Here is a 144,179-nt window from a genome sequence, read left to right as displayed (position 1 = left end):
GCCAAAGATACTGGAGTCATTTCCATTTTCTTCTCTAGCACATATTACAGATGAAAAAACTGAGGCAAACAGGGCTAAGTGACTTGCCCAGCACAGAGCTACTAAGTATCTGTGACCAGATTTGAACTCAGGAATATGAATCTTCCTAACTCCAGATGTAGAACTCTATCCACTCTGCCATCTGGCTGCCCAGAAAAAAAAAAAAAAAAAAAAGCTTCACAAAAATACTGATTCTGTTGAAATCAAAAAAATTGCTTTAGGAGAGATGAAGTCTAGACTTCTCATTGTGGACTCTCTTATATTTGAAGAATTATGCTTTAGTCAGAAGAATGCTATCATAGCCATAACTAATAAAGTTGTCGGGGAAGGAAAACAAAGTTCACGCCTACTTGGCTACTTTCTCCATTATGGGAGAACATACAGTCAGCCAATAAACATTTATTAAGGCCTACTATATGTCAGACACAGTGCTAAATGCTAGAGATTTTTTTAAAGGGCAAAAGATAGCCACTGCCTTCAAGGAACTTACAATCTAAGGGGAAGAAAACAAGCAAATAAACATAGGCAGAATGTGTCCACCTCGAGGGAATCTGCAGGATATCTCAAACAATAATGGCATCTCCTTCTCCAATCACAGATTCTTAACGGGTTTGAATCCTTCTTCATATACAATCCAATATAATTGAGCTAGGCCATTCATTAATAAGCTGATCAAAGTAGCTAAAGTAGGCCCCAGAGTGGTCATGGAGCTGAAACCTCTTTAAAACAATCACTACTGCTATAATGTGGCATATTCATTTCCCAAAGCACGGGAATATGAAAAATTGCACAATAAAAACCAGGAAGCTTATAGGGAAAATAGGATTAAAGACACAAAGCTCAAAAACTTTATCTTTTTTTTTTAATATGAGCCTAATTTTTAAAATGGTAGTATAGTATTATACATGTAAAATGGTTAAGAAATGCATGAGTCCTACAACAAATGGTAGTTGAGTTGGAGGGTTTTTAGAAGGTTTATAATAAGTGTGCATTGAACTGAATTGAATCTGTGCAAGTGAGGAAGTTTCTGGTGTGTGATGGTCTTAACTGTCATTTTAAAATTTTGAAATAAGCACATATGAAGGAGATACTTCATTTGTTCATTATAGTCCACAAAGTACCAAGCATTTATTAAGCACTTTTGTATTTCATGCATTATGCTAAGTGCTAGGAGCAAGAATACAAATAGAATGATTGTTCTTAAGAACTTAAATTCTGATGGAAGAAGACCTAAAAAAAAGTTGAAAAGAGGTAAGAGAAAATGAAGGTACCCATGGTAGGGCATGATGGAGAAAGATCAATTAATAATGGAATCTGGAAAGGAATGAAGGAATAAACATGACTAAGTGGGCATTTTCCTTAAAATGGAGGTTTTAGGAGTAACTGACCAATCAAAGGAAAGAACCATAGGGATGGAGTGAGAAAGTCTCAGAGGTAGAGTACTACAGTATTCAATAATTTTATTTTTATAGTTAAATTCATACATAGTGATTTTAAAATATGTTCATAATAGGTTGAAAGAGTTTTTAAAAACACTATGTAATATATGCTTTCACATTTTTTTGCACTGGGGAAGACCCAGACCTATGATTCATGAGGATACTTCTTATACCAAATAAGACTATAATTTATAGTGTTAGAGAGTTGTTGGGCATTAAGAAGTTAAGTGATTTGCCAATTATCATGAACCCATTATGTGTCAGATGCAAGATTTGAACCCATGGCTTCCTGACTCCAAGGCCATCAATGTGGGACTGTTTCAATTTTGTTATAGCCATTCTCTCAATGGATTACTCAATTAGAAGTTCAAGACAGCTGCTTTCATTCTGCCTTGGAAATCTTCTTAGGGGGTTTAAGATAGAGAATTTTATCCATTTTTATAATTTATATTAGAACATATTTTATGTTGCAATGGTGATTCCTTTTCAGATTTCCCTGTCTTTGTGATCAGCTTATTGATTCTCTGAGTAATGAATGCCAAAGTTAATTTGCATTTATATCCTCTGTTACCCACTTGAGGAAAAATGCAGAAGAACTCAACAGCATAAAATTTAAGCAAAGAAAATGTTAATGTTGCAAGTACAACTCTAAAAAGGAATTTGGTTTGTGAATGTATAAATAGGACAAGATAAGGTTTTGGGCAACAGCAGTCACAGAAACTGGGCACTGAATCACTGTCTATGTTCCCTTGGCACTGATTTTGAAACACTGATGTGACTTTTTCTTAACTACCCAACGTCACAGAGGAAGAATAGGGAACAAACAGCAGTTACTGGAAGGAAAAGATATTTTCTTTATCAAGTTATTCTTAACAAGATTCTAAAGAAGAAAAACATAGGAATGACAATAGAACAAATGACTGGATTTTTTGTTAATCAGAAAGACAAAAGTATAAGAAGATATCAGCTTAATTTTTTCTAACAGACACCATCTGGAAGCAGAATTGGGACCCATGGAGAGGATGAATTTAAATCTTGTGCATGTAACTGATACAAATGAAAGCATGAAGTTGACTCTGTGCCCTGTTAAACATTGCATGGGAGAAACGAGTGACGTGGGTGATGGTATGTGTCTGAAATAACAAACCCTGTTCCAGAGCAGCATTTTGAGTGGCATCAAGTCTAGGCAAGAAAAGCAAGAAAACCATAGAGAACAGAGAGAAACTGCTAAGTTCTGCTCAATAAGACAGGGAACAAACTTAGAAAAGTGAAGAAGAGCTTAAAAAAAAAGAAAAGAAAAGAAATAGGATGAGGTTTGTGGCATAATGTGACTCTAGGGATCTTTGATATAACAATTAAATTTATTATGAACTAACTGGGGGAGGGAGGAATTCATTCTGGATTATGCTAGATCCAGAGATATCACTACAAATATTTCTCTATAGGATTTCTACACAAAGCTGGCAGGCAGCCTTATAAGGTGTCCACAAACCGCTACAAGACACTCAAAAGAAAGTAAATGATCCAGTCCCTGATATCAAGGAACTATCTCTCTAAGGGATGAACACAAGCCACAAACAAATAACAGAAAGATTTATAGATTATATAGCCATGGCAACTGTAAGTATATGTGCTAAGAATTTGGGGAAATGAGAAAATAGTGAAGGAAGAAGCAAGGGAAGACTTGTTGGAAAGACTGGTTCCAGGTAGGGAAAGCTGACTGAGTAAAATGTGCTGATTCAGCTGAATGAAGTGGCTGAAATCTGATGGGACCTCTTTAAATAACCAGAGATGAAGAGAGCCCTCTTTTGCACTTTTATCATTACGCATGTGCCTTGATGGCTGTGTCAGCTGCAGATAAGAACGAGTTCCCAGGCAGACGTGCTGGGAAGTTCTCAGCTCAGCTCTCAAGAGCCCTGAGCCAGCTGTCTTAGAAGCTGATTTAGAACTTGGTTCCCTGCTACCATAAGGGTGCAGAAATCCCCTCTGGCCCTGTGATTGTGTGTCTTCCTCCTTTCTGTTTTATGTCAAAGCAATATGTTTTGGAATCAAGTCTCTCCAAAACACAGCAAGCTTTGTCCAGTTTTTCTCCAAGTGCCCAGGTCCGGGTTTCCTCCAAGTCCCCAGGCACCTAGTAGCCAATGGGACTGTTAGGTTCTGTGAATGTGATCTGTGTCTGTCATCCGTGTCTCAACAGAAGAGAAACATGACCATATTTACTGCTGTTGCTATTCTGGGGTCCATGTGACGTTCTTCTCCCCTTGTGGCAGAGCACTGCCTGTTCATCTTTCACCACTTGCTCCAAGGATAAACTCAGTTAAACAAGTATCAAGAGGAAATCAAACATAAGGAATACTGAAAAACTTTCAAGTTTATTCAGCTATGTGTCCTTGAAATCATTAAATCTGATGGGTCTATATTTTATGTATATGGATTCAGCAATGAAACAGAAGCACAAACTATCCAAATTGTAATCCTGGTGAACAAAGAAAAAAAGAAATATGAATCTAGATAAACAACAAACTGCAGTCTCCAACTCAGTGTTGGGTATGTCCAAAGGTTATTAGAATTATATTTTAATAAATTCCTAACCTACAAGTTGTAGAGGAATGACCATGGTAAACAAAAGACACTACCTTGTATTCATGCTATTCTATATGAAACAACACAGTACCGTTTTTTCTGTTAGCAAAGAACTGGGAATAAAACAAATGCTCTTCATTTGGGAAATAGCTAAACAAATTGTGATACATGGATAAAATAGAATGTTACTGCCCTACAAGCAATGGTAAATATGTGAAGAATTCAGAGAAACATAGGAAGACTTGTATGAACTGATAATTAATTTAGCAGTCAGAAAAAAAAATTCATTCTCTACACAGCTGCCAAGGTGAATTTCCTAAAATATAGATGTTATCTTCCTTCTCAATAAACTGAAAATAATTCTGTTACTAGATCAAAATACCTATGGCATTTAAAACTGTTCACAATCTGGCTCCTTCCTACCTTTACAGTCTATAATCCTGTTATTTACCTATACACATAATATTCTATCTCCTGTCTCCATTTACAGTAGCTGTTCTCCATGTCTGAAATAATCTCCTACCTTACCTCAGCCTCTTAGAATATCTCAATTTTTTCAAGATTCAGTTCAAAAGCCACCTTATATAGCATAGTGTAATGATCCTAGGTACTTATCTGAATGTGTCTTATATATGTAGCCCCTGAATCCTTATTCCAACTCCTATTCTCACAGATGATTTGGATTTCCAAGTAAGAATATATCTCCTCATCAGAATTCTGTGAGTGCCCAGAAGGGCTGGGGATATCTTTCATTAATCACAAATAGAAGCTCAGTCCCTTGTGCTGATGCATCCTTCTCAATATCAATTGCCAAGATTGACCAATTATTTAACCAATTAATAGCTTTTACAAAGGGATATTTCTTAAGTAGATACAGCAAGAACAGAAGTAGAAATATTCCTCTCAAATACCCAGAGGCACAATTGCTTCACTATCATTCTTGTCTCTTGGGAAATGTATCCAAATTGAGAACCATTTCTCCCCTGCATTTACCTCCACAAGATTCCCTTTGAGATAGCTGTTGCTCCCTCTTGCCTGCCTTCCATTTACTTCTATACTGGGTCAAAAAAAAAAAAAACCACTTTTGAGTCATTCCTCAGTGGACCTAGATATCCACAAATTCTGGCAGACTCTATGTTCTGGATGTTTCTTGGTTCATTCTCCCAATTTTCAAAAATCTACAAAGTTACAGCCTAAAATTCATTTACCCCCAAAAGAAAGAGAAAAGATGCCTACATTCATGACCATGAGTGGGCCCAAGTGTGGAGACTTCAGGCATAACTTAGAGCATGTCTTCCCCAGATCTTTCCCCAGGAAAGAAAAGGAGACCAAGTCATCCAATCAGTGCATTTAGTAAGCTTTAAGTACAATCTCTGATATCTACCAGCTATTTTGACAATGAGCAAATAATTAAACTTTTCTAAGCATCTATTACTTTATTTTTAAAATGGGGATAAATAAAATAATAAGTGAAAGTGTTTCCAGTTTTTATAATTACTATGTAAATGTTACTTATTATTTTCCTTAAATATGTCTGCCTGTTCATGAACAAGTTATCATGAAGAGAATCTTAGGCTCCACTCTGATTATTTAAAAACCTTCTACTCATGGATTTAGAAGGCAAGCATACATACTCACTTTTTTGCTTAGCTTCAACCATGCTCTTATTCAGTGCCAAAGTACTTCCCCAAAACACAGTTCAGCCCAGGTTCTTCCAATCTAAGACCTCAACTTCAGTGGCCTTCTTTCTTCATGTTGGCAGTGCCTCCATCTCTACCATCTCTCCTATGATTGGTAAATTCAACCAGAAATTCCATTTGAGAAAGCTCCACACCAACCAGTTTCATTTTGTGTGTTGTCTTTCCTAATTAAAATATAAGTTCTCTGAGGGCAGAAGCTGCCTTTTTTCACTTTTATTTGTGTTGCCAATGCTTAGAACAGGGCCTGGCACTTAGAAAGCACTTAAGAAGGCCTTTTTTTTCTCTCTTTAGCTACAGTTGACTATACATAGTTAGGGGATAGTAGGAAAGAGGCTAAATTAATCCATATGGAGAGAGCAATTCACTTCCTGAAGATTATTCATAAAATAGGTTGGTTAAGCACTTTCAGAATCCAGCCTAACTGTCACAATGCTTATGTGGTTCAAAGCTGTGGGAATTTTGCCCAGGGATCACAGTTACAATTCCAAACCAGCTGGAAACTCCAGCAGCTAGGGAGCTGAGGTTCCTTGATAAGTGGGTGGTCGATGAACAGCAGAAAGCTTCCCAGACTTTCTTCACCAGCTGTTCAGTATAGTGGGATAAAGGATGCTAACTATAACTATAATCACCATTCCCAGAACATTACAGGCAGCAGTTCCCATAGTGGGATGTTAATAACAACTTTAAAGGCATTAGATATGAGGCTTTAGGAATCTCATTAATTCATACTCCAGTGTGATCCAAAGTGATCAGATTTTATTTTTTAATGCATGATCTTAATTCCTAGTTCATGAAAATACTACCATTGTTACATACTTATTGAATATCTCATTTGTTTCTTTCATTGCTAGGTTCAATTTATGTATTACTTCTATAATAAATTCAAAGTGGTAATGAACAATTAAACTTTTAAAAAAATGAAACAGGAGTTAAGAAATATACTTGGAGCTTCTTAAATAGATATCAGGCTTGTGAGATCCTTTAATTAAAATTTTAAAATATTTACCATGATATGTACATGTGTATAATTCAATTCTGTTTTCAAAGAGACTTGGAAAATTCACAAAGGGCATGCTTATATATATATATATATATATATATATATATATATATATATATATATATGCATTAATTGGCGCAACCATGCAACTTAGAATTCATTTCATCAACTTAGAGAAACTAAGATGGGCTGAAAATTCTCTAGTCTCCTGGAGGAACTTGATTTTGGCAATAGAGATAACTAAGTCAACCTGGGAACATGCAAAGAAATAGGATTATGGAGAACTCTATATAGCAACATTTCAATCCATCTCATTCCCTAGAAGTTGTTTCCACAGTACATGCTGGCAAGCTTGTTATTATCACGATGCTTTACTTTGGTCAGAGATTTTATTCTTATCCATTTCTACACAAGATATAGATGTGTATTACATTATGTTATATTATGTTTATTATATTTATCATATAATATAATATTTTATCAAATCATATATATTTTCTCCCTCCTACATATTCCCAGACTGGGAAAAGGAAAAACAGAGTTCTTATAACTAATATGTGTAGTCAAGCAGAACAACTTCTACATTGGTCAGACCCCAAAATATATCTCATCTTTATATCTGGAGTCTCTCATCATTTTGTCAGAAGGTACCATTATAATCACAGTCTCTAGTTTACTCCATTAACAGGAAACCAGAAGGTTCTATAGATGAAAAAAGGCAATATTGCATAGTAGATAGGAATATCTGGCTTTGAATTCTGCTTCAAATACTTGCCAGCTATGTGACTTATTCACCTAATTCACTTTACCTCTCTAAGCTTACTTCATCATCAATAAAATGGGATTAATAATAGCACCTAGATCATAGAGTTGTTTTGATCATCAATTTTTGCAAATCATAAATTGCTATATAAACATGAGCTTTTGTTATCATTGTGCAGAAATCAGTCAATTTATAAATTGGCAGTTCTTCTTTGTTTCTACAATGAGTGTGACATATATCTACATAAATATCTGTTTCTATATGTTTATATCTTTATCCAGATTCAGGAAGTTAGAAAATTAAAACATAATATAGCTACAAGGAAGACTTGTGAAATGGAGAAAATGACAGAGAACCTTGAAGGTGAGAAATCTAGATGAAGTCATTGAGAATCCCAAAGATGCCCGAATGCATTTTTTAAGTATTGGGGAAATGGACAAGAATCATACAAGATAAAATATGCAAACTGCACCACTACAAGTATACCCAGATACATGAGCTCACAGAACCATTTATTAATGAAATAGATCCCATGTCAGTGGCAGTGGTGTGGAATATACTATAATACCTAGGAATAAAGTTTATTTGAGATGGTGCTTTGGGATGCATGATATTTGGATATTGTCATTAATTTCAACATGACTCACCTTCCATCACATATAGATGTTTGGGCTATCTAGTTCTCTTTATATCTTTGAGGCTATATAATTCAATTGTCAATAAATCAAATCAACAAGCTTTTACTAAGCATTTACTATGTGCTGGGCACTGAATAAGCACTGAGAATATAAATTTGAGCAAAAAGTAAAAAAAAAGTTTCTGACTTCAGGGAACTTACATTATATGTGGTGATGGGAAAGGATAGGAATGGTAGAGAGTAATAAAAAAAATGAACATGATTATCTTGTGCCCCTTCTAAAACCAGAGAATTCAGAAGGCCCTAAATAACTAAGATCAATTTAAATGCAGTTTCAAATGTTCTCTACTAGAAAGTGAGCAAAAAATTTTGTGAATTCCATATTGCAGAAATTATATAATGCATATATCTATTAAAATGCCCATTTTTATTAGCTATAGTCTCCCTTGTACTATAAAAAATTTCCCTGATCTTATCTATTATTCAACTATTATTTAATTCCTCCCTTATTCTTCCTGAGTATCTTTCAGAAAATCGCATTTTCTTCCTAAAATTTCACCTCTTTATCAATGCATGATCTCATCCAGTTTTCTGATTTTCAGTGGGATCTCAACATTTACATTCTATAATCTTTTTTGTGCTACTCACCATCCCCAATGAATGCTATTTCAATTATTCTACTTTCTTTTAACTTTCTCTTCTAGAATATAACACTATGATTTTAAATGGAACATGAGAGAAAACTAGCTCATTATATTGCCTCCTCAAATTTCAAAGTGACCACTTTTTTAGCATCTCTTTTACTGTCTTCTTTTTTAAAACTCACATTCATGATGTTTCTTTAATTTTTGTCTTCCCCTCTACAGGTTTCCCTTTAGCTCAAGATACATTTTCTTCTATAAAATTTACAAAAATGTCTCCTTACCTTTGTCATCTCAGTTAAAGTTTTTTTGTTTAAGACTAACCCTAGTTTTTCAATTGCCCAAATTAGTTAAATATATGAAAATGTGTTCGGAAATGTTCAAACTTTTTTTAAAACTTGGTAAAACACATTGTAGAAATCCCACTTCTGGTGAGGAATGACATTGTGTGGCTTAAACTGAGACAAAATAGAAATCTCTTCTTTCCCAGTCCCTCCTCTCTAAGGGAAACTCATTTCTGCCAGTAAGGGAAACAAGACACTAGGGTCAAATACATTCTACTCTCCTAAATATTATTACTCTAGGGAATATGATAAAGCTTAAGCTTACTTCTGGTTCTTTTGCCATTGTTATTGGTGGAAAAGGAAACACTAACCTCTATATTGAAGGCTTGACCTCTTCTCCACAAAATACCAGTTCCACAATGAACATACATAAGGAATAGTAAAGAAAATTCATTTATCCAATTCAATTGGAAAATAAGAATCAGAAAGGATATAGTATGTATATGTGAGCATTCTTAGTGGGTAGCTCAACCAAAAGAGAGTTCTATATCTCACTCAAAGGATAATTCCCTGAAGTCTCTACTGTAGCTGGCTGGTAATAGAGACATGATAGAGACTGCTAACTTCTTCATGTCATCTTCTCCTCAAAGTCTGTTCTTTCAGCAATTTAAAATGGAGTTGGCCTCTGTCATTTTTGACAACCCCAAATGACTTGAAGCTTGAGCATTCCCTAAGAACTAAAGGAAGCTTAAGTTCTACAGTTCTCACAAAATGCCACACTCCTCACATAGGGCAGGGCATTCGTCTTCACACTAATTTTCTTATGGTTATAATATAATGTATTTCATTCATAAAATATGTCCCAATTACAATGTAAAAAATGTCCAATTACATGTATAAAAATTTAATGTTCTTTTTGAAAATTTTGAATTCCAAATTCTCTCCCTCCTTCCTACCACTTTCCCTTTTTTGAAAAGGCAAACAATTTGATATCAATTATCTATGTGAAATAATGCAAAACATATTTCCACATTAGCCATACTGCAAAACAAAGCACAAACATAATCAAGATAAAACAATAAAAATAAATAAAGTTTTAGAGAAGAATTTTTCATACTACACTCGTAGTTCATCAGTTCTCTCTCTAGGAATGGATAGCATCATAGGTCCTTTGGAATTATCTTGAATTATTGTCTTGATCAGAGTATTTGAGTTTTTTATGATTGATCCATAGATCTAACAAGCATATTTTTTCCATGCTCCCCTAATTTATTTATGATATCACCCTTTACAACAATCATTTATTATGGCAGAAATTAGATATGGATCCACACTTAACACCATATACCAAGATAAGATCAAAATGGGTCCATGATTTAGGCATAAAGAGGGAGATAATAATAGATTAGAGAAACAGAGGATAATCTACCTCTCAGACTTGTGGAGGAGGAAGGAATTTATGACCAGAGGAGAACTAGAGATCATTATTGATCACAAAATAGAAGATTTTGATTACATCAAACTAAAAAGTTTCTGTACAAATAATACTAATGCAAACAAGATTAGAAGGGAAGTAACAAATTGGGAAAATATTTTTAAAAACAAAGGTTCTGACAAAGGTCTCATTTCCAAAATATATAGAGAACTGACCCTAATTTATAAGAAACCAAACCATTCTCCAATTGATAAATGGTCAAAGGATATGAACAGACAATTCTCAGAGGAAGAAATTGAAACTATATCCACTCACATGAAAGAGTGTTCCAAATCACTATTGATCAGAGAAATGCAAATTAAGACCACTCTGAGATACCACTACACACCTGTCAGATTGGCTAAGATGACAGGAACAAATAATGATGAATGTTGGAGGGGATGTGGGGAAACTGGGACACTAATACATTGCTGGTGGAGTTGCGAAAGAATCCAGCCATTCTGGAAAGCAATCTGGAATTATGCCCAAAAAGTTATCAAACTGTGCATACCCTTTGACCCAGCAGCGCTACTACTGGGCTTATATCCCAAAGAAATACTAAAGAGCGGAAAGAGACATATATGTGCCAAAATGTTTGTGGCAGCTCTTTTTGTAGTAGCTAGAAACTGGAAGATGAATGGATGTCCATCAGTTGGAGAATGGTTGGGTAAATTATGGTATATGAAGGTTATGGAATATTATTGCTCTGTAAGAAATGACCAGCAGGAGGAATACAGAGAGACCTGGAGAGACTTAAATCAACTGATGCTGAGTGAAATGAGCAGAACCAGAAGATCACTATACACTTCAACAACAATACTGTATGAGGATGCATTCTGATGGAAGTGGAAATCTTCAACATAAAGAAAAGCCAACTCACTTCCAGTTGATCAATGATGGACAGAGGTAGCTACACCCAGAGAAGAAACACTGGGAAGTGAATGTAAATTGTTAGCACTAATATCTGTCTGCCCAGGTTACATGTACCTTCGGAATCTAAAGTTTATTGTGCAACAAGAAAATGATATTCACACACATGTATTGTATCTAGACTATATTGTAACACATGTAAAATGTATGGGATTGCCTGTCATGGGGGGAGGGAATAGAGGGAGGGGGGATAATTTGGAAAAATGAATACAAGGGATAATATTATAAAAAATATGTATATAATAAAAAATTATTAATTTAAAAAAAAAACAATCATTTATCATTTTAACCTTATCTTTACAGTATAAGATGTTGATCTATGCTTGATTTCTGCCAAACTACTTTCCAGTTTTCCCTGAAATTTCTGTCAAATGGTGATTTTTTATCCCAAAAGCTTGCATATTTGCTTTTAATACGATTATTATTTACTGTGTATTATCTAATTTATTCCACTGATCTACCATTCTATTTCTTAGCCAGTAGCAGATCGTTTTGATGATTATTGTTTTGTTACATAGATTGTAATCTGGAACTAATAGGCTACCTTCCTTAATTCAGTTTTTTATCAATTCCCTTAATATTCCTGACCTTATGTTCTTCTAGATAAATTTTGTCACTGTGTTTTCTAGCTCTCTGCATTAATTACTGGTTACTTTGGTATGACACTGAATAAGTAAATTAATTTTAGTAGAATTGTCATTTTTATTATATCATCTCAGTCTATCCATGAGCAATCAATTTTTTTCCAATTGTTTATAGAACTGTCATTATTTGTATGAAAAGTACTTTGTAATTGTGTTTATATAATCACTGGGTTTCTTTCAGTATATAGACTCTTGTCATTCACACAAAGAGTGATAGTTTTGGTTACTTATTGCCTATTCAATTCCTTCAATTCGGTCTTGAAGTCTTACTGCTATAATTGGGATTTCTAGAAATATATTGAATAATAGTGGTGATAAGGGACATCCTTGCTTCACTCCTAATTTTATTGGGAAGATCCATAAGGAATTGATGATGGCCTCCCTGACCTCATTTCCCTTGTTTGTAAAATGAAGAGGTTGAGCTCCTCTCCAAAAGGAAGTAGAAGCTAGATGATCACCTGTTCCTGTATGGATTCTCTTTGTGTGGAGATCAGACAAGCCTTCCAATTTTGTGATATTCTGAGAGATTATATCATCTCTGAGGTCCTTCCAACTATAAATTCCTGATTATGTAAACTTGCACTTTCTTGATCTTTCCTTCCAGTCTCCAACAATACATGTTCCCTCCTACCCACTGTCAAGGTTAAGTCCTGAATTTGTATACTAAATTCAATCCTTTATTCTAATGGGAATATGCCCCATGTATCATTCCCCTTTTACTTTCTTACCTTCAACCAAGTCCTTCCACTATTGCTTTTCTACCAGCTTAAAATATACTTATGTCTCCCTAATACTAAAAAAAAAAAAAAAAAAAAAAAAAAAAAAAAAAAAGTCTTTCCTTAACTCTGTTACTCTCAAGTTATCTATCTCATTCCACTCCACTTACCTCCACTACCAAAAGTCTAGAAAAAATAGTGATATATACAACTTCCACTACCTACTAACTCCTCAGTTCCTTATTTTCTAACCTGTATCCCTAATAGTTTGCTGAAACTGACCTCTCCAAGGCCAATGTTGGACTCAGTTGCCAAATCCAATTACTATTTCTTTGTTCTTAACCTCCTTAAATGTTGGGCAATATGATATAATATAATTATTATTTTATGGCATTTTATTTTGTAAATGTTATCTTAATTTATCCTCACAACAATCCTTAGAAGCAGATGATATTATTATCTCCATTTGGAGATGAGAATTAATTAAGTGACTAGCCCCAGGAACACAGAGCTAATGAATATCTCAGGGTGAATTTGAATTGATGTTTTCCTGACTCCAAGACCAGTACACTCTCTTCTCTAAAAATTAGTTTCCTATGTATTCTTTACATTCTTTTCTCCCTTATCTTCCAGGGCACTGGTCTTTCCTGCTTCTCTTCCTATTTGCCTGACCACATTATATTAGCTTTCTATAATGATTTTTCTTTTTTTCCCCTCTCCAAATTGCAAATGTTTTCACAAAACAATATTTTTATCTTGATGATCTTGTCTACTTTTATTACTTCATGAAGCGAAAGAATACAGAAGTTGGGGGGGAAGCTTTGAAATTAGAGGACCTGGGTTTGAATTCCAAATTTCTTGTTTTCCTATTGGTGTGACCTTAGGTAAGTCATTTAACTTCTGGATCTCTCTCCTCATCTATAAAATAAGAGGGCTGAACTTGATAATATATAAAGATCCCTTCTTGCTCTAAAGCCCATGCTGCTCCTTAATTTTGGTGCCTTCTAAGACTATCCCTAATTTGTCCTGCATATGACTTGTTTATATATACCTATTTACATGTTGTCTCCTCCAGTACACTGTTAACTTTTTAAGAATAAGGACTTTTTTGCCTTTCTTTCTTTGACTTGGAAATGTCTTTTACATATTTCTTCTCCTCTCCACTCCTCCTCTCCCTCTTGTAAGGGAAATCTTTACCGACCTTTTCTCATTGAAGCATGTATCTTCATTATCAGTAGCCTATATTAATATTCCAGTTTCTCCCCCTTTTTAATAAAATCTTCACATTGTTTGCCTGTTATTGATATTTATCCTATCATTTTGCTATTCAAAAAACCTTTATGATGTCTCTACTGGCTACAAAATAGGATACAAATTCCTAATTCTAATTTTTCAGGACTCGATAAATCTGATCCAACCCACCTTTCCATCCCTATTTCATATGATTTCCTCTAGTACACAATCTCTCTTAAAGTCAAAATGAATGGGTAGGCAACCAATCTCCTGCCCTTTTCCATCTTCATTCTTTTACACAGTTTATCTCTATGCATGTTTAGTTCTTAATCTTTTTTTTTTTTTGTGATTTGGATTTTTTAGCAATCTGGTGAAGCAAATGGACTTCTTATCTGAATCATGTTTTTAAATGAATGAAATGAATTATACAGTAATACAGAGGAAGCCAATTACATTGAAATACAGCCTTATAAAAAAAAAAAATTAAGTTCATGGACTACAGATTAAGAACAAAAGGTATAAAGGAATCATTCAACTGGACTAGTATATGCCAGAATACTATATTATTTCCTATTCTGAGCTCAGACATTAGAGTTTGTGACATGAGTTTTATTTTGGGGAAATCTAATCTTTAAATAGAGGAATTAGGGTAGCCTCTGTCTAAAAGTCTATTATTCCATGTTTGTTCATTTATTGCTGCATTTTATTTGATCCTATCATATCAACCAAATTTAACCTGTTTGTTAAAATGCCAAAACTTCTCATCTGGTGCTAGAAAATAAGGTCAATCAATCAAGGAAAATAGTATGATCCTGTTTTTAAACACTGGGGAAGTGGTTTGAGAAAAAATATGGGTGACCATTTAGTTTAGTATGTCCTGATCCTGAAAGCAAGACTCATTTTAAAAAGTTGTACCTGTAAAATATTAAGTCAATCCTAAAAATTGCTATTCCTGTTTTAAGAGTTGTTAAACCTTAAAATTCTTTTTTCTTTCAGAAAAAAAAAAGTACATATAACATTGTTTAATTGGCATTTTTAACATTTTCTCTACTATCACTTGTTTAAATAGTCAACAAACATAAATAACTCTGATTTGCTATTTTACAGTTTCTGAGGTGTATATGCTTATTCTCAAAATTTAGCAACTGGTCCTTAAAAACCACTACAAACTACCAGCAGAACATCTTTACCTTTGTCACATTCCTTAGCTTGTTTAGTCCTTACCTGTAGGGAATGATTTTCTTATAGTTCAAATCTCAGGGATTTTCCAAAAAGAGAGAAGAGTAGAGAAAGTTGGTTTTTGTTTTTTTTTTTTTAAGATACTAAGTGTATAAATGTGAATCTGGTGTGAGTCAAGTGGTTTATTCCTAAAGAAAAAGAAGAATGCCAAGCATAAAAGGAATTGCAGAATTCATTTATAGAATTATTACAATAGAATTCAATAATTTATAATTATGGTTACCATTGAGAAGTTGATATTTAAACTTCATTAAAATATAAAATCATTTTTACAATACTGCTAATTAAAAGCTTCACATTCTACCTCAACGTTTCACTGTCCAAGTACTTGGATAGTGAAAACCTGTCAGTAAAATAGTCACACTGATCAAGTTCTCCTTCAGCTAATAGTTTTCTCCAATATAAAAGATTCCCCTCCCATAAAGTCCTTTATACTTCTTTTATAACAGAAATCACTCTAGTAGCCTCTGCATCATCACTTGCAGACCCTCGAACCTATGAAATCACAAGATCACCTACTCTAGATAAATAAAGAAGTAAATAAAAGAAGCAGAGGGACGCTTTAATTACTACTGGGTAAGATTCACATGAAACTTGTGAAGGTCTGGGCTAGCTCCTCTGAAGGGCTCAGAATAAGTCCTGGCCCCACGTTGGGCGCCAAAGTGTAATGTTCTGTCGTCTCTCAATCATAATCCTTCTCTTGGAGGAGGTTTCTTTTCTGTAAGATCTTTTCTTCTGTGAGCAGGTTTCTTGGGAGGCTTCTGGAGCCTCCAGCCAAAGCAGAGGTAGAATCTAGAATCCTCTTCTTCCTGAATCCTGGCTCTGAATCTCCTCAAGCTTCCCTGAAGTTCTCCCAGGAAGTCTTGTTCTTCTCCCAGTCTAGATTGTCTCCTTCCAGACTGCCATCTCAACTCTATGTCCCAGTCTGGACTGACTTCAGACTCAATGTTGCCTTCTTTTATCCTCACAGAGAATGGGCTTGTGAGAACTCAGGGGCTTGTGGGAAATACTTCAACCAATGAACTTGCTCCTTTTAAAGGTGTAAACTTTTTTAAATATGTAAACTCCTTTTCAAAGTCTAAAGGTGTAAATTCCTTTTAAAGGTTTGAACTAAAGGTGTGAATTCTGAGCTAGAGAATTGTTTAGACAACCTGAGTTATCACCTTGTAATCCTAATAGAAACTGAGAGAGAAAAGGACCATTCCCTTCCCCACACTTGGAGCCACGCTTGCCAGCTATGTGCAAGGGAGTACCATATGGAAATCATCTCTAATTCTAAGAGATAGAGCACTTTGCTTCCCTAGTTGCTATCATGAAGCAGCAAGATAATCAAAAGACTACTCACCATCTTTCATGTCATATTACATATAAGGTCTTTTTTAGCAATGGGTCACTGTATGGTTAGAAGAAATTAGTCAGCCAAGAGTCAACATATCCTTAAAATCCCGAGAAGCTTCAAGAGGAACTCTAGACATGTGCTAGAGTCTCTAGGGGTTCATTCTACCCTACTGCATCTCCACTACTCCGCTAGCTGAAATTCTCTGCCTTCAGATTTACCTTGGATGCTACTTCTTTAATGAAGCTTTGAGTGATTTCCCAAACTGAAAGTAATCTCCTTCCTTTATAATCCTTATAGCATTTTTATACCTGTTCCCAGCTCTTATCTTTCGGTTCCATGTTTACTCTCTCGGTTTAGAAATAAGAACAAAAGCTGTTACAATATTTCATTGCTATAAGGAACTCCCAGGTGATGTAACTTTCTACCAATGTAGGATGATACTTTATTTGAAATTTATAATGTTAGGAAATTGCCTAGATTGCTGAGGAGTTAAGTGATTTGCCCAAGGTCACACAGAAGGTACGTGTTAGAGTCAAGACCTGAACCAGGTCTTCCATGGCATCCATATTGTATGCTTGTTAACAGTGAGTAGTTTAGCATCTTTGTATCCCCAGTCCTTGATTGATATGAAAGTTTATTGAGCAAGTAAATAAATAATATTGCATATACATTACTTGAAATTAGGTAGGTAGGAAGACCAAGTTGTGAAAAATAATGAATCTGACTGAAATTTGAAAGAATTGACCATCTTTTAGTTAATACCTGGAATCTCTCCTCCAGTTTCTAGATGTATAGATTCTTAACATGAGGTCTATGAACTTGTAGCATTTTAAAAACATTTTAATAAGTGAATTTCAGTATAATTCAACTCTTTGGAAGTAGTACTGTGTATTTTACTTATTCTAGAGCAAGATTCAGAAAGCTTTTACAAACAATTTGCCTATATATATATATATCTTTAGGCTTAACAAGTTTGCAGGGTGACATTAGTATCATAAGAAAATCATTCTTTTTTTTATTTAACAGTATTTTATTTTTCCAATTACATATAAAGATATGTGTTCAACATTATTTTTTCTCCTTTCCCTTATTTCTCCTTTCCCCAAGACAGTAAACTCTCTGATATGTTAAACATGTATAACAATTTTAACATATTTCCATATTTGTCATATTGTAAAAGAAAAAACAGAACAAAATGGGGAAACTATTAGAAAGAAAAAACAAAGGTAAAAATAATATGCTTTGATCCGCATTCAATTTTCATAGTTCTCTCTGTATGCAGATGGTATTTTCCATCCCAAGTCTATTAGAATTATCTTGGATCACTGTACTGTTGAGAAGAGTTGTCTTTCATTGTTGACCATCACATAATTTTGCTGTTATGTACAATGTTCTCTTGCTTCTGTTCACTTCATTCAGCATCAGTTTATGTAAGTCTTTCCAAGCATTTCTGAAGAAAATCATTCATGAGGAAAATGTTTTCTTTGGAAATGGCTGAAGTGACCCTAGGGTGGAGGAGAAGAGGATCCTAAGACTAATCAAAGGGAAATAATTGGGAACTCCAAAGTATGAGTATCCTGTCCTAAGTCAGGCTGAAATTAGAAAGTGGCTAGAGGAATCATAGAGGTAAGAGACTCAGGGGTTGGTATTCAGCTAAGTAGAGGCAGGTTGAAGATACTATTGGTAGTTTACGTTCATCCTCAAAGAAGTCCAAAATGACATCACTATGTTAGAGTCAAGGTCACTGTATCCAACTGTGACTAATTGTAACAGTGCCAGCTAAAAAAGTTCTGCCACAGGTTGGGCACAAATAATCTATATGGACATTTAGGGTCTTTTACAATTGTGTATCTTATGGTTGGGGGGGAGGTTGAGCTACTGTAATTCTGCTTCAATCAAAGAACACAGTACTTTTTTTCAGGTGGGCATGCCATGTGCTATGCGGTCCTTTGCCAGTATTTCCCACATCTCACAATTGATTCCAAAGCTCTTCAAAGAGACCTTGAGAATGCTGGCAGCCAGCAGTATTGAGGACAGAAGGACAAGGTAAAGTAAGTGATGTGGCCACCACTTGAAAATAGAGGAGGTAAAGGGAAGGGTATAAGCTAATTGAAATGTAACTAAGCAGAATGAGAATTGGGGGGAAATAGGTCGTCAACACCTTCATTTTGCAGCTGAGTAAACAGAAAGGGAAGATGAATTGTCTAAGACTAGAAAGCTAGTAAATACAAATTAGGATTCAAACACAAGTCTTCTTTTAATGCATTCATGAACTCTAGATATATTTTATCATATGTGAAATGTTCCTCACTTTTTAGCTATCCTCTCTCCACTGCTATTCAGAAAAGGCTAGGAGTGTGAAAGAAAATGACATGAGGTAGTGACAAAAAGGGATTATTACCATCAGGGTTAGAAAGAGAGAGAGAATGCTGAATTGCATTATTGTCAGCTTCTTCCCAAGACTGGTTAATGGGTTCAACTACACTAGTTTATGAGTAATGAGTTAGTTGTGGACAGAAGAAAGCAAATATACCTACAAGGGATATGTCAGGATCCAAGACCATTCCTCTCTTTTTATTCTGTTTTCCAGAACTAAAGCTCAGCAAGAAAGCTGTGTCCTGAGCTTGGCATAACAATAGTCTTTTGCACATACCCTCTGGATGAACAATGATGCAACTAAATCACAGAACTGAGGGTCCCTAAGCTTGCACAAGTATCAGCAAGCCCAAATAGGAAACATTGCTATGAATGGATTGTTTGCACAACCTTTCCTCATTCTAACTGTTGTGCCTCACTACTGTTGCTATACTACATTGTTTCATTCATTGTCTAAGCATAAATATATAAATCAAAGTTTACAACCACTGTCTCATATCCCATACCAGAGGGAGGCCCTAAAACGTGTATAATTTCTCTCCCCCAACCAGTAAAATATTTTTGTTTTTAACTTATTGAGATCTTTGGTATTTTTGGAGTTAACAGTGGTTGCAAAACCTCTGTGACTCTTTGGTCATATTACTGGAGATGACAGAAAGGACAGCAAAGACTAGAGTACCAGTCCTTATGTGTTTTTATTCATTGGATTTTGAGTCCACCCATTCTCATCCCTGTTGTAAATCCAAGGGCCAGAGTTTCTTGGCCATATTTAAAGATTATTCCTAACAGGTGCATGAGTCAAGTTCAAGGGGTCAATCCACTCACCACTCACTAGGATACAGAAAAGATGAACTAAACAAACTGAGATGTCCTACAATTCCTGGATTCTATACTGACTGAGGGAACTTTTGAAACTTAGAATACCTGCACATGCTGAAAGCTTTTAAATATTTCGTTGTTTTTGCATTACATACAAGTTATCATGTGCTATTTATCATCTTATCAATTCCATGATGGATAAAAACAAACATATGAGTATCTAAGCATGTTTGTTAAATTTTGTGAAGAGATGATCCCATTAAGCCAAGATCACAAATCCACATATCTCTCCACAATGACTTGTTGCCTCAGAGAAGGCAAAGAGGCAAGAGTTAAAAGATTGCTGACTCTGAGAGCCATAGAAAGTAGTACCTCTTCCCTAAAATACATTGCAAACAACCAAAGTGAGCATAGATTCCTCCAGGAGTGGGTGAGTGGTCATCATTGCTACCTTATGATTAAATATAAAAAGCTAAAAACTGAAGGAAGGAGAGGAAGGTTAAGTCCTTAGCTAAGTTTTAAAAATACCCTAATATAAAAAGATACATTAGGGTATTTCTAAAACTCAACTAAGGACTTAATCTTCCTCTTCTTCCTTCAGTTTTTAGCTCATTTAAAAGCCATTTTAGCCCAATTAGAATCCTTTCTAGAGGCCAACAAAGTATTAATTCCCTCTCACCCTGTTCAAGAAATTGGCAATTAAGTATACTAACCTAAAAAAAAGAAAATAAAACAAAGATTTTACCATTTGTTTTGAAGAGATTTTAACAAAGAAAGTGAATGCCTCAATAGCATTGAAATTAATGCAATAAAAACCATCTGTTCAGAACAGAAACAATGAGGGATGGGTGGGAAATAAACAATATTTAAGCCATACTCAAACTATGTTTGTGCTTCCAGTGGTGCATCTCTCTACTAGATATCTCATCCCAAATATGGCCTAAACTAATTGTCTTCTAAAAGGTCCCCCAGAATTGGAAGCAAAGCCTTTGTTCTAAGAACTTCCCCCTTCTTAAATATACCTCAGCATGTCTCATACCTCTCTCAGACTGACCTAGTCATAACTAAGGTGGCAGAAATATACTCCACTTGGATCCTGGCAATACTTTATATTGTTTTCTGTTTCAATTCCTTCTGTTCCATTCTAACTGGCATCACCCTACTCCACATGATCTTATGCTTGTTTTACTAAAACCACCCCAGTCTACCTAACCCCAAATAGATTAGACTTGTATACAACTGCTAGAACAATTTTCCTAAAGCATTGTTTTTTGCAAATGAACTCTTTCCTTCTTAAAAACCTCCAATGGCTTCTCATTGCTAAAAGATAAAATATAAGCTCCCTAACTTGTCATGATCTAGCCTCCATTTACCTCTTCAGCTTTATCTCTCATTACTCCATTATAAGAGTCCTATGTCCTGGCCAAACCTACTCACTCATGGTTTTCTTGTAAAAGTGTAAATTCCTCCCTCTCTCAGATGTCATAGAGTAGAATTTGAAGGGACCTTAGGAGGGATATAGTCCAAATCTCTAATTTTTCAAATAATAAAACTAAAGACAAAGAGATTAAGTTACTTTTCAGAGGCAAGCTAAGTGATACGATGGATAGAATGCCAAGCTTGGAAACAAGAAGAATCATCTTCTGAGTTTGAACCTGGCTTAAGAGCTTACTAGCCATATAACTCTGGTTTTAGACATTGACTAGCCATGTGATTCTAAGTTTCCTTTATCTGTAAAAATGAGCTAGAGAAGAAGATGACCTTATCATTGCAGTATCTTTGCCAAGAAAACCATAAAGGGGTCAGGGAGAGTTGGACATGACTAGGGGAGGGGGGGAACTAAACAACACACCAGAAATAATAAGTAGTAGAGCCAGTAAGGATTGGGCGATGGAATTCTAGTCCATTTTGACTATAATTTAATATTCCCTATATCTGAAAAGACTTCCTCTCAAGACCTATCTCCTCCTTTTTTCAGTATCCAATGCTGAAAGTTGTTTTGGTTTTTTTCTATATAAAATAAAGAGGGGAACACTTCCAAAGTAGCTTTTTTTTTAAATCCACTTACTAATATTTAAATTTTTTTTCCCAATAATATGTAGAGTTACTGTGTGACCCTGGGCAAGATACTTAACACCAATTGCCTCAGCAAAAAAAAAAAAAAAAAAGTAGAGAGTGTTCAAAATTTATTTTTATAAGACTGAGGGGGCAGAGCCAAGATGGCGAAGAGCAGAGACCTCCTCTGACTTTCTCTCAAACCAACAACAGATTAAGCCTCTGAACTGGTTTTGGAGTGGTAGAACTCACAAATATTTGAAGTATAACAAAATTCCAGAAGATATCTTGAAAGAACTTTAGGAAAAATCTGTTTCCATCAGGCAAGGGAAGAGGCTGCCAAGCCCAGACCACAGAGCAGGGAGCCTAGGGCAGGAAGTCTGGGTGGAGTGCCACAGCTTTGGGGTGTTTGAGTAACAGGGTTCTAAGGTTCTAAGGCTACTCTGTCCTGGTTTCAATCTGGTGATTTAGCAAATTTGCTGCAAGAAACCCAAAAACAAATTCAAAAGGTAAATTGTAAACCACTGAGCCCCAGGAAAACACAGGACCTGGCCATGATTACCCATCACCATAAGTCAGTAGACCTGCCCCAGGGCAAACTAAAGCAGCTGTTTTAAGAGCCGACCTCTACCCTTTAAAAAAAAAAAAAAAAAAAAAAAGACAAGCAAAAAAAGCAAAAAGAATTCTGAACATAGGCAGCTTTTATGGAGAGAGAAAGAACTTAAATCCTGAGGTTCCTATAGGCAAACCAGCTATAGATGAAGCCCCCAAAGGGTGATATGAGCTGGTTCCCATTTCACAAGGCTCTCTTAGAAGAATTCAAAAAGTATCTTAAAAGAGAATTAGTAGGAAAGTGGGGAATGGAAATGGGATCTTTACAAGAGAATATGGAAAAGAAAAACAAATTATATGAAGAAAACTCATTAAAAATAGATTTGATAAAATGGGAAAAGCATATAATTTCCTACAAAATATATTTGATGAAATGGAAAAAGCATATAACTCCTTACAAAATAGATAGGAAAAAGATATCGATTCATTGAAAAACAGAATTTGTGAAATGGAAAAAAAAAATGCAATGAACAAAACAATTCAATTGGACAAATACAAAAGGTAACTGAAGAAAATAATACACTAAAAATTAGAATTGAACAAATGGAAGTGAATAATTCAATAAGACTTAAAGAGTCAGTCAAACAAAACCAAAAGAAAAGAAAAAATAGAAGAAAATATGAAATGCCTCCTAGGAAAAAAACTGACCTAAAAAAATAGACCTAGGAGATACAATCTAATAATTACTTCCTGAAAGCCATTATTAAAAAAGAGCATAGATATTATCTTTCAGGAAATCATAAAGGACAACTGCCTTGAATTCTAGAATCAAAAGGTAAGATAGCCATTGAAATAATTCATGGATCACCTTCTGAAAGAGACTCTAAATGAAAACTCTAAGGAATATTGTGGCTAAATTTCATAACTATAATACCAAGGAAAAAAGATTGCAAACAGCCAGAAAGAAACAATTCAAATACTGAAGAGCCAAAAAATCTTAAAACATTGAAGAGTCTGGAATCTGATATTCCAAAAGGCAAAGGAATTTGGATTACAGCAAAGAATAAACTATCCAGCTAAACTGAGCATTATATTTCAGGGGAAAAGATGTCTATTCAATGATACAGGTGAATTTCATTTATTTCTGATGAAAAGACCAAAGCTGAATGAAAATAGTTGATCTCTAAATACAGAACTCAAGAGAAGCATAAAAAGGTAAAAAGGAAAGAACTCTTGAGAATTATATTTCTGCTATGGGTATACTTAGAGAGTATGGATATAATTCATTATATATAATGGATATAATTATTATGATAATATGAAAAAGAATCTAAAGGTAGAAAAGGGATTATACTGGAAAAAGTGGAAAATGTAGGTAACATGAAGGAAATTACATCTCATGAAGAGGCAAAGAAGGGAGGAGAGGTGAGCACTGTGTGAATTTCACTCTCATTAGATTTGTATCAAAGAGAAAATATCAGACCTATTTGCTTTCACAGAGAAACTTGTCTTACTTTATAGGGAAGTGGGAGGTGAAAGGGGAAAAGAAAGGGGAAGGTTAATAGAGGGGAAAACACAAGTAGTAGGGGAAAAAATATAAGAAAGGGGAAAGGGCTCAAAAAGGGGAAGACTGTTTGAGGGAGGTGATGGTCAGAAAAAATACTGGGGAGGAGGTAAGGGGGAAAGGAAAAAGGAAAGCATAACTTGAGGTAAATAAGATGGCAGGAAATACAGAATTAGTTATTTTAACTGTGAATGTCACTGGGACAAACTCTCCCATAAAACAAAATTGGATAGCAGACTGGATTAAAAGCCAGAAACCTGTAGTATATTGTTTACAAGAAACACATTTAAAGCAGAGTGATACATAAAGAGTAAAGGTAAAAAGGTTGAAGCAGAATCTATTACTAAATTTAAAAAAAAAAAAAAAAAAAGCAGAAGTAGCAATTTTGGTCTCAGGGCAAGCAAAATCAAAATAGATCTAATTAAAAGAGACAAGGAAGAAAATTGTATCTTGCTAAAGGGTACCATAGATAATGAAGCAATATCAACCCTAAACATATATGCACCAACTGGTACAACATTGAAATTCCTAGAGAAGTGAAGAGAGCTGCAAGAAGAAATAGACAGCAAAACTATACTAGTGTGGGATCTCAACTTTTCTTTCTCAGAACTATATAAATTGAAACACAAAATAAATAAGAAAGAAGTTAAGGAAGTAAACAGAACTTTAGAAAATTTAGCTATAATAGATCTTTGGAGAAAATTGAATGGAAACAGAAAGGAATATATTTTTTCTCAACAATTCATGGAACTTATACAAAAATTAACCATGTATTAGTTCATAAAAACCTCAAAATCAAATGCAGAAAGACAGAAAAAGTAATGCATTTTTTTTCAGAGCATGATGCAATAAAAATCACATGCAATAAAAGGCCAAGGGAAAAATAAATAAAAAAATTAATTGGAAACTAAATAATCTAATCCTAAAGAAGGAATGGGTAAAACAACAAATCATAGACACAATCAATAACTTCATCCAAGAGAATGAAAATAATGAGACATCAATAACCAAATTAACAAAAACCATATGATTTCAATAGATGCAGAAAAAGCATCTGATAAAATCCAAATCTATTCCTACTAAAAACACTTGAGAGGATAGGAATAAATGGACTATTCCTTAAAATAATAAGGAGCATATATTAAAAACCTTCAGTAAACATCATATGTAATGGCGATAAACTGGTACCTTCCCCAGTAAGATCAGGAGTGAAACAAGGTTGCCCACTATCACTATTACTATTCAACATTGTACTAGAAACACTAGCCTCAGCAATAAGAGCCAAGAAAGAGACTCAAGGAATTAGAGTAGGTAATGAGGAAATCAAACTATCACTCTTTGTAGATGACATGATGGTATACTTAGAGAACCCCAAAGACTTGCTAAAAAGCTATTAGAAATTATTCAGAACTTTAACAAAGTTGCAGGATACAAAATAAATCTACATAAATCCTCAGCATTTTTATACAATCCAACAGCAAGAGATACGAAGAGAAATTCCAATCAAAATAATGGTCAATAGTATAAAATATTTGGGAATATATCTACCAAAGGAAAGTCAGGAATTATATTAGCAAAATTACAAAACACTTGCCACAAAAATAAAGTCAGATTTAAATAATTGGAAAGACATTAAGTGCTCTTGGATAGGCCGAGCGAATATAATTAAGATGACAATACTCCCTAAATTAATCTACTTATTTAGTGCTATACCAATCAGACTCCTAAGAAACTATTTTAATGACCTAGAAAAAATAACAACAAAATTCATATGGAAGAACAAAAGGTCTAGAATTTCAAGGGAAGTAATGAAAAAAAAAATCAATGAAGGTAGTCTAGCTGTACCTGATCTAGAACTATATTATAAAGCAGCAGTCACCAAAGCCATTTGGTATTAGCTGAGAAATAGACTAGTTGATCAGTGGAATAGGTTAGGTTCACAGGACAAGATAGTGAATAAAAATAGCAAACTAGGGTTTGACAAACCCAAAGATCCCAACTTCTGGGATAAGAATTCATTATTCAACAAAAACTGCTGGGAAAATTGGAAATTAGTATGGCAGAAACTAGGCATGGACCCACATTTAACACCACATACTAAGATAAGATCAAAATGGGTCCAAGATTTAGGCATAAAGAAGAAGATCATAAATAAATTAGAACATAGGATAGTTTACCTCTCAGACTTGTGAAGAAGGAAGGAATTTGTGACCAAAGGAGAACTAGAGATCATTATTGATCACAAAATAAAAAATTTTGATTACATCTAAGCTTCTGCACAAACAAAACTAATGCAAACAAGATTAGAAGGGAAGTAACAAATTGGGAAAAAATTTTTACAGTTAAAGGTTCTGATAAAGGCCACATCTCCAAAATATACAGAGAATTGACTTTAATTTATAAGAAATCAAGCCATTCTCCAATTGATAAATGGTCAAAGGATATGAACAGACAATTCTCAGATGAAGAAATTGAAACTATTTCCACTCATATGAAAGAATGTTCCAAATCACTATTGATCAGAGAAATGCAAATTAAGACAACTCTGAGATACCACTATACACCTGTCAGATTGGCTAAGATGACAGGAACAAATAATGATGACTGTAGGAGGGGCTGTGGGAAAACTGGGACACTGATGCATTGTTGGTGGAGTTGTGAAAGAATCCAACCATTCTGGAGAGCAATCTAGAATTATGCCCAAAAAGTTATCAAACTGTGCATACCCTTTGATCCAGCAGTGCTACTACTGGGCTTATATCCCAAGGAAATACTAAAGAAGGGAAAGGGACCTGAATGTGGCAAAATGTTTGTGGCAGCCCTTTTTGTAGTGGCTAGAAACTGGAAAATGAACGGATGCCCATCAATTGGAGAATAGTTGGGTAAATTATGGTATATGAATATTATGGAATATTATTGTTCTGTAAGAAATGACCAACAGGAGGAATACAAAGAGGCTTGGAGAGACTTGCATGAACTGATGCTGAGTGAAACGAGCAGAACTAGGAAATCATTATACACTTTAACAATGATACTATATGAGGATGTATTCTGATGGAAGTGGATATCTTCAACATAGAGAAGAGCTAATTCTATTCCAATTGATCAATGATGGACAGAATCAGCTACATCCAGAAAAGGAACACTGGGAAATGAGTATAAACTATTAGCATTTTTTGATTTTCTCCCCAGATTATTTTTACCTTCCAAATACAATTCTTCCTTTGCAACAACAACAACAAAATTCGGTTCTGCACATATATATTGTACCTAGGATATACTATAAGATATTTAATATATATGGGAATGCCTGCCATCTAGGGGAGGAGGTGGAGGGAAGGAGGGGAAAAATTCAGAACAGAAGGGAGTACAAGGGATAATGTTGTGAAAAAAATTACCTATGCATATGTACTGTCAAAAAAAAAATGTTATAATTATAAAATTAATTTTAAAAAATTAAATTAAATTTAATTTAATTTAAAAAAAAACTAACCCCACCAACCATTCTAATTTAGGTAGAGACAGATGGGGAAACTGAATCATGTGTCAAAGAACTCTTTGTAAACATGAAATAAAATATTACAAATGTAAAAAAAAATAATAATAATGAGACAACATACCAAAATTTGTGGGATGCAGCCAAAGTGGCTATTAGGGGAAATTTTATATCTAGATGCTTATTTACATAAAATAGAGAAAGAGAAGATCAATGAATTGTGCTTACAACTAAAAAAGAAAGCTAGAAAAAGAACAATTTAAAAACCCTCAATTAAATACCAGATTTGAAATTCTGAAAATAAAAGAGGAGATTAATAAAACTAAAAGTAATAAAACTATTGAATTAGTAAATAAAACTAAGAGTTGGTTTTATGAAAAAACCAGCAAAATAGCTAAACCTTTAGCTAATTTGATTAGAAAAAGGAAAGAAGAAAATCAAACTGTGAGTCTCAAAAATGAAAAGGGAGAATTTTCCACCAATGAAGAGGAAATTAGAACAATGATTAGGAGTTATTTTGCCCAACTATATGTTAATAAATTTGATAATCTAAGTAAAATGGAGGAATATCTACAAAAACATAGATTGCCCAGGTTAACAGAAGAGGAAATAATTTTTTTTTTTAAATAGTCCCATTTAGATGGACAACATATCCATCAGGAATCTCTTAGAATTGTCTTGGATCTTTGAATTGTTGAAGAGTCAAGTCTAACGTAATTGATCATTGTACAATATTGCTATTATGGTGAAGAATGCTCTCCTGGTTCTGCTCACTCCACTTAGCATCAGTTCTTGTAAGTCTTTCCAGATTTCTCTGAAATCTTGTCAGCTCAGAAAGGATTTGAAATTGAAAAGGATTTCAAAAGTCATCTAATCTTGTTTTACAGATAAGAACCAAAGGATCAAGACCAAAGGAAGATTAATGATTTAGCCAAGATTTCATCATTAGAGGTGGGACTTCATCCCATGTCTCATTACTCTAGAATCAATAGCTTTTCCATTCAGCCACATGACTATCTTCATGTTTTGACTGTCCAAATAGAATATAACATCTGAGAAGGTCTATGTCATGTCAATCAGCAAATATTTATCATGTGTCTATTATCAGCTAGGTACTAGAGATATAAAAGAAGCTCAGTGGATAGAATCCTGGACCTGGAGTCAAGAAGACCTGAGCTTAAATCTGGCCTCACACACTTACTACCAAGTTATTTAACCTCTGTTTGCTTTAATTCCCTGGAGAAGGAAATGGAAAACTATTCCAATACCTTTGCCAAGAAAACTCCTTGGATAGGATTGTATACTGTGATCCACAAGGTTATAAAGAATTGGATATGACTTAAAAACTAAACAATAATAGTGATATAAAAACAAAAATAAAAAAATGAAATAGGTCCTCCTTACCTTCAAGAAGTTTACATTCTACTGGGGAAAATAACATGTACACATGTAAGTATATAGATACTAGATAACTTGGAGGATCAAATGGCTGTGGAGGAGAAAGTGAGGATGGTGACTACACAACATATCCTTGCTATAAATACAACTCACTTTCATGTCATGGCAATACCTCCCTGATGTCATGGTCCTCTTCAATAATAAAGGATGAACAACAACTTCTGTGAGTACATTTGCCCTGCTGGATACCCAACTGACTGGTCAGATGACCAGTTACACAGCATGCGCTCTCAAGCGCTCTCTCTCTCTCTCTCTCTCTCTCTCTCTCTCTCTCTCTCTCTCTCTCTCTCTCTCTCTCTCTCTCTCTCTTTTTCTTTTTCTCTCTCTCTTCACATAGGGCTTCATATCCTTTTACCTGTAAGTGCTCTGCCCAAAGAACTGCTTTTTTTTTTTTTTTTTTTTTTTTTTTTAATAGATTATTGAAGCCTCCAGAAAGATCTTGGCCTTAGGGGCTATTTTTTCTTTGTTAAGGATCATGCCTCAAACCCAAATCACTCTCAGTGACAGTCACAGTTTGGGTCCTGACTGATTCAGAATAAATGTAATTAGCAATTGTTTCTGTTTTGGCCAGAACTCTGAGAGTCTTCTCCTTTCAGATTGATTTTTTTTAACTAGGTAAAAGAGGCCTTGCCCTCAATTCTTATCTAGTCTTAATAACTGAATGACAGTTACATTTCTTTGTATTTGAATACTGAATTCAAATATTGAATTCAAATAGTTGAAGGATGTGATATGGAAGAATTAGATTTATTTTGTTTATGGGGACAAATACCAATGGTAAAAGTTTCAGACAGGGAGATTTGGCTTCCATGTTGAAGAAAATAACTTCCTAAACAGTGGTACTATTCAAAAGTGAAATGAACTGCTTATAAAAGTTTGGGAATTGTCCTCACTGAAGATGTTAGATGGAATGCTGAGGATGATGAAGTAGTGGGTCTTGTTTAGATTTGGGTTGGACTAGATGATTCTGTGATTCTATTTTCCAGTTTGGGTGACAAGTTGAAGTAGTCAGTGTATAATAATTGCTTATTGGCTGATGAAAAAAGTTTTTATGGTATCCCTTGTCTCTGGATTTCAGTACTGTCATCCACCTTTGTTTTCTTCCAGCTTTTTCCCTAATTCTTCAGAGCATTCCCTTTAATCTGTCAGTCATTCCTCCCACCCCACCCATTTCAGTACTATTCTGAAAACATAATTATATTGTCCTATAATCCTGAATACACTCTCTCTACTGGGATATATTCCCGTAAGAGTAAGTAGAACAGAGCAGGTAGTATAATAAAGGGGAAACCCAAAGTAACACAGCTGGTGTTTTTGTCTGTGTTATTTCTAAATGAGATTGTTATCCCCTAGGGTAGGCTCACTTAATAATTATATACAAAAAGCTAAGAAGTGGCAGGCAACCACACAAGGCATTGGTAGCATGTAACTTATTTTTAAAATGTAAAATTAAAGACCAAATCCATGCTCAATCAGAATTTTCTCTATTTAAAGCCTATTACACTCTTCCTTTCAAAAGCTGTGATCTCATAAAATATAGGATTTTCAACAGCTGTTCTAGTTTTGCAATGTGACAGTATTTTTTTGTAGCGACAAGCTTTTTTTTTTTAATTATTACCATTCCTAAATGGGGAAAAAATCTCATAAAAGAAAACAGTGTTTCATCTCTTTTCTAAGTTAACTTCAAATCAAAACAATCAAAGTGTAGAACAGGGTCTTTGGGTTTGTTTTGTGACTGTTGAATATAGTAACTGTTGTGGTTTTCTTGATACATTGTAGAATCTTTAACTATCATCAAAGATGTAAAACTTCATTCAGTAAGTCAATCAAACAAGTAAGAAAGCATTTATGCATCCATCTTTTTCTAGATTGTTGGTAACCTGTGCATATTTTCCCTGGATAACTTTTGTCTCCTTGTGTCATAAGACCCAGCTCACTCACATTCACTTTTATGACAGTCTCTTTGGTAATAACACCCTAAGATGTATATAATAGGGAGGAGGGATTCTTCTTCATACCAAGTATGGGTAGGCAAAAAGTAGCTTTAAGGTCAGGATGAAATGCATGAGTCTTATTAAAACACAAACTTATTGTTCTAATAAATCTTTCATATTTTGGTGGTTTTCAAGTAAAGTCATCCCCAACAAAGCTGACTTTAGTAGCCATTTTCTTCCAAGCCTTCTTCTTTCTCTTTCCTGTATGTATAATTTTTAACACTTCTGTTTTTCCCTAGGCCTAAATTTTTTGGCAAGGGTACTTCCCATTTACCAGCTTTTTCTTTTCATTTCTGTTTAATCATGTTGGAAAGGACTTTGGCTTGAGACTGTCTCTATCTAGAAGTATGCAGGCATTGCTCCTTGAGGAGTTTTTAAAAATTATTCTTCTTCTTGGTATTTCTCTTTTCATGCATCTTGATAGTCTTTTCCATCTGAATCTTCTCAGCAAGAGAAGATTTATGGTGTTTATGATAGAGTGTGACCTTTGCTTTCTTTGACCATTCATGACCCTCTTGGCTTTTCTTCTTTCTCTTTTTTTTCATGGTAATCCAACCAGTAACTATACTGTTTTCAGTGTAACTCTCTGTGGCATGTTGATGGCTGGAGGCCATCAAAGAGCCAACTAAACTATTTCCAAACTTCGGATACTCCAGATACTGGTTACTGACCAGCTCTCCATGATGTGACACTTCTTAAGCTCAAACTATGAGTTAAAAATAATTCACCAAAATCTACTTGTAAAAGAAAAGCTCTTGATTGTCATTTTGCAGTTGATTAAAACTGAACTTAATTGTGCTTAATGCAACGCAAGATAATAAAAAGGGAATGTCTTGAACAGCCTCAATTATATCTTCTTTTTTACACAAAGATTGGTAACCTTAAAAATTCCCATTTCCATTTTAAAGTGATATTTCAGCTTTATCATCCTGAATCACAGGACTCTAAGTCCTTTGTGGAATTAAAAAAGATGTTATATAGTCAACATTATTTTTTTCCCCTTAACTCGAAATGGATTTATTTGTAGTCACACAAAACAAGAGAATTAGACACAAGTTTAGAGCAACAATTATTTTCCTCTTCTTTCTTCAAAAAAAATTTTTGATAATGGCCTTAGTAGTCAATTTTCACTGAGTTGCTGTGACCAAAAATAATCTATCACCTAGCAGGTCCACCTTCCAGGAGGAATTTTATTCAGAAATACAAATAATTATTTCATTCTAATTCCAAAATTACATGAAAACATTTTTATAACATTTCAAGAAGATTAAACCAAAAATGAACGGTTAGGCACTGAAGCACACACCCAATAACCAAACAAGCTGCAAACATTTATTGTTTGCCTATTTTCTAGAATGGAGATTTCTTTGCAGGAGCTATTATAAGATTAAGAATTAAGAAGAAAAGAAAAAATGAAGAGGAAAGAAAGAACAATGATTGGTCCATATGCTTTATCAGTCTGCTCTTTCTCATAAATGAAAGCAACACCTCTTACTAATGTTACCTTTAAGGTAAAATCAACTATTATGGAGCAAAAGAGTGAGAAATTAAGTGTCTCTTAATTTACAACATTATTTCCACTGTTTCACTGTTGCCATATTGCCAGCTTCACAACCTTTTTCTCTTGCTTTTATTTTTCTTCCCTCTCTTGATTCATTCAAGAAATATTCATTAAATGGTTACTTAGAGATAATAGAAGATACAAAAAAATAGAATACAATTCCAGTTAACATCAAAGTTACAATCTAATAAAATAAATTATAGGGGGCAGCTACGTGGCACAGTGGATAGAGCACCAGCCTTGAACTCAGGGGGACCTGAGTTCAAATATGACCTCAGACACTTGGACCTGAGTTCAAATCTGTTCTCAGATACTTAACATATCCTAGCTGTGTGACCTGGGCAAATCAATTAACTCCAATTGCCTCAGAAAAAAAAGGGGGGGGGTTATACACAATTTGTAAACTAGGTTCTGAGTCCCAATCCACTCACTATAAGAATTCTTGGCTCATAAGAGGTAGAATCCTAAGAACTTGACCCCAAAGGATCTACTTAACTTGTTGCCCCAATTAATCTAGAAAAGATTCCAAAATTTAAAAAACAAAAATCACATACTTTAAGTATAGCCCATGTCTAGGTTTTCCCAAAGGTAGATGATAGAGTCTCCAAATCCTATGATGGCATTCAATGCTCAGTATAGTTCTTGGGTATAATACATCTTTTATTTCACTTCAGATGAGATGTTAACAGCAACTATAAACAAATACATAAATATAAATCAAATAGTCTTTCAGTTTCCCCCATTCTTTTACTCAGACCAAAGGGTTTGGGAAGAGGTTTGCTTATTCTGTAATTTTCAAGCCATATTTACCTTTTAGGAGACTCTAAGCATAGGAAACTGCTATGACTCTTAGGGATACTGTATAAGCAAACCTCTTCTCATCAGACCTGTACCATCTATTTCAGCCACTAGCTTTGCTCTTCAAATAGAATGTTATGTAAGAACCATATGGACCATCCTTGTTGTTCTCCCAACAGTATACTTCACTAGAAATTTGTTCTCTGAAAGGCCCAATTCTTGAACTTGGAGTTATCCTCTAAGTAATTCCCAGGAGTGGTTTATTGATGTTCAACTTTTTATGACCCCATTTGGGGTTTTCTTGATAAAGATACTAGAATAGCTTACCATTTCCTTCTCATTTTACAGATGAAAAAACTGAGGTAAATAGAGTTAAGTAACTTATCTAGGACCACACAGCTAGAGTCTGAGGCTAGATTTGAATTCATGAAGTTGAGCTGTTCTGATACAGGTCTATTATTCTACTCACCATATCATCTAGTTACCTTCCCACAACTAGTACTGGCCAGAAAATCATTCTTCCCTTCTAGGAAACTATATTCTAAGATCACATTGCCTAGTGAGTGAATTTAAAATCCATTTCCTTCTCTCACCACCCCCCCCCCCACATACACATTAACACACGTGCGCACATGCACACACACATATTCAGAGGAGACTGGGATTTATTAGGAGTGTCCTGAAATTCTCTTCTCAGGCAATGTACATAATAAACACATGTCTCTCATAGTTATGGACTACTACAATGTCACATTACCTCCCCTTGGGAGAAGGAAAAGGGAAAGAAAAATCTCCTCCTCTTGTTATCTGGAAGAAGGTATATGGAAAAGAATGTGGAGTTAATCACTCAAGAGATCTCTAGAAATTATGAACACTGCTTTTATAGGCCAAAAGCAAGGAAGGGCTAACCATCAGTAATTGCCACTATGCAGTTATCTGCCTCCAAACTGTAATTCATACTTTGTAATCTCATTATTATAGTTATACTTAAAGTGACAAAATTAGATACAATTGTCAAAGAAGAAACTACAGGAAGGGGAAAAGGAAAGGGCTAAAAGGGAGAATCCTAAGGAATATAAAAATTGGGGATTAGGAAGTAAAAACAGTAAAGAAAACAGAGAAGTGACATAAGGAGATAAGAGAAGAACCAATTAAGTTCAGTAGAACAGCAAAGAATGAGGAATGGTTTCAAGTTGTAATCAACAGATCTATATGTACCTAAGAGGTTAAAGCAGATAAGGACTTCAGAAACACCACTGCACTTGGACATTATATCATTTGATGACCTTTGAGAGAAAGGTTTAAGTGGAATGGTATGGCAGGTAGGTGACAAAAAATAATAAGAGTATGAGTCGGAATCCAGAAAAACTTAGTTAGAATCCTGCCTTAGTCATTTGCTAACTTTGATAATGGACAAATTTCTTACCTTCTTTTTCCCCTCATTTTCCTCACCTCTAAAGTAAAGGAATTGATGATTTCTAACAAATCTATGATCCTATATTTATAAAAACACATTAAAGGATTAAAGTATAAAATGGAATTAAAGAAAAGAAAGCAACATGGACTTTTCTTTCAACAAGCTTAATAGTAAAAAGGTTCAAGGTAAAAAAAATGATAAAGTTGAGTGACAAAAGGATTAAGGGAAGTTTCTAATTCAGCTATTATTATCATCATTATCATCCTAAAAATAAAAATTGAAGTCTCCAGGTATGGTTGCTCCAAAGTAGCTGGGAAAATGATATAAATCCTGAAGCTACCCAGAGATAACAATAATAGCTCACATCTTTATAGCATTTTAAGATTTGCAAAGTATTTTGTCTACAACCCCAAGAGTTGGGTATTGCAAGTATTATTATTTTCATTTTACAGATGAAAAAAACTGAGACTCAGAAAGGTAAAATAACTTGCCTCAGGTCACACATTAAGTAGGAGACTGTGGATTCAAATGGGAGTCTTTTAAGTCTAAATCCAAATTAGTACTCTCTCTACTGTGCCAGATACTTACTACCAGTAGGTAGATAAATAATAAATGAATAGATAAATAAAATAGATAAAACAAGGGTAATGGAAATAAGAATAACTAATATTCACATACCATTTTTAGTTTTAAACTTTAACAATCCTACATTTCCCCATTTTGCAGATAAGTAAAGTGAGATTCAGGTGAAGTGACAGCATAGTATTACTTTATTTTCTGAAAGCACACAGAGTTAGGAGTATTTAGATTAATATCTGCTGCTAACTATCTTTGTAACCTTAGCTCGTTGGGTCTCAGTCTCAGTTTCTCCACAGATAAAAATTAGTGGACCAGATTATCTCTAAAGGTCCTTATAACTCTAAATCCTGAAATTCTGATTTGTCCAACCCACTATAAAAACTATTTAGGACAGAGTTGGGATTCAAACCAAGTCCTTTGAACTCCAAGTTTATTGAAAAGACCAAGCAGATTTCAAAAGAGAAGGTATTGTTAACAGATGGTGGAATAGCAATTAGAAGGAGCAGTTTGGGGAAAAAAAAGATTTTAAAAGGAAACTATTCCTTCAAAGAGAAACCAATTAAGGAAAGGAGTGAAAGGCACAGGTTTACATTAAAGAAGATGAAGTCACAATTTAATAGGTTTTTACAGAGCAGACAGACAGAGACACAGAGACAGAGATAGACAGAGACAGAGAGAAAGTGCAATAAAGAGAACCTGGGGATGCCTTTGAGTTGCATAGGAATATAAGTGGAAGAGATAGAAATTTCAAATGAAAGTGATGAAAAAGACCAGATGTTTGAATGTAGATGAAGAATTAGTTAAGAAAAGAAGTATATTTGTGCAGAATTGCTGGATAAACTGAACCAATATGATTATATTAAAAGAATTTGCAGAATAATCTCCCAAATTTTCTAATGAAATTATATGTAACCCACGTCCTAAAATTCATTAATATGGGATGTTCTCCTTAATGATCAGTGTCCCATATCTGTGTCATGAGTGGGGTAATGTTGTGGAAAATGAGAAAACTGCAGTCTCTTGAGTCTCTTGAGTCTTCTTCAAACTTTTTTTCAAATTGTTGCATTTCTTTAGACTTCAGATACTTTAGACTTCCAGCATCAAGAGGTAAGATAGACAAGGCCAACCCCAATTTAGGTTGCTGAAGGAAAAGATTCTGAGAAGGAGACAATAAGAGAAGAACTGGCAGTATCCATCATGTCCCTATCACCAACTTGTTACACTGGACTTTGAGGAATCTCTTTTGGTTGAAGTGAGTTTACTTTGTTCCCAAAGGGAGAGGTCTTTCACACTATTGACTTGTACATTGTCAGATGTATACTTTCTCTGATTTTTGTTTTGCTAGTAAATTGGACAAATGGATTTTCCTTGATACCCATTCACTATGTATGTTCACTGCAAAATTGGTATTTAGAAAGGCGCCAAGTCTCAGCTACAAAGCCAGCAAAGATCAGCAATTATCTTGACCCTAAAAAATGCATCCTCCATATTGACATAAATAGGACTATAGTCTAGTATTCCTTCTCCCTGAGGAAAGCAAAACAATTTAACTTCCTGCTTCCCCTTCTAACAAGAATTAAATTCTCCCTTGGAGAATGGTATTTGTGTAGGGGGAAGGTAGAAGAGACTAAAAATGTCTATTCTGTTTCTCTTCATCCTTGTGTACAATGATATGCTATATACTGAGGACAGCCCTCATTATATAAAGTTTCAGCTAATATGGGATTCTGGAAATGTTCTTGTCCAGTAGTTGACCTGGATCTGGAGAAAAGAGTTGTAACTTGGAGGGGGGTGGGGGCCCCACAGGAGAGAGAACAGAATGTTGGAATAGATGAGTTGTATAATAATCCTCAGCAACTTACCTTCTCAAAAACTTGGTTAGATGTGATAAGAGCAGAAATTTCTTGAATGGGACAAGCTGAAAGAGTAGGAGAAGAGGATACCTTAAGAAATCTATAAGTGTTTTCTGAATGAAAGTATGAATCTTGAACATTGAAAGTGGGTAATAGAAATTTATTTTCATTACTGAAACAATCAAATGTGAAGGAAATGAATGACTACTGTTGGGATACAATTATTCTGGCAAATAATTTCCAATTCAACAATCTATGGAGCCCTGTAATTATAGGAATTGATTTTTTTTATTAATTTCAAAACTAAGAGGAATTCAATAAATATATGTTGATTGCTTTCCTATCAATGTTTTTATAAAGGATAAAGCAGATACAATGATTATAAGAGTAACTCAAAATCTTTGAAATTTTCTACTTCCTCAGCAAACTCTTTTATATGTACTAAATAATATGTAATATAATAAAATATAATTCTATTAGCTGACAGAAACCTGCTCTCTGCTTTATATCATGTTAAATCCATTGCTGATTTCCAAGGTATAATTAAGATAAGTTTAAAAACAAACAAGCCAAAATTATTTTAAATGTAAATTTCAGAAAAGGATATATTTGGGAAGAGATGTAATATAAAGAAAATGTGGTAAAAAAAAAAAAAAAAGCCAACTAGATTGAAACTACAAACAAACTAAATTGAAACACACACAAATACAGGCACTTCTTTTTAGCTGTGATACAGCTCACAGCATAAAATAAGAAAATAATTTTTTTAATCAAAGCATTCTTTAAGATGTCAGTTCACAAATGGAAATAAATGCTGTGCTATTGCTTTTTAAAAGTGTATTTCTAACTTCTGTGTTTCAAGTAAATATTAAGTTGACAAAACAGTTCTAAGACCAATGGGCATAAAAAAAAGGGGGCAAGAATTGCTCTACTTAGGGAGGAAGCCAGTTTCAAAAGAGGAGGGAAAAGTTGGCTTCTGTATTCTCCTTGCTGCACTGCTTCTCAGATCAAACATAACACCAAAATAGACAGGAATGTCTCTGATCTAGATCTGGTTTCTAGTCCATCCCACACCAATAGAAATGGAATTATGGATACACTTCAAATTATTAATCTTATTTTCCGAGGCCTAACCCAATCTCTAATTTTGTTCAGGATGCTTAGAAGGGGTGCATTAAATGATTTAGTCCACAGGAGTACCCCTAGTACCATATTTAATGCATCCATAATTGTTTTTAACCCCTGTAGTTTGTGTTCTGATGAAAGTCACAAACTTTCCTTGGTTTTCTTTTTTTCACATTAAGGTTTTCTTTCAGTATTTCAACAAATCAAACAGAAATAGCCAGCTAGTTGAGCTGGAGTTTACTAGGGCCAATTTCCAGTTCCTTTTCTGGTAGGTTTAGTCTACTTCTTCCCTGCTGCCTTCGCTGACACCTGCCCTTATATTTTTATCTGATTATCAAATGTCTGGTGAGGGAACACTTGGCAGCATTAATGTTCATCCAGTCATCCAAAGGCCACAGAGCTAAAGGAATAACATGAATACCCTGCAATGCAGTGTCCTTGAAAGTTTGCTTCCTTAAGCCCAACATGACACATCAACCTCTTCCTATGCACTTTTCTTGCATAACTAAGATTCATATCAGATATTTTAGTGTTTATTACTACATCTAGAGAATTAGGATCCTGCTGTTCTTTGGCAGTGAAGATTGGGATAACACCTTTTCATATCTGATAACCTTACTCATACTTCAGATTAACTGTTTATAGACCTACAAAATAATAATGGATTTTTGCTCCTAGGTTATACCATTCATTCAACATATATTTATCAAGCACTTACCAAGGGCAAAGCACACAAATAAATACAAGAAAAATATAAGTGCATGTGAGAGGTACGATAAGTAGATGATTCTTTTTAATATGGGATAGTTGGAAACAGGAAACTGTTATGGAAGAGTATGAATGTGAACTGCACCTTAAAGGATAAGTAGAATTTCAACAAGGAAAAATATTGATTAAAGGGGAGCATTTTTCACCTTACCTCAAGCCTAAAACTACCTGTTTGAAATTCCAAATTTTGCTCTTAGTTGAGCACAATTGAACCAATCAAAATAAATATTTCAGGCTTGATATCAACAGATTTTTGGAGGCAGCTATTCTTGTCCCACTCCTCACCATTTTGGATGTTTTTCAAGCTTATCAATGTCTTTTTAAAATGTAGAGCCCAGAACTGAATACAATATTCTAAATGTAATCAGACCAGGATAAAATACAGCCCAACTATCTATGCCTTTCTTACTGCATGCTAGACTGAATTATCATTCTGGACCATTTGTGCATCAAATCCCAAGATGTTTTTCAGATGAGTTCTTGTCTGAACAGAACTCCACCTCTAATACAGAAGCAATACGCAAACTGATTTTTTTTTAAATTGTGTAGGAATTTGCATTTATTCCTATGAAACTTTATGTTAAAATATTTGGCCCAACATTGTAAACTGTTGAGATTATTTGGAATTCAATATATACCTTATTTTTATTCAGTGATTAAAAATATTAACAAGAGGATCAAGTACAACTCTCTATACTCCTTATTTATAAAATTGACGTGGAACTATTAATAATAATTCTTTAAATTCTGAATTAAATTAACTGTATGATTTGTTAATACAAACTCCTTCACATAGGAGAAAAGAAAGACTAGCATGACTATCAAACTCTCTGCTTAAATCTAATTTATATGTGTATGGGTGCATGTATGTGCAAATATACACATATATGTATGTGTGGCACATGATACCTCTATGTATATATATATGTATGTATGCATACATACACATATATGTACTGATAAATTTTGTATCTTTTAAATATTTATAAATGTGCTTATATGTATGTACATATACATTTATAATTTCTCCCATTAGTCTGGAAACTGTGGTATAATAAATATGTGGCTCTAGACATGGGGCATAGCCAGTGAAAATGGCAAGATTCTGGAAAAGGAGTATTTTGTGCTAGGACAACAAGCAGGTCAATGTTTCTGGTGGGGTGAAACACAAGGAAGCAAGATATTAAAAGATTACAATGATAGGAGAGGGTCAGTTTTTCAGTGCTTTGAAGTAAAAAGTATTTTGAAGATGGGTCATTGTTACATCTATGCTTTAGAAAGATTAACTTGATAATTAAATATAAGATGGCCTGGAATGCAAAAAAAAAAAAAATTGAGGCACAGAGTCCAACCAGCAGACTATTATTATGATAGTCCAGGTATGAGGTATAGAGGATTTTTATCAGGATGGCTGCAGTATCAGAGAAGAGAAGGGCTCAGAGGCTTATGAAAAGGAATGTGCTGGTAAATGTTTAATAGCCTTCGGGGGGGGGGGGAATAGTCAGAATACAATTTTAGCTTCTTCTGAATTATTAATATTTTTCTATCATTTTCTTAAATCTAGACAATCAACATAATAATAAATAAAGTTCTCATTTGAAACATTTGCTGATTTCCAAGATGTAAGTACTGATGCTGAAAATTTAACAATCAGCTACGAATCAAATCTACAAATTGACTGCAGCATATCCATTATAAGAAATGAGAAATGTTACAAAAGCAGAAATAACAGGACTTGACAAGAGAGGATATGAAGAAGGGATTATATCTTGGTTACCAGCGTGAGTGCCTGGGAGAATGGTGATGTCCTTGATAGTAATAGGAAATTTGGGAAGGAGAGAGGGCTTAGGGGAAAAGAGAATTAATTCAATTTTGGACATATTGAGTTAAAAATTTCTGAGGGACTTTCAATTTGAAATAGCTATGAATAGCTGAAGATATAAAGTTAAGCCTGGCTAATCTGAGAAAGGGGAAAAGTCCCAGGATAGAGCCTCAGGGGACACTCATATTTACCATGCATGACCTACACAAAGATCTAGCAAAGGATCTGAGAGAGTAGTGTCCCTAAAACCTAGAGAGAATAAAGTATCAAGAACAGAGTGATTAACATCTATCAGAAGCTGCAGTAAGATCAAGAAGGATAAAGACTGAAAAAAGGTCATTAGATCTGACAATTTAGAGATCATTGTTAACTTTTGGAAGGAGATGTCTTGGTGAATTGGTGAGGTCAGAAACCAAGGTATAGAGGGTTAAGGAACGAGTTAAAATAATATTAATTAAGGCAGTGATGTAGATAACTTTGTCAATACACTTTCCATCTTCAACTCCCTTTGATTTCAACTCCATAAAAAAGGTATCTCTTTCAGAATAAACTTATCACTTCTAATCCTACTCATGCTGATAACTCAATCTTAGATATTCAGATACTTCTTCAGCTTCCTCTCCCTAGGACTGGAAAAGTAGAAGGTGGAGCACTTAATTCTTCCCAAAGCTTTCCTTGATTTGGATACTCCCTGAACACTTTCCAAACTTCCTTTTCTGTGTTTTCTTTTCCCATAAGAGTATAACTTTCTTGAAGGCAAAGATTGTCTTTCTTTTTCTTATTTGTATCCCCAGTTCTTATTATAGTGCCTGACACGTAGTATGTATTTAATTATTGAGTAGATACTTGAATTATTGGAAGAAATTAGCATTAAAAAAGGAAGGGAGAAATTGGATGATGGCTAATGAAGCTGGACAGATGAAGTGAGAGATTTTGTTATTGTTTTGATTTTTTAGGTTGGGAGAGACATGGGCATGTGTGTAAGCTATAAGGAGGTAGCCAATAGATTGAGAGCAATTAATAAGTGAGAGAGGAAGGATGACAGAAGAAAAATCTGCTAAAAAAGATGAAATGGGGAATAGAATCACTATGTACATTGAGAGGGATAAACCCTGGCAAGGAGAATAACCTCTTCATTTGAGAAAGAGAAAAAGAAGATAGTTGCAGAAAGTATCTAATCTGGGTGAACAAAGACAAGAAAGGGGAAACAGGAAATTCTCAGAATTGCCTGAAATTTTTCAGTGAAATATGAATGGGTAGGAGGAGTAGCTATTGGAAAACTGAAGAGGAATGAAAAGATTTGGATATGCCAAAATGGTAAGTAAGATGGTGTGTAATTTTTATTGTTCAGTTGTTTCAGTCACATCCTATTTTTGGGACCCTATTTGGGGTTTTCTTGGCAAAAGTCACACAGCTAGTCCATGACTAAAACTGGATTTGAACTTATTCCTCCTAAGAGCTAGCACACTCTCCACTGCACCACCTAACTACTTGAGTGAAGTACTTATGATATTGTTAAAGGAACTGACTTGCCAGAGTAAAGGCCCAGTTAAGATTATGGATCATAAATTTATAGTAGGCCCAGTCATCATAGTTTTGTAATTTTTTCCAGGCTCATTCAGAAGCAGATGAATAAGAGTGAAGACAGCAGATTGTGGAAATAATACAAGATGAGACTTGGTGCCCCAAACAAGTTCTTTGATAAGATAAAGAGGGAAGTGACCAGAGAGGAAAGAAGAAAATGTAGAATTGAATTGATTCACCAAGAAATCAAGATGGGAAAGTAAAGAAAACATAACTAGCATGGGAATAATAGCCTGGGGAAAAACTGAGGGATCAAGAGTTTGGAAATTCCTGTAAGGATGAGGAATGAGATTTGGAGTTGCAAGGCAGAAAGAGAGGGGAAATCACAAATAGATTATGATTAGAGAAAAGTATTGCAAAGTTCATTAACAGGGAAGTGGTACATTTGTAAATGACGCCAAGAGTTTTGAATGCAGCTGAAATGGAGTGGAGGAATAGGTTATGTGAAATAAATGAAAGGACTGGAAACTAAGATATCTGAGCATCAAAATATATGCTGAATTTCCCTGGTAGGAGAGCAGGAATTGGAAAGAAGACAAAAATTATTAGCTATATACTCAACTCATAAAGGGAAGAAGGGAGAGAAGATAATCCTAGAAGTCAGCAGAAAAACCTCCAAGGAAAATGAACCACAAAGAAGAGTTATACTAGCAGTAGAAGGAGAGCCCAGAAGTGGTAATGAGGAGCTGCAAGTACTCCAACTCACTCACTTCAACCAAAAAGGATAGGGGTTTAAGAGAAAGTGTATTCACAAGGGAAGGTGTGTCCAGGAAGACTCTTCAGGAGGCAATCATGCCTCTGTGAGAGCCAGAAAAATAGAAGTGGCAAAGAAAAAGATTTAAAATGAAAGATTTGTTGCATATACAACAGTCATTTCACTGAGAACAGTGAAAGGGATGGATGGACTTTGAATGAAACTTGGGGGGTGGATGAATTGAGTTAAAGGGAATGGAAATAAGAAACCAGGCAATGGAGGACAGAAAATAGGGTTTGGCTGATGACCTATACCAGTTCAGAATCATTGAAAGGAGAAGGCAAAGCTTAGGGGGAGTTTGTTAATCACTGAGGAGGGAATTCAGATAGGTTCCTTAAGGTGTCTGGCATAAGTGGAGACTATCAAAGCTTTGGGCACCTCAAATAAGGGCATTAGTTCTTGGAGGGGGAGAGTTGAAGGAATGACATTTCTAGTCTTCCTTCAAAGGCAGGAGAACAGACAAAAGATCAAATGTAGCCTCTCTATCCCATTCTACTCATCCAGACGCTCCCCATAAGTTTGCCTGAGGGGATCCATTCAATGTACTAGAGGTTTTCCTTTCTTTCTCCTTACATTTTAGGGATACTAGAGGAGCTAATTCTCTATTATTCTTGCTGGAAGAGCAATTTACCTTCACTTTCTATCATATAATTCTTTGATGATATCTTTTATTCCTGTTTTTATTTAGTGTTCCTCTTTGGTTATATGTTGCACCATGTTCACATCTACCATGTGCCTTTCCATCATGTTCAAAAGGATAACTTACTTTTATTTCTTTGCAAGCAGTCCATGACTCATTGCCATAACAACAATGGTAGAATAATTAGATTTAAAAAATTGAACCTTTGTTTTCATGGGAAGTTTGAGATCCATAAAGGAGTTTCATAATTTCTCAAAGGCAATATATTCAACTCTCTTCATGCTGTTCAACTCTGAACCCAACTCATTATTCTTCTGTACTTATTGTATGTTTTGCATTCTGAACTTCAAGCTCTATAGGGATTTCCTTCAAATGGATGTAGAAATTTGGGGAAATATTCTTTATAAATTTTATCTTTTCTATGGGTCAAATTTCTCTGATTACAGCTCCTTTTTTTATTAATAATTTTTATTATATATATATATTTTATAATATTATCCCTTGTATTCATTTTTCCAAATTATCCCCCCCTCCCTCTATTCCCTCCCCCCATGACAGGCAATCCCATACATTTTACATGTGTTACAATATAGTCTAGATACAATACATGTGTGAATATCATTTTCTTGTCGCACAATAAACATTAGATTCTGAAGGTACATGCAACCTGGGCAGACAGATATTAGTGCTAACAATTTACATTCACTTCCCAGTGTTTCTTCTCTGGGTGTAGCTACCTCTGTCCATCATTGATCAACTGGAAGTGAGTTGGCTTTTCTTTATGTTGAAGATTTCCACTTCCATCAGAATACATCCTCATACAGTATTGTTGTTGAAGTGTATAGTGATCTTCTGGTTCTGCTCATTTCACTCAGCATCAGTTGATTTAAGTCTCTCCAGGCCTCTCTGTATTCCTCCTGCTGGTCATTTCTTACAGAGCAATAATATTCCATAACCTTCATATACCATAATTTACCCAACCATTCTCCAACTGATGGACATCCATTCATCTTCCAGTTTCTAGCTACAACAAAAAGAGCTGCCACAAACATTTTGGCACATATATGTCTCTTTCCGCTCTTTAGTATTTCTTTGGGATATAAGCCCAGTAGTAGCGCTGCTGGGTCAAAGGGTATGCACAGTTTGATAACTTTTTGGGCATAATTCCAGATTGCTCTCCAGAATGGCTGGATTCTTTCGCAACTCCACCAGCAATGTATTAGTGTCCCAGTTTCCCCACATCCCCTCCAACATTCATCATTATTTGTTCCTGTCATCTTAGCCAATCTGACAGGTGTGTAGTGGTATCTCAGAGTGGTCTTAATTTGCATTTCTCTGATCAATAGTGATTTAGAACACTCTTTCATGTGAGTGGATATAGTTTCAATTTCTTCATCTGAGAATTGTCTGTTCATATCCTTTGACCATTTATCAATTGGAGAATGGTTCAGTTTCTTATAAATTAGGGTCAGTTCTCTATATATTTTGGAAATGAGACCTTTGTCAGAACCTTTGTTTTTAAAAATATTTTCCCAATTTGTTACTTCCCTTCTAATCTTGTTTGCATTAGTATTATTTGTACAGAAACTTTTTAGTTTGATGTAATCAAAATCTTCTATTTTGTGATCAATAATGATCTCTAGTTCTCCTCTGGTCATAAATTCCTTCCTCCTCCACAAGTCTGAGAGGTAGATTATCCTCTGTTCCTCTAATCTATTTATTATCTCCCTCTTTATGCCTAAATCAAGGACCCATTTTGATCTTATCTTGGTATATGGTGTTAAGTGTGGATCCATATCTAATTTCTGCCATACTAATTTCCAGTTTTCCCAACAGTTTTTTCCGAATAATGAATTTTTATCCCTAATGTTGGTATCTTTGGGTTTGTCAAAGATTAGATTGCTATAGATGTACCCTTTTTTGTCCTTTGTATCTAATCTGTTCCACTGATCTACCGGTCTATTTCTTAGCCAATACCCAAATGGTTTTGGTGACTGCTGCTATATAATATAGCTTTAGATCAGGTACACTTAGACCACCTTCCTCTGAGTTTTTTTTCATTAGTTCCCTTGCAATTCTCGACCTTTTATTCTTCCATATGAATTTTGTTGTTATTTTTTCTAGGTCATTGAAATAGTTTCTTGGGAGTCTGATTGGTATAGCACTAAATAAATAGATTAGTTTGGGGAGTATTGTCATCTTTATTATATTCGCTCGGCCTATCCAAGAGCACTGAATGTCTTTCCAATTATTTAAATCTGATTTTATTTTTGTGGCAAGTGTTTTGTAATTTTTCTCATATAATTCCTGACTTTTCTTTGGTAGATGGATTCCCAAATACTTTATACTCTCAACATTTGTTTGGAATGGAATTTCTCTTTGTATCTCTTGCTGTTGCATTTTGTTAGTGATATATAAAAATGCCGAGGATTTATGTGGATTTATTTTGTATCCTGCCACTTTGCTGAAATTTTGAATTATTTCTAGTAGCTTTTTAGCAGAGTCTTTGGGGTTCTCTAAGTATACCATCATGTCATCTGCAAAAAGTGATAGTTTGATTTCCTCATTTCCTACTCTAATTCCTTGAATCTCTTTCTCGGCTCTTATTGCTGAGGCTAGTGTTTCTAGTACTATATTGAATAGTAATGGTGATAGTGGGCAACCTTGTTTCACTCCTGATCTTACTGGGAAAGGTTTCAGTTTATTTCTATTGCATATTATGCTTACTGAAGGTCTTAAATATATGCTCCTGATTATTCTAAGGAATAGTCCATTTATTCCTATACTCTCAAGAGTTTTTAGTAGGAATGGATGTTGGATTTTGTCAAATGCTTTTTCTGCACTTATTGAGATGATCATATGGTTCTTATTAATTTGATTATTAATATGGTCAATTATATTAATAGTTTTCCTAATATTAAACCAGCCCTGCATTCCTGGAATAAATCCTACTTGATCATAGTGTATTATCCTGGAGATGATTTTCTGAAGTCTTTTTGCTAATATCTTATTTAAGATTTTAGCATCAATATTCATTAAGGAGATTGGTCTATAATTTTCTTTCTCAGTTTTCGATCTACCTGGTTTAGGTATCAGTACCATGTCTGTGTCATAAAAGGAGTTTGGTAGGACTCCTTCATCCCCTATTTTTCAAATAATTTATATAACATTGGGGCTAATTGTTCTTTAAATGTTTGGTAGAATTCACATGTGAATCCATCTGGCCCTGGGGATTTTTTCCTGGGGAGATGATTAATAGCTTGTTCTATTTCTTTTTCTGAAATGGGACTATTTAAGCAATTTATCTCCTCCTCTGTTAATCTAGGGAGCCTATATTTTTGGAGGAAGTCATCCATTTCACTTAAGTTATCAAATTTATTGGCATAAAGTTGGGCAAAGTAACTCCTTATTATTTCTCTAATTTCCTCTTCATTGGTGGAAAGATCCCCCTTTTCATTTGTAAGACTATCAATTTGATTTTCCTCTTTCTTTTTTCTGATCAAATTTACCAAAGGTTTATCTATTTTATTGGCTTTTTCATAAAACCAACTCTTGGTTTTTATTTATTAATTCAATAGTTTTTTTACTTTCAATATTATTGATTTCTCCTTTTAATTTTTGTATTTCAAGTTTAATTTTTGGTTGGGGGGATTACAGCTCTTTTCCTGAAAACTAAGATATTCTGGGGCTTGATGCATTCATTATAATATCATCCTCAAATAAGGGCACCTGGTAGACCTTATCCACAAAGAATCCCACTTTATCCTGGTAGTTTCTTTAACCCATTAAAGATGAAAATGAGGCTTAAAACTTTAAATTTAGTCCAGAATGACTTTTTCTTGATAAAGCTATGCTGATTATTTGTAATAAACTTTACCAGTTTGTTACTGGTAAGAAACTAGTACTATATAAGTGCTAGCTAGCAATCATTAAAAAGTAATATTTTTAGTGTCCCTTAGGAAAACTTCCAGTATGTTGGATGGATCACCCCAGGCAAATTTATAAGGAATATCAGGATGAATAGAATAGGATAGAAAGGCTACATTTGTTCTTTTGTTTGTTCTGCCTTTGTCTGTTCTGCCTAGAAACAAAAGTGTAAGGTAATTAAGCCAAGTATCCAAAGCCAATTCAATAAAGCAATGGGCTGGCTTGTAAACAGAACCAGATACTAAAACAAAGTTTTGTAGATTGCAGATCTTCTTGATTATATCAACATCAGCAATTTCCTTCACTTTGGAAATTTCTATTTTCTTTCTTTAACCACAAACCTATGTTTAAACTCCTTGGGAAAGTAACAAATAAAAATTCTAGAGTTATGAAATATAGAGAATTTAATTATTTGACTCTGACAGTTCTTTTGTACTCACATTCAAGTTTAAAAAAAAGTTTATAAGGCTGTATGAAGTTTAACAGATGTGAACAGTTTTTTGAAAGGAATAAGAAGTCTACATCCATGAAAAGAACTTATATTACTATTACTAAAAATTTAAGACCACATAATTTTTTGTGTTCAATCATTTTTATCTAATATATCAGCAAATACATTCATACTTTGAAATAGGTTAATATAAAGGTTTGAACTAGAAACAATGTGTGGGAGTTGTATAAGCAGATTTATGTAAAAACTTTCTAATAAATAACTTTGTAATGGACTTCCTCAAGTTTATGAAATGGAAATGGAATACCTTGGATTCAAATATTACATCTCGGACCCTTATTACCTTAGTGATTCTGGGCACATTACTTGATTTTCCTAAGCCTCTCTTTCTTTATCTTAGTCACTCAATAAACATTTATTATTAAGTGCCTAAGTGTCAGGCTTATATGGAAGCCAGGTAGATGGCCCAATGGATAGGGTGCCTGATGTCCGAAAGCCTCATCTCCTGATTTCAAATCTGACCTCAAACACTCACTAGCTGGATATCCTTGGGCAAGTTATTTTACTCAGTTTGTTTCAGTTTCCTCATCTGTAAAATGAGCTGGAAAAGGACATGGTAAAACACTCAAGTATCTTTACCAAGAAAATACAAAATGAGATTATGAACAACTGAAATATATACTAGGCACTATACTTGTGTGACAAGCACTGGTGATATTCTGTTGTTATTATTTGTCCTTCATTCTCAAAGAGGACTACCATGACATCAGGGACTTGATGTCATGACATTCAGGTAAATTGGATTGGAGTGAGGGTGTTCTATGCAATGTCACCACCTCACTTTCTTCTCCAGAGCTATCTGCAGTCTAGTGGCAAGCTAAAGATCAGGACTACTGGAAATGGCCCCGGATACAGTGGGAGACTTTGGCCTTTTTTAAGTTAAGGTCTTTAACTGGTATCTGGTTGAATGAGGCTCCACCCATTCAATGATTAAAGCTAAGTAAGAAATGAAGCAGGTTACAAAAAAAAAATTTAATTAAAAAAAAAAAAAGATCAATCTAGAAAGAGAAGGCCCCTCAGGGTTTCTGAGAGAACAACAGTTTCCATTTATATTCACTCTAAGTCAATCTGGACCAAAACAAAGATCAAATTGACTTGATCTAATATCTTTTGTTGGTCAATCAATGAGAGCCAGAATAATTTGAATTTGAAATTTGGTCTTTAAGAAAATCTAGCCCCTAAACCCCAAGATATCTTGTAAGGTTTCAACATTCAGATCCAGCCTGGCATAGGGAATTTGTTTAAAAAAAGAAAAATAGTTCTTGCCCTCAAGGAATTTACAATCTAATGAGGAAGATCACAAAAGGAAGCAAAAAAGGGAGAGGGTGTGGTGAAAAGTAAGGGGAGTAAGGGGAGAATGGATTACTCAGATGTCTGAGGGTGCTGAAATGAATGGAAAAAATGAAAAGAAATGGCTGGCCTGAAACTCCCACTTCAAGTGGATCGTTTGGAATTGATGATTCCACAATCCAAAGGAAGAGGGAACTGCTGAAGTGTAAGTATCAAGGTTAATTAGATTTTTCAGGATGATGATACCTCACAAAGTTGAGGGTTCTGAGGAAAATAATGGAGAAGTATAAAGATGTCCAATGAAATGAGAAGAATAAGTTTCTTGATAAGGGCAAAAGAAGAGCTTGAAGCTTAATACCAAATAATCAGAAGCTTAATACCAAATAAACGAAATCTTAGCAACTGGTTTCATCACTTCCTGGCAAATAGAGGGAGAAGAAATGGAAGCAATATCAGATGTTATATTCCTGGGCTCAAAAATCACTGCAGACAGTGATTGTAGTCATGAAATTAGAAGTTTACTCCTTGGAAGGAAAGCTATGACAAATCAAGTTAGCAAACTAAAAAGCAGATTCATCACCTTGCTTACAAAAGTCCATATATTCAAAACTATGTTTTTTCCAATAGGAAATAGTATGACTGTAAGAGTTGAACTACAAAGGCATGTTGAGTGCCACAGAACTGATGCTTTTGAATTATGGTACTGAGAAGATTTTAAAAATTTATTTATTTACTTAAAATTAAATATAAAATAAGAAAAAACAAAGTAGAAAAAAGAGACAGAAATGGAAAATTTCAAAAACAAAACACTATCATGTACCCAGCAGGATATCAGAGAGGATTCCAAATATGTAACAATAAACTCTGGAGAAGACATTTGAGATTCCCTTAGACAGCAAGGATATTTAATTAGTCAATACTTAAAGAAATTAAGTCAGGACATTTATTGAAAGATCCAACATAGAAGATGAAGCTTAAATACTTTGGCACATAATGAAAAGACAAGCTATGATTGAATGACAGAAGATGAGAGGGATAGGTAGTATCATGGAAACAATGGATGTTAACTTGGGACAGATTTCAGGAGTCAGTGAAAGATTGAAGGGCCTGGTGTGCTATGCTCCTGGATCATTAAGAAATGTACAGGATTGAACGACTGAATAAAGAAGTTCAAAAGTATGCCGAATTTGATGAAAAATGAAATGATTCCTGATGTGGGATTTCTTAAATATAGGATTTGGAGGGGTCCACCTTTCAATCAGAGGTGTAAAGGATACTAATGAGGTGTGAGCACCAAGGCTAATTAGATCATCTATAAAATGAGGGAATCCGGAGATCTCTTTCTGCTCTGAATCTATGATTTCCTAAGATCCTGAGAGTTTTAGAGTTTTCCTGTTTGGCACAGAGTAAGTAATGGCAATTACTCAAAATTCTTTGAGGGCAAGCAATCTGTTATCTCAACTTTGAATCTTTCCCAGATTATCTGACTATTGTGATTTTCAGTCATGTCTGACTTTTTCCTAACCCCATTTGCGGTTTTCTTGGCAAAGATATTTAAAGTGGTTTGCCATTTCCTTCCTTAACTCATTTTACAGATGAGGAAACTGAGGGTTTCCTAAGAGATGCCTGAGACCAGATTTGAACTCACTAAGGGAAGGAAGTCTTTAAAACCCCAGAGCCACCACACTGTGCCACCTAGCTGTCCTGGTTACCCGATTACCCTTTATAAATATTTATTGAACAAACAAAATAATGAATTTATTGCCGTATATACAAACGATGGCAAACTAAAACTGCAACCATAAATGAACTAGAACACCAAAACTACGTAACTAAAGGCTCAAACACAAGTGTTTTCATTCGGAGACCAACACAGCAAGCTTCATACGGTGGGTATTTAATCAATGCTCGTTGAGAGATTAAGCTGACGAAAACGCCCAAACCAGTGCCCAGAAGAGCTTTCTCCACCTCTCCGCCCCTACACATAGAGGCACACGTGCACACCTACAAGCAGAAAACACCGATTCTCATTCGTGACTACATTAGATACACTCTCGTTCCCACTGAGACTATAGAAGAGGTAAAGGCAAACGCTTTCAACAAGAACCAGTTTGACCACTCCCGCCAGGGAGGCGATAGCTTCGGGAGGGGTTGGGGTTGGAAGAATCGGACTAAGGGGTGGGGGCGCAGAAGGGCCAGGCCTGGGAAACTCGGGGAGGGGACGAGGGGCGGCGCCCTGGCTCACGTGGGTGGAGAGCAGCTGAAGGTCCGTGCTTGAAGCTTGGCTGTCCTCTCGGGCTGAGCTCTGGCTGAGGAGGTGGCTTGGGAAGAGGAGGAAGAGGAGGAGGAGGAGGAGGAGGAAGAAGAAGAGGAAGAGGAGGAGGAGGAAGAAGAAAAGGAGGTGGCGGTGGCGGAGAGTGTGACGGTGGCTACGCCCGCGGTGCCTGAGGCAGGAGGAGGTGGTGGCGGGGAAAAAAGGAAAGACCTAGGAGGACGGGAGCTGCCTCGGACTGGGGACTGAAGAGGCGCGAGCTGCCCGCGGCGGTGCTGTCGGCTCGCCCACCCGCCCGCGGCCGCGTTACACCCTGCAGCCCACAGTGCCCACGGTGTTCCTGCCCTAGCGCGGAGCGCGCCCGGGCAGCCCCCTGAATGACGGGCGGAAGGTTCGACTTCGACGATGGCGGCACCTATTGCGGCGGATGGGAGGAGGGCAAAGCGCACGGGCACGGAATCTGCACGGGGCCCAAGGGTCAGGGCGAGTACTCGGGCTCTTGGTCTCACGGCTTCGAGGTGGTAGGTGGCTACACCTGGCCCAGCGGCAACACGTATCAAGGCTACTGGGCACAGGGCAAACGCCATGGTCTGGGCGTGGAGACGAAGGGCAAATGGATGTACCGGGGGGAGTGGTCGCACGGCTTCAAGGGGCGCTATGGGGTCCGGCAGAGCTTATGTACCCCTGCACGCTACGAGGGCACTTGGAGTAACGGGCTGCAGGACGGGTATGGCGTGGAGACCTACGGTGACGGAGGTGAGTTGCGCGCGGACCAGAGTGAACTGTATATGTCTATATCCGTGTGTGTGTGTGTGTGTGTGTGTGTGTGTGTGTGTGTGTGTGTGTGTGTGTGTGAAGGTGTTATGGTGTAAACCCAACTGGAACTTCCCTTCTTAGTCTCGGCGCCAACTAAGGCTGCTGAAAGTGGGGAGGACTCGGCGGGCGTGCGCGCTCGCACGCGCGCACACACACACACACACACACACACACACACACACACACACACCTGTCAGCAAGACTGCCAAAAACACCTGGAGCTCCATGTTCTGCTTAAAAATAAATCTCCTGCCACCCCCACTTCGTCCCCCAAGAAAAATGGGGAGGGAAGTTGCTTTGATTGAGATGGTTGCACTTGGGGTAATGGTCTGTATACCTTACTGTCCCTTCCTCGGTCACGGAGGAGACTGTGTCCATTCCTTGGGGTTACGTGGCTTGAATGTACCTGACAACGTCAGGTCCTCACTGCCAAGGGGAAGGAGGGAGGAACAGCCTCCACCCCCACTCAGCTCTGGCTCCAGAGAGCTGATATGGAAGGGGACTGTCACTTGAGATTGTCACATTACGTTCCCGATCTGTCCCAAACCTCTCCTAAGCACTCTCCTGGATAGAAAAAGAGCGAGCGCATTTGAAGGCTCTGGGGCTTGGCAGCTCCCAGGCCCAGCATATTGCTTTGGGGACCTGTAGTCTTCCCCAAATCTTGCTTCACGCAGTATTTCACTTTCAACCCTGGGTAATACTTGGAAGTGGGAAACAGAATCTAGTAACGGGGGAAGGGAACCTCAGGTAATTATGCCTTATTGAGTACGCTGTGCAGCAGAAAGGAGAAATGGGGGAGGGGGAGGGATCCCAGATATCACTTAAATTTAGTTCTCAAATTTATCTCTTAAAGTAGCATAGTTAATTGCTACATTGGCGCTCCAAGTAGAAATTATCTCTTAAGTTTTTAAAAAAATAATCTTTGTACTAGTGAAAAACAAAAACTTTCAGAAGTAAAAAATTAAAGGAGAATAGGTTGTTCCTCTTTTCCCTGGCACCACCTCCTCCTGCCTTGTCAAACTAGATAGCTCAGAGGTACATTGTCATACTTGAGTTACAAAGAATTCAGATTACTTATTCAGAATACCAACAGTGAAATCACCAATATTTTTGTAGTTGTTGGAACTTAAACCCATAGAAGGCAATGAATAAACTTAGCCAATGTTAATGCATTTGTAAACAAAATTAAAAGTTACAAGACAAATTATTCCTTTTGAGTTAAGAAAATTTTAAATAAAGACAATTCAATAATTCTGTATTAGAAAATTTAGGTAATGCTGTCTCTCAAATATTTCAGGAAAATAATATAGTCTGATAATATGACTGATTTTAAACAAGTTATTATTTTGAAGCTAAGTCCTGTCTAAAAATTTGTGCTAAGACAACTCTTCAGAGTTGTCGAATACTTAAGTGAATGCACCTCAAATCCATCACAGCATCATTCATTTTTTCCAAAATGGAAGCTTATATAATTATCATTTGTCTTAAGAAAATGTCAGTAGTGTTTAAACTGGAAGTTCAAATATTTTGCCTGGTTACATACATAAAATTCCTAACCTTTACATTTTAGTTTATAATAATTACTTAGAGGTCCTCCAGAGTCAGTGCTCCTTCCACTGTACCAGTGCATTGGGTGGAGGAATGAGATGTTTGAAAGAAAGGTGCAATGGGTCTTGTAAATGACATTATCATTTGGTAGGCATATAGCTGATACAATGGAGAGAGCACTGGTCTTAGAGTGTAAACTAGGGTGTTCAAATCCAGCCTCAGACAACTATTAGCTGTGTGACCCTGGGCTAGTAGCCTAACCCCTGTTTGTTTCAGTTTCTTCATCTGTAAATTGGGGTAAAGAAGCAAATCACTGCAGTCTCTATCTAGAGGAGTCAGAGTCACACATGATTAAATAACAACAAAGTGGAATGCCATCTCCTTGAGGTCTGGAAGTTGTTTCAAGCAGTTGCACCAACTTGCAGGTATTGTTAGAATCCCCTGAAAGAATTGTTACGAAAGGCCAGCTCACCAAAAACACTATGTAAGTGTTAGCTATTATTATTAGTTGCCTTTTTTTAGAGACTTAAGGTCTGAGGTGCTAGCACTAAAGTTCAAATACTAATTAAGTCATTATCCTTTAGTTTTCTATTCAAACCCCTGGAATAGAATGTGGAAATTTATTTGTTAAATTAATAGGTAATTTCATTACACCAGCATTCTTGTGGATTGTTAAAATTTAGCAGAGCTATTTTTTATTTTTTTTCTGGTAATTAAATTTTTAAGAGGCAGAGAAAAAATTTGGTTGAAGGGAAGAGGGGAAGTTCTCCCATAGCTTATTTTTGAAAAACAGATTTTAAATGTGAATTATTCATGTTGAATTTATATTGTTTCTATGGTGTAGTAAGGTATAATAAGCTTAGACCATTTGTGATGCCCAAACATGTCTTATTTCTAGTAAGCAGTACAAACAATACAGGGAAATTTTAATATACATAATATTGAAGCCTGAGACAATATAGCTTTTTAGTAAACATTTCCTTTGTACATTGTAACTATCTACAATTTTAATGTTCATTTTGGAATTAATATAAAGACACTACAATGTCTTGAACTTTAACTTCCCATAGTGCATTTTCTTAAGAGAACTGGATTGAGAACAGGCAGATGATCAGTAACAACATACTTGTCACAGCCACTGTTGCTCTGTACAAATACTATACTATACTAGTGTGTCTCAACTAGACAATTGACATACTTTTTGTAAAAAAAAAATTCAAGATAAAAAATATATCAAACTTAAATATTTTTCGAAGCCTTTCAGATCCTTTGAAATAAAATTTATAAATAGAATTAGATGTATATCTGCTATCTTTTGTCTCTGTACATGCTTACATTTGTGCCTTCAATCTTGTAAGCACACAATAAATTCCATTAAGTTCTGTGATACTTTTCTTTTGAAGTAAAGGACAGTGGTACAACGGAAAGATATATATAAGTATTATCACTAAAAGTTTCATCCTACAAATTAGAAATCTGAAAATTAGAGAAATAAAATGATTATGTCATAGTGGTAGTAACTAACAGAATCTGGGATTCAAAGGAAGATTTTTGAGTCCAAATTCAGGGCTTTTTCCATTATGCTGTACTACATGTTACAGTAATTCTATAAGAAAAATATCTCATGACTTAATCAACAACATATTTCAATGTTGTGATTAGACCATTTTATCTAAATTAGGAAATGTTCTCTAAAAACTCAACATGATCATTAAAAATAGGATAGAATTTGACTTAAACAATTTTAAAGCACTCCTTTTCCTATATATATTCTTACTTTAATCTATCAGCATCATAGATTGAGTTAAAAGGATTGCCATGATATTGAATATAGTCCAACCCCTTCATTTTACATATGAGGAAATTGATTTGCCCAATGTTCCACAGGGAGTCAAATCCAGAGGTGGAATTTCATATGAACTGAGGTCTTCTGACTCCAGAGCCAGTGCTCCTTCCACTGTACCACATTTCCCAATTGTTTAATACTTCTTGTGTACAACTTCATTGTCTTTTCTTTGGGTTTTATTCATCATACAATATTACTGTTAAGAAAAAGTTTGAAGCTATTTCTACTAGACTGTTCTAATCATCTGCAATTCTTCTAAACATTTCCACATTTATCATGCTGTACAAGAAAAATCAGATCAAAAAGGGGGAAATGGGGGGGGGGAGGAGAAGCAAGCCTTTGTAGCATGCAAATATGTAACAAAGAAGGTTAGAAGCTAATTGTGATTAACAAAATGCTTAGAACCAAATACTTCCCAGAATCAAGGGAATACAATTTGGAATGTTTTAAAGTAAAAAATAGTTTAATGAAACAAACTTAACAGTATGGTATATAATTCTACACCTTTAAAATTATTTCTAAATTAGTAATAGAGAAACCCCTTTCTCCTAGTTTTATTTAATTATGAAAATCAGAGTCACAAAGCATTACTTATTAAAGAACTTATTAAAAATCAGTTATGTACTGTCTTTCTGTAGGATATGAAGTATGCTAGTTACAGTTATAACCTAACTCTCATAATTATTGTTTTTGCCTCAAAGCATTTCCACATTTAAGTTTTATCTTGTTTCTTGAAGTGTACCCAGGTTATTTAAAATTTTTTTGTTAATATGTATTCAGTTTAATTGAAAACCATAGATATTGTAGGGTTTGAAAACATAATAAAGTATTTTGAGTATTTCTTTTTTTTTAAATCATTATTTGCATCTATCAGAATTTTGGAAATTATTCTAGTAAAAATTGGTTTTATCATAATTTTAAATAGGAAATATGTTTCCAGTGCATCTTATTCAAGATGGTATATTTTAGTTTTTTAAATTTTGATAATAGGTTTTTATTTTTTTAGATTTTGAAAATAGCTTTAGTTTTTTAAAATATATGCAAAGATTGTTTTCAGCATTTACCCTTGTAAAACCTTTGTGATCCAAATTTTTCTCCCTCCTTTCCCTCTCCCTGTCCCCTAGACAACAAGTAATCCAATATGGGTTAAACATCTTAAATTCTTTTAAACATATTTATCATGCTGCACAAGAAAAATGAGATCAAAAAGAGGAAAATGAGGGGGGAAAGCAAGCAAACAACAGCAAAGGTGAAAATACTATGTTGTGATCCATATTCACTCCCCATAATTCTCTTTCTGGATGTAGATGTTTCTTTCCAAAACAAGTCTATTGGAATTGGCCTGAATCACCTCATTGTTGAAAAGAGCCCAGTCCATCACAATTGATCATCACATAATTTTGTTGTTGCTCTTGGTTCTACTCACTTCACTTAGGAAGATGTAATATTTTAAAAATATTTTTAATCACTAAGTAGCTCATAGACTTGTTAAACTATGTACAGAAGCAAAGAAAAATGGAGTTAAATTTTCTATATATTTTACCTCTCATTTCAAGAAAATTCTAACATCAAATAGTGAATTCTAAATTACTGTATCCAGTAATAAAACTCATAATACAAATGTTCATTTCAACACATCATTTTCGTGATGCTATTGTCTATATATGACAAATTTCTGTATGAGAGATGAAAAATTTAGTTACTGAAGTAGACAATGTATATAAGGTGTCTTATATAGTCTAGCTATCAAGAACAGTGACCGATTTTATTTTATTTTATTTTTTACATTTAGGGTTCTAAGAAACTTTAAATATTTAAGGATGAGGATTTATAATCTTATGGCTACAAAGCTATAGAAAAATAGACTTTCTTCATATAAGACTACAAACAAAAAATATTATGAGCTATGATGAGTAATATGATTGGAATTGTTTTCTTAAAAATAGCTAAAATACCCTTTTATTTAAGAGTGGATGGGTGAGGCCCTAGAATTTGAGATACTGTATTCCATGTATAGGATCTCTTTGTCCTATTTAGAAGAACTGGCTTTGATTTCATCATCCTAGTTTAAAAAAAAAAAAGATTATGATCAACACAAAAAGATAATAGAGTAATTGCCCTGGATTTTGCATTCTCATGGGTATCCGTTTCCTTCTAAGAACCAAAAAATATATGTCACAATCTCTGATCTGATTGTTGATTTTCATAAATAGAAGACCTTGATTATAAATTAATGACATAGAACTTGATGCTTTTCAGATAACATCTCAATGAAAAAGGAGATATTCATCAAAAGTATTTTAAAATTACTAAAGCTTTGAATATCTCTTTAATGCCTTCCTATATTGTTTTATAATGATGAAAGTAAAAATAAAAATTTGCTTTACTTTACTCCTAATGGTACACTATTTTGTGTTATCTAAATGTTTGAAGTATGTACATATATGATTTTCTTTTATTTTAAATCAGATGAAAAAGTAGAAATGAGCGTTTTCAAGACTAGATTGAACTGAATATGCATTCATTTCATTAAATGAGCATCTTGTAGGGAACTAAGGTAAATTATATGTTGAGTAATCTATTTTCTATTGATCTACAGAGGAAATTTAGAAGATTGAAAAATATAAGACAAAATTTTACATATTTACCAAGTACCCATAGATAGATAACATGAAATCCAGCTAAGAATTTTCAGAATTTTGCATTATATTAAAAATAAATTATTCCTGTCCTCAAGATGGAGAGGTAAAATGAAAGGAATAAGTCAAGTTAAAAAAAAGCATATTCATGAATATATCTAAATCTGTCTAAAAATATACCTATTTGCCTGAATGTATTTAGATAATTTGGGAATGCCTCACAAAGAGATGGAATTGAAATGGCTATTAAATCACATAGAATATAAGATTCTGCAAAGCATTAAATAGTCTTCTATCAGAGTTATGAGGAAAAGGCAAAAAGAAAAAAAAAACAGGTGTACATATTTGAAAGACAATCAAAGGTTGAAGATGAAAACTGGGGAGTAGAATAATTTAATAGTTGGTCTGAATAGGTTTGAATAAGGTTATGATTTAAGGGAAATTTTTATTTAATCACTGCTTATGACAAAGCTATGAGGTTTGGAGCAGATAAGTGAATATCATCCATTCGACAAATATTTGTTAAATGCCTTCATTGCATCAGGTACTAGGTTCTGTGGTAGACACTATACAGATACAAAAATGAAACAGTTCTTGAATATGTGGGAAGAGAATGTGTACAAATATAACTATATACAAAATGCATACAAAGTAATTTCCAAGGGAGCAGGCCCTAACCATTGTGAAAATCAAGACAGCCTTATGGTACTTGAGCGAAGCTTTTAAAGGTGGTTGATGTGCTAGGAAACAGAGGAGACTGGTTAAAGGCTTTGGGATTGGAGATATGTCTTGTATGGGGAACCAACTAGAAGGTAAACTGTATGAAAGGAAGTGGTGTGCAGTAAGTCTGGAAAAGGTTAGATCTAGATTGGGAAGGACTTTAAATGCCAATCGAAAGAATTTGTATTTGTTTCTAAAGATAATAGGAAGTGAAGTTAGGAATATCACTTTAGATTAAAGAGAAATTAGAGGGAAGGAGATCAATTATGAGGCTATTGCAGTAGTCCTGGTGAGGAAAAGTATGTGGGTAGAGAGAGAATAGATAAGTGGATAAGAGAATAAGGATAACTTCATTGATGTTTGAATAATGGAGGAAAGTATTCTAAGTATTGATACCAAAAGTGAATTATGAGGGAAAGTGTTTTATGTATTGATACTAAAAAAGACAATCTCAACTTAAAATTATGTTAGCAACTTTCATTTGAGGATACTCTATACATAGTAAAGGATGAGGTCAGAGCTGGAGGTATATTTCTGGGAGTTGCTATGTACTAGTGTATTTGAAGCTATGGGAATGAACAAATGAATTTTGATCAAGACTGGAAGAAAAAAAGGAAGAGTCAGCAAAGCAAATCCTAAAAATACAAGAATTAAGATGAAATCTAGAAGTTTATTGTTTGACCAAACAAAAGAGTGTTTTAAAGATAAGAGAAAATTCTTCAAAACTTAAAGTAGGCTGAATCTTTAATTTTCTCATACTGGGCCAAAATTATCCCACAATTTCCCAGATATATTTTGCATAAATGTTGTAGCAAAAATGAAAAAGGAATCTCATTTTTATGCCTCAGTAGCATGATAAATATAAAGTTTCACCTTTTTAACCTGCTTTCCACCTCTCAAAAACAAAATTGATTTTGTTGTTCAGTTTAACTTTATTTAAGGTTTTCTTGGCAAAGATACAAGAATGGGGCAGCTAAGTAGTAGTGTGGTGGATAGCGCACTAGCCCTGGAGTTAGGAGGACCTGAGTTCAAATGTCCCTTAGATATGTTATACTTGCTAACTGTGTGGACTAGTCACTTGCCTCACTGGCCCACAACAACAACAAAAAAAAACTGTCCCACAGTGCTTTGTCATTTCCTTCTCCAACTTTTTATAGATGAGGAAACTAAGGCAAACAGAGTTAAATATCTTTCCTATGGTCACCCAATTAATAATTGTCTGAGGCTAGATTTGAACTTGGGAAGATGAGCCTCTTGATTCAACACCCAACATTCAATCCAGGGCATTACCTGGTTGCCCCACAATCATTGTAGGTAGGGGAAAATCTTAATCTACTTATCCATCTTTATCTTCTAGTATGGAAACTCCATCCATCATGCCTATAATTTACAGAGTTGAGAGAAATTTGTATGGGGTAATGAGAGATTAGGTGATTTGTAAATGGTCATGCAGCTAGAATTAGAGAGAGAATGTAATCCCAAATAATCCTACTAGACCAGCCTTGGATCCATGGTTTTATGCCACCTCTCATGTTTGAAGATATATATGAAGAGGCAATTACTAGGTTTTCAAAAATAAAGACAAAATTAAAGCACTAAAATTGAAGCTTGATTATAAAGTAGAACAGATAGACCAGACCAGGAAAATAGATGCTATAGTTTAATATGAAATATTTTTAAATATCTCTAGGCCTGGATATACCCATTTCTTTTTTTTCTACCATGTATGTACTATCAATATATATTGTCTCTTTTAATGGCTAAATCTAGCAAAATGTATTATGTTCATAGATAATTTATTGTCATTTCCTTTTTAGAGATTAACTCATTATGTACTTTGTTTATTTGCCTCATCTTTCAAAGGTACTTATCAGGGACAGTGGACTGGAGGGATGCGGCATGGATATGGTGTGCGTCAAAGTGTGCCCTATGGCATGGCTACTGTGATCCGATCACCCCTCCGAACATCTCTGGCTTCTCTACGCAGTGAGCAGAGCAATGGCAGTGTACTCCATGACATTACCTCTGATAGCCCAGCTGGAACGAGAGGTGGGTTTGTCTTGAATTTCCATACTGATGCCGAATTAATGACTAGTAAGAAAAAAGGAGGCTTATTTAGAAGAGGATCCCTCCTTGGTAGCATGAAACTTAGAAAATCTGAATCCAAGTCATCAATCTCAAGTAAGCGTAGCTCTGTCCGCAGTGACGCAGCTATGAGCAGAATTAGTTCCAGTGATGCCAACTCAACAATTAGTTTTGGAGATGGTGATTGTGATTATTACCCAATGGAAGATCATGTTGATGCTACAACAACAGAGGCTTACATGGGAGAATGGAAAAATGATAAACGAAATGGTTTTGGCATTAGTGAGCGCTCAAATGGAATGAAGTATGAAGGAGAATGGCTCAATAACAAGAGGCATGGATATGGATGTACAGTGTTCCCTGATGGCTCAAAAGAAGAAGGAAAATACAAAAATAATGTTCTGGTTCGTGGAATAAGGAAGCAACTCATACCAATAAGAAACACAAAAACTAGGGAGAAGGTGGACCGAGCCATAGAGGGTGCACAAAGGGCAGCTGCTATGGCAAGAACAAAAGTGGAAATAGCAACTTCAAGGTATGTAATAGCAAAATAAGTATTTTACCAGCTTATATAAATTAGTAGAAAATCATGTCATATTTTTGCTTTTGGTAGGTACATCAAAAAAGGTTTTATAAATTTTAAGTACAGATAGGAAATACATAGAAAAATAAATATTTTCAAGTAATGTGAAGATGATAAATGTCCTTTCACTTTTAGGAAATAAGTGTTATCAGAGATACACATTATAAAAATCCTCTCATTTTAAATTTCCAGTTTACCAATTAATGTTGTAATGAAATTTAATCAAATTCTATAGAATATTATCAAACAGAACATTTGAAACACCGTACTAGGAAGCAAATATTGTATGCTCCAGTATTACAATTATGATTTATTTAGGTAGGTGCCAAACACAAACATCTACTTTCATTTTCTTGCCTAAGGATGGAACTTGAACAAAAAAGAGCTCTGTAAAATAACTTCTACATAGGGTCCTACCCTAATACTACTGCTTTCTCTTCTATTTTCATTTCTTTTCCCCCTTTTCCTCCTACTTCCCTATAAGGTGAGACAAGTTTCTTTGTGATACCAAATATTTCTGATATTCTCTCTTAGAGCTAAATCTGATGAGATTAAGATTGACTATTCGTTTAACCCTAGTGAAAAAGCAGAAATTTCTCTTTCATTTAAAGAGAAGATGTTGGTGATATTGAAAAGTTTTAGAAAATGGAAGTTGGAAGTCCAGGTTGGCTGGCAGTTTTTATAATGAAATAAAAGGCTGTCATTTGCTATAAGCTTAAAACTAGAGTTGGAGAAAAGTAAAAGGTTTTGGAACATTGGTTGTGGTAAATGAGATGACATTTGGTAAGATTAGAAGGATTTTTGTTGAGTACCAGAAGAGCCTACCTGAAGCTTTATGTCATAAATTTATGACAGATGAGATTATTTCTCTTTCTGTGATATTTTTAAAGTCTCAAGAAGAAACAGAAAATTATGGTTAAGTAAGTGATTAGGATCTGAAGACCAAAAATATGAAACAGGGGGACTGGGAATTGTAGGGTAATAGAATCAAAGTGGAAGATCATTGAGGCACAATTGAATATAAAAACAAATGAAGTATAAGGAAGATGAAATGGGGAAATAGGGATGAGTCAAGGAAAAAGATAACACATAATATTAAAGAATATATTTAGTGTAAATCAAAGAGTGAAAAAGATACAAGAGTAGAAGATTGTAAAGTATAAAGAATTTCAAAGTTCTAGATTTTAAAGATTTTGCAATTCTGAGAAATACTAAAGTCTAATATTTCACTTTATATGATTGAAGTCTAATATTATATGATTGAAGTCTAATATTTCACTTTATATGATTGAAGTGTGAAGTGTTAATATTTCACTTTATATGATTGAAGGGTGTATAGAAATCATCAGCACTGAGGAAATTTATATTCAGATGGTTAAGGGGTTATCAAAATGAATATGTAAATCTCCACAAGTAATAGTAAGAGATAGAATGGAGAGAGACTGAATTTGGCACTGTTGTGAAATGGGGCAGATACTTTTAGTATTTATCTCACAGATAAATACTTAAATGAGAGAAGGCAGATGAAGTATTTTAGTACATAAATTTTATTATCGTTAATAATACCACAGACTTCAGAAATGAAAAGGTTGAGGCTTTGTGCTAGAGGAAAAGTCTAGAAATAGCAATGGGTAGTTCCAGGAATTGGGGAAATCTAAAGAAATGGGCACCACAGGAAATGGCTGAAAAGAATGTGATAACTTAGGTGGAACAGATTCTTAATATTTTTCACTTGTGACCCTTTTTCACCCAAAGTTTTTATGCAATACTGGGTGTGTAGGTATATAAAATAGGTATACCAATCAAATATTTAATGATAATCATAATTTTGTGACCTCCCACTCACACTCAGTATGAGGTCATGACCCACAGTTTTTAAGAAAATTTGAGATATCCAGGATATATTCAAAGGGAAGAATTCAAAAGAATGTGGCAGGGTGAAATAATGGAAACTTGAGCTCTGGAAAAACCTCTGACAGCTACTAGGTAAGGGGTATATGAGTTTATAACAATGTCATTCATAAGAACTTACTTAAAATAAGTTGATGATAAGAGGGATAAATAAGATAAGTAATAAGTGATAAGTAAGAGGGATGATAAAGAAAATGAACAAATCTGGAAACTTTCTCATTTTCTCAGTGTAATTATCATAAGTTACATTTTCTTATTCCACATCAGAGAAAAAGGGACTTAGTATAGAGGCTTTCTTAGCATTTAGCTCATGGCAGCAGGAAGAAATGAAACATTTTAGTATAGGAACCCTGGTCCTATGGAAATCAACTTGTTCCCTTATACCCCTTATCTCAAGGGTAGTTTTTTAGTTTCTCAAATTTCCCATGTTTTTATTTTTATCTTAGTTTGCCATTTAATCTTCTTGCAGTCGTAAGATTATACTGATTTCATATTTAAAATTTCACTTCTTTAGCTCATCTATGGATGTCTATTTTTACTACATCATTGCTTTTAGCATTAAACAGTTATTAGTAATTACCAATATTAGCACTGTACATCGTTTAAAACCTAATCTCTTGTATTATTTTTAACTTCACATGCTGAAATCTTTCATCTTAATTCTCACCTCAGAGACCTAATGATATATTAGAAACAATAAGTGTTGGGCATATGGAGAAAATATATATGCGTAGGAATTTAAGAATCTAATTTTTATATCCTTATTATCAATTTATTTTCTTTAAAATATTAACTTAAAAGGAGGGAATTAATTTGAATAAGGAGAATAAGCTTGTATCCGATTAGATCAATGATTCATAGTATTTAAATAACTATTTCAGCCTTCCTAAATATCATGAAATTACAGCCTATTCTCTTAGCAGTATTGCCTTTAGTGATGACCTTTTAAAAAAAATGTTGGGCACAGAACTGTGTTTTGTGCTATTAGATGATCTTTAGTGTCAGTTGTAAGATTTGTGCCAGGTGTTCCAATGCTTTTAATGAAGCATTCCATTGGGTCAACTTCTACAAGAAAAAACTTAGAATGTTATTACCATATAAAAGAAATTTTTATAATAGCAGAAAAATGTTATTTCATACATTTTCCATCTTATGATTAAGCTAAGTACAAAATTGACCTGAGGGGAAAGAAAAAAACACTGATGTCACACACCTCAGCCCATACTTCATGCCTTAAAGCAAGGTAAAGCAAAAGTGTCAATCCCACAAAACTCCTAGCGGTTCCCTGAACTGGAATATATAGTTGGGAATATTTGACAAAATTAATAAAAATTACAGTACAATATACATAATGTTCACTTGTATTCTAAGTTGCCATGCAATCTATAGGAATCCATTTCAATTTTATTTTTGACACCACTGGTATAAGGCCTTATACTTTTTTTTTCATGATAAAACATTTTTATTAGCCATGTTGCAAAAGAAAATGCAGACCAAAAACAAAAAATAAATCCCATACCAATAATAAAGAAAACAAAAAGGTATAAAGGTATGCTTCAATCTGTATGCAGATTCCATCAATTCTCTTTTTTTTTGTTAAAATTTATTTTTTTTATTAATTTTTATAATTACAACATTTTTTTTTGACAGTACATATGCATAGGTAATTTTTTTTTTTTTTACAACATCATCCCTTGTATTCCCTTCTGTTCCGAATTTTTCCCCTCCTTCCCTCTACCCCCTCCCCTAGATGGCAGGCATTCCCATACATATTAAATATCTTATAGTATATCCTAGGTACAATATATATGTGCAGAACCGAATTTTGTTGTTGTTGTTGTTGTTGCAAAGGAAGGATTGTATTCGGAAGGTAAAAATAATCTGGGAAGAAAAACAAAAACAAAAAAATGCTCACAAGTTTACACTCATTTCTCAGTATTCCTTTTCTGGATGTAGCTGATTCTGTACATCATTGATCAATTGGAATTGGATTAGCTCTTCTCTATGTTGAAGATATCCACTTCCATCAGAATACATCCTTATACAGTATCATTGTTGAAGTGTATAATGATCTCCTGGTTCTGCTCATTTCACTCAGCATCAGTTGATGTCTCTCCAAACCTCTCTGTATTCCTCCTGTTGGTCATTTCTTACAGAACAATAATATTCCATAACGTTCATATACCATAATTTGGTATTGATGGACATCTGTTCATTTTCCAATTTCTAGCCACTACAAAAAGGGCTGCCACAAACTTGGCACATACAGGTCCCTTTCCCTTCTTTAGTATTTCCTTGGGATATATAAGCCCAGTAGTAGCACTGCTGGGTCAAAAGGTATGCACATTTTGATAACTTTTGGGGCATAATTCCAAATTGCTCTCCAGAATGGTTGGATTCTTTCACAACTCCACCAACAATGCATCAGTGTCCCAGTTTTCCCACAGCCCCTCCAACATTCATCGTTATTTGTTCCTGACATCTTAAAGGCATTATACTTTTGTCCATGAATACATTTTAAAAGATTAAATATGTACACTTCAACTTTATCTTGTTATATTCAGTTCATTTTTTTCATTTCTATTCTTAGATTCTTTGCCTTTATTGTATACTAAAGGTATAGAGGGATGGTATTTTTTAATCTTGGCTATCATGATTTTTATTCAGTTTCTCTATGCAGTGTCATAACCTTTATATTTCTGTTTTTCCAAGGCTTTCTTAATACAAAAAGAGAAAGGGGAAAATAATCCTGCTAAGAGTTTTTGAAAACATTCCCTGGAGGAAAAGATAACATATACATTATTGTCATCATGCATTATTATAGCATTTTATAGAGTCAGAATATTTTGTCCCTCTTCTTCTACTGGTTGAGTCTTATCCTTGAAGATACAGAAAGATTAAGGATTTCAAACAACATAGTAGCTGAATCAAAGTTAGAAATTAGACTCTCTAATCACTTTCCCACTGATTAAACCACTAGGTTATTCTCTCAGTAAGAGAAAGGGAAATCAATTAGCAGCTATTGATTTATATTTTACAGTTCACCTAGTGATTATATCTAAGATAGTTTATCCTTGACCTCCTCTGCACTCAAATTATTTGTAGTTCATAAATTTAGAGAAGAGCCTTTCACATGTTGCCTAGAAGTCAAGCCTAGAGTTCACTATTGAGGAAAAGTTGCTTTTCCTTGAAATATCTATGATATTTTTCAAGAAGATGTGCATAGGAGTGACATAGTATAGCAAGAGGATATTCTAAGAAGCACTACTCTATAAACGACTCGTGGATTCTGAAGTAAAGAATCATCATGGAAAGTTCATCTGTGTCTGTGCTGTACACAAAGAGGATTTTCCTCTGAGGATTTATGAAAACATGTTCCCTGATCCATGAAAGGGAGTTACTTAGCTTAGAAGTATCTGTTTAGTTAGACCACTAGGTTTGCAGTCAGGAAGTTCAAATGCTGCTTCAAATATATACTAGCACTCTGACTTATTAGCAAATAACTTAACCTCTCTCTGCTTCAATTTCTCAAATCTAAAATGCAGATCATAATAATTATCTATTCAATAGGATTGCTGAAATAATTAAAAGAATATTTGCAAAAATGTCTTGCACAGTGCCCATACATAGTAAGTATTTAATAAATACTTGTTCTCTCTTTATTCCCTTCCCACTTAACATTTACTAGTTACCATTAATTTGTATTTGTAATTTAAAACTATTTGCAAGTAAAACCACAAGAGTAAGGTAGTTAAAAGTACCACGTAGCTTTTCCCTGTTTTGCAGGTTTCCTTGTTTATCCAAAAGGTGGCATTTATATTAATGAGAACCCATTGCAATAACCTAATTCTCCCATGGTACCTTGCCTTGTCTCCTTCGAGTTGTCATAACCTCATAATTATCAGCCTGGTTGGGGGAAAAATAAATAAAAAAATAAATAAAAACCAATTTTGAGTTTGTGACAATCTCAATTAGAAGTGATTTCAGAGTTCATGTATTCCAAGAGGGAATAGAAAAATATCCTTGGACTGTATAAAAAAATTAAATATTGAACTTAATTCTTTCATTTCCTACTCCCTATTAATAAATTAGAAAATCAGGAGCTCATTTGCATCATTTGCAAGTTTTATTAGGTTTACTACCACTATGCTGTTGCCTTCTAATGTGCCAAAATTTTTGAGATACCTTAGGAAATTTGATTGATGGCTAATGTGGATTGAAAACTAGTATAATCATAGAATCTCAGAGCTACAGGGAACCTAGTTTAACCCCATTACTTTTATGGTACCGTTCTTACCTAGTGCTGGTTTTACCTGTTCAACTTCTCCTTTTTCTTCTCAACTGGTTATTTATCCATAACAGGCTCACTGATCAAAGTGCACTAGTTGGTCTTCTTGGTCTTGGTCTTTTCTTTTCACTCTATCTCACTTGATGTTGTAGATAGAACTTGTCATTGAAGCCATGAATACCTGGATTCAAGTCTCCCACCTGACACAAAATAGTTGTGTGACTGGCCAAATCAATTAACTTCTCAATGCCTCCAAGTAATTCTTAGAAACTAATTTGGAGAGTAGGTATGGATCTTGCTTACTTAATTGGTGTTGATAAAATTATAGATCCAGAAAAAAAAGAGGGGGGAAATTAATGAAGTGGAAGTAGTATAATCTGAATTATAGGCGAAAAATCTGTACAAAATTGACATTGGATTATCATTATTATCATTTAACCTAAGAACTTCTTGATTTTGGCTGCAGTGTCTTGGTTGTTATAAAGAAACTAATATTGAAAAATAAGCATATGGCTATATGGTAAAGGAAAAGGCATTTTCTAGTTTTCTCATTTTAATTTTTAAATCAGTAAACTTGTTATTTAAAGGGGGGTAAGGAAAAATTATATTCAGTGTGTCTTACTTGGACTTTGCAAACATTGATTGAAATATGACTTGTTTCTTCCTATGTCTATAGTTCTTTCCTTTCAGTAATAGACAACTGTGTATAGAAAGCCAAGCATCCTATGAAATGAAATGTAGAGTTGTGTATAGAGGGCTTGGTTTCTTACTCTGATTCTGTCACTGTGTCACTGGAAATTGTTAATTTTCTTTTGTCTTCAAGAATACAATTAAAAGTAGTAATCTGTAGAAGGACTTGAAAAGAACTTAACTAGAAACTCTTGACTATAAAATGGAAATAATAGTATTAATGAAAATAATGTACAAAGAGATTTCTTTCTCCATATCTTCAGAAATCCTAGCTGGACTTTTTTTTCCCCATCTTCTTTTCAAATTAAAAAAAAAAAATCCTCAATAAAACAGCAGAAATCTAGAGACCATGGATAGAAAAAGTAAGTGAAACCATAATAGTTAAAAAAATAAAAAATAAAAAAAAACACTTCCATACTTGAGGTAGACAGTCATGAATGTAGAAAGAGAATTAAAGAAAATAAGTCAAATGAAATGTTGTAATATAAGTACACCTTGGAGGTTTCTAAGAAAAAATATTTGGATTTCTACATTTAAGTCTACATATAAAAGTGGAAGGCTAAGGATTAATCATTATATTCAAGAGTCTAAATAGCAATCTATTCAGAATCTCTTTCCCAATTGAGCTACCTTGCCTTTCTAAACAATACTGCTATTTACTTCCCTGTTCCTCTACAAATGTAGCCTAAACAATGTCAGTACAGTTGAATAATGCTAGCATTAAAATCTGTCAATAATTATAGCAGGGCTGACCCTTTCAGTTGCTGTTAACATTGATCTGTCTGTGACAGTGATGGAGGGATTGCTGCTATGTGCCATCAGCTGTATTTAGAAAAATAACAAAAGAATTTATATCATCATCTCTACCTTCATTCATATTGTAGTTGGTAAGTGTGTCTAAAGAGCAAAAGCAAACAATGGCAAAGGATCAGGATAAAATGAACTCCCTTTTGATATTAGTGGTTTCTTTTATGACTAAACTTTTAAAATTACTAATCCATTTATAGCTTTTCTTAGAATTAATTGCATGAATTAATTATTGTTAACTAAAGTGTAAGTAGTGTAACATTTTTCTGAAGGACTTAAATTCTTTCTTTACCTTTTAACAGAAAATGAATTTAGAGTTAATTGAAATAATTATTTTGTAGCCAACAGAAAATTACAATTAAAACCAGTTAGACCAATTAAATTCTCTTGGACTACAGACATTGTGCTCTCACTAGATTTAATCTTGTGGTAGGTTCTTCTAATTTGTGTTTGTCAGACATAAAAATCATGGTTTTAAGATTGATTCCTTGGTTGTAATAATTTGTTTTGCCATGAAACCTGGTATTCATCATGAATAGAAAAGATGAAAATCAATGATAAAGGTATTATTTTCCTTAATTAAGTCAACTTTGTTAACATTGATTGGCAACACATATAAGGATGCCATGGCTCAAGATTTAAGCAACTAACATATGGCTATATAATCCCTATTGGTTAAGTTTACACAAATGTCTTTTATAGATTTCTACATTAAAGGAAACAATGTTTTTCCTTTACTTTCTCACTCAAGTTGTGATGTTAATTCAGTCAACATTTTGAATATCTAGTTAATATTAAAGAATATTCTGGAGGAAAATATGTTAAGTTAGGATTTATACAAAAGATCAAATCTTACCATCTTTCTAAAAAATCTAAACTGTAATATGATGAACATTTTTTATCTTTTTGAAAGGCTAGTTTGTGTTGTAACTCTTTCCTTCATTAAAAAAAAAATCTATGGTGATAATTAATTTAGCATGTGGAAACAATTTGGAAATGTAAATAGAAGTCCTTGGCAAGATTAATATGCTAAATTTATTTTTTCATTTATTATTCATCATTCAGGCTTTCTAATATTCAAAGCCCTTACTGAGTCAGCATACATTATGGATCCAAATTGAACTTGTTACTACTATGAGGCAGGGGACCAATCTTGCCAAATTATTTTGTTTTCTTTCTAAACCTTGTTTTTAATGATATATTTCAGTAACATATATTTTCAAATATATCCTCCCCTCTTCTCTATTCAAAGAACTATCTCTTGTAATTTAAATTACAAGAGATTTAGCCAAATTAAGGAATGCATCAATTGTATCAGTGGATATTGTATTACACATTACACAGTGTCTCCCAGTTATACCAATAAGGGAGGGAAACATTCTTAGTTCTTTTCCAGTGCTTGAATTGTTCAGTAATTTTTTCAGATATGTCTGATTCTTCATAATCTCATTTGGTATTTTCTTGACAAAGATACTGCAATGGTTTACCTTTTCCTACTCCAGCTCATTTTACAGGTGAGGAAATCAATGCAAATAAGATTAAGTGACTTGCCCAGGATCACTCAGCTAATAAGCATATGAGGACATATTTTAATTCAAGAAGAAAAGTCTTCCTGATCCAGGACTAGCACTCTATCTGCCTATATGCTATCTATCTGCTCTCATCAGGGTTAATCTTGGTTATTTTGATTATACAGAATTTAGTTTTGTTTTGTTGTTCATTCCATTTTTCAATGTTTAGAAATTATGTATTTTTTTCTGCAGCATTTTACATTTTATTTTTCAAAATACATGCAAAGATAGTTTTCAACATTTACCCTTGCAAAACACCCATGTTCCAAATTTTTTTTCTCCTTCCCCACCTCCCCCACCCTGGACAACAAGTAATCTAATAGGTTAACATTATTCAATTTTTCTAAATATAATTCCACATTTATCATTTCTGTAGAATATTTCATATTCATCCTTTCTTATGGGATAATAATATTCCATGAAATTCATTCACTCAAGCTGTGATGATGTTAGTTCAGTCAACATTTTGAATATATAGTTAATATTAACAAATTGTTTAGCCAATTGCAGCCAATGGACATCAATGTTATTTACTTTTCTTGGGTATGAATATCTTGGTGTATATGGTACCTTTGTTTCTGTCTCTGACCTCAGAAATATATTCCTGTCAGTGTAATTGCTGTAAATTGAAATAATGAATATTTTAGTCAATATTTTTGTAGTAAAATTCTAAATTACTTTCTAGAATGCTTAGGCTAATTCACAGCTCCACCAACAGTAGATTTCATGTGACTGTCTCCCTGAAGTTCTTCTAATATTCACCATTCCCTTCTTTAATTTGAGTATGAAGTAAATTTTACAATTTCGATATACATTTCTTTCATTAGTGATTTAGAGCTTCTTTTCCTAAAGTTATTAACAGTTTCTTGCCAAGTTATTTTGTTGGAGCAATATTTTAATATTTTAAAATATTTTAAAAATAAAATAAAATAAAATATTTTAAAATATGTTGGTGACTATTATTTATTGAACATTGTATTATTTCCATTCCAACTAGAAAGGGAAGCAAAATATTTTGAGCAAATTACAGGTAATTGTAACAGAAGATAGAGATTTATTCAAATCAGTTCCAGTGTAGCCCTTCAGATAGATTGGGTTGTTTGCCTAATAAGATCAGGTGAAAACTCAAAGGAGAGTTGAGAAAATGGAGTTGTTGATCCTTTTTTGTATATTATAGTCCTAGTAATGCTCAGGTTCACAATGGATTTTAGATGTGTGTATGTGTTATAAATACAAGAGGATATTTGATTCTGGTGTGCTTATGTGTAAAAATATATACGAAATGCTAGTACTTCTTTAATGAGCCGATGCAAAGTTACTCTGAAAAGACCTGAGGCTTTAGTGGACCATAAGCCCAATATAAGGTAACAATGTGAATATGGCAATCAAAAAAGTTAATGTGACTGCTTGGAATGTTAAGAGAAGCTTACTATCTGATTAGAGGATGGTTATTTTGGTTGAACTCTGCAACAGTTCAGATTATATCTTGGTCAGACCATTATCTGAATTATTTTATTTCTGGCATCACATTTTAGGAAGGACATTGAGCCCCAGGCATGGTAGAGCATGCTTATAATGCCTGCTGAGGAAGTCAAGGCTGGTGAACTGCTTTAACTCAGAAGTTTTGAGCTTGCGTAGAGCTAAAGCCAATCACATGTTTGCTCCAATATGCAGAACAGCCCATAGAAGTTGAAAGGGGAACCACTGAGTTGCCTAGAGTGGAATGTACTGTCTAAAATCAGTAACTGAGCTTGTCAAAAAAAGCTTGTCAGAACCTCTGTTCCAATCAGCAGTAGGATCAAGCCTATAAATGGCTACTATCCACCCAGCCTGAATAAGATAGCCAGATCCAGTAAAAAAAAAAAAAAAAAAAAACAGTTGTGGGTTTGGGGCATATTTGAGGATATTAAACCTAAACAAGAAAAGACTCAAGGAGAATATGTCAACTGTTTTATGGAAGAGGCCTCAGAGGGCAAAACTAATAACAATGAATAAGGCAAAAATTATAGAAATACTTCATAACAATTAGAGTTATATACAAATAGATTGGTCTACCTCAAGAAGTAGAAATTCCTCTCACTGGAAGTCTTTAAGCAAAGGTGGGGTGGCTTTATTGTTTGTCATTTCTGATCTTTTCTTTAATCCTTCAAGATTCAAGTATAGAGAAAAGTCAAGAAATGTGACTGAGAGAAATAAAAAGTAAAGAATGAAAGGAATTGAAAAATATGAGACATAATTTAAGTGGAGGCAGTTAAGTTATCCAGACAAAGCCAAAGAATTATCTGTGAGTATGAATATATTTCAAGTATGTAGGATTTTAGCCCTACCCCATTCCACTATCAAATCTATGTGAAGTCATTTCTCAATATACTGAGTAAATCCCCAATAAAAGAAATTGAGGAGGGGAAGAAAAACTAGACCAGAGAATTACATATTAAATATCTATTAATTTGGATTTTAAAACAATTGTGGGAAGAGAAACCATTTTGAATCCATGATGGATGAAGAGATACTGTATTAAACGTGGCAGATAGTGTTAGAGATTGATATCAGCTTTTGTGTCCTACAAACTCTGCATATAAAGATATTTTGGTGCTTAATTCCCCATTTCTCACCACAGACTGAAATGCAGTTGAAATGCAATATTGTACTTCAGGAGACTTCATTTTTTTTATATTTGTAATTATACTTTGTCTCATAAAAGGCTTCTTCCTTGACCATTCCCCTTCAAAGGAGATTAATGTTTTGATCTAACAATTTGTTTATAATTATGTAGTTTAGCAGTACAAAAAAGAGGTTAGTGCTATTATCTTAACTCTCATCTACTAAGTCAAGTTGATGAATATAGAAATGTTAATAATTTGTGTGTTAATAATATATGAAATGTTAATAATTTGTGTGGGTGATCTTCTGATGCCCTGTATCACACAACTCTGAACTTATTCATAAATGTAGGCAGTAAAGTGGCCAATTGCCCCAGTAATTAGAAGGAAAGACCAGTATACTGATAGAATGCAAAGGCAGTTTTGATTGGAGTACTTCAGAGGATTAAGCATTATCTTAGTATTAGGACATTAAAAAAATAATAATACATTTTTCTTAATTATCTAACCACATACTTTCACTTCATTTAAACAATGTATACATCTCTACTATACATTGAAAACTATAACTTGACAATAGTTAAGCCAATCTTGAATTTAGGAGTACTGTTTTAGAAGACTGAATGAAAGGATCTGATTGTAAACTGTTACATATTGAACAATGGATACTTTTTAAACAAAAGTATACTTCATTGTGCCTAAAGGTGTGAATCATAGCCAGTATTTAATTTTTTAAATTTTAATTTTTTTTTCAAGTTTCATGAATCCTTTCAAATTGTGATTGTCAATAGTGTTTAATCAAATATATTAAATCATAGACAATATTTCAAGAGTTATAAATATAATTAATTAAAATATAGTGAGGTTTTTGTGTATAGTCTTTACTTGTAATGTGAAAAATCTGCATGTAGTTATTTTTGTATGATACTAATAATCAAAATGCTTAAGGTCATCCATTAAAAATTCAGCTTTGGCCTATAGTTACTGTGATTCGCCATGACTTGGAGAATTTAGTGTGCATATTCATAGAGCCTTGTACTTTCCCTCAACGAGCAGCTGCTGATCAGCCAAACTATGCTGAATTATGTGCTCTGCACACAACTTTCCATTATGGATTAAGCTGACTCTACCAATCTCACTTTACTCAAGACACCAAACTGGACACTTGCAAGACTAGTGCCTTGCAAATCTTTGGAATGCTTTTCTTATTATAGATGAAAATATGAACATTGTGTTTAGGAATAGGATCCAACAAATGCCAAAGGTATTTATGTAAGTCATTCAGCTTTAGTACAAAGACTTAAGTATAAAACCAAACCAGATTTTTAATCATTTTGCTCCTTTAGCTTAGTTGTCACAATGTTTTATGTACAAGTCAAATTCACAAATATTTAATTCAGACTTTTAGTTTTAAAAGAATAAATGCCAAAAAAAGAGCACAATTAATATTAAAACTAAATTTAATTTCCCTTATCTTTTCTGTGTATGTAATAAAAGAAGTAAATATATCTTTCCTATTAAATTTAATAATTTAGTCTCTTTTATGACACTCCAGATGATCCTAGATTTAAATAAATGTTTATCTTTTACAATATTGTAGTTTAAACAGGAAAGTTTTATTTATTCACTGTTTTTTCTGCTAAATTTTGTTCAAATTTATTTTTCTTAATTAATTGTTTATTCTTCTACATTAGTGGGTTAGCCAATTTTTGAAGTAGAGTGCAGGTCTTAATTTAATCACTTAGCTCTTGCTGTTTGTGGGGAGGGGTGCCACAAGTGTTTGGGGAGCCTGAAATTGTTGGCAAAGTCAGTCAACAAGCATTTATAAAGTATTTTCTATGTATTAGGCACTGTGATAAGTGAAGAAGATGCAAAGAAAAGCAAAAAATTGTACCTCCCTTCCAGAGGGGGTACATTCCATGGGGAGACACATATAAAGTAACTAAATTGCAAATAAGATAAGATAAGGCTGGGATGAAGGGGAGACAGAATCTGGAAAGACCTTGCAGAAGATGGGGCTTTTGAGATCAATTTTCAAGGAAGCCAGGGAAATTAAAAGATAGAAGTAAGGGAGAGAAGCATTCCAGGTATGGGAAACAATCAGTGCAAAGAAAATGGAATGACATATTTGAGGAATTGTAAATAGGTGGCCCAGTGGTTAGAAAATACTACTGGAAAACAACTCTTCCTAATGTCAAACCTGGCATCAAATACTTACTGTTTGACCAAGGTCAAGTCATCTAACCTTAGATTGCCTCAGTTTTCTTATCTATAAAATGAGCTGGAGGGAAAAATGGCAAAACATTCCAATATCTTTGTAAAAAAATCCCAAATGAGCATATATAGAGTCAAATATGATTGAAAATGATTGAATAACAACAATGTAATGGATTTTGTGGAGGGAAGTAAAATCTAAGAAAAATAGAAAAGTAGAAAGAGGCCAATTTTGAAATGGAGTTGGTTAGAAGAAACTTGTTAGTGGAGAAACTAACTGGAAGACTTTTTACAGGGTTTGCATCTATATGAGTAGAGAGCAGGAAATTATGAGATGTAAAAATTAAAAGGGCAAGATTTAGAAATGGATTGTATATATGGGATAAGAAAATAAGGAGGATGGTGGTATTCTTGGCAGTAATAGGAATGTTCAGAATAGGGGAAGGCTTTTAGGAAAAAGTAGAATTCTGTTTTAGACATATTTTATTTGAGATAATAATAAGCATTTCTATATCATTTTGAAAAGTCTTTTATTCATATATTTTATCTAATTTAATCTTCACAATAATCTTGTGAGGTAGATGTTATCTCCATTTTGCAACATAAAGAAACTGAGACTGAGAGAAGTTGGATACTTATAACAAGATTTAAATTTAACTCTTCCTTACTTCACGGCCATTGTTTTATTTACTGTTCTATCTAATTGCCAAAGAGATTTCCAGTCCCACTTATCCAAAAGGCAGTTTTTGATGTGGAACTGGAACTCAGGAGATTTATTAAACTTGGACATATTGATTTAGGAAGCATCTGCATAAAGGTGATAATTGAATCTATAAGACTTGGTAAGTTCATCAAGTGAGATGGTAGAGAGGAAAAAACAAAACTCAGGACAAAACCTTGAAGTACTCTAATGGTTAGTGGGTAGGATATGATGAGATTCAGCCTTAACATGTACATGGCCATAGGACTGTACAATTTACAGAGTTTATATGATCCAACCAAGGAGCAATTATTTCTGGTTCCATATTCAGGTCTTTACACTACCTTTAATCACTATCCCAAAGTCACAATGGAGAAAGACCAGCATTTCCTTGGTTCTCCATTGTAAACTTTTCATATTGACTATTCCTCTGGGGTATATCCATTCCTATCTTTATGCAGAACTGTTTATCTTTGTTCTCAACAGAAATACTAGAAAAGGAAGTAGAAGGAAACTAGACTTTGCTTTTACAGATTTACTTACAGCTTGGCCGTGACTTGTACAAACCTGTCCATGAACCTGCCTACACAACCACTAAAGGTCATCTTGGTTCGGTGGTGATATAGGTGTCATGGTTTGCCAGTTTTTTCCCTCCTGTGCACTTTTAAAAAAAAATCCCCCCCCCCTTTTCATCCCTTCTTATCTCCCCAGGCTACAGTTAAGCAATGATATATTTATATGTACATATATAGATGGACACACACACACACCTCTGTTTCCTTGCCCCCATACACACACATATACATACAAATCACATATATTTTCCCTATCTCTGCTAATTCTTTGCTTTAAGTTTGCTCCTTAACTTGCTTGGTATTACTTAACTTCCCCCCACCTATGGATCCCTCTCTTGTCTCCTTCCCCCATCCTTTGTTTCCCACTCTCTCCCCTTATTTCTTTATAGATTTTAGAGGGTGCTATATCCTTCATGGTTTATATGTAATGTTGGCTATTTAACCCATTCTTGATTTTTCAGAACTACAAGTCTTCTTTCCCCTACTCCAATGCCTCTGTGTTTAATCTTCCATTGCACTTCATATGTGTGTTTGTGTGTGTGTGTATATATGTGTATATATATATATGTGTGTGTGTGTGTGTGTGTGTGTATAAACATATTTTTACCTTAACTCTGCCCCAATCTTTCTTTTGAATTGCCCTATTGCTGATGTCAATCTTAAACATATGGTATATATTTCATGTAAAAAAAAAAACATAAACAATTTATCCGTGTAAAGTTCCTTGAAACTGATTTTTGATATTGGCTTTTATGTTAAATTTTCTATTGAATTCAGGTTTGGCTGTTAGAAAGTCCTGAAAATATGCAAGTTTGTTGAATGCCCATTTTTTCTCATTCATATATAGATAAGTTTGCTGACCACAAGCCAAGATCTTTTGATTGCTGGTAGATATAATTCCAGACTCTGAGGTCTTTTATTGTGACTACTGATAAGTTCTGTAAAATTCTAATTGTATACCTCTAGCTTATTCAAATTGCTTTTTTCTTGTTTCTTGGGAAATTTTCTTTTTTTATCTGGGGTTTCAAAATTTGGCAATAATATTCCTATGTGTTTTCCACAAAGGATCTCTTTGAGGTGGTGATCAACAAATTTTTTCTATTTTTACTTTACCTTGCAAATTCCAATTTTCAGAGTTATTTTCATTTTTGTTTTCTTTTTCCAGTTGGTTAACTTTTTTTCATAAATCTTGATTTTCTGTGGAATTATCCTAGACTTGTTTGTACTTCACACTAGTTAATCTCCAGCCTGCAGTCTTGATTCTTGCATTGTACCAGGAGGAACATTGTTCTGCCCCAATATTTTTTCTATGTTCTCCCTCAGGCAGAAATTTGTTCTGTTTGGGTAGGAAATCTGGAGAGCTTAAAATTTTTGACCTACTCTGCCATTTTCCCAGAAGCCTCTCCCGATCTGTCAGTTTTTAAGGCAAGCTTTTAAAATTTAAGGCAAGCTTTTATAAATTGTATGGTTTTTAAGGCAGTTTTTTTTTGTTTTGTTTTGTTTTTTTTTTTTTTTTTGGTAAGCACTGAGGATATAATGAAAAATAAAATAATTCCTGCTCTCAAAGGATCATATTTATTGGGGAAGATATAATACAATTTGGATTCTGGCTGAGATGAGTATGGAAAAATGGAATGTGCATGGGAACATGATTCAAGAGTGTTGGTAGAGATCCCAGAGTTCACCTAGCCCAAAACATTCATGAGTGATATCTCCTTCTTTAATGTTCCTGATAATGTTAGCTTGAAAGAATGGGTTTTTCCAGAACAAACCCATTCCATTTTTAATAGCTCTAGTTGTGAGAAAAATTTCCCCTACAAGCTAAAATCCCCCTCCTTATAAATTCCTTGTGTTACATCTAATTTTGCCCCCTAAGCCAAATAGAAGTCTAATCAATTCCCTTCCACAAGGCATTCTCATGAGCTAATACAAAAATCATACTACATTAAATTTTTAGAACCATCAAAATTCTTGATGTGTATAAATGGGTTGTTCTGTAATTTTTAGGCTATTTGAAAATTTTTGGATTTTGGATTACTCATTAATGAATGTAGCTATCAATACTGTGTTCTCTTTGGCACATAATTCTAGGTTAATTCTCAGTTTTTTCAATTGACCCACATGTGGCATGACCTCAGGGCTTTTCATTGTCATAGTCATAATTTCTAGTTTATGTCTTTCCTAAAATATGCCCTAAACTGAACAGACTATATGTTCTAGTAGAGTTAGCCAGGACTATTGCTCATTCTTCCCCCTTCTACTCTAGCCCTCCATATGTTTCATTTCATATAACCTAATATTACATTATATTAGCCTTTAGTTGGGTGTGGGTGTACATGCACTTGTGTGTGTACTCTGTGAACTCCTATGAAGTTCACTTTTTATATGAACTTCTAACTATGTCTCTCCAATTTCATGAAGATGATTTTTTGAAGCTATTATAATGATCTCTGTTCAATTTTATTAAATTGTGCCTAATACTTAAGTCTTTTGAGAGCTTAATATTTGAAGACTGAAATAACTTTCTGACTTCTCCATTAATTCTCTTTGATTCTACACATTCAACTAATTCTTAGTTCACCTAACTTTTCTATTGCCTAGCTCTCTTCCTCTTTACAGTCTGTCAATAAATAAGCTATTCCCTCCTGGCATTGTGTCATCTGCAAATTTGATAGGCATCTTTTATGCAGAATCACAGAATCTTATACCTGAAAGAGAACACAGCCTTCTAGTCTGCCCCATATCTAAAAGGAATGCCTTCTAACATTTCTGACAACTGGTCAGCCAGTCAGTGATAAAGAGTTCCAATCTTTAATCCAGTCTTTAATAAACCACAAACTCCAGAAACAGCCTGATACAATTTTGGATAGGTCTACTTGCTAGGAAGTATGGCATTCCTTCATATCTAGCCACTGCTCCTATTTCTACTTTCAGAGACCAAACGGAATAATTCTAATACTTTTACTTCAAATATTTGAAGACTGAAATAACTTTCTGACTTCTCCATTAATTCTCTTTGGTTCTACACATTCAACTAATCTTCATCTAACTTTCTATTGCCTAGCTCTCTTCCTCTTCCACCTTTTATCCAAGATAATATGATATTACATTGTCAAAAACTGCTAACCCTTTTTTAAAAATAGATACTAGCAGAATACTTTTATTCTATTTTGAAGGCCTGAGTACAATTGGGTATTTTTATAGAGTTAAAGTCCAAGTCCAAAATCTTCAAAATATTTTCAAATAGCCTACAAAAAATTATAGGACAATTCATTTATACACATTGAAAATTTTGAGAGTTTTTAAAATAGTGTGATTTGCATATTAATAAGTACTGTTAGCAATATGAGAATACTTGGCTTTGCAGCCATCAAAATTGCCACATGGATTTTCATCAGTGATTGAGGACAACTAAGGAGCTTAGAGATCACATAGATTTTTCTTTTAAATCTCAAGGGACTGATAATAGTAGATCTGGAATAAATCAGTGGTCAAGCATGTATTAATCACTTATTATGACCCACTTGGTCATTGTTTGGACTCTAACTGAAAAGTGAATGTAAACAGCAGTTGTTTCTGTTTGGGCCAGAAACTCTGAGGGTCTTCCCTTCCCAGATTGGATTCTTTTTTTTTAAGTAGGTCAAATAAAACTTTCTTTGTCTCAAGTCACTGAATGGGCATTGTCTCAGTCAGACTGAGACTTTTTAAAGACTTCAGCTTAAAAAGGACAAAGTTTCCCATTGCATTCAGGATCATCTCCAGTCATCCTCATCTATATCTGACTACTGGACCCAGTTGGCTTTGGAGGAGAGTGAAGCTACTAACTTTGCACAGCCCTTCCTCACTTTAATCCATTTCACTTGCATGTCTTGGCATCACCTCCCTGATGTTCATGGTAGTCTTTGAGAAGGAAGGACAAACAACTCTGTCCAGACACTGTGCTTAATCTTAGGCATTCAAAGACAAAAGTGAATCAGTCACTCTTGCAGGTATTTTTTAGACTCTCCAAAAGTAGCACTTGAGCTGAAACTTGAAGAGTTCCTAATAGGCAGAAGTGAGAACAGATTGCCTTCCAGGCATTAGAGACAAAGAAAAATGACATGCATGGTGTGTGAAGAATAGCAGAGTCAATGACTGTAGTATAGAATGTGGAGAAGAAATATATGAAAAGACTAGAAAGGTAGAGAGGGACTTTGAAAAGCTAAACAGAAGAGTTTTTCCCATTAGTGTTCTTCAATCTATTTTACTAAGCCAGAATGTGTAAATAGTAATAAAATAAAGTTATGTGTTAATGAAAACATTTTATGCATTGTATCATGTTGTTCATAAATGTTTAAAATAGGCTTACTCCCTCTTAAAAGTAAAAATGGGGCAGTTTTTAGTTATATTTAATGATAGCTCATGTTTATAGTGCAAATTTTTTTACATAAATTATTTTTCTGAAGTATACAATGATCTTGTGTCATGTCATAATGTTAGAATAAAATACAAAAATATTTTAATATTTTATTTTCTATATTTTTTGTAATTAGATAAATAGAAGCAATTTCGCCTCACTTTATAGAAAGTAGTTTAATGTGCACATTTCCTGCTCATCTTTGAATGCTTTGGTTCTTAGAAAATTATCGCCAATATTTCTTCAAGGAACACTGCCCCTCCCATCTGTTGTTCTTGTTGAGTCATTTCAATTGTATCCCATTTGGGTTTTTCTTGGCAAAGATACTGGATGGAGTGGTTTGCCATTTCCTCTTCCAGCTCATTTTACGGATGAAAAACCTGAGGAAATAGAGTTAAGTGACTTGCCAGGATCACAAGTGTCTGAGGTCAGATTTGAACTCAGCTTTTCTTGAATCCAGTGCACCAACTTCTCATTGGAATCATACGTACAATCTGGTTTGGAAGAAAAGTTAGGCAAGTTGTGGTTAAATGCCAAAATGAAGGCATAGAGAATAAGGGCTACATGAGTTTAAGAAGTTCATGGAACTGTCTCCATAGAAACTATCTTGGCTATACTTTTATTAGTATAGTTCTTGATACTTGACCTATAATTCATGGGTCTCACTAATCCAAGGCATTCTCCCCAAAGTAACCAAATTTGAGAATTTGTTGTATTTTAAATGAGAAATGTTGTCATTTTAAACTTAAACATATGTTTACTAACCTTATGATTTATGATTCCTTTCAGTAACTTTTCAGAATTGACATTTATAGAGAGCTTTAATGTGTATGTTATTTCTTTTAATTCTCAATTTTATTATACTTCCTGGGTTTCCTCTGCAAAGCTGTATAAAAGCTGTCCATGTTAGAGGCTTTCTTTATATATCCAGTGTTTTGAGTAGTCTTGGAAGTGTCCCCAAAAAACAAAATAAACAATTACTATCAGAGGGCAAAATTGTGTGTGTGTGTGTGTTTCAGAGAGAGATGATTTGCTTTCAGCTTAGTATCTCTTTTACTGGCATAATTATATTATCTTATTGACTCTTATTTCAAACTAATAGAAGCCTATTGGAAAACATAGTATTTTCCAATAGTATTTCCAAAGTATTCCAAAAAGAATACTTTTCCTCAACATATCTGTGAAAAGGGGTGGTGGCTTTACTTCAGTTGGTGCTTTTTATTGGGCTTTAGGAAATGGTACAGATAGAAGAAGTGGGCAGGTAGGATAATTACAGGAGCTGGACAGTTCCTGTTCACCAAAATCACCTTGTAAAACTTAAACGAACCTGTAGTTAAAACTACAACCCCTTCAACTACTATGTACTTCTGAAATATCACGTATAGCCATATTCAAATGAATGTAAGAAAAAAAAATGCTAAGAACAAATGAACCTGACTTTTGGATTATCTGCCATTCCACATTATCCACACCTTTCCATCGGACTGTTTAGTCAGCAGCTGTGTTTTGTTTTACCACTATATTGATCAAGAGCTGCTTTAGAGAAAGCAATAGGTATGATAAAGAATGATACAAATTAATCTCTCCTGGTGTGTTCAAATACTACCTCTTCATATTTAGGTGACCTTTGCAAGTGACTTGACTTTTCTGGATTTCTTCATCTCTATAATAAGGGGAATGAACCAACTTATAACAGAATAATTTAGACTATGAGAAGCTGAGTTAAACGATTGAAATGCCATTTGAGGGCTGTCTTTCTTAATATAGCACTTTAGGTTAGTGGAAAGCACTGGGTTTAGAAATCAGGAGAAACCTGAGTCTGAATCCAGATTCTGATCTTTGCTAGTTGTTCAACCATAGAAAAGTCACTAAACCTCTCTAATACTGTTTCCTCATCTGTAAAATGTAAAATGGGGATAATAATATCTATAGTACTAAACCCACAAAGTTAATACATTAAATGAGGAAGAAATGTGCTACAAAAATGTTAGTTACAATCAAGAGAGTATATTGTAAAAAAGATTCCATTTCAGACAGTATGGCATAGTGTCCCACCTGGCCTTTTAGTTAGGATTGTTTACTTGCAGATCAATCTAAACATGTATATGACTTTCTAATAGTGAAGTTTGTCATTTGAAAATTCTGAACTGTAATTTTCTGATTTAAAAAATCCTGAATATGATATCCAAAATAGAGAGGAATTAATATTTTAGACATTGGGCACAGTATCTTGTTCTTCAAAAAAAGTATGGAGGATCCAGGCAAAGTGATTTGTTGTGACTATTTTCAGTGCTTTCTACAGTCTTTCTGCACTCTATTCTGACACTTTTCAGATTCATATAGTCCTTTGATTTCCTCTTATTCAAAGAGTGTCTATATGAACTGATAAAATTGTATTTACCAAGAAACTATAGGCAAGCTTTTGGTTGCATGTCAGAAACAATTGAATTTCCTTGCTTTTCAGTGTCTCCAACATCTGAGAATAATGAAATTTCCTTGAAAATCTCCTTTTTCTGTTAGTGGAAAAACTTAATTTTGACAGAACATTTAATGAAGTGTCATAATAATGGATATATCAACTTTGTTATGTGTTCTTTCTAAAAGTGACTTTTTCATCCTTGTGTTCATTGTTTTTAAAGTTAAAGAAAATAATGCACTAGATGTTCAATCAAATGTATCAAATCAAATAAATAATCTTAAAAAAACTTTTCATTCTACCAGCACAACTAAATCTTATAGCTTTCATTAATGATCCTTTGTAATTATATATGTCCACATAGGCATTTAAACTTGAAGTAAAACTTTCAAAACATTTCACAGCCATATGAAAATAACTTTTTAAAAGGAAACTGGATATTTGCAATTAAATTTTTCGTTACCCTTTGTAGATTTAAAGCTTGCTAAGGTTTGTTAACCTGCAAAAAAATATCAGAGTTGAAGGCCCAAAGGGAAAAGCTAATGTGAAAATTTGGAGAGGAACATTTTTTCCTGCCTTTTTTCACCCTTCCCCTGGCCTTTTCAATTCTAGTTTTAGATAATTTTTGCTTTCTGCCTATAAAGGTCCACAAATTGACTTTTAAAATAATTGTACCTGAGGCAGCTAGATGGTACAGTGAATAGTGCACCAGACCTAGAGTCAAGTAGACCTGAGTTCAAATCCAGCCTTAGACACTTAATACTTTCTAGCTGTGTGACCCTGGGCAAGTCACTTAACCCCAATTGCCTCTGTAAAATACTGTACTTCCCAACTATGAAAAGATTGAGATTCACTGAAAACATATATTAAAAAGTAGAATCATTCCTAAAATTCAGAAGACTTAACAAGAAAATACTTACTTGTGAGTAGCATGTGTGTTTTGTTTTTATTATTTTCTTATTCCTTCTCACATTTATTTAGCCAATGTTAGATACAAAATAAGTGTTCAGTAAATATTTAGACAAAGTTCCCTGGTTCTCTTTTTTCTTGATATAGAAAATGTAGTGCAAGAAAATTTAGTGCATCTGTCATTTAAGACTTTCTGATATTATATGGCATTGATATGGTCAACAGCATTCCATCAAGGAATCCATTCTAATTTTAAAATTCTGAGTCTATAAACTGCCTGTAGCAATTAATTATTTTTTGAATCTTGAAGACTGGAAATACCAACCCATGCTTCAAGTGGGATAGGATACAGAATTTCAGATAAGCATATTTCATGAATCATATCATGAAAAAATTAATTACAAATACTTCTGCCTATAGTTCCCCAAATTTTCTCCAGTATTCTAGTAAATTGTAAGTATAAACAAAGACCATTAAATCAGAGATAGATTTCTGGTCAGATTTTTAAAACTTATGTTATCTTCCTTTAGATAATGAGAATAGCATGATATATGTGATCTATTATGAAAGTTTAAATTGTTTTGTGCTTAAACATTTGTTGCAATCCTCCAATTGATGAATAGAACCTGATTACACTTTCCTTTCCAACAGTTTCACACCTTTTTCCCTTTCAAACTTCTTATACCTTATTTTGCCTCAGTTAACCTGATCCAATGAAGCAGCTAATCCACTTAAAATATTGGGGAGGGAAGGGATATATAGAAAGGTAGGAAATTCTCATTCTGCCTTTTTTCTGTCATAATATTATGAAAAACAAACCGAATGTAAAAACTGAGAGATTTATTGGTGAGTCAGAAGTGTTTGTGTTTCTTTTTTTTCTACCTTTTTTTCTCCCAAAATTCACTTAGGGAAGTAACTAAAAACAAATTTCCCATTATTTTGAAGTCAAGAGGATATAATCTAATGAATATGAAGCATTTATGTTTGCTATATGTTAGGATCCCTTTGATTATTTTGATTATATTTGATATATACCTTTCCCTTTGATTATATTTGACATACCTTTCTGAGTTTCCTTAATCTCTCTTCTAAACCTTCATTTTTCCTTGTATGGTGGCAGCAGGATTATCATTTTGTTGGCCAAGAATATAGATAGCAAATTTTGCAGAATAAATGTCAACTACCAGTATATTACAGAAATGTTTGAAAAACCAGCATAATAGAAGGAATAAAAATCATTTCCTTCATAAATTTTTGTTGCAATATATTTTCTAATTTTCATTTTTATTGAAAAATGTAATTAGTAGAAACAAAAAGACTACAGTCTATTAGTATGGTGAAAGAAGGCCAAGATTCCAAAATCCCCATTGGTTTTGGAACCAGTTCGAATCCTTGTCTCAAACACAGTGTGATTTTATGCAAGCCACCCTCCGAATGAAGCCTTATTTTCCTCACCTATAAAATGAAGAATCTACTCTAGCTGGCCTCTGAGGTTCCTTACTGTTTCTACTTAGCAATCAGGCAGCCTTGAGTAAGTTTTTAAACTTTGTTTTTTGGATTCCTTATTTGAAAAGTGAAAAGTTAGTTATTTGTCTTGCCTAATTCGTGCAATTGTGAAAATTAAAAATAAGATGATGCTTATAAAAAGTGCTTTTAAAACTGAAATGTTATACAAGAGCATGTTATTTTATTAATAAACACATTAGATGTGTTCTCTCATTTTTGAAAAGAACCATCTTATAACACAGTGCTTTTATGTAATGGATATTCTATACATGGTGACAGAAGCATAATAAGCACTTGAATGCTTATTGACTAATGTGTGAAGAACCTTTAATCTTTAGCAAAATTTTGATTTCTTTCTTTAAGGAGCTGAATGCTTTATTCATTGGATTATTGCTGTGCTGACACAAAGAAACATTTCCCTCCTAGTTTAATATTGCTTTAATATATGTACATGAGATTACAATAATAGTAATAATAATAATAACTAACAAAATTATTTTCACATGTTAACTTATTTGACTCTCACCACACTCTGTGAAGTATTATTACTCCCCTTGTACAGATGAGGAAACTAAGATAGATTGAGGTTAGATGACTTATATATCAAGTAAATGTATGATGCAGAATTTGAATTCATCTTTGACTCCAGGCCCCAAATTTTATCCATTGTAATTGAATCATTGTAATTAGGTCACTCACTTTAATTTCTATTTGCAAAGAAAAACCTGCTTTGACAACTAACTGAGAACTCTGACAAATAGTGCAATTTTGCTTTTATAGATAAAACCTCTCTTTTTACAAAATACCAGTTTTGACTGATTAAACCATATTCTCAGCATATTTAATATATTTCTGAATATACTTTGGAAAAGAACCATCCAAAATTTTCTTTAAACAAAAGTAATAAGCTAAAGTCCAGAAATAGAACACCCAATGATATATTCGCAGAGGAGAGAGAGAGAGAGAGAGAGAGAGAGAGAGAGAGAGAGAGAGAGAGAGAGAGAGAGAGAGAATCTGACAAAGGTTTGCACTAATGGAACTTTAATGGAAAAAAAATACATAAGGATTTGGGGACAGATCTGTGAATAAAAGGGCTGATTTGTAACTGGACTTTAAGGCCTCATAGGCTTGCTTTTATCAAATTAAGTAGGAAAAAAATTTGTAAATCATTGTCCAAATTAAAATTTGTTATTCAGATTGTCTGCAATGAAAGAAAGGAATAAAACCATAACTTTCAATAACAATTTGCAGAAGCATTAAGAGTAAATCCTAGAGCCAGTGTTCATACATGAATGCCTCGTATTTGCAAAGATCCTCAAGAGACTACATGTGAATTCTTAGTGTTTTTATACAGATTAATATTAATCTAAAAAAAGCATTATTGGAAGTCATTTATCATATTCCATTCTCATTACCACCTATAGGCTATATAGGAAAAGTTGGGAATGGGAAAGGGGAAATCATAAGAGAAAATTTAGAGCTCAAGGCTTTAAGAGTGAATCCATTGATAGCTTTCTTCTGGACACTTGGTATATTGAGACAATATATTCTGGTTCTTCTAAGAACAACTAACTACCTTATCACAATCTCCATCTCCCTCAGTGACTTTTCTTTTTCCTGAAGTGTTTCTTCAGTTGTTTTTATGGTTTTGTGAGGGGGTTTTGTTGCCTTTTCCCTTTCCTTCTCTAAAATCTTAGTACATTCGTTTGTTCCTATGACTTTTAACAGTCACTTTTATGTAGATGACTCCCAGATTTCTATTCCTAACCCTTATCTCTTATTACTTCTAATTATGCATTTTCATTCATATTTCATTTGTCTAAAGAATGCCTCTAACTGGAATTTCTATAAATACTTCCAATCAGTTTTCTTTCCTGGAAGGAGCTGTTCTTTCATTTGATATTAGTGTTTCTATCACTATTCTGTGACATCATTATTCAGTTTCCAACTTTCACCACTTAGATGTTTTCTTTCACTCTTCTTCACTTGACTCTCATGTCCCATTGAGTTTCCAAATTTTACCTATCAATTGTAAGTATATATCTTTGGATTTACAAAGCCATTACCTCCAGGCTAGTTCAGCCTTTATTACTGCCTAATACTAATAAAGGTTAATACTAAAATTCTTTTTTGCAACTGCCTTCTAATTGACATTCTTGCCTCTGCTATATTTTCACATTCATTCTTCATGCTACTTTTATATATATCTTATATATATCAGATCATATGCAGGGTTTTGGGAAAGATTAAGTGAAACCACTTATGTACAGCATTTAGAAAACTGGATAAGTGCTAGCTATTGTTATCTAGGTTTCTTCTCTCTATCTTTTTTGCTTGCTTTTATGCTACCCACCCCATCAGCATTCAATCAAATTGAATCAGAGTTTTAATACTCAGCTGATGTTTTCTTACTGCCATGCCTTTTCTTATCTTGGTCTATGTACCTTCTCCATTCACCACCCTATTCCCCATATATTCAGTTGTAATCATCCCTTAAAGACCCCATTCCATCATATCCCTCAGATCTCAGTTTTTGATCTTCACTTATATTATGGTGTTTAGTTTTGTTTTTTATTATTTTTTGTTTTTGTTTTGTTTTGTTTTTGTGCAGAAATAACTATATATAAGCTCCAAAAGATCAGGTATGAGGTTTTATTCAAATTTTATTCTACTATATTATCTAACACAATGATCTATTGTAGATATTAAATATTTAGTGGATATGGAGAAAATGCAAACTTAGTAATAATGCTACAGGGTAAGTCATGTAATCTCCTTGGATCTCACTTTCCTCATCTAAAAAATTTTAAACTATATTATTTTCTTTTCTGCTTTAAAATGACATCTACATAACTGAAATCAAAGGCTTTATTTTTATTCTGTCTTATCTAGATAAATACTTTAAATGTTGTAAGCATGGTTGAAAAATGTTTAAGCTAAATGGAAGAAAATTCAAGTTGACAATGACAATCTATATGATGATAATTCAGAAATTTGTATTGATGAGCATCTATTGTATATGTGGGAATTGTGCTAGACAATGACAAAGACTCAAAAGTATGATAGTCTATTAGGAAGGTTGTAATCTTTAATGAAAACAATGTGATTGATATACTTTAACTTGTATAAATAACTATAAGGCATTTGTTAATCTCTCTGTGAACTTATCTTATTTATTTCTCTATGTATTCTTTGTATTTTTTTCACTGGATGGTAAACTTTTTTTTTTTTTGTTTCAATTGTCCATTATTTTTCCAAATACATGTAAAAATAGTTTCAACATTAATTTTTTATTCTTATTCATTTTCTCCTTCCTTACCTCTCCCCTCCCCAAGATAGCAAACAATCTGATATAAGTTAAATTTGTACAATCCTTTTAAACATATTTTCATGTTTGTCATGCTGCACAAAATCAGGTACAAAGGGGAAAAAACACAAGAAAGAAAAAATAAAACACACAAATAAAAATAAACCAGAAAAAAAAAAGTGAAAATGCTGTGGTTTCACATTTAGTCTCCATAGTTTGGATGCCATTTTCCATCACAAGTCCACTGGAATTGCCTTGACTCACTGTATTGTTGAGAAGAGCCAAGTTCATCACAGTTGATTATCATATAATCTTGTTGTTACTGTGTATAATATTCTCCTGGTTCTGTTCACTTGACTCAGCATTAGTCCATGTAGATCTTTCCAGGTTTTTCTGAACTCCATCTGCTCATCATTTCTTATAAAACAATAGTATTCCATTACATTAATATGCCATAACTTACTCAACCATTCCCCAGCTGATGGGAATCTGTTTAATTTCCATTTTCTTGCCACTACAAAAAGAGCTGCTATGCTTTTGTACAGGTGGGTCCTTTTCCTTTATAATCTCTTGGGAATACAGATCCAGTGAAGCTACTGGATCAAAGGGTATGCACAATTTGTATAGCCCTTTGGGCATAATTACAAATTTCTCTCTGGAATGGTTGGATCATTTCACAACTCCATCAACAATGCGTTAGTGTCCCAGTTTTTCCATATCCCCTCCAACATTTATTATATTTTCCTGTCATCTTAGCCCATCTGAGAGGTATAAAGTAGTAGGATGTTATGCTTTTTGAGAGAGTATAACTGTTTCTTTTTTGTCTTTATATGTTCAGCATCTAATACAATACCATATTCATAATAATAGCTTAATAGATGCTACTTCTTGTCAATTTTCAGTGTAAGAATATATCTCTATTGACTTTTTCCCTCTGCATATAAAATGCACAGAACTATGGGCTTCTTATCAATTAGAATGAAAAGGTGAGTCATGAATATTTTTAAAAGATTTTTACCATAGAAATTGTTTTCACAGTGCAATATAGGGCTCATGCTATTCAGTCATCATTTATTGTGCACCCACTATCCTCAGAAAATTATGAGGGACTGCAAAGGAAGTAAAAGACCCTATTCCAGTTCTCACTGAGTTTCAAGTCAAATGGAAGAAATGGGACAAATATGAAAACAGTAACAGAAATATTAATTTTGATGCACATACATTTTATATATATCCAGTTTTAAACTCTAAAATCTCTTTTAGAGCTAAGTTTATGACCTAATTACATTTGTGTGCATCAGTTCTGAGGTAATATGGGAGGTAGAGGTTCCCAGAATGAAATAGAGAAAATGAATTTTGTAACCAATGTCTAGGAGAAGGAAGGACAAGATTAGATACTTGGAGACATTCAAAAGCAAAAGGCAAAGAGGAAAATAAAATTATGCTGGTAGAAAGGTAGAAAATGAGTAAAAATTCAGATATAGATAAAATATTCTTTAGTGATAGACCATGGCAGTTGTTTTAAGCTGTCTTTTAATTATTCGTTTGGAAGTAGGCATGAAATATGTTACAGCTTGAAGACATCTTTTATAAAATTCTATTTTAAAATAAATCTGACTAGTACCATATGCTTTATAAGTAGTACATTCTTTTTTGAATAAAATTGGCCCAAGTACTAGATATTGGGGCTGAAATCAGAAAGATTCTATGATTTTTATATGTCCTTATGATAGAGCTGAATTGTACTGTGTATTTTTGCGGAATTTTAGAATTCTAGCTCAGGGCCTCACATATATTAGGTACTCAGTATATTTGTTTTCTTTTGACTTCACCTTAATACCTAACAACCTAATAGTAGTCCAATCCTTTTTTTTTTTTTTTTTTTTTACCAAAAAGGAAGCAAAGACATAAAAAAGTTGTGACTAACTCATCACATTTATGATGGAATAGAATCTAAAATCCTGATTTCAAGTAGACCTCTAACCCAAATTTCTTTCCATTTGATCACACTGTCTTTTGTTAGTAATCAATAGATACCTTGGCTGGATAAGAACATTTAGGAAAGATATTAGGGGATAGAAAATAGAGTAGCTGAATTAATAAACCACTAATCCAATAAATACAAAGTAAGAGTGCATTGGAAAGGACACTGTGTCAGAGACCACATCCAGAGGAAAAAAAAAAGAGAAATGTCCAGGATTCAGATCTCAGTTCTATGTTTATTCTTGGACAAGTCATTCATCTGAGTCCCAGCCTCATCTCTACAGTAAAGGTATTAGACTAAATGACCTGAAATGACTTCTACATTCTGAAATATATATATATATATATATATATATATATATATATATATATATATATATATATATACACACACACATACACACACACACACACACACTATGATTTTCTATTATCCAAGTTTAAAAAAAAATTAGAGAAAGTATTTAGCTAAATAACACTGTTAAGTTACCATAATCAGATTTTTTTTTAAAGATCTAGCATCACAGAATTTTACAGTAAAATCAAGCTCATTTAAATGAATACAGATAAATTTTAATTTAACATGTACATGTGCTACTGAGAAAATGAGACTGGCTTAAGACAGCATATTGCACATATTACTGTGGCTGATGTTTCAGCAGAGGAGTCTGACTAAATAAGGCAACACACAAGTTGGCCTTATCAGCATTTGACAGCAGTATAATCTTAATAGCTGATACACAGAAATCCATCTTTTTTGTGTTAACATCAACTTCCTCACAGAGTGTTTTATCATTTTATATCTTATCACTTTTTAGATTTCTACTTTTATCAGTGTCTCATTTATTTGTAAAATCTCAATTAAAATATAATGAATGGTAGATTCAACAAGGATGCCATAAAGAGCTTCTCTTACCACTCCTAAAATAATATCTATGCACTTTTCTGGAGAAAGTTGGGTATTTGGTATGATAATCTCAGTATTTCTCTTCCTTTTTCCATTTCAAAAATAGCTTTGCCTCAGATTGAGTGACCAAGGAACAGATTGCCAGAGGCTCCTGGTTCAAAGTCCTCTTAATGAACAGATGGAGTTGCTCTCCAATGGTTCTCTCCTTTGGTTCTATATACAGGATGATGGGAGAGAGAGCTGAATTCAGAATTCAGAGATCCACATGCCTAATCTTTTGTTCCTGCTAGATCCTTGATCACTCTGTGCTTGGGTTATTGTTATTCCATATGTAACAAAATATCACTTTCTAGGAATATTAGCTTTTTTTTTCCTCCTGAGGCTGGGGTTAAGTGACTTGCCCAGGGTCACACAGCTAGGAAGTATTAAGTGTCTTGAGATCAGATTTGAACTGGTCCTCCTGAATTCAAGGCTGGTGCTTTATCCACTGGGCCACCTAGATGCCCCCTAGGAATATCAGCTTAATCCTTTAATGAGAAGTGTTTAAAAGGAAATCCAAGAATTTGGCTTTCATAATGGATACAGCACCAACTGTTATTGGTCAGATTAGAATTGACCTCTTTTTAAAGAGACTTTTCTTTAAACAAATCTTCACAATTTTGTTGCTATTTTGCTACTAAAATACTTTCTTGTACTAGTTAGATCGGAGAATTTAAATGAGATTGCAGGGGAATATTTTTCATCTGAATCTTAAAAGGTTTTTAAAATAATAAGATTATTTCAATTAATTTTTTAATTTTTAAAATTTTTAATAAATAATATAATTTAATAAATAATTTAATTTAGTTTTAAATTTTACTCACATGTGTTCTTGAGAGATTTAAATGCCATATGTGTAATATTTTTCTCAACACAGCTCCCTATTCTCTTATCCTCTGGATGGCATTTAAAAAAAAAAGAGGAGGAAAATGAAGACATTATTGGACAAGTTCTCTGATAACAAATAGTTGCCATGGCTATATTAAGTTTAGTGTTTTGGGGAGGGGTATGGGGGAAAGAGTAAGAAGCAAATGGGGGTAAGTGACTTGCCCAGATTCTCACAGTGTTAAGTGTCTAAGATTATATTTGAATTCAGATCCTTCTGACTCTAGGGGCAGTGCTCTATCCTCTGTGCCATCTAATTGCCCCTAGTATAACATTTTAAGCATTTTTAAATGAAATTGTCACTTCTCCCTTAATGATAAGTCATGTCTTTAATACCAACACAATAGTGGAAGGAAATTCTAAGATATTAAGTTCCTTTGGACATCTATTGCTCCTTTATATACCATTGATCCAGAAAGCATTTTAATATTGTACCATATGCCTAGTATATACTCAGAATAAACTAGGAGATTGGTGTAGAATTAATGTTAATGTTATTTTTTATTCTTTTTTTAAAAAGGGGAGAGAGGATAGTTTCAAAAATTGTATAACACTACCAAGAGAGAAAATGTAACACGGCAGATAGGGCACTGGTCTTGGAGATAGGGAGACCTAGGTCTAAACCCTAACTGTAATACATACTGGCTCTGTGTTTCTGGGTAAGTCACTTAACCGCTGGATCTCAGTCAGCTCTCTAGTCTGAAGGTGAGTTATCTGTTAAAGTAAGCTCCTGGAGACCAAGAATTGTTTAATCATATGCCTCATTTGCATATAATGCCATGTCTTCTATATACTAGGAATTTGTTAAATATTTGTCTAATTCAATTGAAAAACAAATTGTGAGACTGAGTCAATCAGAGAATTAGAACTTATACTTTAGAATAATCAGTTTATGGGAATTTTGTTTTGATATGTACGTGTTGCTTTGGTTTCAATTTTTCAATTGAAACCAAATTTTCAATTTTTCAATCCCATGAACCAAGGATGCATAGTAGAATGGTTTCAAGAAACTAGTACTGGAAAAAAGTAAGAATTGTAGACTGACTCTATAAAAAGTCTTAGAGGATGGTACAGGCAAAAATGGGGTAGGCTGTAGGAAATATTAGAAAAGAGATAAAGAAAACACAATAAGATGATAGATACAAGGTTAGAAACAACAGATTTTAAAATTGAACTTTGGAATATTAAAAATATCATAGTGTTATAGAACTGAAGAATTGGAGAGAATGTAAAAATCATCTGGTCCAACACAAAACATGTCCAAAGCCTCTTCAGGGACAGAGGCATCAAGAATTTATTCATCCATTTTCTACTTTTCCAGTGGCAAGGAGCTCTTTATCTAAGATAGTCCATTCCATTTTTGTCCACTTATAATTATTAGATAATGTTTCTTTTTGTTGAATTGAAATCTGCTTCTTTGTAACTTGGTACATCTTAATCTTAGTTCTCTATGATACTACAGAAGACAAATCCAGTGACTTCTATGTTGCATGCAATCTTTCAGATAGTTGAAGACAGTGTTCCATCTCCCCTAAATTTTGTCTTCTCCAAGTGAAATAGCTTTATTTCTTTCAACCTATCTTCAAGTGTTGTAGCTTCCAGTTTATCTCACCATTCTAGTTATCTTCCATTGGATAAACTCCAGTTTGTCAATATCACTTCTAAAACGTGTTACAGAAAACTGAGCATAGAACTCTAGATATATTCTGGGTAATGCTGAGTATAGTAGGACATTTCTTACACTCTGGGCACTTAAGGACTATGCTTTCATTATTACAGGTACTACTCCCACTGATGAAACTTAAACAACCCTTCCATATCTGGTTAGTGACAAACACTTAGTTTGATGGGACAATACTATTTTTTTCAAAATGCCAAGTCCAGGAAGTTACCCCAGTTACTTTTTTTCTTCCTTATATCCCCTTTCCCCTTTCTTTCCTTGACACTCTCTTCATCTCCCCCGCCATTCCCTTTCTCTTCTCTCCTTCCATCCCTCTCATTTCTGTTCTCTTAACCAAATTGTCATTCAGCTATATTGAGAAAAACTTTTGCTAAAGGATCTTCCTAATACTGTTATTTTGTCACACTTGGGTTTAACCTTGTCTTTAACCCTTCCTAATTCTGTTAAGAAACAGTGCTGAGGAAGAGAATTGTTCTGAACCACACTGTATAATTGTCTTATATAGACATATAGACATATGTTCCAATTGAGGGTGAAGTTTTCTTTGTGTGTGTGGGTGTGGGTGGGTGTGTGGGTGTGTGTGTATGTAATTAAATATTGAGTACATTAAAACTTAAAAATAGTCAGGTCCATAACCAATGTATAATTAAATAATCTTATTTCTTTTCTCCCCTTTCACTTCCTCTACTTCCCTCATCACTGTGTATTCAGTCATAGCTTTTCAGGGTCCCAAACAAATCTGATTATAGATTGAAGAATGAGTGCTGATCTGTGTTACCAGGGAAAGAGGCATGTCTATACAGATAATATCATTGGTCTGGTGTCCTTCCCTGAGAAAAAGTGCTTATGTTCTCTTTCATTTATTTATCTATGAAAATGGAATATTTCACTTAGTGGTGTATAAGCTCCATGAACAAAGATACTACCACTTTGTGTTTGTATCCCCTGCACTTTAGGACAGTTAAACATTTAATAAATGCCTGTTTATCTAGTTTGTAATTCTTATAGTTTTATTTTCATGTCATAAATTCTTTCAAGTAATGAAATTCATATGTGTCAATTAAAGGTAAATAACATTTATATTATGTATACATTATACATATGTATTTTTCACACATAAATGTATATGTGTGTGTATTGATTTTCCTATTTAGGTATTAAGTCTCTTGGAATAAAAATATTGACTTTTTTAGACATTAATGATTTCAAGTTCAATAATTGGCAAGCAACTAAAGCCATGAACATTATTTTCCCCTGAGGCTATTTTTCTTTTTTTTAACTTTGGTAATAAATGTGAATTTTAAACATTGCATAGAAGATGGTTTGCTGGTTTTTAAAAATGATGCCAACTTTATCATATACCTCATCCAACTTACCACAACCTGTCCCCTGATTTTATGACAGTAACACAACTGTTCCCATTTTAGGATAGATGAAGATTTACATACTTTTTTTTGGCTTAAGGAGAATTTTATTTTGGTGTATAATAGAAGGCATTATGCAGAAAACATGTCTAAGTTGCAGAAAATCAATTATATAAAATATATCTATGTTGTATTTGTCCAGATGTTCTACAGACACTGGGCAATAATGGATTCCTGTAATTGAGGGAAAGACAACTTTGTTTTTGGCACTACCGATCTGTTAAAATTTCTCCCAAAATTATTCATAATGATCGAATCCAATACTTTTTCTCCTAGTCTTCATCCTAATTGACCTTTCATAATACATGACCTACTAATAATATTTTTGGCAACCTCACTTACACTTGCTTTCTCCTCTGATTTCAGAGACACTACCACATTGCTAGTCTGATTGCCCATTGGTTTTCCTTACTCTTCATTTTCTTTTTAACTTTCTTCCCCCTGAGACAATTGGGGTTAAGTCACTTGCCCAAGGTCATACAACTAGGACATATTAAGTGTCTGAGGCCAATCATTCTATCTACTGCACAATCTAGTTGCATCTTGTAGATTCCCTTCAAGATCTCCATTTGATGGTGGTTTGTTTTGTTTATTTTGCTATGTTCTCTTTGCTCTTTTCCTTGTAATTAGGTTTACTCTGTGATTTGAATTACCATCTTTATGCAGAGGAACTACAAAAATCTTTTTTGAACTCCAGATATTCATTTCCACCAGATTGTTCCTCAAGGATTATAGCATTTTTAAAGCTTAACTCATTCCTTTTTATTTAAATATGCTTCTTCCCCCTTCTCTTTCCCCTCTTTTCCTCGCTCCCCCCTTCCTTCTCCTCCCTATCCTCCTTCCCCTCTCTATTCATTCTCTTCTTTTCCTCTCTCCCTCTCTGTCTGCCTATCTCTCTCTCTCTGCTCTCTCCAAAGATGATCCAACAATGACATCTCAAAATGAACAATATTTTGCACCTGATTCCTCAGCATTTTTAGATGGAGGAGGGAAGTAAGTCTCATCACCTATAGCCCAAGACTGAGAATGGTCATTATATTTACTATGAATTCAGGTACTTTTTTGTATTATTGGGTATTATTCTCCTAGTACTACTTTCTTGATTTATAGTCATAAAATTCATCTCACATATCACTAAATTTCTTATTCATTGTTTCTTACATTATTCCTAGGGTACATTAATATTCAATTATAATCAGATGCCATAGTTTCTTCATGTTTCCAGGTTTTTGCCCCCTATACACATCCAAAATAGTGCCTTGTTAATATTGTGATATATATACATACTTTCTATCTTTGATCTCCTCAGGGTACATATGCTGTAGTGGTCCACATTACCAAATTTAGTGACATTTCTTCCATATTTCCAAATTATTTTCCAGATCCTCTGGACCATTTAACAGTTTTAACACTTTATCGGGGTTCCTCTTTTTTCCCATTTTAAAATATTTTTATTTAAAGTTTTGAGTTTCAAATGCCGTCCTTTTCTTCCTTTTTTCCCTTCCCCCTCTCTAAAATAGTAAGTAGTCAGATATAGGCTATATATGTGCCATTATGAAAAATTGTTCCTTTTATTCATCATTTTGTACAGGAAGTCTCGAAAAAAATAAATTGAAAGAAAGTAAAAAAATAGCATGCTTCAGTCTGTCTTCAAACAGTATCAGTTCTTTCTAGTAAACCAAAAGTATGCTTCATCATTAGTCCTTTAAAATTGTCTGGGATCATTGTTTTGCTGAGAATTGCTAAGTCATTCACAGTTCTTCATCAAACAATATTGCTGTTACTGTATACAAGTTCTGGTTTTTTTCACTTCACTCAGCTCAGTTCATGTAAATCTTTTTTTTTTTTTCCAGGTTTTTTTCTGACATCATCTTGTTTGTCATTTATTATAATACAATTATATTCCATTGCAATCATACCACAGCTTTTTTAGCCATTCTCCAACTGGATGGTCATTCCTTCAGTTTCCAATAGTTTTTGTACAAATAGGTCCTTTCCCCCTTTTTTGGATGTCTTTGGGGATATAGATCTAGCACTGGTATTGCTGGATCAAAGGGAATGCAGTTTTATAGCCTTTGGGCACAGTCTAAATTGCTGTCTAGAATGGTTAAATCAGTTTACAATGCCATCAACAATGCATTTAGTGTCCTAGTTTTTCCTTATGCTTCCAACATTTTCCTTTTTTGTCATATTAGCCACTTTGATAGATGCTATTAATTCTAACAGAGTTGTTTAATTTGCATTTCTCTGATCAATAGTAATTTAGAACATTTTTTTTCATGTGACTAGGTAGCTTTGATTTCTTTCTCTGAAAACTGTCTGTTCATATCCTTTGATCATTTATCAGTTGGAGGATGACTTCTACTTTTATAAATTTGACCTTTTTTATATATTTAAGAAATGAGGCCTTTATCAGATACATGTATTTAAAATTTTCTTAGTTTTCTGTTTTCCTTAGAATTTTGGTTGCATTGCTTTTGTTTCTGCAAAAACTTTTATTTTATATAATCAAAATCATCTATTTTATATTTTATAATTCTCTCTATATCTTCTTTGGTCCTAGATTCTTCCCTTATCCATAAATTTGAGAGATTAAACTATTCCATGCTCTTGTAATTTGCTTACAGTATCTCTCTTCTTATAGTCCTTCTAACATTGACTCTCTCCATCTTTGGTTGTCCTCTTGGTGCTATAGTTTAAAAGGAACATTGATTAACATTGATGATATAGGGTCAGAAAACAAAATAATATAAAAATTTGAAATGAGGGGAGGGGCATTTAGATGGGGGAAGAAAAGATTTAGAAAGGTTTATGATTGTCTTTAATTTAAAAAAAAAGAAAGAAAGAAAACACTATGTAGAAGAGGAAGAAGATTCATACTGTGTAGCACTGGGAACCAGTTACAGTAAGGCAGATTTCAATTTTATTTTTTTTATATTAGAACTGCTTAGAAATATAACAGTGTCTCATAACATAAGTTCCCCATCACTGAAAGTTATCAAGCATAAGCTGAATAGCCATCTATAAGGAAGTGCACAACCAATTCTGCATTAGTTGATTAAGCTCCAAAATCTTTTCCAAATCATAAGATTTATAAGAATATAGAAGCTGGAAGGTAGAAACTATCTTAGGCTATCTTCTTCCCTCTCATTTTAGAGATGAGTTAACTGTAACCTGGAGAGGCAAAAATGGCATATCAAAGATATGAATAAGTGAGATTTCAATCCAGATTTTCTGAACTTTAATGCTCATTCTACTACACAGTGTTCCCTTTTCCCCTAATTGCTCTAAATTCCTTCTTTCACTACATTCAAGTCTGTTTTCAATCTCCAATATGGCCAAGCCATCCCTGAAGTTACCCACCTTCCATTGCCATTGCTTTAAGTAGATAGGGTTCTGATAAACCCATTATGTTCACTGTCATCCTTTTTTTAGTAGAAACCAGTGGTCAAAGTGACTGAAAGCTCTATACTCAGCTTGTCACTATTGCTCCTTTGTTCCAGTGACTTCTGATTCTGTGTCCTACCTTTGCCCCATCTTGTCCACCACACCCCATTTAGACTACTGCTTCTTACAGGGAAAAGAAAGACAGAAGACAATCTATTCAGATGTTATTTTCCTGATCAGTTCCTAAAGACTGTGGCTTTATGGCTGAATTGCTTAATGTGTAAATAATAAAGGTGGAAGAATGGCAAGCCCTCACCCTATTAGAGTTAAAGGGTAAATTGTTGCCATGGTGATATCTCCCTCTGATCAGCTATAATCTGGTTTTTACCACAAGTTGTATTACCTAAGACAAGCATGGTCTGAATTTTATTCGTATTTATTATTTCTTTGTAATACTCATAAACATTCCCTTTAAAACCATCTTTTTTACTTGTAGTCTTTTAGAGCTTAATACAAGAGTGTTTAGAATAAATGTAATAGCATATTAGCATAAAAGACTACATTGAGTTTTATCATTTTTCTGACATAAAAATTTTAAAGGAAATCACTTTATCTGGCTCTCCTATCATAATACATAGTGTGCCAATAAAAAGCTTTCATTAAAAGCTGATTTAGGTGACAGAAACCCAAATGTTCATATTGGGGGAAGTTACCCACCCTTGGAATGCATGCCAGAGGGGAGCACATGAAACCCTCCTGTTACTTTCTGGCCAGCCAACCTAAAGTTTCAGTTGACTCTCTCCTAAAAGTCTCTTCTATTCTCTCCCCTTCTGGAGTCCCTTATTTTTTTCTCTACTTAATTCCCCTGACTTGTCTTCCCTGCTGCTTATTTACAAATGGATTATACTGAAACAGTAACTAGCAGGAAAATATTTTGTTTTGGTGAGCTATGTGAAACAATGATTTGGAATCATTTTAATTATTTGGATTTAAACATAGCTAGTAATTTATAACATGTTAAAAATATTAGGTAAAGATTAGATTTGTGTATTAGGACTATCAGCTCTTCCCTGGACATTATTTAAGCCACATTTAATTTAGAAATATAAAGATTTTAAAAGATGTTAATAAATATTCATACTTGGAAATACATACATGTGGGCATGTATATGTATGCATGTATAGCAGGTTCCTTAAAATATATGTTTGTTTACCTCAAGGTATTCCTATCTGGAATGTTTACTCATTGAATTTATTTAATGTTGTCCATATGTCCCAGTTTCTTTTATTAGAGTTAATTCAAGTTGTAAACAGTACTAGTTTAAGGTCTGTTTGTCTTACTTATTTGCACAATAATGCTGTTATACTTGGGCAGCTGTTAAATCAGTTTAACAAATATTTATCAAGCACTTCCTGGGTGGTTCACTTAAAAGCATCTTACTCAGAACCTCTCAGGTAAGATAGTTGCAGAAAAGAAATGCAACATGACCAAAAATCGATATCCAAGAAATCAAGTTGTCTTGGAACAATACTCTAATTCACATCCAAGTTCTAGGACTGAATTTGATTTCTGTCAATTCAGAACTAAGGGAAAACTGTATTGAGAGTTGTCTATGTCTGTGGAGGTATAAGGAAAGGGGACAACCAGTGAAAATGTCTTGTTGGGAAAGCAAATGTGTTATGCAAGAAAAATCTAGAGGAACCAAATTATGAAGTATTTTAAATGTCAAATGAGAGCATAAATTTAATCCTAGGAGAAAATAGGAAGCCATTGGAACTCATTGAGAAAGCAGAGGGAAAAGGTAGGTGAAATGACTGATCACAGGTATGTGATCATAGAAAAATTACCTCCATTGAGGAGAGGGATAAGACTTGAGGCAGAGAAATCAGTCAGAAGAGTACTAGGGGTCTCCTTTATGGGAATATATGCCACATCTGAGGCAGGAGGGAATCATCAAAGAACCAGACATAACCAGACAGACAGAACTTGTCAATTTTATCCATCTTTATAGATTGCATGGAAACTTCAGTGGCATTTCAAGACACAACCTGGAGAGAGATTAGGAACAACAATAGTGTGGTACTACCATTGGCTTTTTTACTTTAAGGAAAAGCCACATATGTCTAGAAAATCTTTATTGAATTGCTATAGCCCACTCAGCCTGAGGAAGAAGAAAAAGGCAGTTGTTTTGTATTTTGGGGTGGGGTTTTGAGAATGAATTTCCATAAAACATTTTTAAATCTTTCTGAATATTCAGTATTATCTTTACCAAGTGCTAAGGGGCAGCACAAAAGCTGTCTCCAAGTATTGGAGTGACTATTTGACTTGTTCTGTTTGGCCCCACAGTAGAATTTAAATTTACTGTTAGCTGTCCAAAAATGGCAGTGAATGCCCTCTGTTTGGAGATCTTCAAGAGATCTTCAAGAGATCCACTAAAGTTCATTTCAGGTCTAAGATTCTGTGAGTCTTTGAATTACTACAAGGAACCCAAATAGTTCATTCAGACAAGAATCTGGCACCTTATTAATAAAAAAGATTAAGGAGATAAATAAATTCAAGAGGCAAAATCTGGCACAGCAGCATGCCATTATATCTCATTTGAACACAAAACATGTAGTTAAATTAGAATTAATATCTGAACAACACGGTATAACTACTAATAAGAACAGATAATATCACCAGATTTATATAGGACCAGATATCGAACCAGATTTGAGGGAGACATATTTTCAGGGCTTACCAGTTCTGTCAGGTACTCTGTCTACTAAAAAAACCAACAACAAAGGAAAACAAAATCTGTTCTTTACCTTGTAAAATTCATATAATAACAGTTTTTGTAGTTAAGGAAAGTTGCAGTGTCTTTATAAACTTTTATGAGCAAATTTTATATAACCTTTTCTCAATAGTTATGAAAAATAAAAACTATTGTGCCTTATTTGAACACTCAGAGATCAAATCTACATAGCAAAATAAAATAGAGACTGGGAAAGCCTGGGGTGAAATCAAACAACATTAGAAAAATAGATAATTCTAGTCACAAAAAAAAGCAAGAAATTCTAGTTTGCTTAATTCTAACTGCCTTAGTCTCTCAAATGACTAAGCAAGTCTGTCCATGCTTTAATCTTCCCATAGGCAAAATGAGGATCCTAATGCCTGTCACCAACATCAACTAAGATTATCTATATATATATATATATTATCTATATCTATATATATCTATATATATATTATATACATATTATATATATAGATATATATAGATATAGATAATATATATAATATATATATATAATATATAGATTATATATATATTATCTATAAGGCAATTGAGGTCTTTATACAAATAATGCACTTTGTTAGAAGCCAAAAATTAGTGCATATTCAGTCTTCTTGATAATGTATTAATTACTTTTGCTATGCTGTGAAAGCTGATATTTCATCCAGAAATTAGTATTTTTAACTTTATACAATTTAGTAACATTGTTGATTTAGTCCACCTGCTCTTCCCCTTATCCTTACTCCTTTCTGTTCAGTCACATTACTTTTCAGTCTAAAAATTTAGGCTTATCAAACAGAAAAATACTGGAATGTTAGAACCAGGAAGAAGAAAAATTTTGAAAAGGGAAGTACAAAATTCACGATGAAATAGCCTTAAAGAAGGAGAGGGGGCAATTATTTCTGAAAACATCTGCTTCCAGTGTTTAAGATTCACCTAAAGCATTAAAAAGTATCTCAAACACTGGAAGATACTTTTTAATGCTTTAGGTGAATCTTATAAAGGAGCATATTGCGTGTTTCAAAAATTGAAGAACTTGAATTGTTGCACAAATATTATTGAACTATGTCTAGTGCCCTATACATGTTCCCAGAACCTTAAGTAAGAAACTGTGGGAGGCTTAGCACTTTTCCCATAGTTCATGGCTCTCTGGCTGTTAATAGCCCACAGAGGCAAACTCTGCTTAGCAATGGTAATCACTATATGATTTTTAGAGGGACAGAATTCATGAGAATGAGTCTACCTTTCCCATTTTAGCAGTGAAATAAGTACAAATAGGGGAGGGGCAGCAGGGTCATTATGCCTATAAATATGGCATAAATACATACAAAGCTTGCTGTTAGGCCAAAGCACAATTGCATTATGCAAAAAAGGTGCCACCTTGATTTGCCATGTTTCTTCACAGTGCAATCAGTTTAAATATAGCTTACTACCACAACTTGGCCAGAATAAAAATAGCCAAGAATGAAGTTACAACAAATGGCAGTGAGAGGGATTCATTGCCAGAGGACAACTAACAGATGGGAAAAGATAGCTTTGAGGTAGATGTTAAAGGCTCGAATAAATGATAGTAGATAGGACATTCTGGGTTCTTGCCACGTAGTAAAATTTGTAAGTCAACATAAAAGATCCAGAGCACAAGAAAAGGAAGAATGGGAACATTATCAAGTCAGTAGCCAAAAGCTTGAATACACTTTATTTTTTGAGTTAAATTCAACAAACATTTATTCAACACTTACTATATGCCTAGCACTGAGCTAAGTTCTAGGGATACAAAGAGAAAAAAGAAAAGTAGTCAAGGAGTTTATATTCTGTTGGGGGACTTTTTTTTTTTTTTTTTTTTTTAATGGAAACAGATAAGAAACTGCAAAACAGTTTGACTATTGAGAGAAAACAAGAGGATTAGGAAAAGTTTCATGTAGGAGGTATACCTGAGTTGAGCCTGTTAAAGAAGAGAGAAAGAGGAAAAGAAAAAGAAAAAGAATTTCAGGCAGAATTGGGTTATGAAATTTTCAGGTGTTATCTTGGCTTTAAAAAGATCAAGAATACACATTTATTAGAGACTACATTATTATATTGGAAGAAGTATTACGTATCAAGAGCATATATCTTAATATGTAGAGAACGTGGGAAAATACTTGGATTAGTGAAGTGCTTATTTATTATTCTATGAATAATTTAGTCCTACCATAAAAGTATTTTAAAATGAGGATAGATTTTGGACAAATTTTCCCAAAGAAACTTTGAGAGTTTGGCCTAGAGTCCTCATTAACCTATTCTTTTTTTTTTTTTTTTTTTAATTTTTAAAGCTTTTTATTTTTAAAACATGCATGGATAATTTGACAACATTGACCCTTGCATAGTCTTGTGTTTCAGATTTCCCCCTCCTTCTTCCCACCCCCTCACCTAGATGGCAATCCAATATATGTTAAACATGTTAAAATATATGTTAAATCCAATATAGATGAACATATTTATGCAATTTTCTTGCTGCACAAGAAAAATCAGATCAAAAATAAAAGTAAATGAGTAAGAAAACAAAATCTAAGTGAACAACAACAAAAATGAGAATGTTATGTTGTGATCCACACTTGGTTCTCACAGACCTATGTCTGGGTGTATATGGCTCTCTTCCTCATAAGATCATTGGAACTGACATAAGTCATGTCATTGTTGGAAAGTCACGTTCATCAGAATTGATCTTTGTATAATATTGATGTTTCTGTGTACAATGATCTCCTGGTTGTTTATTTCACTTAGCATCTGATGTTCACGGAAGTCTCTCCAAGCCTCTTTAAAATCATTCTCCTGATCATTTCTTATAGAACAATAATGTTCCATAACATTCATATACCATAACTTATTCAGCCATTTTCCAATTGATGGGCATCCATTCAGTTTCCAGTTCACTACAAAAAAGGGCTGCTACAAACATTTTTGCACATGTGTGTCCCTTTCCTTCCTTTAAGATCTCTTTGGAATTTAGGCCCAATAGAAATGCTGCTGGACCAAAGGGTATGCACAGTTTGATAACTTTTTGAACATAGTTCCAAATTGCTCTCCAGAATGGCTGGATCCAATGTATTAGTGTCTTTTTCTGTCATCTTAGCCAATCTGAGAGATGGGGTAGTAGTGTCTGTGTTGTCTTAATTTGCATTTTTCTGATCAATAGTGATCTGGAGCACCTTCTCATATGATTAGAAATTAACCCATTAATTCTTGAAGGAATTTTTCACTAAGGGTTTTTAGATTTTTTTCTCTAGTATGTCCTATCTTCAATAGGACTAGCTTTACTAATTTACTAAAAAGGAATAATAATTCAATATTTCAGATTTCAAAAATCTAAGAATTCTAATTTTCTAACTTTGGGGGGGTGGAAAGTGTCCAAATCTATAGCTTCACCTATTCAGGGAATTTTTAGAAAGGAAATCCTTCTAAAAATGTAGATTGACAACTAATCAGAGCCTCAGAAAATTTTCTGGAACACAGAGGTTACAATCTAGAATAAGGAAAACCTGAGCCAAGTTTCAGACACTTACTATTTAGGTTATCCTAAGCAAGTAACTCAACCTGTCTGCCCCAGCTTTCTTACCTATAAAATAAAGATATGACTAGTACCTACCTCCCAAAGTATTGTAAGGATTAAATGAGATACTATTTGTAAGGTGCTTTATATATCTATATAAGTTCTATATAAATCCTTGTTGTTCAGTCATTCCAGTTATGTCTGCCTCTTTATAACCTCATTTGGGATTTTCTTGGTAGATACTAAAGTGCAGTGGTCCTCAAACCTTTTAAATAGGGGGCCAGTTCACTGTCACTCAGACTGTTGGAGGGCCGTACTACAGTAAAAACAAAAACTCACACTCTGTCTCCGCCTCTCATACCATTTGCTATAACCCAGCAGGCCGCATCTGGCTCATGGGCCATAGTTTGAGGACCCCTGCTAAAGTGATTTGTCATTTCCTTCTGCAGTTCATTTCATAGATGAGGAATCACTGAGGCAAACAGGTGAAGTGAACTTGCTCAGAGTCACATAACTAGGAAGAGATGACATCCTAACTCCAGGCCTAGTACTCTATCCACTGTGATACCTAGTTGCTCCAGTGCAAATGTTAGCTATTATTAAATGTTGAGTCTTAAGTGACTTGTAGGGGTCACACGATAATATATTCAGATTTGGAAAATAACAAAGTCTAAATAGCAATTACAGTTTGAAAGTACATGAATATTTATATAAAATCTCATGATTATTCAAGAAGATAGATAAGACTAAAAACAAAAGATCCCACAATCATTTTTTTTTAATGGGAAAAGGTATTTTGTTACCAAGGATTATATCTGTAGAAAATAACAGATAAAACTCCAAAGCAAATTTTTAAATCTTTAGTCAGTCTTTGTCATTCCTGCTTTCAAAATGCCACAGGAAATGTCCACTGCGGCAATAGACTTTGAAGTGTTATATAAAAATACGGTGCCATTCCCCAGAACTTTGCTGAAATGAAAGGAAAAACACTGTCCAAAAATTAAGCAGTAGCTTCTAAGCTTTAGGAAGGTTTTTTGGAACAGTAATGAGAAATAACTATTATGGTACTTTCACATAAAAATTGTTTTAACTTAGAGTTTTCACACTAAATATTCAAATCCATCAGTCAACTGTGTCATGAATCTTATGATAAAGGTGGCAGATTGCTCTCCTGTTGATTAGTGCCAGGCAAATCATTTGACTTCATTTAGCAATACCATATTAATTAATTGCCTTACTGCATTCATTTACTGGCATTTGGAATGACTTCACTGAATGAATTTCACTTATGATAGACTTTGATTTGAACTTTGATTTTATTGGGGGGAAAGTGAATTTATTTATGAAGAAGTTGGAGTAGAAAATATTAAGTAATTCTGGCCATAATTTTTCCCTTTAACTCTAGCATGAAAGGAGAGTTGATTATGAAAGGTAGTATTTATTCTACATACCCACAACTCAAAAAATAGCTACCATTTCTTTCAGCCTAAGTCCCCAGAAAATCTTTAGGAATTGTTCCAAAATATTCTCATTTCTTGGGATCCAAAAATCAATCACTGGTTTATAGGTGGAAAGAACCACCATAAATCATGTTTTAATACCCTCAAATGAGCCAACTGGGGCCCAGAAAAGCTATAACTTACCCAGAATTCCTAAGGTGCTGAGGGCAGAGTCATGATTTGAATCCAGTGCACTTTCTATTATACTAAGTCTCTCATTTGTTTCATTGACTCATATACCCTCTCTTTTAGTTAGGTAAAAAAATCTGGTTGTACTTTTTATTCGTTGTTGTAGGGGAAAAAATCTTCACCCTTTCCTTCTCATCCATGCTAGGCCCATTGTTGCTCTGTCAGTATTAACAAGCCTGGTTGACTACCAATAGAAACTAGACACCTTTTTCTATCTTTAGCCAACTTCCAACTATGGAGTAATGTGTTAATGTCCTTGTTTGGCCTTTCATCTAGGAATGGATCCTACAGTCCGCATGTCTTCATCATAATTTATCATATCAACATATTCTCCCTTCCCCCTTTCCTTTAAAAAATGCATGCCTCCACGCAGCAACAAATATCTTTCAGTGCTCTTTTGATCCTTTCTTGGCAGTACCTCTGACTTTTGTTCTTTTCCTTTCTGATTCCATAATCACTATCCTACTTTTGGCCCTTTTCACCTCCTGCCTAGAGAGACTACTTAACAGCTTCCTCTCTCCTTGCCTCCAGCAATCTGCATTACCAATATTAATCTTTCTCTTTCTCAAACACTTTTTATTCTTCTGTATTGAATAAACAATTGGATCCCACTCCCCAAGCAGAAGAATATTCAATGATTCCATCCTCACTTCTAGGAAAAAATGCATGAAAAAGCTAAATAATTTTCAGATATTTATTTTGCCAAGCAAGAAGAAAAACATAAAAGAGTAACTTTAGATTTACTTTTTTCATTTACAAACCATGGCAGCTTTCCGGGTAGAAATTTCAAGGGAGCAATCATGAGAACTGGAAAGAGGGGTGTGGCACAGAAAGGGAAAATGTGTGAGAGAGCAACTACATAGGTAAATAATGTATTACAGTCACAGGTTAGTCTTAGAGAAAATCATTAAGGAAAATGGTATTTTGACATGTTTCCCTGATATTATTAATAGAGGATAAGGGGCTAGAATATGATTCAAGTCAACAGTCATTTTGTTAAGAATTTACTCAAAGATGAAATAAGGAACAGCCTTTGCTCAGAAGGAACTTGCAATGCAAGACAAATTTAGTTTCACAATAACAGCTATTGCTTCAGATTCTACAGTAGTACTTAGGCAGTAATGCCTATTTCTTTCAGATTACATGTATGTTTTTAGTTAAGGGGCTGTGAACTTTAGCACAAAACACTTATTCTCTAGCAACTCTAAGAATAATAAATTACAGCAAAATAGCTAACATTATATAGTGCAGTGCTTAACATTTGCAAAGTACTCTATTCATCCATCCTATGAGAAAGGTACCATTATTCCCATTTTAAAGGGGAACAAACTGAATTGAATTAAACAAATTACCTAAACTATGCCTTTAACTATCTAAAAACTATATGCCTTTTAACTGTTAACTATCTTAACATATTTATGTCTAAATTTAAGTAAAGCACGATTTAAGCCCAGATCTTTTTTTGACTTTAAATCCAGTGCTCTAAATTCTGTGGACTTCTTGGTCAAGATAGTTGTTATCTCAATAGCATCTGAATCCAAAGTACCAAGTTCACTACAGTTCTGAGACTGTATGTTTAATGCTCATTCCCTTATTTCTATGTGTAAAGCCACAGAGGAGTTACTAGAAAACCTACAATATGGATTAACAGAGGTTTGCATGGCTTTTGTCCAGGGACCATACTAACCAAGTTCACAGAAGATCATCAGCAAATTAGTCTTGAATTCTTTGGTCATAGCTAGTCCTGAAAACTGTCCTCCAAGAAAGTGTTAGAGAGGTTGCAAAGAAAACATAGATTTTTGAAGTTTAGAAATATCTGTATAACAAAGAAGCCACCATAGATTGGATTTGGTGGGTATGATATAGAGAAAAAGAATTGAGGGAGCCAGCATTTATTAAGCACTTACTTTATGCCAAACTCTTATCATTACCACCTGTGAGATAGATGTTATTAATTATTCCCATTTTACAGTTAACAAAAACCAAGGTAGACAGGAGTTTAGTGATTGGCCCAGGATGGCACAGCCAATTAGTGTCTGAAGTTGGATTTGTAGTCTCGCATGGGGAACCAGTTTAGTCAGTAATAAAAAGTATCAGTCAAACTGGTCATGGTAGATTTTGGGGGGATATTATGTATTTATAGCTCTGTCTTGATTGTCTTGATGTTAATTGGACAGAGTACTAAAATATTTTGTCTTTGCTTCCACTTCTACCTCATTAGAGCGTGAAAAACCAACGATCATTTCATATTTGCAGTTAAAGATGGCAGAGTTAAGTTATTTCACCTCACTTGGTTAAGAGTTAAGTTATTTCACTTCACAACTTGGCAACGACCACTTTTTTCCATTTTGAGGACTGATAATCTGTGACATTTCAAAGTGGAATTATACAGCCAAAAATTAATGTAAAAATGTGTAAGCAATAGAGAAATGAAGTCCATGAAAAGAAAATTGCATGAAGTTAGGGGCTGCAAAGGAAAATAATAATTTGAAACAAAAAAAAAGTCTTTTATATCAAAAAAGACAGGGAGAATGTGCATGTAACATAGAAGTAAGAGGATAATGAGTGAATTTTACAGCATAATTTTTTTTTAGATAATTAAGTAATAGTATAAAAGCAGAATGAATGTGAAGTCAAAAGAGTTTCCCTCTCTCATACTTCTTTTTGACACATATGTGAATAAGCATGTCCATTGGAAGGCATCTAATTCAATTCCTTCATTGTATGTGTCTGTATAAATAGAATTGCCTATATACAGCATTTTTATTTAAATCTAGCATGCCATCCAGTCACAGTGGTCAAATGATGGCACCATGTCACAGCAAGATTCTGCATAAGAAATATTTACTTATTGTGTGGGAAAGGATACTTAAAAATTTTTAGGAAAATTTTAATTAGGATTTTATGTAAGTTTAGTTAGGATTTAGTAAGGATTTTATGGCAAACTCAGTTAATTAACTGCAAACTAAACTATAGCTAGATCAACTTGATTATAGCTTTAAAGGAGGGCATTGGAGAGGGGGAATGGAATAAACATTAATATGGCACCTATTAGGTATCAGGCACTGTACTATTAGAGCTTTACATATATTATGTAGTGAACTGTGTTTTGACTCTCCCCCAAAAAATTCCCTCAAGTGATGCAAAATAGGAAGGCTATTTAAGTACAAGTAATGATTTGAAATAGCATGTTTGAAGTATCTCTGTATTGAAAGAGTATATTAAATACAGATACTTAACCATAAGTGGGTCTGTGTAAACAATGCAGAAAATTGGAGAAAATGGAACTTTGTCAGTTTACTATCCTTGTCTTGTGTAGGCAAGTTACTGTGAGGGAATGATGTCTGAGTTCTCTTCCACCTCTAAATCTGAGACAATGAAACTATAGTGAATTTTGGTTAGAATTTATATGCACTTTACATTTATTAAAATGTTATCAAGAATATTACTCAATTACAAAATGAGAAATGCAAAAGCGTACATTATTCACAGTAGTTGACATCTGGCAATTTGTTATAGAATGAGAAAGCAGCATTTCAGCCACAAAAATTATTTTCTCACACCTAAAATTTCAGCAAATTAGCAAGAAACATTTAAATATTTGAATTTTCAATGTAAGAAAAACTTGTTGTGGCATGGCCTTACTGGCCTTCAGAGAGGACTGTTTGATTCATCATTGATAAGTAAGTAGGACATTGACTTTTCTGCTAGTGATGATGGATTTGTATTGATCCACCAGTTGTTAGGAATAGCAACATTTGAAAGTTGACTGATTATGATCCTATCATATAACCATGGATAGGAATAGAATAATACTAATTCATTCATATACAAGTTAAAAATTTTACCTTACTTCACAATGAATATACCAATCCAGAGGAAATCCAAACATTCTAAGAACCTGTCTACATTATGATTTTACTGTTAACTGTTTGGGTCGTAGTTTCCTTGTCCAAAGTCTTTAGTAACTGAATTTCAGTAAGTGACTAAAAAGATTTTGAGGCACATATTTTTGTGCATTAATTTGAATCTTTCCTACATCCATATAAATTTTAACACTCAATCTATTGTCCTATCTGTTTTGTCTACAACATTTGCTCTCTTATTAGGGTGCTACAATGTACTAGTAACTTTACCTCACATCTTGGTAAGACATGCTCCCCGGAACTTGAGATACAATCCCTAAGGGCTAAGCATCTGATCATTGTTGGGTATTATTGATATCTTTGTATCTGAACATTCAGCCAAATTGCCATCAGTAGTAGTCATGGTGATACAAGAGCTATCTTTTTTCTCCTCCCTCCCCTGTTTAGCTATATAGGCTACAAAAAAAAAAAAAAAAAAAAAAAAACTGGCTGTAGTAAAGTCTCTGGGAAAAGACATAAATATTAATGAGGAAGAAATCACTCTTGTTTGGCCTAGGTGGAAGCACTGGAATGCAAAATCTATTCTGGGAGGGGATAATATAGGTGCGCTAATTTTGCATTACCAAAAAGAAATTGGAAAGCACTGAAAAGGGTGAAGAAACCCAGAAAAGACTGTATGTCAATCAATAACTGCTTCAAAAAAGCTTTGACATAAATTCATAAAATTCTCACATAAGGAATGAAAACTATGAATGGGTTCCTTCTGGATCATAGAATAAGTTTCTGAGTTAAGGATTTTAGTTACCTTATATCACAAACCATACTTAAAACAGGAATCCTTCTTCCATCATACTTTACTCATTTTTATTGCTTGACTTCCTGGTCTCTTCTTGGTTTTCATGTCACTACTCTTAGTTCTTATTTACTAACTGGGTGACTTTGGACAGGTTACTTATATTCTCTGAGCTTCCATTTCCTCAGCCTCAGTTGGAGCTTTGGACTAATTTCTTTTTGTTTATTTAATTTTAATTTTATTTTATAATTATAACTTTTTTTTTTACAGTAAATATGCATGAGTAATTTTTTACAACATTATCCCTTGCACTTACTTCTATTCAGATTTATTCTCTTCCTCCCCCAACCCCCTCCCCCAGATGGCAGTGCTAGACACTGGGGATACCATTTTTATTCAAAAATGAAACAACCTCTGCTTCAAGGTACCTACATTCTATTTGGGGAGAATAATATTTATACAGGTCAATATGTAGAAAATAACTTTCTGTTAAAATACTTTTTCTGTGGCTAGATTTCTAATAGCTTAAGGCATTAGATATTGTTAAATATATTACAGTATATTCTAGGTACAATATATGTGTGTAGAACCGAATTTCTTGTTGCACAGGAAGAATTGGATTCAGAAGGTAAAAATAACAGTTTACTCATTTCCCAGTGTTCCTTTTCTGGATGTAGCTGATTCTGTCCATTATTAATTAATTGGAATTGGATTAGCTCTTCTCTTTGTTGAAGATATCCACTTCCATCAGCATACATCCTTGTACAGTATCATTGTTGAAGTGTATAATGATCTTCTGGTTCTGCTCGTTTCACTTAGCATCAGTTGATGTTAAGTCTCTCCAAGCCTCTCTGTATTTCTCCTGTTGGTCATTTCTTAAAGAATAATAATATTCCATAACATTAATATACCATAATTTACCCAACCATTCTCCAATTGAAGGACATCCATTCATCTTCCAGCTTCTAGCCACTATGAAAAGGGCTGCCACAAACACTTTGGCACATACAGGTCCCTTTCCTTTCTTTAGTATTTCCTTGGGATATAAGACTAATATTCTAAAGATATTCTAATATTCTAAAGATATAAGACTAATTTCTAAAGTCAGTTATCATCTACATTCAGGTGCCTCCCAGATCTATGCATCTATCTCTCATCTTCTGCCCTTTTGTCAAGCATCACTATAATGGACATTTTGGACTTGGAGACTGGACATTTTCAACTGGATATCTCATAGGCATTTCAAAATTAACATGCCTATTAACATAGGCATAACAAAATTAACATACAAACTCATTTTCCCATCAGTCTTCCCAAATCCTCCTATTTTTCCAATTTCCTTATTTCTGTCTTTAAGAGCACCCGTACTCTTCTATTCGTGTAAGCTCATAACCACGTTCATCCACTCTTTCCCGTCCCTAATATCTGTAAAGTTAGTTGGCCAAGTCATGTTGATCACACCCCTATATCAATATAAAATCATTCTCATGACTCTTCCCTTGTTTATATTCATACTATCACCCCCACAATTAATGTTTTTCCCATGGATTGTGCATAATCTCCTAATGGGTCTCTCTGTCTCCATCCAATATATTCTTATAGTTGCCAAATTGATTTTCTTAAAGCACAAATCTGAGTGTGTTATTTCTTCGTTTAAGAAATTCCAGTGGCTCTCTCCTGCTTCAAGAAGCCACAAGTTATACTTAGTGCCTTCTCTCCAAAATTATCTCCAACTTATCCTAAATAAGGATAAGTGTGTGTATTTCCATGTAGTTATTTGCATGTTTTCTGCCCCATTAGATTGTGAAAGTGAGAATCAGATTCTTGGGTTTAGTTTAGGGTTTTGTTGCTTTTCTTTTCATACATAGCACTTAATACAGTGCCTAGCACATAATAAGGTTGTACTTGTTAACTGACTTTAGAATAAATTTGGCATTTAAAACTATTCAGAATTTTAAAATCCTTCAAAGGACAGCCTATCTTTCTTGACTGATTATCCACAGTACCCTGCTTATATAACAACCCAAAAAACCAACTTGGTGTTTTACCTCCATTTCTTTTACACAGGCTATCTTTCATATTTTGAACACTCTCTCTCCATACTTCCCTTTGTAAAACCTATTCTAATGCCTTAAGCTATTAGAAATCTAGCCACAGAAAAAGTATTTTTCAACAGAAAGTTATTTTCTACATATTGACCTGTATAAATATTATTCTCCCCAAATAGAATGTAGGTACCTTGAAGCAGAGGTTGTTTCATTTTTGAATAAAAATGGTATCCCCAGTGTCTAGCACATTACTGTATAAATAGTAAATTCTTTTAAAATGGTCTTTCAAAGAGTAATAAGTGGTTATCTAGCCTTTGCTTAAAGACTAAGGAGTAACCCATTACCTTCTAAGGCAACCCCTTCCACTTGAGTCATAATCTATCCTCCCTTGCAGAAAAATGTTGCTAAAATAATCTTAAAATTTGACCCAAAAAGGACTAATACAACAGGCCCCACAATCTCTCTTTGCATGCTCTATTCTTTCTTTGATTTCCTTAACAGAACCAGAGAAGAAAAATGGGGAGTGATGTAAGAATAGGCTCTGTGGGTGTTTGGTCTAATGCTAGATGTTCCTTTTCAAAGGATTATAAAGAATTTGTTTGTTCGAACTGAGTGAGTTAATAAGATGGCACCTTTGACTCCTGACTTTTATACCCTGCTTAGGACTGCACATGCAAGAGCTAAAGCGGATGCTGCTGACCAGGCTGCCCTGTCTGCCCGCCAAGAATGTGACATTGCAAGGGCTGTCGCAAGAGAGCTTTCACCAAATTTCTATCAACCAGGTAAAAGCCATTTTGTTCTCCTTTCATGAAAGAAGTGTGGGAAATAGACATTGGCCTTTCAGTTTATTTTATTTTCCATAGAAAGTGTTCTTTGTTAAGCTAAATATTCCTGCCTTTTGAATCCTAGTAATAACACAAAACATGTGAGAGAGAACAGGAACAAAATTGTCTGAGGATTGATTTTGGGGATTTCTTTCCTTTTTGGGATTTTGGTTTTTTGCTTTAGTTTCTGTTTTTTTTTTTTGTTTGTTTTTGTTTTTGTTTTTGTTTTTTTGTTTGTTTGTTTTTTTGTTTTACCTTGGGAACAACTCACCAACAAATTTTGCTATGAAACAATTCAAGCAGATAAAGGACTGAAACCTAAAACATATTAGGATCATTATAATATCAAATTTAAGTAAAAGTTGAGATTATGATGCCCCTCAGATTCTTATAAATGCCTGTCAAAATCATATCAGTGAGTAGTAGTAATAATAATAATAATAATAATAATAATAATAACAGCAGCCATCATATGTATAGTGCTTTAAAACTAGCAAAAGTGCTTTACAAATAACATCATTTATTCTTCACAATTCTGGGAAATAGGTGAGATAGTAAATAACAAATTATTTGCCCTAGACTCACATAGCTATTAAGTGTCCAAGGCAAATGTAAATTCAAATCTTCCTTACTCCAAGTTTAACTCTAATCTTCTAATGCTTTAGCTATGTGGGGAAAGCCAGTTAAAATATTTTACTTGATTATTTTACTAATCTATTGTAAGCGATGAACTACTTATCTGACTTTGTGGGGTTAGCATCATTGGTTTATCTATAGACAGCACTTCAAATGTCATGAAGCAATAAATTAAAATATGTAGCAGGATAAACAGCTTGCTTCCTGATAAAGAGCTTGAAATATGTTTTCATCTCAACAGCATAGTTATTTTTACAATTTTTTCTATGTTGAATAAAATAATCTCCCTAACTTTCCCCATTTGTTTACAACTACTTTGTCCAGTGTCATAAACTTTCAGTCGGTGTTTAGGTGAGAGGACCCATTAAATCAGGTTCTCCTAACTTTTAACATTTAAAGGGAGTTAGAGAAAACCTGTTGAACAATTATACTTCACAAAATATGTTCTGCATTGACAGGCTTGATTTGACAGGTTATATTCATTTGAGTTGCCTGATAGGATTCAATATCAACTTTTGAAGTTCCTAGATTTATCTATTACAATTCCAACAAATGTGTTTGATCATGATGAATTTATTTTTACTCTGAATTTAAATACCAATAAAATAAGCTTTTCTATATATAGTAGAACAACAACAGCTCAACTGCCATGCTACCTATCCAGCATACCAAATGTAATCTGGATCTTCTGAAGAAATTTTCCCAATGAATCTTCTATTCCTTCTTCCAAGGTTGGCTCACCTGAGGAATAGGCTACTGTAGAGAATCTCTTCAACCATAAAACAATGTATTTTTGCAAAACAGTACTAGGTTTGTATCACATTTGAAAAGAAACAAACTTACTATTGTTGTCTCTTGATGGCAATTTACCATTTCTGCTTTTTCAGTCTGTTAGTGCATAGTGTCCCTATAGATTTCCACTGGGTACTACTGAGAAGTAAATGATACACAGTCATCTCAGTTTCCACGACTAGGGCCTTTTAAAAGGCCCTTTATGGTGCAGAAAGTGTTTGGGGAAAAAATATTGTGGGAAAATGTAATTCCACCCTTTTCTAGCTAAAACAGCTACATATAAGTAAGCTGTCTTTCTTGTAATGAATACATCACAAAAGCATGAAATGACAACAGGACTATTTTTTTTTAAAAGTAAGGGTGGAGGCTACAAAACCATTTGACCCTCAGCCAACACTTCTTTCAAACAACTGTATAGAAGGCTTTTCGTTTGTTGAGGTATTATTGATGTCCCTGAGGGAAAGCTCATGCTTTCTACTCATTTGCAGGATGATCAAACAAGATAGACATTTTCTAAAGGCACTTTGAATAGTTATTTCTAAGTTACACTGCTGAACTAATTTGCATATTTCAGATGTAAAGCTCTGTTATTTCAAGTGTTCAATATTATCTTAGAAAAATTGTTAACCCTGAGCAGAGAAAAGGAAGAACTTAATTCATAGCTTATTTTACCTTTCACAGCTTGAAAAATTAGAATAAGTAAAATCTTTCTTTTGTCTAAGCACATTAGTTTTACCTAGATACACAACAGAATAGCTGTGTTTTGCTCTGGGAGGATAATTGTTGTCTACTTACAAAGAATAACATAGGCCCCATCCAATTCTATACCCTTACAATGTATTGATTATTTGTTGCAGAGGCTGACAGCATTTATTTACATGATATATTTTCAATGATAGTGACAGTTTAAAGGGAATAACTGAATTTATTCTGTTTCAGCAAAAGCCAAGGAAAAATATAACCTATGTATGGGCACACATGTACATATGCACACACACACTTTATTCATCCAATAGTTGACTCAAAGTCTGCTGATGAATTATATTACATAGTTTGACCTTGAGTCTAAAGATGAACGTGACACAAAAAAGACTGTCTCAGCATTGAAAATTTTTAATTTTACTACATTCAGAATTCAAATACTCAAGTGAACCTATGATTTTAAATGAATACCATCTCTTAAATGTGGGTCTCTCCTACAGTACAAATCACCACCCAACCTTTTCTACCCATCATGTTTCCCCAGTAACTTCACCATGATAAGGAGAATGGGGATCAATGTGCTGAAGCCCTTCTCTTTCTCTTGATGTCATAAAGATTCACACATTTACTCAGCAAATACTTATTAGATACCTAAGATGTGCTAGGCACTGTACTAAGCACTAATAATACAGAGACAGGAATGATAGAATTAATGCTTTCAAGGAGCTTATATTTTATAAGAATTAAACAGAACAGATTGTCTGGAAGATATTAGATATGAAGTGATATTGGACTTGTTATTAACAAGCATACAGTGTATTTTATTTTTAAGTTTTTTGGTAGGTGAAGAAATGGAAGCATCTTACTGTTACGTACTTAATTCCATAAAGCATGAAAAAAATCCATATAATAAATTTTCTGATAAATTTAGGAAACATCAAGAACCAATTGTCATCAGAATTGAGAAATGAAATCTTTGACCAAGAGCAATCTCGTTTTATAAATAAAAGAAATTTAACCTTCAACCTATTCAGTGATTTACCCAAAGTATACCAGTAAATAAGAGGTAAAGCATAGATTTGCACTTAAGTAGTATGATTCAACTTCAGCCTTCTTTTTCCAAAGGAAATATTATATCTTAAATGAAATAAAAATATGAAATATTCCATTCTGGCTTCTATGTCACTGGAGAGAAATATAAATAAAAAGTGGAAGGAAATCATGGGAGAAACTTAGATAATTTCAAGTTGTTGAAGTATATAAGAGATTGGGGAAAGAAATTCTAGAAAGCTAGGACAACAACCTCCAGTCCTAGAGGCTGGTCCAAATTTTACTTCCATGTTGAAAACAAATAAGAAGGACAATTAAGGAGAACAGAAGAGATTTAACAAGTATAAAAGGGTAGACCAGGAAAACTAGATCCTCAGGTTACAGGGATGTACCCAGGGCAATAGCTACAAAAGTCTTGGAAGTAAAAAAAAAAAAAAAAAAATTACTCAAATTAGAACAGTTAACCCTTCTTCTTAATACTAGTTTACATAAAATTCCTCCAAAAACAGTCTTTAGTACATTTAGATTACCTAGTTTGGGGGTTTCCTTGATAAAGTACTTTCATTTACTCATTATAAAGCCTTAAGACCTAAGATCTTTGTAAAAATAGTTTTAATATAATTATAAATAATTATAAGCATAATAATATAATATAATAATATAATAATATATATTATATTAACATATAATATATAAATATAATAGTGTATTTCATAATAATATAATAAATAATTATAAGCATAATAAAACATAGTTCCTTTCCATAAGGAATGTATATATCAATTTGTCCCACCATGAGCCATTTCTTTTTAAGAACATCAGTAATCTCTTTTAAGAAAATCCTTGCTGCTGCTGCTGCCGCAGTTACTCCCAAAAACTCATAACTGTACCATACCAATAGACTTTCCTTTTTAAAAGTCTTTTTAACATTATATATGCCCGAAACCAAGGTATCTTGACTTGCTACTGTAAGAGCTCTTAGAAATTGTCATTTATAGTTCAGTATTAGGAAAACCATTAGCATAATTGGTTTTGTCAATAACCAAACTAACAAAAATCATACAATCATCTCAATAGATGCAGAAAATGCATTTGACAAAACCCAACATCTATTCCTATTAAAAACAGTAGAGAATATAGAAATAAATGGAGTTTTCCTTAAAATGAACAATAGCCTCTACTTAAAGCCATCAGCAAGCATCATATGTAATGGGAAGAAACTAGAAACATTCCCAATAAAGTCAGGGATGAAGCAAGGTTGCCCACTACCACCATTACTATTCAACATTGTATTAAAAATGTTAGCTTTGGCAATTAAGAAAAGAAAAAGAAGTTAAAAGGAATTAGAATAGGTAACGTGAAAACCAAATCATCACTTTTTGCAGAGGATATGATGGTATACTTTTAAAGAAGCAACTAAAAAATAATTAGAAACAGTTTGCAACTATAGCAAAGTTTCAGGATACAAAATAAATCCACTTAAATCATCAGTCTTTGTTATGTTACCAACAAGTCCAGCAACAAGAGAAACAAAGAGAAATTCCATTTAAAATAAATGTACATAATATAAAATATTTGGCAGTCTATCCTCCAAAGCAAAGTCAGGAACTATATGAAAGCAATTACTAAACATTTTCCATATAAATAAAGTCAGATCTAATCAGTTGGGAAAATTGGATAGGCCTAGCTAATGTAATAAAAATGACAGTACTACTTAAATTAATCTACTTATTCAGTGCCATATCAATCAAACTCCCAAGAAATTATTTTACAGAGCTAGAAAAAATAAATTTATCAGGAGGAACAAAAGGTCAAGGATTTAATGAAAAAAGCAAATGAAGATAGCCTAGCTGTACCAGATCTGAAACTATATTAAAAAGCAGCGGTCATAAAAAACCATTTGGTACTGCCTTAGAAATATAGTAGTTAATCAGTGGAATAGGTTAGATTCACAAGACACAATAGTCAATAACTTATAGTAATCTAGTGTTTAATAAACCCAAAGACCTCAGGTTCTGGGATAAGTACTCAGTATTTGAAAAAAATTGCTGGAAAAATTGGAAATTAGTATGGCAGAAACTAGACATTGACCAACATCTAGCACCTTATACCAAGATAAGGTCAAAATGGGTTCATGATTTAGACGTAAAAGGTGATATTAATAGCAAGTTAGAAGAACAACAGATAGTCTACCTCTAGATTTATGGAGAAGGAAGGAATTTGGCCAAAGTAAAACTGGAGTACATTATGGAATGCAAAATGGACAATTTTGATTATATTAAGTTAAGAAGTTTTTATACAAATAAAACCAATGCAGACAAGGGTATAAGGGAAATAATAAACTTGGAAAAACTTTTTATATTCAAAGGTTCTGATAAAGGCCTCATTTCTAAAATATATAGAGAATTGACTCAAATTTATAAGAATTCAAGTCATTCTCTAATTGATAAGTCATCAAAAGGATAAGAACAATTTTCAAATGAAATTGAAACCATTTCTAGTCATATGAAAAGGTGCTCTTTATCACTATTAATCAGAGGAAAAGCAAATTAAGACAACTTTGAGGTACCATTACACACCTCTCAAATTGGCTAAGATGACAGGGAAAGACAATGATGAATGTTGGAGGGTATGTGAGAAAACTGGGACATTAATACATTGTTGGTTGATTTGTGAACTGATTGAATCTGGAGAGCAATTTAGACCTATACCCAGAGGACTATCAAATTGTGTATATTTTTTGAGTCAGCAGTGTTTCTACTGGGCTTGTATCCCAAAGAGATCATAAATGAAGGAAAGGGATCCACATGTGCAAAAATGTTTGTGTCAGCTCTTTTTGTAGCCTCAAGAAACTGGAGACTGAGAGAATGCCTATTAGTTGGAGAATGGCTAAATAAATTATGGTATATGAATGTTATGGAATATTGTTCTATAAGAAATAATCAGGAGGATGACTTCAGAGAAGCCTAGAGAGACGTGAACTGATGCTAAGTGAAGTGAGTAGAACCAGAAGATCATTGTACATAGTAACAGTAAGATTATACAATGATCAATTCTGATGAACGGGGCTCTTTTAAACAATGAGATGATTCAGGCCAGTTCCAATGTTCTTGTGATAAAGAGTCATCTGCACCCAGCGAGAGGACTGTGGGGACTGAGTGTGGATCACAACAAAGCATTTTCATTTTATGTTTTTATTTGCTTGTGCTTTGTTTTCTTTCTAATTTTTTTCTTCTTTGATCTGATTTTCTTGTGCAGCAGGATAATTGTGGAAATATGTATGGAGGAATTGTGCATGTTTAACATATATTGGATTATTTGCTGTTTAAGGGGAAGAGATGGGGGGGAAGTGTGGGAGGAAAAATTTGGAACACAAGATTTTGCAAGGGTGTTTTTGTTTTTTGTTTTTTTTGTTGGAGGGGGAGGGTGGTTTTGCTAAGGCAATTGGGGTTAAGTGACTTGAGGAAGTCTAGGAAGTGTTAAGTGTCTGAACTTGGGTCCTCCTGGCTGGTGCTCTATCCACTGTGCCACCTATCTGCCCCCTCCAAGAGTGTATGTTGAAAATTATCTATGCATATATTTTGGAAATAAAAAGTTTTAATAATAATTTTTAAAAAGGAATTATTATTTGTCCTGCCTCTGAGATCAGTAGGTTTATCAGCTTTAACCAGCAAATTAGTGTTGTTGGACTAGTTGTGCTTTTGGTAAGACTTTTAAAAAATAATAATAGCTTTTGTATTTTTCTGAATATATGAAATACCCTTTGTTTCAAGTTTTTCTCTTCCTATCCCCTCTTCTCTCCTTTCCTAAATAGCAAGCAATCTACTATAGGTTAAACATGCAAGTTCCATATTTTTCTTGTACAAAAAAATTCAGATCAAAAGGGAAGGGGAAAAAAATACAAGAGAAAAACAAACAAACAAGCAAACATTATCAAAAAAAAAAATGAAAAAATGATTTGATCCACATTCAGTCTCCAGAATTCTCTCTGTGTGTGCTTATGGTTCTTTCCATCACAAGTCATTGGAATTGTCTTGATCATCTAGGTGGGACTTCTGATGCAGAATTTGTTTTGCCAGAAGATAATATTAGGTGAGACAACTATGTCCTTCTTTAACTCGGAACACTGAGTCAAACTACATCAAATTCAGAGACACTGCTACTATTTTTTTAAAGGAAAGATGAAAATGATGGCTGACACCACTAGCAGAACTTTTTTTTCCATTCTTTTGAAAGATTCTGAAAAGTCTAACAGGCTTTTCTTTAATGTCAGTAAATCAGTTCTTTCACCAGCAAAATGGTGCCAGAGACTGCTAAGTAAAAAATAGACTGATCTTTGAAATACAGAAGAAACAGAAAACGTTCCCAGAACTAGAACAATACTTCTACACTCTTTGTGCATGCATGCATGTGTGTATGTATAAAGCATTTAATGACATCTGTAATACCTTAATAACTTTAAATATGAATACCCAATTAGTTAGCCAGTTCACATTTGAAGGCTATTTCATAATTAAATGACCCATAAGTCATGGCGCTATATTGTTGCTATTCTCTGTTAAAAGGGATTTTTAAAAGCATTTTTCTTATTCATCATGTTTTATGCATGCTTTACTATTCAGCAGTATACTTGAAAACTAGTAGAATATTCTTTAATTGCTTTAATTCTAATTCAACAAATTATAGAAATTGTGGAGCTTTTTTACTTGAAATATTTGAAAATAATTATTCAATGGAAATGAAGAAACAAGTTTTGCTTTTATATTTTTTTTCAACTTCTGACTTGACATGCGAATGTACAATAAATAAGATGAAACTTGTCCTAACAATTAATTTAAGTATTATATTGGGTTAGTAAATATTGTATTGGGGACAGTTAGCCCAGTGACAGATTTGGGATGAATATGAAAAAGGTTCTTTTTCATATTTACTGTCAATTAACAAATAGTTCCCCTTGTATCCACTGAATCAACTTTTCACCTTTCTCTTTTGCATACCCCCCAGATAACTGCTCAAACTTTCACTCAAAACATTATTATTATGTTAAAAGCCACATTGGCTCCTTTATTATTCCCAAGCTTATCTCTATCCACTCACTTGACCAAAACACAGCCCCAAGGTAATTTCCTGATGTTCTTAAATAAGCTCTCTAAGTTTCAGATTTTTTCCCTCCTCTTGGAACCTCTAAGGCTTAGATAAATCTTTCTTCTTCCTTTGGCCTAGTTGATACCATCTTCTGACATGTGTTGACAGAGGTTATCAAGTATGTAGGGCATTTTTTCCTTGTATTTTTGCTGTATTTTTCTAGTTGATGGAATTTCCTGGTTTCTTAACTTCATCTCTCATTTGCTGCAACCACACTAGATCTACTTCAACTATCACTTATTTTATCTGCACTTCCCTTAAATAGCAAAGTTTATTATATCAAAAACCTTTTATTTTCTGTATAAGTCTTAGTCAATAAGTAAAACACCATATGTCTCACAAGTAAAGTGTCTGGGCTTTGTAATAGATTTTCTCTTCACTACTCAAGAGTCCTCTTTTCATTTCCACTTGGTTCTTTTCAGGATGTTTGAGAAAGTCAGAAATCTAGTTGCTAAATTTAATTAAACATGATTCTTTTTAAAAATTGTTTCTGTGCAGAAAGGTGAAATTTTAAAATGTTAAAGCCATGTTTTACCTAATCTAACCTAGGAGAGCCTTTTTTTTTTTCCTCCAAAACTTCCTTGCCCACAGTTATTGGCCGCTTTTACATAGCAGAATCTTGTATGGACTTTTTATGTACAGTGTAAACTCTTCATAATGTATATATTTGAAGTCAGTGGTACTGGGCTGGGGTTGGTGGGGAAGAGCATTGTAAGAGGAATGAAATTTGCATATATATGAATATGCAAGTTTTCCCTCTATATTCCTCAATTCCATTCCCCATGATGTGGCCCAGGTGATAGTTGGCTGGACTTGAATCAAGGTTTAGACTCAATTCCTGACTATACCCCATATTATTTGTATGACCTTGATCAAGGCACCTCGTTACTTTTAGCCTCAGTTTCTTCATCTGCAGTATGAGACTCAAAAGAGATAATAAATTTTAGAGCTCTTTGTAAAATGGTATAGAAAGAACTCGTTGAGGATAGGGACAATTTTATTTTTAACTTGGTCTACCCATTACCTCACACTCTGCCTTCAACACAGTAAGAGTTTAATAAGTGTGAAAATAAAGGTACACATTAATTAACTAGCCTCTAGATCCAGGATGATATCATGCTTCTCAATAAAGAATAAGAAATAAAAATCATCCATGAATTAAATTATATTAGAGAACTATTTATGGAGAAATATTATACTCTAATATTCTTTGAGGCAGTCTTCAACTCCTAAATGTTTATTTGTTCTATACTTTGAATCACTTCTATATGTGAAATCCTGTAATGATAATTTAGAAATTGAAATGCTAGATGTCTTCTATGATTTCTACAGCCTTGTTAAAATTTCCATATTGATGTGCCCCCACTCTTGTCTCAGGAATATTTATACTTATTCCATGCAGATCTCAGACACAAATATCAGGGTGGTTTTTTAACCATTGCTCATCAAGTTTTGACAATTATTCCAGTTCATAATACAATTTAAATGGTAAAATAAGTTCCTAGCATGTTGTGAAAATTGCTGAGCCATCTGGTCCTGAAATCAGAAGAATTGAGAGTAGGATAATCTACTGATATACTGATACTTATTCAACAAATCCAAGGAAAAGTTCTTTGACAAGTTTTAAAGATATGTACTCTCTGAGAGAATATTATTGTATACTATAGAGGGCCTACAGTAGTTATGTGGTTGTTTTGGATTGCACATGTGCCCAGCTCCAACACCACATTCCTCTGAACATATTGGGATAGCATATGGCAAACACGTGATTCTGTGGGATGGAAACAATCATTGTAAAGCTTCTGTGCAGAACCTTTAGTGTACATATTTGTAGGTGAGTGTTGCCAGTGGGCATACCTGTAGAGGAGGCAAAAGTAACTTGGAAAGAAATTGGAGGGAAATAATAACTTCTTGTGCCCAGGAGAAGAAACCATCACCTCCTGCCAAATGTTTCACAGCTAAACCCAATGTTCTATCCATTGTGCCACTAGATGCCTGAGTATTTCATAGTGCTGGAAGCAGCTCACTAAGATTTTTAATTACTCTTCAAATCTGCTGTCAGACACTTAATACTTCCTAGCTGTGTGACCCTGGGCAAGTCACTTAACCCCAGCCTCAGGGGACCAATATCAGTGGAAGAAGTTTCTATACTCACATTTCTATCTTCATGACAATAGTTCTAGAACCCCTTCTTTAATACTCCCTACCCTTACCCTGCATGTAAGGGTAAATATAGATTTTAAAAATATGAAAACACTCAGATATATATATATGAAATAATATATAAAAATAATATGAAAAGACTATGAGACCTCATAGTCAGAAAAAAGCACCAAAGATCATGCCAAAGAGACACTGGCAACAGAGTTGTAATTCATTCTAATTATGATCTACATGATACAATCCAAACCTTATAAAGTATGGAATTCTTTTTTTGAGCATGGGGCTATGCAAGGTACTCATTGTGTGATTTTAAATAATGTCAGAGAATCACAAGGCTGGAAAAAAAAAAACCATTAGAGATCTAATCTCTCTAATTAACCTATTCAAATATTTACTATCAGAAAAATTTACCTAACCAGATGCCAAAATTTGCTTCCCCCAAATCATCAAAAATAATGTACTTGTATTAAGATACAAAGAGAAACTGTTTTTGGATTTACAATCCCATTAAATTGAATTAGAAAGTTGGTAACACCATTACAAACTACCTGTGGCACAATGTTTCAAGCTTTTGATTTCTGTATGGGAGAGTATTCAGGTGGGGTTCTAGAAATATTGTTATGAAGAGTAGGAGCTTAAAATGTGAGTACAGAAACTTCTTCCATTGATACTAGTCTGCAACTTGTGAGTAACTTAAAATTTTAGCAAGCTGGCTACAGTGCTAAAAGGTACCCAGGCACCTAGTGGTACAATGTATCCATTGTATCAATAAATACTGAGTGGAATCAGGAAAAAGTTCAAATCTAGATTCCTATGTATTACCTACATGACTCTGAGCAAGTTACTTAACGATTGTTTACCTAAGTTTCCTCAACTATAACACAAATGATAGTAACTCAGGGAATCAAATGAGTATCAAATGTGATAATATTTGTAAAGCTCATAGTACTTAATACACAGTAGATGCTTAATGATACTTGTTTTGGAAAGAACAAAGATAGTGAACACAGGATTTGAACCTGGTTCTATTCTAATTCTAAACCAAGCTTTCATATACTATATATAGTTTGATACCAAATATATAGCCACCTTCAGATTAAAATGTGTAACTTGTCTAAATATATCTCTGCTTCACATTTAAAGATAGAATAAGTAAATTTAATCCAGAAGAGACTGTCATCATAATTAATAAGACACTATATTCTATTTTAGTCACATCTTTTCCATTGTCATCTCTTGCAGGTCCTGATTATATCAAACAGAGATTTCAGGAAGGCATAGAAACTAAAGAAAACCCAGAAGAAAAAGTCCCAGAAAAGCCACCTTCACCAAAGGAATCTCCTCACTTTTATCGGAAAGGCACAACTCCCCCCAGGTCCCCTGAGCCAAGCCCAAAACTAAGCCACTCCCCTCAGCCTTCCTCCCCAGTGAAAAAGCAAAACCCCAGCTCAGGGGCAAGACTCAATCAGGAAAACAAAGGTATGGCTGATGAGCATGTAACAGCAGTTGTTAACAAACCCCTACTTTCAAAGGTACCCCCAAAGGAGGAGGTAACAGCATTGCCTCAGTCCAAGTACTCTGGTCGCCATAATACCTCCTTCCATCCTGGTAATGGGGAGTTGCATTCACAGTATCATGGCTATTATGTGAAACTGAATGCACCACAGCAACCACCAGAAGATAAAGAGGAAGATGGAGGTGCGAACCAATCTTCTTTGGCACTGGTGCCCAAGCAATCACATCAGAAGACAAGTCCCTCTAAGTCCACAACAAAACTAGCTGCCAAAGAAAACAAATCTGAGCCAAAAATGAAGAAGTCTGAACTTGCCACACCAAAGAATCCAGCAAACAATGATTCATATTCTTCTTTGGGTAAAGAAGATAATTTGGTAAGTTTTATAGGAAACTTCTCTTTCCTAATATATACTCAGAGGATTTTCCTTTCTCCTAACAATATAGAATTATTATTAGCCAAGAGGTTATTGAATTACATAAATCGAGGTATAAAAGTCCATAAAATTGTTTCTAAAGTTTAGCATGTTAGTTTGAAACCAAGGCCTTTAATATTCATTTTTCAGTCAAGTTAAAATAACCCCGAACACTAATGGTCACCTGCCTACTTTGATTTTTCAGCACTAGAAGCAACTTTTTAAGTATTGGGGAGGAATTATAGCTCTTGTTTTCTGACTGTTTGTAAATACTGTGATAAACGTGGAAGAGAAAGATGATACAGAAGCTACTTTCAAGAGGCTTAAAATCTAGTAGAAAGTAAAAGGGCATGTGTACAAGACTGATACTGAAGAGAGCTTGGTAAGTACAAAAGAGCAATGTGCCTTGAGAAAAAGATGACTTAATGTCAGGTAATGAGGAAGGTGTTCACACAGAGATTAGCAAGGGAACTCTTCTAAAGGACTGAGGAAGGAAAAAGCAAGATAGGAATTAGTGTCTGTGACTTGGCTGGTTTTACTGGAAAGTATGCCAAAAAAAGTTTTTATTGAAAAGGCAGTTTGGAAGTTAGTTGATTCCCAATCAGCAGTCTCTCTTTATATAAAGAGAATATACTTTATTCTCTAGGCAATGGAAAACCATTTGTTTGTTTTTTCAACTAGAGAACTGATATGATCAGTCATGAGGAAGATTAAGCACTAAATGTTATGAAAGGTAATTTAGGAATTAATTAGGGGATTCATACAGTGGAAAAAGAGATGAAGGCCTGCCTGAACTAGGATCATTTCTGTAGTAGTGAGAAGAAAAATGATTATAAGAGAGATGGGGAAGGTAGAAAAGAGCTTGATAATTTATTGGACATGGAGACCAAGAGAGAGAAAAACGTTGAAGATGACTATAAGAGTACCAGGATGCTTGACTGGGAGGTGTTAGCAAGAGAGATATTGAAGTTGGAAGAAGGGCAGGTTTTGGGGAGAAGATAATGAGTTCAGTTAAGCCAGTACTGAGTTTTCAGGGACATTATTTCATGTAGGTAGAAATATACAGCAGGCAGTTGCAAAGACAGATATCAGTCTCTGGAAAAACCTTGTCAGGGATGGTAACGATTTAGGGGTCACATACATAAAAATGATCATTTAAACCTTTAGGAGTTAATGAACTCAGCTAAGATAACTCTCCATGTTGAAGAATGGTAGGAAGGAATATATGGGATTATTGAATCACAAAATCAATTAAGGGAGAATGTATCTAGAAGAGGATGATCAACAGTGTCCATACATTAGATCAGTCAAGAATAATGAAAACAGAAAGCCTTAGATTTGATATTACAGAGGTCATTACTTTGAAGAGAGCACTGTCAAAATTATAGCAAAGAAAGAAGCTACATTGTTAAGAGGTAAGTAATAGGTTTGATACAATGCAATGCTTCTACATTTTCCTTTGGTATTGCATCTTTACACAAATAGGCATACATAAGAATCCTTAGTTTCTTCATCTTTAAAATTAATGTTATCCTAGCCTCCTGCATAGAAGGCAAACTGTATAGTCAGGAAAATATAACATTATCTGTGTGAGTACTAGCAGGTCACTTAATTTCTCAGTACTCTGAGACAAGACTCTGAGTCGTATTAAACATAAGCTCCATCAGAATGTGACACAGTAGAAATCCTCTACCCCTACTCCTTAAAACCAAAATATGAGGAAGAAAAGGGATTACTTGCTTCAATGTTATGTGATTTTTTTTTTTTAGAACGAGGCATATAACTGAAGACATTTTATATAACCCAGTATTATCCTGTATATAATGTTGCCTTCATGTTAACTTCTTTGAATTTAACTTGATGAACAAAACTTTGCAGCCAGAACATCCTGTTTCTTCACTATGTAGTGATATCTGGTACACAGTAACAATGAAGAAAGTGTGTCCCCAAACTCAGCAATGCTTATAAAATGTGTAGCTTCAATTAGTGATTGGTAAAAATCTGTCTAACAATTACAAAGCAGCCCAAATTAAACTAATTAAATAAAATAAGCCATCTTTCAATAGAGTAAAAAATGACTTTCTAGAACACTTTAATGAGTAACCAATAAGATGATATACATTGACAATGCCATCGAATTTGTCGAATATAATTTACCTATCATCTATTTTTCAGCATTTATATTCATTTATTGATTATTCCTCAAGGACTCATGAGTAATAAATAACATATATTTTATATTTTGCTGAGGCAGCTGGGGGTGTGACTTGTTAGGAAGTGTTAAGTATCTGAGGTCAGATTTGAACTCAGGTCCTCCTGACTTCAGGGCTAGTGCTCTGAAGTCACTATGTCACCTACCTGCCCCAATAATGTATTTTTTTTTTTTTTAAATAACAATCGGTGGTGTGTAGGTACTTTTTCTTTGTAGATCCATAGGTGAAAGTCATTCATATTACTTAGATCTCTTAAAAATGGTATTAGACTTTAATTCAACTGTGTGATTTAACAGAACCAATATTAAAGAGAAGAATGGATAAAGACAGCATCTATCATCGAATCAAATGGGGGACTAGAATAAATGATTATATGTATGGGTTGTGTATTTTAATCAATGTAATTAAGGGGATGGAGTACTAGACTTAAAATCAGAAAACATGGGTTCAAATTTCATTGACTAAGACACTATGATCAAATCCTTTGACTTCTTAAAACCTCTGTTCATCTGTAAATTATGAATCATAGCTAAAGTACTTACATCACAGAGTTAAATGTAAGGCTTTAATGATATATGATGTGTATACAATGCCTGGCTCACAGTAGACACATAATAGGACTGACAGTTCTTCGTAAACTTAAAAATCTTATATACTGTTGATTATTAGTAGTGTGTGAGGCAAGAGAGTTATAATTCTGTTAACATAATTTACTGTGAGTTTAGAGTAAATTATATTCCTGCCAGTCCATAATTATTCTTTTTGTAAAATGACTTTGTTGGAGAAAGTAAGAAGGTTTGTAAAAAGGCACACCCATCTTAGATGAAGAAAAGGTCTGATTGACTTTGAAAGATTATATCTCAGTGTTGTATTACATTTCTTGCTCTTCAATTACATTGTATTACTCAATGAGTAAATTTTAGGGTTGTGTTTTGAATTCTTGATGCCAAGCCCATAATTATAGGATTCTTCTCATTATTAGGCTCTCTGATTCCAATAGCAATTGGTAATAATTCTTGATGAGATATATGATTTTTTTGTAAGTGCTGTATGTTGTCATCTTTGAAAATTGGAGGTTCTATTTACATCCTTACTACTATTTTTTGCTTTTGAATAGTCATTCAACAGCAGGATCCACTACTTGGTGTGTTTTAATACCAACATATACAGTTGCCACAATTAATTATGCTAACAGTCTGTCCCTCAGATTTTCTGAGTTTGAGATATGAGAATTACCTAGCATAATTAGAGAAGACTTAGGATAGCATAGCATAGAGCAATATTCCCCATAAATCTGAGAAGGAAAAACCTATATACTTTGTTACAATTTTTTCTGCAAATTCAAATTCATAGCAAGTTCAGTAATGTCTGTCTCTCAAGACAATAAGAAAATATACATAATAAAAAAAAACTTTTAAAACAAGAAATTACTGGGTTTTGGAGGAGCCTGCAAGAATGACTAAAGCAAACTGAAGTGGAACTTGGCAGTAATTTTTGGTAATTGTACTGGTTCTGCAGATAAATCCTAAGGAATGCCTGAGTTCTATAGTAATACTTGATCCATCTGATGAATGATCCTAAGGTCCTCTCTAAAAATCCTAAATAATTCTCATATCTTAGACATAAGATTGTTATTATTAGGGGAATATATGTGCTAGAAATGGGGAGATATTGAGAATTCCCATGAGAATTAGGTATGAATGTGTGATTATACATGTGTAACCTTCCTCCATAAGTGTACATTACCTTTTGATACACAAATTCATGATTTTCATGATTCATATATTGATTTATGGTAACTTTGGTATGGGCCAGTAGAAACAAATTAAGATACTATTTCAGAGCAAGCCTAAGACATTTTTCAGGAGAGAATCCTAACCAATTAATTTTTAAAATTACCCTTGGTTTTTCCTCATTTCTTCTAGCCATTACTCTGATCTTCTTCCAGAGCGCTTTTGAGCAATATCTGAATAAAATTTTTCCTTAGATCATACATAGTTTCTTTTGAATTGAAATAAGCCCTAAATAATCCCCAAATCAAATCAGGCTTGAACTTGGAATAATCTGTTAATTATTTTTAGAGAGGCATTTCAGGTAACAAAGGAATCTGTTTTATACATTTGATTTTTGCTTTAAAATAATTCCTTTTTAGTTGAAGGATACTTGTCATGCTTATTTAATACCAAAATGTCAAAGAAGAATTTAGATATATATTTTGTCTGGATGTATTTCAAATAATCTTTGATTCACTTATCTTTACTTGTCATATCAGATTCAGAATTTCCTTCCAAAAGAAAATTCTTTCTAATTGAGTATAGGAGCAACAAAATCAGGAATAGAACCAAACATCCTCAAATTTTAATTCCATATTTTAACTGGCCCACATTTTGTTATATAAGGTATTATGTTAGTTCTAATCTAGACTGAATCTTCATGCTGTTGTCACTTCTTTTATTGCACCTGCCCTGATCAATCTTGAAAAGCAAAAACTGATTTTTCATTTTGCTATGTTAAGCTCCTACTGGGAACGATAGTCATTTCTGAGACTTTGCCTTTCCCTGCATGTAACATAGATATTTGAAGAATGAAAGAGTCACCCACTGGCACCTGTCTATAAAGCACTGGAGCCTAGAGCTAAAAGTGACAAAATAGCTTTTTTTCCCCTTCATATTGCTGGACTTGAGCTTAACAGAATAACTTTACTAAGACTTTTTTAAAAAGAGTTTCAGACAGTAATTCAAAAAGTAGCTTAATACTTTATTTTATAACTTAAGGAAAGATTTATAAGATGGTTTGCAAACTTACTCACTAAATCTGGAAATCAGAACAGTGGGATGCTGCTGTAATGTGTCTCAAAAGTAGTATTACCTCACTGTTTTTGTAAGGACTTTGCAGTTTTGTTAAAAGCCTATGTATATGTTATAACATTGAAACTTAGGACAGCCCTGTAGAGCAGTCAAAATAAATGATTATTATTCCCATTTTATAGAGAAGTTGTGGCTCAGTGAGTTTTTAAAGATATCTCCAACATTATGTAATCACAATTCAGATCTCTTACATTAAATTTTCTTTGGTCTCTCCTGTATACCATAGTGACTCAACCAGCAAGTAAGCATAATTTATACCCTACAGATTACATAAATGAAAACTTTTTATTTTATTTTTTTTACAAATTGATAAGTAATTTCTCATTATTATTAAAAGAAAGGACAAAAGATTTGGGATTTTAACATAGATATCATAGTATGGTAGAGTGGGAAACATGCTGAACTTCACTAAAGAGTGACTTGTCTTGAAATCCTACTTCTGTTACTTGGTTAATCTCAGTTTCCTTATTTTATAAAATAGGGAAGATATCTATACTCCCTTACAAGGGATTATGTGAAGTGCTTTGCAAGCCTTAAACAGCTATACAAATGTCACCCCTCCTTATACAGTAGATACTTACTGTACCCTCATAGTGCAACTTAATGCCATCATGTAGTATGTTTTACCTACTTCTCTTGGATAGGCTGAAGTATCATGTGTTTCACTTCAGAAGTAATGTATGAATTTTAATGTCCTGAAAAATTTGAAATGCTTTGCAACATTATACACTCATTGACAGACTGCTAATTGGAGTAAATTGAAATACAGCATCTCCATGGTGAATGATGGAGTGTAAGATCACCTGAAGATTTCATTTGTTCATTTACTAATGAAGTGGAATATAGAATTAGCATTACTACAAATCAGACCTCTTTTTATACTAATTGGAAACCACCTTTGAAATTCTATGTGAGAAAAGTTATTTAGTTATTATCAACACATCTTATTTTTCCCATGGCCCTAAGGAGACTACATAATGCAGGTAAAGTATGATTTTAAAGAACTTGGCAGCCTGTTAAAATTGCTTTATTGCAGTCTAATTTTATGTAAATTAAGATCTATCCTTACAGTATTATCATCCATAAGTATCTTTATTCTTACAACTAGATATCATCTTAGGACTTGCCCTATTTCCATTTGTTCTTCCTGTTTTTTGCCAAGCTTATCTTATAATTGCCAGTTCTCCTTACCCTGAGAGAATTTCTTTTTATCTACACTGCCTTGGGGGTGGGAACACCTTCAAAAAATTCTCCTGTTGAAATAGGTGTTTAGTTAATGTGGATTTACATTCTATTCAAATACAGTTCTTCTATAACTAGTTTCCAAGCTGGAAAATGAGGAAGATAATTTGTACCCTGTTATGAGGATCAAATTTAGATTAAGAGGTGTGAAGTATCCTTGAAAAAAAGCATTAAAAATTTATATGAACAGATTCAAGCTGATGACTATGTGGAATTGAATTAACTATAGAATGAAGATCAGGAAGGAAGGAAAGTAAAATCAGAGCAGGGTTGGTAATGGCCTGAGAAAGTACTGGAATAGGATTAGCAGTCACAGTGAACTTAAAGAAAAAGTTTGGATGTTAGAGATAGAATGCTAGTCACATGGTTAAATAAAAGTTATGTGAGAGTTTTAAATTTTAAAAGTGGAATAACTGTGAGTAATGATGAATCCAGGGGTTCACTTCCTATGTGTGGCTAATGTAGAGTTAGGGAATGCACGAGAGTTTGAAATTGAGATAGGAGATTAGGACATTTGAGGGAGCATCAGCACAAATATTGAAGTCTTTAAGTTATTGTAGAGAAGAGGAAATATGAACCAAGTAATAATAACTTCAAGAAAGGCAAGAGAAATGACCTGAGGCCAGTAGACCACTTATATTATGATTTGAATATTGTAGAAAATTTTAATTCAGTGAATTGCAAAGGTTTCTGAGTAATGGAATTTAGAAATAACTTGGGAGGAACAATTATTCCAACTGGTTTTATAAGATGGCAGTGGGAATGGGGGAGGGGGGAAAAGGAGGACATGTATATAGGAATGGGAATGAAAATATAGCCAGTACAAAAAGTTGATTAAGTGAACTAGATCTAGTGAAGAATTTATATGAGACTTTTTATTAAATAGAACTTGTAATCCAATCAATAGGACAGATAAATGGCACAATAATATAATACTAGGGCCTGGAATCAGGAAGACTCATCTTCATTAGTTCAAAACAAGACCCAGATACTTATGGACTATGTGATCCATGTAAATAACTTTTTTAGATGAGAACAGAACTTGGTAAAGGGTGTATGTTAAAAAGGAAACCCACCTTGAAAAATATCATTCAGCATGATATCAGGTTTTAGTAATTTTAGAAAATGAAAATTTTATCTCTAAAGTTAATAATTCTGAACATTAAATCTGATCTGCTATTACAAAATGGTCGGTAATTTTTTAAATTTAAATTTTTATTTATTTTGTTACATTTTAAGTTCTGAACTGTATTGCTCCTTTCTTTCCCATCTTGCACTAGAGAAGGCTTCCATTTAATATAGATTTATAAACATGAGTAAAATTTTACGCATTACTATTTATCTCTTTTCTCTTTATAGGTTTTTTATAGTTGATTTGAGAATAGTACTCAGAATACTTTGGTTGTTCATAATTATTCTTTGAACAATAGTGCTGTTACTATATAAGATGTTCTTTTGGTTTTGCTCATTTCACTATTCATTATTTGATTCAATTAATTCAATAATTCAATTAATTAAGTCAACTTGTTAGTTAGTTCTTAACACACAATAGTATTCCAGTCACGATTGCATACCACAACTTTTTGAGCCATTCCCTAACTGATCAGCATCCAGTTCTTTGCCACAAAAAGAGCTGCTATAGGTATTTTAGAATACCTTGGGAAACAGACCTATCACTAGTGTTGCTGAGTCAGAAGGCATTTCTCCAATTACTAATGATTTAGAACATTTTTTGGTATGATTATATAATAATTTTGATGGCATCATTGAAAAATTGCCTGTTCATATCCTTTTGACCATATATCATTTGGGGAATGACTCGTGGTCTTAAAAATTTGACAAAGTTCTGTATGTGTTTGAGATATGAGATCTTTATTTTAGAAACTTTCCACAAAAAAAATTTCTAATCTTGGCTACAATTATTTAATTTTTAATTTAACTTAATCTTTTAATATAATCAAAATTACCCATCTCACAATGTTCTCTATCTCTTGTTTATTTATAAATCCTTCTCCTATCCATAAGTCTGACAAGTAACATATTCCATGTTCCTCTAGTTTTGTGTCATTTTTTAAGTGTATCTCTTATTAAACTAATACAGAGAATATGGACTTGAGAAAATTCATGTAAAAAGTATTTCCTGTGTTCATGGTACATACATATATACATATATATATATGGAAAAGGAAATGATATCCAAAAAGGTTACCAGGAAAAGATAAAAGTAACAAAATTTCATTTTAGTTTCCTCTAAATTCTTGTAATTTAAATGTTTTGGTGTAAAACAGGTGATCTTAATTTTTTTGTGTCATAGACTCTTTTGCATGGGAAAGTCTATTACACAATCTCCCAGAATAATGTATTTAAATACATGGGATTAATTTAAATTGAATTAAATTAAAAATGAATTTAAATTCATAGGATTATAAAGACCAATAATATTGAAATGATTATAAAAATATTTAAATTATAAAAAAAGTTTATGAACCTCATGATAAAAATCTTTGTTGTAAAAGGCTTTATTTAACCAAACTACATTCATGAGAAAACAAATCTTCCTAAACTGAATTCTCAGTGGCTAAAATCCACAAGAATGGTGAATGCCATAACAGGTAAAGATTCTTATCTTTTTTTAAGGACTGATAATTCAGTTATTAGGAGTTCACTGAGTAAAGTTGAATTAAGAACAAATGATATTGAACCGGTAATTTATTGTTACATGTTCTGTTTTGTCTTGTTTTCCTTTTCCGGTTTTTTTCTGCTTTTTATAAATAAAATAAAATTTTAAAACATGAATACAGTTGTGTTATCACTTGTAGAACAGCCTCTAACATTACAGTGTGTTAAATTGAGATACGTCATTTTCACTTTTAGCTTTTTATACTTTTGGCAACTGGTTGCATTTTAAGTTACAGAATTGGGTTAATTGGTAACTCACTTAATGGGTTAATTTTACTTGAGGAGTTTTTTTAAACATTAAAAATAATATTTATTTTGTTTTATTTTCAGGGTCCTAATTCAGTCATGATTGTCCTGGTCATGCTGTTGAATATTGGGTTAGCCATTCTTTTTGTTCACTTTCTAACTTGATTGGAATTAGGAAAGGTAAGACTAGTATCATTTTCATGTAACTCACAGACATAATAGTTTCAATTCCCTTATTCAAATTTATAATCACAATTTTTTGTTTTTGTTTTTGTTTTTGTTTTTAATATCTCTGTAATGTCATTTATTTTAATTTTGGCTATGCCTGAATGTGATTCAACGTAGTTTCTTACTGATATCACTGTTTTGACCCTTCAGTGAAGTCATGGCAACTAGTGGAATTAGCCCACAGTTCTCTGCAGTAGTGTCATCAGCCTTTTAAATGGCAACACACCAGAAATGCTCAGACACAGGGAAGGAGGCTTGGAATTAGAATGGGATCGCAAGAGAGATATCTGAGACTTGGAAAATTCAGCCAGAGGACCTGTTCAGTTCCCTTGGGGATGTTTGTGGCTTTGGGGTCCTCTGAAGGCTGAAGCAAGCAGTTATGTTGGAAAGCAAAACTTAATAATTTCTTTTTATTTAAAAAGCAAAAGCCAAACAAAACACAAAATCTACTGCTGCAGCCCCCAACCGATGAAGGTACATTGGCTACTCCATCTAGCAGAGTGTGACTAAACTGGAAATGTATGGAGCTGCACTTTTTGTTGATGGAAGCTAACAGCTGCCTTACTGTTTTACCATCTGACGTTTTTAGTAGGGAGCTGGGGAAACGACTGCCAGAGGAATGCGGTCAGAGGATACTGTTGCTGTGGAAGTGACTCCAACATTCACTCCTTTCTCATTAGAAGAAATAGTTAGCAGCATCACTCACCAGTCTTATGCCATTACCTGCTGCTTTTAACTTCTCCTGTGGTGTCCTGGGAGATTACATTTTCTTTTGCTTGTGCATGACTGTTCATTTTGCTGTTGATTTAAATTTGATGTATAGCCACGATAATTAATGGTGTGAAGTCCTGGCTAGTGAAAATGTAATTGTTGCATCTTGAGGAAAAATGCAAAACAGAAATCTAGTATACATGTGTATTTTGATAGGAAGGCAGAGCTCTTCATTGCATTCATTTTCCTAAACTGGTAAAACTGTTTCTCTTTCATTTTGATTGGGCAAAGTCAGGAGATGCTATGATTTCCTGAGCAGTCACTAGGCTTGACATGCTTGTGTCGGTACCACACTGAATTACTTATGGAACATGGAGGATCTTTGGGGTTATAATTTTAAATGAAAGCTAGACTACAAAAGGATTCTGAGAAATAGAATCAAGGCTTTGCATGGTTTGGGAATTTGTTTTTTTCTTTTTTTAATGCCTTCATATTAATAGAAATAATTATTCAAAGAATAAAATTTCATCCCTAATGGTACCCTATAAGAGATAATCTTTTTAGAGGCCAGTTCCAGTGAAAATGAAGCTAAGATACTATTAGTAATTATTGTTATTCAGCAGGGATAGATTAATTTTGTGTTGAATACATTCAGGTAGAGCATAAAAATTTATTTTTAAAATCACTGCTTATCAAATTTATGCCTTTTGTGTTTTTTAAAGACCATATGTAATTTTGTTTCAAGTTTAAAAGCCTTATAAATTTTCATTTGGGGTATTTGTTTTTGCGGTATTTATTACTATATGAGCTGCATTTATTTTGTGATGTCAAATTGAAATTACTATATTCTTTATTACTTAAAAGCATGCATATTTACTTGCAGAAACTGTATGTAGGATGCTTGTCCTCAAAGTAAAGATTTTGGTTATTTAAAAAATAAATTGGAGAAAGGGACTTCTTTGTCTCTTTATTTCAAAAATTTCATCCTTTGCAGTTTGGGAAACTTTTTGTAAACTCTTTTCATTTTGTGCACAATATAACAAGAATTATTTCCAACTTGTTTGTTTGCTGTCTTTTCAGAGCAGCACTTACAGTAACATAGGTGAGGACTTATTGTTTTGTCTCCTGAGCCAGCTAACTGCAGGGTAATAACCCAGTGGTGTTTTTTGCAGAAGTACAGTATGTTGAGAATCCTGTGTGTGACCAGTATGGAATCAAGAAGAAAGCAGAAAGAGAGCAAATGAAAATTGCACCATGTGTATTTATTTTTTTAAAAAATCATACTTTTACTTTGATATTTAGAAAGCAACATTTTTAAATAAAACAAAGTGTGTCTCTATATAAATCTTGGTACTTTAGGTCACTGCTCCTTCCTGTCCCACTCCATGTCTCCTTACTGGAAAGCTGATTTTTTTAACTGAAATATTTAATTCTTAATAAATGTTTATTTAAAGTACTTAATGCTTTGGAAGTAATGAGTAACAGATAACTTCAGAAAATGTTTATAAAGTAAGCATGGTGGTTCCATTTATAAATATATGTATGATTTCTAAGCTTTTTTAAAAACAAAGCTCAAACAGAAATTGTTGGTATTTTTCTAAAATGTGCACAAGCTGTATTTTACATGAAAGGCTATTTATAATGGGTTGTTATACTGTATACTACATTTTGGACAGCACATGAAGTCTGCCAATGTACTTAATATGTCACTTTGTTTATTTAAAGTTTCTTGCTGTGAAAGAACTCTTTATCTATGAGTTCCTTTATTTATAGTCCTTGACCCCAAAATGTATAATGTACAGTTTTCACAACTGTATTTGCTCTAATAAAAAAGTTGGTTATTAATAAAGTTGTAGGTGGATTTCCTTTGTGTTTAAATTAGTCTTGTACAGTGTGTACTTTTTTGTTGTTGACATTGCCAATGGAAATTTAACAGTGGAAATTAAAAATGGATCAAAGCAGACCAGTGTCAGAAGTTTCCCATCATGTTATTTATTTCCTTATTTCTGCCACATTCTCCCTTTAAAAAAAAAAAAAACATTCACTTTTAAATGTTAAATATAAAGTTTCATTTAACACTTTGAAAAGTTGGATTACTGCCTTATCAAGGGAATTTACTTTTACATTTAAAAAACCCTCTAAGTTAGTATAAACTTCTCCCCTACATAATAACCTTTCAGTTAATTAAAGTTGATTCAGCTATTTTCCTCCTTTTCTTAATGCCCAGAATAAATTAGTATGTTACCATAGTCTCCTAGTGCCTAAGCTGATAAGTGGCAATTTAGACACCTTTGGAAGCCCAATTAACTCTCAGGTTACTGAGTCTCCTTGAGTTTTAAAGTCCCTATTGAGCCCAGAATGTTGTTGGTTTAATATTAACCTGACTTGTAAGCATACTAGTCAGCTAAAAGATCCCTCTGTCACCAAATTGCTCCTACATTTTCTTTTTCAAAATAGCTACCTATAATTTCCACATGATTTACTCTCTTGGATGAGATAATTGAAGGTTCCTATTAAAGTGTTTTGAGCCATTATCACAACTAATTCATCATCTTTAAGTATTTAGCAGTCTAAATAAATAAAAAAGGAAAAAGATTTGACTCTTCATGGAAGGAGGCAAAGATCTATAGTATGGAAAGGTAAACTGTTTATAAACATACCATTGTGGAGGAGTGAATTGAAGAAACTGCAGACAACATAAAGACCTGTGAAAGCTTGGGCCCAAAGTATAACAGCTTTAAGTGCTTTGCAAAATATAAAGCACTAAATGCAATCTATTATTACCTGACTTCATGTTCAATACTTCTTAACCACTATGCTACGCTGTCACATGAGTCAAATAAAGTAGGCTTACTGTTTTTCTGGCATAGGCTTCCTTACCTCAAAAATTTATTAAATACTACTTCTGCCTCCATGCCTCTTTCCATGAACACAATGAAGAATAATTCTCCTTTTACTATAATGTGGCAATTCACCATGAATCAAAAAATGTGACATCTCCATTCGAACCTTACCTAATATGATTATCTAATATGTGAAAAGCACTTTGAACTTGAAATGGGAAAGCCTGTTTTACAGTCTCAGTCTGTTAGTGTGTATAGTTCTCCCTCTCCAACCTTTTAAATCAATCATATTTCAATAATGTCAAGTTGAATTAGTAATCCATCCAAAAGGTTACATAAGAATAAATACAAGCAGGCATATCAACACTATCACTTTTTAAAAAAATCTTGTCATCCCTGCTCTATGCTAAAGAATATACTGGTTTAGGAAAGAGTGAATAAAGGGTATGTAATAAACAGAGTATGCATTAAAAGTGTTTAAGATAATTGTCATTCTTAGGCTATGACCTGGATCAATGGAGAGGACTAAGAATGACTTACTGAATCATTTTTCAAATTTCTATTGTGTACTGTACATACATATATACATATTCATATCCCTACTATCTATAATATACTCTACATATACACACATCTATAATGTAGCATAGTATGTATACAGAGAAAGAAAAAATTATATTATGAAATCACCACTGTCCAAACTTCTGATGAAGATCCTCTTAGCACTTAGCTAGGTAGCTGGTTTTCAGATGACAGGTACACAAGATTTCCCAGCAAGGTAAGAACTGTCAGAACTTGTACTTCCCTGTAATTTATTGCTTTTGAAAATCCAAAGACACTTCCATGTCATGATGAAGCACTGGATTTTAGTAGTTTCAGTACAGTAGTTTGCCCCCCACCAAAAATAAACAAAAAATAAAATAAAGCAAGCAAACCACAAAGAACTTTTATTGAAATTTCCATAAGAGTATATTAAAAAAAATACTGGTGCATCTGTCATAATTGGTTCAGAAATACTCAATAATCCAGGCCATTCATTATATTTATATTAGATATAAATGTTAATGTCTGTTAACGCATGACAGATACAATTAGGAAATATGAGAAGTGAGTCTGACAGAGGTCTGCCACATTGTTTGTACCCTTAGCGATAAGAACTGGATTACCAAATGAGTGTACAACCTAGAAAGATAATCACTAGTACAGAGAAATATATTAATAGGCTTATTCAGCCATTGTGTTTAATCAGGGATTATGAAACCGTTACTTTGCTCTCACTTAAGATAAATGAAAACATGTCTAATGAGAAGATGAAGGCACACCAGGGTAGGACAGTGTCTAAAGATGTTCCAAGAATTGAAGATACAATCTCACTAATGATGACTAGACAGTCTATGGTTGATGCAGGAATGACGAAAAATAGGGTTATTTCCTGAGGTGCCACATAGACAGATAGAATGATTCTTTTCAATTCTGCATCATTCTACATTCATGGGCTTAACAAGAAATAGAAGAAACTTTTTCAATTTAACCATTCTGCTGCAGTATTCTGTAATAAAAAAAGAACTGGCCTCAGAATCAGCAATATCTGGAGTCTAGTCTCTCTTAACACTGGTTGTGTGATCCCAAGCAATCTAACTTTCAATGCCTGGCCAACTCTCTATGACTAACTTGCAAAGCAGGTATCATCTATCAACCTTGGCAAAGGGACTTCCTCATCTGGATTTCCCCACTAATGAAATCACAAGTCTGAAACAAAAATCAGTAAGAAAGAATAAAAACCATGACATGTACCCATTAGAGATGGAATCATTGTGACTGCCATGAATTAAGTAAGCTAAAAAATGAATATTGCCTCCCAGGTGTCAATAAGACAGCCATGTAAAGGAAAATTATGCTTTTTGTGATGTTATTGGGCCCAAGTTACTCACTAACTTGAGATAGCTTGTCTAACAGACCTTTCCTCTCGAGCCTGACCATATTCTTCTTTAAGTATGCACCCTTTAATAATGCTCTTATTTTTATCAGGCTGTTCTCAAATTCCCACATTTGCAAGCCTACACAGAACTCCCTCTGTCCATCTGTGTAGACTGCTAGTATGTGCAGTATTCTGGTTAACAGAAGAAAAACCATAGGAAAAAATGAAGGGATATGTTATCAGTCTGCATGTATAGTTTTCATCCCATCCTGCCTAATTCCCCTGAGAATAAGAAGTGAAGGAAGCTTTATTATCAAGAGAGACTTAATGATTGGCAGGAAGTAAGGGGGCTTTTAGGAAAACATCCTGCTGTAGCCCCTTACTTGTGCCATTGGCTACAGAACAGATGAAAGAAATCAACTCTCTTGAGGAGTCTTTGGGTAAGTTCTGCTTTTAACTTACAAATATCATTTTATCATTATCATTTTAACTATTACTTTAAAATGTAAAGCCTATATAAGAAATTAGTGGAAAATGCTATTCAAAATTTCATTGCAAGTTGACATCATTAGGTATTATTGAAGATATCATTAGGACTAGGTTATTCCTCATTTACCTTTTAAGTACTAAGGTCCCCCCAAAATATGAACCCTGCAGATCAACATCTAACTTAGAAGGAAGTGATCAGTATCAAACTGGACAAATGTTGATCATCCTAAAGCATTCCAATAGTTACATAGGAGCTCTCTGAGAAAGAGAAAGTTTGGTAAATTTTTTTTCCCCTTTTTCTGAGGCTGGGGTTAAGTGACTTGCCCAGGGTCACACAGCTAGGAAGTGTTAAGTGTCTGAGACCAGATTTGAACTTGGGTCCTCCTGAATTCAAGCCTGGTGCTCTATCCACTGCACCACCTAGCTGCCCCAAGTTTGGTAATTATTAAGGGAGAAGCACAAAAATTTGTGGCATCTTTTAGCCTGGACTCTG

At 33.8% G+C, this 144,179-nt stretch overlaps 1 protein-coding gene and 1 pseudogene across 7 annotated transcripts; one reads left to right on the top strand and one right to left on the bottom strand.

Moving 5' to 3' along the window:
• Positions 1-30,807: 30,807 nt before the first annotated feature.
• Positions 30,808-51,590, bottom strand: LOC141549747 (ribosome biogenesis protein NSA2 homolog; annotated as a pseudogene).
• Positions 51,591-51,829: 239 nt separating this feature from the next.
• JPH1 (junctophilin 1) lies at positions 51,830-140,285 on the top strand. Of its 7 annotated transcripts, none has more exons than XM_074278906.1 (6): positions 51,830-52,632; positions 61,309-62,065; positions 115,674-115,792; positions 127,565-128,211; positions 137,582-137,677; positions 139,609-140,285. In XM_074278906.1, the coding sequence occupies exons 1-5, from the start codon at positions 52,254-52,256 to the stop codon at positions 137,660-137,662; spliced, it is 1,983 nt and encodes a 660-aa protein (XP_074135007.1). In that variant the 5' UTR covers positions 51,830-52,253; the 3' UTR covers positions 137,663-137,677; positions 139,609-140,285. The 7 variants fall into 7 exon arrangements, with proteins under 7 accessions (XP_074135007.1, XP_074135008.1, XP_074135005.1 ...); XM_074278907.1 differs by having other exon boundaries at positions 139,517-140,285; XM_074278904.1 differs by having other exon boundaries at positions 138,315-140,285.
• The last annotated feature ends 3,894 nt before the right edge of the window (positions 140,286-144,179 follow it).

This window comes from Sminthopsis crassicaudata, chromosome 1 (genome assembly GCF_048593235.1).
Source record: "Sminthopsis crassicaudata isolate SCR6 chromosome 1, ASM4859323v1, whole genome shotgun sequence".
Classification (NCBI taxonomy): domain Eukaryota; kingdom Metazoa; phylum Chordata; class Mammalia; order Dasyuromorphia; family Dasyuridae; genus Sminthopsis; species Sminthopsis crassicaudata.
Note: the sequence above shows the minus strand (reverse complement) of the source record. Positions and strands in the feature narration are given on the sequence as shown.

Excerpts from the sequence above, each read along its gene's own strand:
- JPH1 (XM_074278906.1), top strand. The coding sequence starts at position 52,254 with ATGACGGGCGGAAGGTTCGACTTCGACGATGGCGGCACCTATTGCGGC. Across the intron at positions 115,793-127,564 it reads ACCAAATTTCTATCAACCAG|GTCCTGATTATATCAAACAG; the intron begins GTAAAAGCCATT and ends CATCTCTTGCAG. Across the intron at positions 128,212-137,581 it reads TGGGTAAAGAAGATAATTTG|GGTCCTAATTCAGTCATGAT; the intron begins GTAAGTTTTATA and ends TTTTATTTTCAG.